Genomic DNA, 144,179 nt, shown 5'->3' with positions numbered 1-144,179 from the left:
AACCTTCAAAGCATTCTGCAACCTGAAGACCATCAATACTGAATTAATGCTGAAGACCAACTAAAAATCTTTAAAGACAAAATGCACTTGGCTCTTAGTGAATTCAAGCCCTTAGTCACACCTTTCATCAGTTTTGCTGCTGGGATAGTAACTTTTGTGTCACCCTGAGACCCATTAAAGTTTTAGTGATGAGTGTAAGGGAATAAGACCAAGTAAAAGTGTTGCTGACACTCAGCATTGCCTTCAGGAAAACTGGTTTTTCTTTCTTAATTCTGCCAACAGCCCTTCTCTTGCCAATTCCTAACTGACTGGCTGAGTATCCCAGGCCTGATGCTGTGGTCAACCTAAGCTGTACCAGGGCAGAATGAAGTAAAAGCACTAAAGACATTTTCTTAAATTTACATTTTACATCAACTCCAACACCCAAAGCCCTAAAACTGCTACGAGCCTACAGTGGCCTTTTCTGTCCGAGATGGGTTTATTACATCTGTCATGTTCTCCTTTAGCTTTTCTACTCTCTCAGTAGCCATTTTCTAAATATTTTATAACCTATTTGCCTTTTTAGCCTGTCTCCACCCTGCCTTTGTCACAGGCAGCTAAAGTGATGTCCTGCTTGCACAAAAGCCTTTTCTTTGACTCAGGATACGAAGCAAGGCAGACAATAAGAGCCCACTGGACTTATTCAGCAAAGCTAATGTCATCACTTGCTTCACCATGGGATTGTAAGCAGTATCGCTTTCTCCCCTGTAACTGAAAAAGCACTGCTTTGTATCCTGCCTTTTTCTTCTTAAAGTCAGAGGACTTTGATTATTTACAGTTCTAGCTCCTGTAAGTCTTTCCTAATTCTCTAGTTTGAATAGAGACATCAAAATGGTAGGCCTAATCCCACCACCTTTTYCTGTAGATATTGCGTCCACTGATAAAACCTGAGATTCTGCCTAGCAATGCTCTCCTAAGCAGTGTCTTGTTACTATCACCGCTGTCCCTGGGCACTAGAGACTGAAACAGCTAACTCTGAAYTCATAGTCCAGGTGTCACCGAAATCAGCATTTACATATTTTACAAATTAAAGACACATTGAACAGTTTAATATTAATCTCTATCCTTTAGTCCCCGACCTCAGAGGGCACATCAAAGCCTCCCCAGTGCCAAGCGAGGTTCGATGAGAGATGCAAACAGGAGCAGGCTTGGGAAAGACKTGACCCAGGTGGGCTGTTTCCCTGGGAAGGGGGGGTCTCTAGACACTCCCTGGAAACTGCTGGATCCTTTGCCCATTAAGTCCACAAGTAAAACTGGTGAGCTGGGACTGGGGGGGAAATCAATTAGTCCCAACCTATGCTGCCACGCTTTTCTGAAGCGTAATTAATTTCTGCTCAAGTCCATTCTCTTTGCAGGCTAACTCCAGGAGCGTATGTATGTGGTTTAGATAAGGACGATCACTTGCATTTCAATTCCCCTTTTCAAAAAAATCTTCCTGGAAGTGACTAAAATAAATTCAACCAGGAATCTACATATCCAATAAACTGTATACTGTATTCAGCTACATTATCACTGCGATGGCAAGGAGATGTGTTCCAACAAGTGGCTAGTTGGACCCACATTTCTCTTAGAAAATTTATCATGAATTGTACTGGCTATAACTCGGGTAGCAAAAGCCACTATGAGGGGTAATTTCCAAGGTGCAGTCATTGCAGCAAGACTCTGCCAGGGTCATAATGACACTCAAATACTATTTTTCATTAAAGTTCAGTGAAAAGTATTTTAACAGAGGAAAACATCCTAAAGGAGTTCATTAGCTGTGCACAGTCATAACTGTAAGTGTTTAGCTTGTGTCAGAGCTTTCTTTGTGTTATTAGTAGCATATATATTTACTTGCTGCCTATGCTGAAAGTTTCACCATGCTGAAAGTAACTGAATTCAATCCAGATGAATTGAGTAGTAATGGTCAAAGTACACCAGACTGCCTCATAAGTGGATCTGACCCACAGTATTTGCTGTTGACAACATTGCTTTGCAGTGTTGCTTCCACCACTGAATTCAAAAAAGTGTCTTTTCTCCCCCRGTAATTATTTGTATCCTGGCTGTGGGGACTGCTTGTTGCACATGATCTATGAGACCTGTGAGCTAAAGGCAGCCTTCAAACACTCTGCCATGGAGGCTTTTCTTGACAATAACCTCTGAACCGTGCATCCAACAGCAACCCACAAAAAGTACTTGAGATGAGATCACAGCACCTCCCTCCACCACTGAATAGAGCTGCACAGGTAAACAAGAATCACAGGGTTTCTTGCGGTCAGGATCTGAGGGCAAGCAAAGGAAGAGCGGCCCAGAGCTCTACAAACAGCTAGGCACATAGTTCACACCGATTTCTAGCCTAAGTGGTCTTCCCTTAATACCCACGCATCCACCTGAGCACCTCCCGTAGCTGTGCTCTGTATTTTACCATTTGCAGCCTTGACACTTGCAAAGGAGCCTTGAAAACCAGTAATATTACACAAAGTGGGTACAGACCCGGTCAGCGCATTGCTGTCTCCAGCTTACGCCTTTCCACGGCCGTCCTTGCACACCCACGCTCAACAGAGTTCAGCCAAAATAGCCACGACAGATTTGTTCTCCGCACATTGCTGTGAGGCACGAAAGTCATTTTATGCCTGACTAATTGAGGCGCTCATCTCCACCAGCAGCCTGTTACTTGCTACAGTCCTCATTAACCCACTGCAGCCCTATTTAAACTGATTTAATTAGCCCCTGGCAATCAAAGGCAGTGGTTTGGGGGAGAAGTTAGGAATTCAAAAACCAGAGCTCACAACAGGCAAAGTTATTGATCAGGATTATTATCATTTTTGCAAGGCAGAAACCAAAGTTTGTATAATGAGTGTTTCTCAGAAGATAAAGTCTATTACCAAGGAAAATCAGTTGCTCATCACTAATTGACTGCCTCCTTCTCAGATGCTTTTTCACAGGGCAGCAGAATCAAGATTTCTGAGCACACACAAGCTTAACATTAAGTTAAATGAAAACTGAAGAACTGACCTGAAAGCAAAGATTACCAGCCTTAACTTCCAATTCATCAGAGCCTCRCCATGACTGAAACACCAACCACGCTGCTGAAACACAGAAGTCTCATACCTGCAGCCCTTGGCTTTCTTCACTGCTCTACACCACACAGGCTAACCTGGGCATGAGCCGTTACTCACCTAAAATACCTGCTCACATCAGTGACAACTTTGCTCACCTGCAGCGCTCGGAGCCCTGCCTGAGACACAGGTGAGCCCGTCGGACACCCTGACATCCACTGCTGCRAATGGTACTGGCCATCCAGCTTCAAGTTTATGCAGTATAAAGGCAAATATGAAGGCAGAACAGACTCATAGCAGGCATAAATGGATAATAAAACYAGCGCTGATTTGAACAGCTGAAGATCTACATCACGCAGATGACTTACATGTAAAAAGAGTATATACAATGCTCTAAATAGGCTATGCTGATCATTTCCTTAGGATTTAGAGAAATGAGCAACTTTATGGACTTCATGGTTGCTTGATCTCACTACAGTAAACAGCTCCATATTTTTCCTTTTCATGTTTTATCCCGAAGCAACAGAGCATTACATTAATTGACTTGTCTTATTAATTCAATAAGCTGCTTCCAAGATGAAATGCTTAGCTATGCTTGCTTGTTTTTGGCACTTTTTGGTTGCTGGAAGAAGGGCTTTAAGGCTAGAATTGCTCTGATGTTTTCCACAGTTCACTGAATTATTTTATGCACTACTGAAGATTTGCCACATTTGGAACTACTGCAAACTGCTACTTTTTCATCATATTATAATTTAGTTCACACTTATAGTATGATAAGAAAACATTTAACAGTTTGCATATTAGAGAATTGCATTTGTTCAGCCATAAAGCTGTGGCTAAGCATTCATTGTAGGTCACTCTTTTCCAGGATTTATAATTTGAACGTAAGATGCATTTAGAAGATTAAAGGTGACATAGAAGCCACTCCATTCAAATGAACTATATGCAAGAAACTTCAGGGAGAAAATTTGACCTCACTGTAACTATATAGCAAAACTGATTTAATGCAAACTTGAGTAAGTCTGAGAATTTTTTATTATTTCAGCAACTTATCAGAGGGGTGGGGAACATATTTAAAGCGTATTAAACTTGTATTCCAATAAAGATTTTCAACATTGCTTTAGGGGAATATATTCATATAACTACATGAAGTTCTTGGATTTCAGCTTCCTTAGGAAACAGAAGCTCTGGGTTTGCCTTTAAATAGTGAAAAAGCTGATTTTTTCACTTGTGAACTTGGTGAAAATGGATTTTTTTTTTTTTTTTCACTCTGCTTATTCTTTTTCAAGAAAGCCGTCCAGGGGTGGTCAACGCTCTTACCTTTGCCAACTGTCCCTCTGTCCATTTTCAGGTCTAGCCTGTGCCCACGCAGTCTGGCCTGGGGGAAGCGGCGTCTCGCCGTGCTCACACCCTGGCCAGCGCGTGCCGCAGAGCGACGCAAGCACCGGGCCGCACATCGATGGCATCCTGCAGCAGCGGAGAGCCGGTTACAGTCACTGCTGCGGCAAAACTGACCTGGTACTCACTGGCCTTTGGGTCAAAATAAAGCCTTTACCTGCAGCGAGGTCCTGTTTTTAAATGAAAGTTATTGGGTGGGTTGCTGGACTTAAGAAATCAAAACACAATTTGTAGCTCAGAGTGACCTGTGGGTTTTTGCACAGCAGTTATCACCCACAGTTATGGTAATGCAGCTGGACATGCTGCAATAGATCTTCTCCCGCAACATGTTATCCGTACAGCCGCTGCCTCTACCTCTTCATTATGTGTCCCCATACTCTTTACATTTTAAAATTATCCTACTGAACAAAGCTCAGTGCGCAGTTTAAACGAGTAAGGAACATCTGGTAAGCCAAGACTGCTGGGACTCCGTGGACTGATAAAGTCGTAACACTTTTCCTTTGTATATGGATATACATTGTAAATTAAATCTACGAATCATATGAAAAGGCACAGATCAGAAAGCAGGTGAAGAAATTCCAGCCTTAATGCCAAGGTTAAATTCCACGTGGCTTAGCTGTAAGGCAGTGCGCTTGCATGTGTTCAGTCACAGAGAACTGTAGTGTTTTGAGGATATTTTCACTCATTATTTTGTATTTTGATGGAAAAGGTAGGTTTTATAAAGGTGCTTGTGTCATTACATTTTGGTCTTCACAAAATATGAGCCAGATATCCTATAAAACCTGATAAAAATTGTGACTATGAAAATATTTCCTCCCCACACACACACACACTTTTTTTTTGGTTTCATTTGCTTTAAAGAAATGTGGGATAAAGTTGAAATTTCAGCCCAAAGCTGCCTGAGATTGAGTCACTGCCTGCCGATCTACCTTAATTAAAAAAAAAACTCAACAAATTGTGSAATAGGCCATCTGCCGTGAAACATAAATGTCTTGTAACAGCAATGAGCCGAGAGCCACGAACCACTTAGCCGGAGGGAGAAGATGTTTCAGCAGGGTAAGCAGCGAGGAGAGCCTCAGAGAGACGGGTGACGCTCTCCTTCAGCTCCAGCTGCCTGAACGTTGAAGGCCAGCTCTCCACAGCCTGCTGAATTCCTGCACGTCTGATAGCTCCTGCTGCGGCACCTCCTCACCTCTGTTTTCGTGCAGACAGATTGAACTCTCGGGAAGATACGAGTCACTTTTGTCAGCACTGCACTATGGACAGACATCTTCGGTATCCCACTGTGCCGAGAGAAGATGATACCATACGGGAGCTTATCACCACCTCCCTGCCAAAGACTATCAGCCTCCCTAACGTGCTGGCTTTCCCTCCAGCATATTTTGTCTGAAACAAATTAGGGGGTTCTCATGTCAGTAGGCCGAAGGTCCTTGCAAGAAGAGAAGGGAGGGCATAGCACACTGGTGGGATTATARTATTTTGCACCACCAGAGCTGTATCTGGAAGGAAACCATGCCACAGAAGTGCTGGTCGACATYGATACCTGTCCTACTGCTGTTACTTACTAAGCACCAAAGCTGAATGGGGTGAATTGGTGTGTATGTCAAAGGCCCAGCTCTTCATTAACTACAGAACTGAACTAGACAGGTCAAACTAGGAGGCCGAGGTGTACTCCATCTGGACACAAATTCACCCAGGAGCCTGTTTCAGTTCGATCCTTAATGCAGCGTTAGCCTCAGGCCTGGAAAAGTTCCCAGGTTCAATTATCCAGCTGCAATTTCTCCAAAGACCATTCCTCAAACAGAAGACAGGGCTCCAAGGCAACTAGGTAAGAATGTCACGTAGAGGAGCTGTGTTGGCCACATGGCAATAACATAGTACTAGCTCAAAGCCACAACCGCAGCCTCAAGTCCGCAGTAGTGCGCGGGAGGCACTACCCTACACATAGGGCTTCACATAACACATCACAGCCACCAGGGACAAACACTGCGGTATTTTTTCTTGTTAGAACAGAACCTATTTGCACTAGCTACACCGACGGGTTGATCATCAGTTCGTTCACTCATGGAACTCTTTTACCACGTTTTATATGAATACTGCCAGTGCCTAGCAAATACTAAGAGAGAGGAATGTACTTAGCTAAAATAAACAGCACGTCCTGATCCTTAGGGTCACCAGAAAACTCAATTTCTGTCCACATATGGTGTGTAGTAGTGGACTGAGTAGGTACAAGGCAAAATTCTTATTCTGCCTGTGCTTTCACTCTCTTTTCCAGTCTGCTGGTTATAACTATTTTCCTCATGCAGATAAATACAAACTCTGCACTGCAGCTTGCCAAGACAGGTCCAAAGCACAGACACTGCCTAAATGTGGAAGGCAGGTGAATAGCTCTAGTTGCTTGTGTAGTGAGGACGCACAGAGGTATCAGACTTCAACATTTAATTGAAGTGCATGTGTTTAATCATGGCTATGCATGCTCTAAGGTAATATTTGGGATCTTTCCAGTGGAAAATCCAGGTATGGGACATACAGATCGGTCTGGATGAAGAAAGTTGAGGCCATATGTTTGCAGAACATTCATACACATTTTGTCTTTCACCATTGCACGGCAAAGGGGCAAGAGAGACAGCTGGGTGAGTGCATCCTACACCTTGGCAACAAGTTTTTCCACCATTTCCTGATGAGCCCAAAACCACCCTTTATGTGCCTGTACATCAGGAAGTACTCCAGACTACCTTACAACCACAGCCCAAACGTCAAATAGGATTAAGATGAACCAGTGAGACGTTTAAAACTCTTTATATTGGAACAGAACTAACAACAAAAGACAAGCAGCTTTTAACATGATTTAGGGTTAGCTCAGGTCACAGCAGCTAAGTAGGATCATTTTAAAACCCCAAGGGAATAGTTTAAAAAAAAAATTGTCTAGAAAAAACCCTGCTCTTGCTGCCATTTGCAAGCGCAAGCAGCAGGAACCTGACATCTTTGTCTTGTCATGCAGTGATGGTATTAAGTACATGAGAAGGTTGAGTGCTAATTGTTTATCGGGTGATCAGTGATATTCCCAGGCAGATACAAAGGAAGAGATTGAAAGGAGATAAACGATCCTTTGGATTTGTCCTTTTAAGAAATTACTTAAACAAAAGCAGGAATAAAAGGAGTGGCAGGACTGAATCTGCAGATGGCTCCAGTGCCAGGGAACATTTATCTGAAAGCCAATAAAAATGTGACAGTCTACTGTTGTCCCAGGCAATTTGACTTCATCTTGATGACTGTTTTGAGATAAGACAATAATCTATGTGGAAGGGCAACCGTCCTTTGCAGCATGCGGAGAACAGCACTGCCGATACAGTAAACGCTCTCTGCAGACGCTCTGCCCCTGCTCATCTTTCCCTTGATTTGTGGCGGAGCTCCCTCGGCTAAAACGTATGGTGCCCACCACATCTATGGCAGTGCTGGCAATCTGAGTCATGCTGCAGCTCGCTCAGAGCCAGGACATTACTTCAGGGGCTGACGGTCTTCTGGAAAAGTTTAGGAACCTAAGATCATACAAAATGCCCTACAGGTCAGACCCAAGGCTGCTCTCGCCCAGCGCGTCGTCTCTCACAAAAAGATGCCGTTTCAGGAGAGCGCGTGAGCCTTGGCCACGTTGTGCCGTCCCGTCCCCTCATCCTCCCCAGCATCAGCAGTTGCTGGTTTGGGGATGTCAGAGCCCAGCCTGTCCCCTCCGCTACCCCTTTATCCACCTGTGGCCCGTGAACGTGGCTAACCCCTTTCTGGACCCACGGGTACTGCCCATCTCCACAGCCTCCCGCGGCAGCAAGCGCCAGCAGCTCTCTGCTCACTGAGAAAAGAAATGCTTTATCCGTTTTAAGTCAATCTCCTGCTAGTTCAATGGGTGCCCCTAGACCTAATTTTGAAAGATTTGGTGAATGGTTCCACACTGGCCATATCTCCCACCCTCGTGATTCTCTAAACCATGACCATGTCCCCTCTCAGCCTTCTTCCACCCAAACCAAGGGTCCCCAGCCCGGATCTCCCATTTGGTGCTGTGCCTGCAATATATTTATTTTAAGCTACCGGCACAAAGCCTGTCTGAGGATGTTCCTCAGCTCTGGGCTCACAGATTTCTCAGCTCCTAACCCATCTCGGAGACCCACAACTAGCCCTTACCTCCCTGAGGAAGATGAGGCCGTTGAGCTTCTTTTTGCACGTTCCCCACGTGTAGGTCTGTGACTGGAATCAACAAACTTTCTGCACCTTTGAGCAGGGCTCAGAGCAGCTGAGAAGAAAGGAGAGCAAAGTTGCCCCATATCTGGGCAAAACACACGTTGCGATTTGGGATGGTCTGACACTCATTTTGTACAAGCCGAGGGCTATAAAGCACAGTGGAGAATCACACTGACAGTTCCCTCATATGAGATTATCTGACAGAGCTGATATTAATCAATGCCCAAGGGCAAAGTGACTGGTATTAACCCAACTAACCTCTCGATGCCATTAAAAATAAGATCATTTCTTGTATATTCCTAGGAGAAGGAAATAAAGCCAGAAACAAAGTGCTTAAAAACCTGCATTTGTCTGACTGATCCTGTTTAATTAAACAGGAAATTGCAGGGCAACTAAATCAATCGTTACAAAGAAAAGCTGTTTGTCTGTTTACAGAGGAGAAATTTGCAGTGATTTATCTTAAAGAACATAATTGCCTAATGATTAATACTTACCAGAGTTAGTCAAAGGGAGGAAATGAGGAACAGGAGTGACTCCTCTCGGTGCATATTCGAAGCCTGGCAGAGCTCTATGCTCCTGCCACAGTAAGTAGGAAACAATCAACATTTCCTTTTTATACTAGGTAACTGCTGTTCTTCTACTTTCTTCCTTTGATACAAAAGTTATCACCACTGAAGAGATCTGAATGTTCTGGTGGATCTTTTTGGGGGTCCGGATGCAGTTTGCCTCATTCTTTCCATTCACAGCAATATAAACTCAGATTTTTGCCTTTCTAATTCCCATCTGGGTCCACTGGCTTCTTCATACAGGACTGCAAAAAAACCCCAGGGGCTGGGCTTGAGAACTGTTTTACTTTGGCTGTGTTAAAAGGAGGCTTGGAGCTGCTGCAACACGTGGTGAGTAGATAAGACTCTCAAAAGCAGAACAGACACAGCGGGCTGGTCTGCAGGCAACCTATGGCTGTCCATAGGCAACCTACAGCTGTCCATCGGCAACCTGTGGCTGTTTGTGGGCAACCTACAGCTGCGCGCAGGCTACCTACGGCTGTCTGTGCTGCAGCAGCGCACCAGGGATCAGTCCGTGCCCCTGCGCATGTGTGTGCATCCGTGCGTGCATATGTGCGTGCACACAGGTGCTGGTCACCTTGCAGCCATACCAGGAAGCCTTAGAGCAATACTAAAGCCCATTTGTAGCACCAAAAAGGGCCAGAACAAACAAGAAGCTGATCCTTGGTTATGTAGCCTGTCTCTCAGTTTGTGTGCCAGGACACGTCCGTTTGAGCCCTCCTGGAGTTCATTGCACGTAAAACAAGGGGATAGCCTGCTGAAATCTAGACATGCTTTCTGTGTTGTAGAGACACCATGAAGTAGCCAGAAACAGTTGTCATCGTTACATATCTGTTTTTAAGAATTAATACTCGAGGGATGCTAGGCCTTCAGATAAATCTATCAACTTGCTTAAAAGGACAGCCTGTGCTTTTCATAATAAGATCAGGGGCTTCTTGCAGCCATTCATCTCAGGATATCCTCAAAAATACAGATCACTGGTGACAGGATAGACAAATGAGCATGTCAGGGCTATTTTTTCATTATATTTATTTACTTGCATGCTGAAGTATTCCAGCCTGACAAAAGTAGTAGGAGTAGACAGTGGGATGATTTGGTTGTCCAGAGAACAGAACAACTAGTTCATGGATAGTTTCTAATAAAGCTTCCTCATTTTACCACTAATACGGTTCAGATTTCCATTTTAGGGATCCTCACTGGCTCACAAGGTCACTTCATAAAACGCCTTCCAGTTCTGTCATGTTTTTCAGGATTGTGGGGTTTCCAGGAGTGACTCTTTGATTATATGACTGTTCCCATTCAGAACAAGGGTTATTTTCAGGGTCCAGGTACTAGATCTGGGGTCCTTACCTCCCTGAGAGAAAGCCAGACCACTTCAGCACAAGCCGATGCTCAACCAAATTGTTCAGCTGGCACCGCACTGTTTGGGAGGTATGCAAGATTCGGCACATCTCAGGAGTGTCCTGGGTGGGGGCGAGCTCCTGGCACATACTTCTTCAGCCAGAGGGAAAGGAGATGGAGTTGCCTTGCATTGTAGCTCCATGGTTTTYAGTTCTCCCACGGGAACTGTGTCAAGGCTGCCCCACCATAAGGAGGTCTGAACGTCCAGCTTGCCATCCTCCAGAGGGGTTGCTGCTGGTGTCCGTCTTTCCTGCTGATGGTGAGCCACCGCAGTGCAATGAGGAATACAAGAGAATAAGCACAACCATAAGAGATGCTGACTTTGTGAGCTGGAAATGTCCTTACAGAAAGCCTTGAATGTTCCCTGTCTGTGTGTATATGTATAGACTTCCCAGGAGCAGGGAAAGGAGCCTGGAAGTCCCTTTCTCCTCAGGCTGAAAAGTCAGGCTCTGTCTTGTTTATTCTGTTTTCCTGATCCATCAATTTGCTTTCTCGACTCCACAATCTCCCAGCAGGAGAGAGAGCGAGTGTTCTCCCATCTCCTTATTCTGCAGCCTGACTTGGAAAACAGAGGGACTCTAAGCTTGGCAATTAAATCCTGGTTTTGAATCTTGCCCTTACGGCAGGACATCTGTAACAGAGATAGCAACCGAACCCAGATTGTGCGCATCTCAGTGCAAGACCTAAACTGCCAAATACCGCCTTCCCTTCCAAAGCGTGCCTGTTTGTGGCTTTCTAAGAGATAAATTAGATTTGCTGTTCACTGCCGACAGTTAGAAGGGCTTAGAAATGTGGGTTTCTTACAGAGAGAGTAACAGATACCACGACTATGGTGTCTCGGTCAAATAGTAAGACATCTCCCCCCCTTCCAGGATTGCATTTATCAAAGTAATACCCTTGAATTTAAACAGGAACTAGACATTGCCTGTCTCTGAGTTTTGAGCAAAATCATTCAGAGAGGTTTCAAGGAAAGGGCAAAAACATGCAGCCCCGCAGGGCAGCGTGAGCCCGGAGATCCCGCCTCGACGCCCGCGGCAGGAGCACCGCAGTGAAGGTGAGAGGAGGCGCCGGCGATTCGTTACAGCAGTAGCACTTACTTGACAGCCGAGCACAAAGTAGGGCTTCCCKAATGGCACCGGGGATATGGCGCTGCTCGGTTGTATGCAAATAATTAAGACTACAAATGAGGCAAATCCACAGCCAATCTTTTGTGGGAGTGACTGAATGGCTTGAGGGTTTGACAATTTGGGATTCAATTCAAGAGTGCCCGGCAAGGTCAGAAACAGAGGTCTCACAAACCAGTCACGAAGCCCTGATTAATGAAACTTCATGTTTTAAGCACACGAGGAATGTTTATTACTACCCTAAARTGCCTTGCACTGACCTGAAAGTTTGAAAGACCAGTAACACCTTTGARGAAGGTATCCTAACCTCGGCCAGGGCAGAGTAAGAGGGCAGCACTAGTAGTATGTGTGTTCTTCTGTTTCGCTGCTGTAGCTGAACTTAAGCAACGTCCTGTTTGTTTTTTCAGCTCAGTCATGTTTCGTCCTCAACTCTAGCAGGACAGTTCTCATCCTTAGAGTTAATACTCTTTCCCTGGGAAAGCGCTTTGCTAGCATTTTAATACCTTTCATTAAAGCATGTGTTACTCTCTCAACTACACTTTTTTTTCCCTATTCCATTTAAATGACTCAAGGAAAATCTTCTCTCTGTTTCAGAAGGGAACCTGCCTGGTTTTACCACATAACTTTTTTTGCTCTACTGACCTGAAAGCCTGCTGTCGATATGGCAGACTCACATTTTTGAGCGTCCTTCTCCATAGTTTAGAGGTAGTCATAAAATATAGCTCAAGCATATCTTCTTTCTTTTCTTTCTCCCAAAGATCATCTACTGATTGCTTATAGGCAGCTTTCTACCTACCTGTTCAATGAGTGCTTTTATTACTATGCCCCAATAAGAAATTACTCAGCTAGCCTAATATCCACAGACTGCAAAATAAATTCCCTATTAAGCCCTGACCCTTGTAATTACTTGATCCTAAATATTCTCGTTTCTTCTGTAGGTTAAAAAAAAAGGCACATGAGGATCCCACAGCCACCCTCAGTGATCCCCTGCCACTCACTTAATTGAATTACAACGCCATAAATAATCTGGAGGGTATTTGCTCAGAGGCACCCATTCAATTTTCAGGGATGCTGCCCAGCAGGTGAACTCTTTGGAGAGGTACAGCCAGGTTTCTTGGGATTTTTCTTCAAGCTGATTATCTCTATATTCCTTGACGAGTCTTTGCTATAAAAGCTTTACCAAAAAAATGTGCTAAACTATTTAATTTATTAACAGCTAGTCCCAAACCAAATTCCCAAAGTGGAGAAATACTGAGCAGATAAACATAAACTTCTGGAATCAAGAGCTCCAGGACAGCAAACTGTTTTAAGAAGTGGATCTGAATTTTGCAGCCAAAGACCATCTGCAGGCAGCGAATGGGTTACGGAGACTGCGCACGAAGCCGAATGCAGGAGGCACTTATCGCCAAGTTGCCCTCTGGCATCCAACAGCCATAATCGCCCCCAAAAGAAGATTTCCACCACAGAGAGATGCTTGACATACACAGCCAGAAACACGGTTGCTCCTCTGAATTAAAGCCTCCAAGGGCATTAAGGCTAATCTATCGGCAGCGCTGGGTCCGCACTTCAGGTATACGGAGCGCTTGTGCCGCGTTGGGGCTGTGCATCCACTCGGCGGAAAGCAGGCGGAAAACGGCTTTTCTGTCTGCTTGCCCAGCTGCCGCACAGACTCCTGCCACGCTTGTGAGACAGCAGACGTGACGCTGCAGCAGCTTCCCGTCCCGGCTGCGTGCTGCCAAGCGCTACTGTATTAAACAGAGCTCCGCGGAGCGGGTCGGCAGCACACGCGTTTCCTGCTGCTATCAGCCCGGGCGATGAGGGTGCGCTGCCATCCCAGGAAGGCACCCAGCCCGTGCTCCTGAGGAAACCTTTTCCCGTCTGTTTGCTCCCTAAGAGGCTCGTGCTGCTCTTCCGTGAGCCGGACGGCTGCAGGGAACCCGCTGGCACCCAGCGCGACCACGAATCATTCGGCAACGAAAGGACGCGTGCTTTGAAGCACGACAACCATTTCACCATCTGCCTGCCTCGCCCCTGTGCTCCAGGTTCAAATAACCTGGTGCTTTCTGGGATCATTTTTGCTAAAACAAAACACGTACGTTTTTCCTCGGCTTCTTTCCTGAGGTCCATGCCCAGCAGTAGGAGTCCATCTGCTCCCGGCGTGCGCCGGTGGGTCCTTTCTGTGCCAATGTCTCTGGTCACCTGGCACCTCCCAGCCCCTGCAAGCACCAGCCCCAAATTCTGCTCCTTTCCTCAGCATTTTTCAGTACATTTGAAGTCAGCAAACTTGTAAGGGTAGGGGAAAAGAGTGTTGCAGCTGTTGTTCTCTTCATTACGCTGGAAATCCTGTCAGCCTTGTCAGCATCTGTAGAGCTGAAAGCCTGGAGAGCTGACACCAGGGTGGRTAATCAAGTACCACAACGGGGAAGCAGCAACTTAAAAAACTACCAGCGCTGCCAAGCAGCTCCAAACCTTACTTCTGTCGATCCTATGTTCTCAGCAGCCCCACCGCTACCCAGAGCTTTCAGAGCAGGACATGCTTTTTCATGCGAGAAATTCCTGCTTTTCCCCCCGTTATGCACCGGGCCAGTGCTGCAGACCGGGCACCTTCTGCACCGGACAGGAGGGCGTCCCCCGGTACTTTGCTCACCATAAAACGTGGGAGTCCTGGTGCCAGAGGCCTGAGGCTTGGTGTTTGGAAGGTCTTAACCATTTTGTGCCACAGCTGAGAACTGACACTGACCTGGAATAGCAAGCAAGGTAATGGTGGAGAGACAGACGGACAGACAGGGTCAGCTTTCCCGGGGGAGCATGTCTGGGCAGGCGTGTGAGCGTCGCGAGGTGCCTCTAAGGGAGACGAGACGGTCCGGTGAGCTGGGAATGGGGCTGAGCGCATCTCTGACCTTTGCTAGAGATTTCCTCGAGCAAGCCATTTAGCTTCTCTTTAATGTTAACAACCTTTTCGGTCTCTCTTTTCTCTCTGCTGCGAGCTGTGGCAGGCAGGAATATGTAACACAGGCAAAGGGAGGTCATTAACTTCCCAGCCACAGAGTTACTAAGGATAAATGGGCTAAGCGGAGGGCAGCAGGCTCCGGGTGAGAGCCAGCAGTATCGCCCAGGTTGGAGCAAGAGGACAGCAGAGAGCCTGCTCTCATCCAGAGGTCAAGGGACGCGGTGTCCCACCCTGACAGCTCCCTGCGACAGCCAAGGGGACACCTCAGTCCTTCCCATCCACCTTTTTGGGCTCTCTCTGAGATAGCCTGTGGCAGAGAGGCTGGAAGGGCGGGTGCATGGGCAGCATAACTTGTTGGGGCTGCAGCCGACAGGAGGCTGAGAGCTTGCGTGGCCCCTGTGCAACATGCACAGGTCCATGTCYGCTAGCCCTCACAAAATAAAAAAAGGCAGGAGAGTAAGCGGGTTGGTGAGACTGGATTAAAATCACTGTGTGGAAACACTTTGCCAGCATTAAAATTGTCCCAATAGCATAAGCATCTGTGTATATGCTCTTAGGCTGTAAATAAACCTAACCTGGCCTGTTCTCACGAAGGATAAATAAAGTCCAATGTAATAGTCTCTGTCTCTGCTGGAGAGCATTCACATAACCATCCCCATCATTCACTAGCCTACAAGAGCTCGCCCACGTCTCACTTCCAAACGACCGACTGGCCCAAAGACAACCTGTGCACTCAGTAAGTCCATACACACTCAGCTTTCACTCAGTTTAACACATCTGCTGAAAGTTTACCCGTTTGAAAGCAGATGAGAGCAGCACGTGAACATTTTGTAGCACGCATTAGAAAGCTACCACCCAGCCGAAGCTGGTGGCTTCCCCCTTTCCAGTGCCGATGCTGTTTTCCCTGCATTGAGCACATTAGGGTTGTTCATACAGTCAGTTAATCATCTCAGCTAACATGATCTGAGTTGAGCTGCTCTGGAAACACAAGCACMCAGCTGGCTGTGCTCTCCCCTCGCTTAGAGGGAGTTAAATTGCCCAGAGAGCTCAGGTATGAGCGTAACACGCTGTAGCAATAGCAGAGCATCTCTTTTAAAGTATTTGCTTTCTGGTTCAGTGCTATTTCTCAGTACAGAGGGAAGAAACGATGATTAAGTAAGTGTTTTGACTATATAAGCACCCAGTCTAGAGGGGACAGCTCTGCTGTGAACCTTCGTCTCCTGCACACGTTCCTCCCAGCAGCTTCCCATTGCGTTGCTCCTGCACGTCCTCTCCTGTGTGCATCGCCCTGCGGGTTTGCAATGGGAAGGGATGGCTTGGAGCAGCACATTTGCTCCCAACACAGTGGCACAAGGGGGTTTCTGTCTCCTTTGTTCCTTCTCCCTCGGCTGTTTCTCCGAGTGCTCCTGTGTGCGTGCCCGGGAACACGCGTGTGTGTCRGGGCAGGAGGCAAGGGGAGTGTAGGCGCCAAGGTGTTGAGACCTGATGTTTTTCCTAGCCCCTCTGTTGCTCTGTGTGTGTGTTTTTGTGTAACCAAAAGCTGTTGAAGCCTGACTTATTAATATATAATCCCTGCACTGGGAAGCAGCTAGCTCTCCCCTCACGCTGCTCCTAGAGCACCTTCATATCTTCCCTGGTTCCCAAGTGGGGGCTAGGGATTAAAAAGCCAAACCGCAGGCAGGCGTCCACTATTTTTGCCTTCTTATCATGCACAGCGCTCTGCATGTGAGGTCCCCCAAGAAGTGTGAACCGAGCCCTATCCTCACACCGGTCTGCAATTAATGAAACGGTAAGTAGGAAGCGCAGGCAGCCCCGGCAGCCTCGGGGAGCGTGGGCACCACACCGAGCCCCGGAGCTGTCAGCACAGCTGTCTGCACAAAGCTCCCAGGAGCCAGCTACCAATGCTAATAAAACAAGGACAAGGAAACCCAAAACAACCCCCCGAGCCCAAATTCCTGATTAAATAACACTAAAGGGCCTAATGTAAGCGGCTGCATGCACCTGGAAGGTGGGCAGAGCATCTGTGCAGGGATGCTCTGGGAGGAGGATGGCTATCGCCTCCTCCGCACCATCGTCCTGCCACCCCACAGCCTGGATCTGGGGCTGGGGAGCCTTTGGGCAGTGCCCTGCTCTCCCGGGCTGGAGGAAAGGCTTCTCAGGGCAGAACGGGGCCCCGGCACCCGTCGGGKTTGGGGGTACCTGTGGCGAGGCAGCACCATGCTATCCTGCAGCCAGTGCTCCAGCAGACAGCACAAGAGTCGCTGTGAGTCCTTGGATCTCCTTTGGTAGATGGGGAAGTTGAAAACCCCCCAGAGCAGCCGTCTGGGGCTGGAGAAGACAACCAAATGCAGGACAGCTTTGCAGGAGGGGATGGAGCCTGGAGCAACAACAACCAACACTCACCCTTCCCCAGAGCTAAAGGCTCCCTGCTGCTCCATGTCTGACCGACTCTCTGCAACCCCCGAGAGGCAGGGAGAGCCTGAGCCTCTGTCCACCACCATAAGATGGCCATGGGGAGCTGGACCCGGGACCTGAGCTATGRCTGTGGAGAGCCAAACCTGGGACCTGAGCTACAGCCTTCAGAGCCAACAGCCAGATGCATCCTGCGCATTTGCAGTTCCAAGCACTTTTTTTCCTCTGGTACTGTAAAATAGGACCAAGCGAGTAGTGATTTAGGCTTGCTAATTGAATCCAGTCTGCTTTACTTACTCCAGCGTTACAGTGTCAGGAATTGAGTTAACCTCAATATTGTAGCTGGGCTTACGATGGACCAAAAATCTTCTTTTTGAAGTTTTGGGGACTCCCGGGATGTGACAGAGGCTCAGTATAGGGCTGACCTGCAGAAAGATGACAAGACATTTTCAAGTGCAAATCCCAGCTATTAAATTATCATCCAGCCCAGTGATGATCTTTGTGGTGGACTGGAGGGATGCRGGGTTGTATGGTTCTCTGGCTACCTGACCAGCTTTGGTGATGTCTGAACAGGCTCAACATCTGCTCCGAGTAGCGAAATCCCACCACTGCTTTTGTGCTTCACATCACTGAATTCCCAGTAGCAACTGGATCAGCTGCACCTGTCCCATAAAGGAGAATTCAAAGTAGGTTACCAACAAAAAACCCCACTGTCACACTGTTAAAAAAATTATATAAAGAAAAAAAAAGTAAGTAAACACCCTCCACTGAGTGATTGATGTGCTGGAAAGTTACACAGCCTAATGAAGAGCGCTATGAGCTGCTGGCATTATTGCATTTGCTGTGACCTTAAAAAGAATAGCTTCAGTTGCCTCCAGAGTACGGAGTTGTATGTTCTTGGATTTCTAATACTAGTGGGAGTGTGAAATCCAGCACTGATTAAAATCATAGAAGCTATTGCTTCCACACCAAGGAAGGAGTGAGAATGGATTGTATTACAGATATTTTGACAGAAAAAATATTTGCTTTCTCGGGGGGGAGATATAATGTGTCAGTCATCTAGTCAAATATTGGATGTACTTGCTTCCACTCAAACGCAGTTTCAGCAAAGTCTGGGTTTATTCTGTTCCACATCACACAGTTTGTCAGCTCGGGCTCTGTACGAACGCCTCCAAAAAGCCCTTTGCAGATCCTCCTGGTGCAAGTGGCATTGGTTGACCAGGCAGGGTTGCAATTAAAACAGGGGCTACGGTGCTCTGTCCCACAGGGAAAAGAGGCAATTGCTAGAGAGCATCCCTTACTGCCACCTCTTGGACCATCCTAGCCCTCCTCTCTGACACGTACCTCATATCACAGCTACCCAAAGACGTCAGCTTGTCRCTCGAAGTTCCAGAAAGACTGGCCATGCCTGCATGAACGTGTGTAATGCTTGCAGCAGATAAGCTCCCTGGTCTAAGAACATCTAGCAGCAGGTCTGCTGTGAAAATAAAGCAGATTCAACCAAACCAGCCTAAGGGACAGCAGCAAATTTCAATTGCGTTTTCATTTTTGCGGAGAGGCTGATGGTGGGTGTGTGCCATCTAAAGTCAGCATCCAACAGTATGTGACTAATTATACCAGAAGTGAAGCAAAGCCAATACATTTTCAATTTGATTGGCTCCCAGCTGGGACTTTATTAAACAAACCAAACCAAAACAAAATAAAACAAAACAAAAGAGTGGACTGTCCGTTTGAGATTAAACTAGAACATTTAAATGCACATTTTCAGACTTTATACCATTCTTTGATATTTAATCTTTTTTTTTTTTCAGGCGTGGTTACAAGCCTTCAAGTGATCAGAATGTCTTACACTTAAGGTATTCATTTGTTTTGGATGTTTTATGGGAAGATTTCAGGAAAGAGAAAGCTAGGTTTCCACTGCTTTCTCTTTGAGTTCATCAGGAGAAGAGGAATACAATGTTTTAATTGAATGTATTTATAGAACAGAGTCTGGCAAAGCATATTTCTCCCATTGTTCAGAAAACAAAGGCATTTTCCTCTCTCTTGTTATATTACCTAGGAAATGAATAATTTCCCTTATCCATGGTTTTTAATAAAATGTTTATGTTTTTATCAATATGAAATGTCAGATTGAACCACATAGCTATTTGCTTTGGAGTAATCATAATATTACCCACAGCTCTATTCAAAGCACCAAAGAACATAATAGTGTTAACTATAATTAGATTATTTTCCAGAGAGTTGGAAAGATTCATTGTAGGAGCAGGGGTTTTCATAAAGAACCAGAAAGAGCTACTTTACTGAAACCCTCAAATACCTCTGCACAAAATAGCATTGGAGAATGAACTCCCTTTTGTGCCTGGATTTTAATTATTGTCTTTTTTTCCTTGGTAATGCATGGATTTTAATTATCACATTTGAAAGACATAATAGACAGCTTAAACAATAGACAAACGTGACAGAAGGCAAGGTGGTTTCAGAATGTGGTGTTAGCTTATCCCCCTGTTACTCTGAACCTCCTTGGTCCATAGCAACACAACTGCTCCTCAGGGCCACCCATTACCTTCTGCATGGCTGGTGGCACCAGGTGCAGATCTCCTCCAGAGACCTTCCAGTTCCCTCTCAGTGCCACACTTGGTGTTGTTCCCAGGGGTCTTCAGCGCTGTTCTGGACAGGGGCCCTTAATCCAGCCTAGGTTTTTCACTCCTAATCTTAAAATGGATGGTGCAACAGTACTGCTAAAATAGTTCTCTGTTAGCATGGTGTTCCAGGGTTGAAAAGCATTAATCAGAGAGAATCACAGAATAGTTGCAATAGATGTTACAAGGCTGCATCTTCCTGACACAAAACAGGCAGGCCATCAAAAGAAGTCGTATCACCAATTTCATCAGTTATTTCTGAGCAAGCAGGTGATCATGGCTTAAATTACTTTTACTCCAGAAAGTCTCTGCAATTTTTTGTTGTCTTTTTTCACACCTGAGGTCTGTGTCCTAATGGATGTTTCACGGACAACTCATCTGGCATCTGAATCAGAGACTGAAGCCTCTATTGACCTGTTTGGTAGGAAGTCAGCACTGATTGTCATTGTATCTGACAAGTTTTAAGAAATTCCAGATAAACAGAAGTTGATAAACTACTTGCTGTTATACACCCAGCACGTTTGGATTTACAGGATTTATAACAGTTGTTTCCTCTCCTGTTTCTTGGAAAATAAAAGAAACTTAGGAAATCTTGAAACACAAGGTAACGTCAGCAGTAACTTAAAGGACACAATATAGCCATTGCACTGTGGAAATGATGCTCTTTTCTGTGAATGATATTGATTTCCAGTCATAAAGACCTTTTCATTTCCAAGGATCCCTAATGTAGGCTAAGTGCTACCTACAGGAAATCAGTCTACCCATCACTATAGTTCTGTACAGCTGGAGATCAAGAAATAAAGACTGTTGTACTGTATTTCACATAGAGGTAGACATCATAGCTGAATCCAACAATTCTTGAATATTAGCATGGCTCTTTAAATGAATTTGTTTTCAGTTCTGTTGGGTCCCCACTTGTTTCACTCTCCATGCGCACTGAAAAGAGCAAGTTCACGGCTTAAATGTTTGCAGAAAAGGGATTTTAAGTGGGAAAGCATTAGCTATTGAGCCATAGGATTGTGCATCCAGCTGTGGGGCAGAAGAGTTCCTGAGGGACTCTTCAAATTAACCATAGTCAAAAGAAGGCAGAGGAAATTTCAAATGCTTTCAGTCAGGCCAGAAGATAAAATTATGTCTTAACCAGGAATTAATTTGAGAAACTCATCAACRTGTAATACCTTCTTGGCCTTCAGCATACACACAAGAGTAGTTTGACAAGGTCTCTGGGGAAAAGGCTGCATCTGCCAACGGGTTGGTACGCTAACCCAGCAGATTCTACACTATCAAATATCTACTTTTAATAGACCTTCCAATTCTCTCTGTTCAGTGAATTGAGCAGACAGATTGATGACAAACCTGGTTAGTAGTGCCCCTTGTTTTGGAAAAAGTGCACAATAGTCTCTGCAGATAAAAATTCTTTTCATATATCTTCCTAGAGATGGCACCTCTCGATGCAGAGGGGCCTGCCCCTAGGCATTGGACTAGCACTGAGCAGAAGAAAAACTCCACTTTATTGAATTATTATGGCTGATTTTACCCATATCCTGGGTTGTTCTTGGAGGTTTTCCATTTACAGTGGACAAGGTCCAGACCAGCTTACCTTGCAAGACTTCTATCCAAGTTCCTGTGACTGTGAACATACTTGCTTCAGTAAGAGCCRAGACCTGCAGGGACTGTAATGATGCTACTGCTGGCAGCAAGCTAGATTTCATATATCAGCGCTGGGACTTCAGAGACAGTAGCACTGGCTGTGGCAGTTTGGATTAGCAGCTCCAACTAAACAAAGCTTAAATCATTATGGAGTCAGTGGGAGGCTCTGATTGACCTTGATGGGCTGTGGATCAAATCCCAGGAAGACTATGACTGAACTGGACAGTGTTATTGCAACATGTTGCTCCTAGAAGACCGTTTTAGCCATCAGAACAGCATTGTTATTGAACAGCTTTTTAATAGAGAGCTCAGGTTGGTGGGGGTTGGTTGGTTGGTTTGTAAAGGCAGTTTCTTGAGTCATTGACTGTTGCAGACAAGCACTTGACAGGGAGCAGATAAGTCTACTCTAGTCCAATGTTTCTTTTTGTGTGACATAGCCACCCCACGGGTGTTATTAACCGCATTTGCTCACAGTCATTTCCTCACCCCTTAAAGTCTCTGGGTAGGGCCTCAGGAGGTCTGGAGAGCTGGATAGTTTTTCTGAGCGCTTCCTGGGCAAGTTCTTTCACTCATCTCTGCTCTGCCTGCCCTTCCTGTAAAAGCAGGGTGATGTCACTTGAGATCCATGAATGAAAATTGCTACTTAAACCTTGGTATTGATGCTTCTTTTTGGAAAAAGAAATAAATATAGTGAATACATGAACTTGAACCTTGATATTCTTTTTCCAGACATGTTATTAAACTTGTATTAGGGGAATCAGGAACCATACAGAAAAAGGAAAAAGGACATGGTCCAAAGCCAGCCATTAAATGTTTCTCATGATTATTTGTTGTTAGAAGGGAGCTGCAGCTATGCTAATACAGTATGCTCACTACAAAAAAACCCTGTAACTGGGACAAGGCAGTCACAAAGCTTCCCACAGCTGGCAGGAATTGTGACTATTCTTTTTTTTAATCATGGCTTTTAAAACAGATCAGTAACAGCATCAATTAGCCCTTTGGACTGATCTCAGAAATCACCATTTTAAAATGTCGTGACTTTGTAGGCACAAAACCAAAAGCTCTGAGCTCTGTATAAAATGAGCAGCCGTACACTCCGGTTTGTTTGTCACCAACTTGGCTTCCCCTTTGTTTCTGCTGATTGTGGTTCTGAAAAGAAAGACAGAAACTTGCACAAATATTCAAAAGGAAGTAGCCTTAGTCACCTCCCTCTCCTCAGAAAAATCTGTCCTTCAAACCAGTTTCTTCTCTGAAGTCCAGTGCTCTCACTATGCAAGGAGAAAAGGGAGGCATGACCAACGAGTTACGCAGACTAATGCGAGATGTAACTCCTGGTTCTTAGAAGAAAGACTGAAGATTGAACCTAGTAGGAAAGGACTGAAGGACAGACATCTGGAACAAAAAAAGGAAAGAGCAAACAGGAGAAAAAACAGAGGAAAACTTTAGATTCAGCAAAGGACTCAGAGGACTCACATCCCTGGTGAGAATATAAAAACTAGTGTCTTCTGAGAATGTCTGCAGGAATAAGAAACGCTCCCCACTGGTGCAATGGCTTTGTGTCGCGGACGCAGGGCAGAGGGTCCTTCAGCGCATCTCCGCGAAAGGCAGCCGGGTCCCAGCCCGCTGCAGAGGCCAGGCAGGAGCTCGCCCTGCTCAGACGTGCTTCTGTGAAGCCACTCAGAAATTTTTTTGCCTGCACAGCAAGGTTAATAGTGACTGCAACATCTTTTGCAAAACCTCTATATGACCCATGTAAGTCCTGGTGTACAAACCTGGGCATACCTTTATAAAAACTCTCTTCATACTCTTATTGTGTGGTATTACACGTGCTTCATTCCTTCTAGGAAGGTCTGCCAGCACAGCAACACAAAGGAGCCTTTTCAAATACGGATCTGGCCTTTGTGCCTCAGGGCTTAATTCTCTGATGTTAGGACTTCTTTGTACCATTCTGGCTTGCAGAGAGTCTTTAAAGTACGTGTGTAAGTGCACTTCGATGTATCCGCATGTCAGGTGGTAACAGGATGTTTCTTACCTACCTCAAAGAGCGACGGAGTGGTGTTATCAACCAGCACTTCCTCCAGGCTTTCATTTCCCTTGAGGAAGCACTTTAATGCTGATACTCAGAGGATGGTCTCGTTGAACTCTGCTGCAAACCCCGCGTGCATGCTCAGCGGCATTGTGTCCCACCAGACTGTCGTGCTGGCTATCATCCGGCTTCTTTAGTCCCTGAAAATACTTCCCTAATCCTAACCCACACATGCCTCAGGCAGCAAGGGAGAGTCAGGGATTCCTGCTTCAGGCTCCTGCTGGAGCGCTGAGCAGCTCATTACCTCCCCTGGCATTGCACATGCCCACCATTAACAGCATTAATGCAACTTGCATGGATGCACRTATAGCATACCTATATGCATGAATGAGATACCTACATACCACAGTATGGCAGCTGAGCACGGGGTTGGAAAGTATCAGTGGCATTTAAACAGTAGGCGTGGGTTCCCAAAGAGGCATTTCAGGTTATTTCCTCATGTACCTGTGCTGCTATTACATTTGTGTGCTTGGCTTTGAAATGTGTCTTGTGCTAGAAAACCAGCAGTCTCTGACAGTTTTATTTCAAATAACCTTCTGATTAGGTCAGCATTTAGAAATTAAACATAGCAGTGGATTCTCTCTGGCAGAGGAGAATAGAACATAGTCTATTACCTAATGTCCTGTTTGTATGAAAACAATAGGAAGAGGGCAATCTCTGTATCAAGTCTTCCAGCCATTATAATGGCCAAATGATAAAGTCTGGATATGCAAGAAATGCTGAGGGATCCTGCTCCATAGCTATCTGGTCTAGCCATAAATGATTCTGACATTTTGTTGGTTTACTTCTGTCACAAAATTGTTGGAAAAGTCAGTCAACCGTCATTTTTCAACATCATAATTTGTCTTTCTCTGTGTGCACTAAAGACCTAGCAAAAAAAGAGTAGAAGCCAACACCGGCGGCTTTCAAAGAAGCAAAGGAAAATCAGCTTTATGAAGCAATCCTGCATGATTAATAATATGTGGAGTTTTGGTCGAGCCTTTCATCCTAATGGGTTCCATGTGCTTGTGGACAGAAGTGCACAGTACCCTTATTTTACTTCAAGCCCGTCATTCACTACGCACATTCAATCAAACAGTATTGAAAGGTAGAAGTGCTGATTTTGTCCATGATGACTGATAATGGGTTTAACACCTCCCTGGGAAAGTGCAATAGGAATTGGCAGGAATATAAACCTTGTATTCCCTGAGGTCATATTTTGCTTTTAAAATGGGATTCTTTTGCTGCTATAAATACAGTGAATACTGAGCCAAAGCCATCATTAAGGCTTGCATGTTGCACATTTTACACTTGCCTACATCAAAATCTGCACATAGCAGGCACAGCAGGAGCCTGATAAACCAAATGTTTTTGAATGTAGTTACTAGTTTAACGCTAGGCTTTCATTTATTCCTAACTTATGAAATTGCTCATTGAGGCAGTGTACATTAATAGTAAACCAAAAGGTATTTTAGCCAATCAGGATGTGGCAAGGAGAAAAGCTATTATAATTACTATGAATGATTCCTGTGTGACTCCATATAGGAAAGCAAAGTATTATGTATTTATTTCAAATACCAAAGTGGGCAGTATTTCCATTCTATAAATTTAAGAGGCCCAGAAGCATTTTTTTATGTATCTGCAATAATTGACACTAAGATTGAGCACAAGCAAATGACTTAGTGCTTGCATTAGCCTTCCAAAGCTGACCCACTTACTCTATACTCACCATTTGCCAAACGTTATATTTGAAGCAAACATCCTCTTCATTGCTTAGTATTTTAATCTAAATCTTTCTTGAATTCCAGTGGTATCTGCTCGTATTGCAAGCATGAAGCACTAATGGAAGTGTTTTAATAGCAAATTCAGGAAAACTTGCCTGTAACAAGAACAGAGCCTTATTCAGAGCTGAATGATTCTGATGGATTTGTGGTAAATGTACAGCTTGATCACAATATATCAAGTGCCTGTTGTAGCCTTGGTTTTCTCTTTTTATGACATTCAGTAAAACTCAGTATTAATTCAGAATTTCTATCCTTGGGAAAATAACAAGACTTTGTCTTCTTTGCCATCCCTGAAAGGGATGGAAGAGGTCTTCAAAAACTGAATTTTTGAGCATAAAGTTTCAATGTCTTGTCAAGAACAAAATACTGTAGGTTGGTGCAACATCCATGTGGCTCTCACAGGATACAGTTCAGTTCAGACTGCAGTGTTTTATGGGAGTTTATCTCTATTTTGGGGTAGCCTCTGTAATTACCCACATTGTATTTCCAGGGAATCACCCAGCAAGTCCTTCAGGCTTGATGCTAATCTACCACAAAACCAGGTGTTTCACTTGGAGTACTTCATCCCCGTAACAAACCACATGAGTTCGGATGGACGCATTTTCTCTTTCAATAAATGGTTCTTCAGAAACCACACATACTCAGAGAAGGAGCAGGTATCAAAACTTTGAATTATCAGTTTATGCTAAATGATCAACTCTTCTCCCTTCCATTAAAAAAGAAAAAAGAAAGAGATACAAATAACCTTTTCATTCTGTGAAGAAGGCTAGTACAAAGACACGTATAACCTTGTGGGTGTCCTTTAGGTTACAAAAATCTCATAAACAGGTTTTCTTTATCACGCTACAGGTTTTATACATAGCTCTTGTCTAAACTTTTCTAAGTTATTTTTCCCCAAAATACTTTTTTTTCCAGAAATGACTGATTAAAAATTGAACATCTTGTGAAAAATTGAAGAAAAACTGTCCTTTATAATGAAAATTTTAATTGATATCTGCTTGAATATGTTATCAGATTCATTATTGGAATTCTATTTTTGCTAAGCAATTTTATTAAAAAATTTCAGGGTTTCATTAAAAGGAATGTGTCAGGTTTGAATGTCTTGAGATGAAAACTATTTTGCTTAATGAATTGTAGGGCACTCAACCCAATCTCATTGTCTATCACTGTATCTGATAATGCTATGTGATATAGATAGGTATTCAGAACTATGCTAATATAGCATTCAACATCATTTTTTTTGCAATTCTTATATCAGTAAGTAATGCAACAGAATTTTCTGAGGTCCCAGGATGAGGTTTATAGATTTGCCCAAATAGATAGTACAGATAATACAAACCAGCCCACCCACCCACCCGTGAATATAAGTTTTTCCAGGGAGCAATACTTGATAATGCTATCAACTCTGAAGAAAAATCTAGCTAAATTTGCCTAGCCTGACTGCAGAAGCTTCTTTATTAACAGAGAATATTTAAATTGCTGAGCAAAKAAAAGGAAATGTTTTAGGAAAATATCTTGAAAAACAGACGATTGTCTATTTCTGCCTAAGATGCTCTATAACTTTTAGACAGTGTCCTGCTAATTGCAAAAAACTTGATGCATTCAAGTCATAAATCAGCAAGCAGGCAGCCAAAACAGCCTTTAAAATTCATTGCAGTAAGACTGCTCTATTACACTGATGGAACTACAGTTACTAAACAGTAGCTTCCCATTCAATGCAAATATCTCTGCCAAGATTTGATGACATAGAGAGGGTGGCCTGAGAAGAAAAGAGGGAAACGATGGAAGAAAACTTTGTTGAAAATTAGTTAAAGAATGGTTTGAAGCTATCACATTTCAAGTGTCTTTTGCCTCAGCCGCATCTTGCGGTAACTCTTCCAGGAGGGCTGGATTACGCTAACTAATGATCAGCCTTGACTCATTCCTTATTCGGGCAACCTCTCAACAGCAGCTTTCCTCAGCTGGAGACCGGGAGGGGCCTTCTGGAGTTTGCACACGCTGCTTGAAATGGCAAGCAGGACCACTGAGCTATTTGTAGCTGATGGCTCTCTTTTCAGGGATCTATCTTCCTCCCTGCTATGTTTCGCCTCATTCCTTCTGCCCCATCCCAGATTTATGTCCCTTCTTCTTTCCCATCTCAGTCAGCCTCTCCCTCCTGCACATCATCTCCCTGCAACGTCTTCCTGATCGGGAGGAAAAAGTGATTATTCTGTAGCTCACACTGACGCTCACGCTCCATCACTTGAAGGGTTTTTTGGGATGATGATTTCCAGCCCTCCTGAAATTGAGTAAAAATTAACATGTAAAAAGCCCAAAATCTGTGGTCTGTTAATCTGACCACAGGCAAGACATGGCTCTGGTTGTGGCTGTTTTACATCTAATCACAGCAAAAGAACAGCTTCCAACTGGCTGTATTTGTAATTTTTTATCTCACTGTCCAGCTAAGTCAATCAATTGCTGCAAACTGTGCTGTGCTGCAGGGTAAAGAATAATAGAGAAATATTCAGCCAAACAGTACAAAACTTCTTCCTACTGCTGTATATATATGTTTAAACAGCAGCCTATTCAATGCGTGCCAGGTAAAGCCACGAGCCCTTGATAAGACTGTTACAGCTCTTTCACTCTGAGGAAAAAAAAAAAGAAAAAAAAGCTATCATTCACACTGGGAAACTTGCATGCAATAATTAATCCCTCCAAAACAATTATATCTGCAAAAGTGCCTTCTCCTCAGAGGGAAAATCCTTGTGGAGGCTGTTCCCAATTAAGGTTTAATATATGTCTCTACTTCTTCAGGAAAAGGGTTGTTCTAGTTCCCACTGGAACCAATCGCAAACTTTAATGGTCTTTGAATCAAGCCCAGTGACGATGTGTCTTCATTAGTGATAGAAGTGTTCTCCAGTTTCAGATATTTCTATGATTTGGATGCTTATCCATCATACTGTGACATACTGGGGATGAGAAATTGGACAAAAACTTGCACAAACAAGTGAGATTTCCTACCCACTCAGCTGCTCCTCATGTCCGTTTGAGGACTGTCTTGCAGGCGGTATCTTTGAGGCTCCAGTGACGTGGTTCATACCACTCCCTGCCTCTGACACCGGCACGGCTGTGCAATGCGGTCGGGCAGCTCAGCTCTCGAGCTAAATGTACTCTAGAGTTCCCCTGCAGCTGGCCGATATCCTCCGGGCCATCTGTGGAGGAGCAAGACATTTTCTGCTGAGCTATTACGCCTGCTCCAGAGCTGCAGCATTCCTCAGTTTTGGCGGTTGGAAGCTGGCAAGGCAGGGAAAGGAAACAAATAATAATGCAAACAACTTCCTTGCTCTGTACTTCTGCAAAAGTAGTTTTAATGTGGCTCTTATTTCAATATTTCAACTGCCCTACATCTAAGGTTCATGGGAGCTTTTTTGTGTGGGGGAGGAGGGAATTATCATTTAATTTATGTTCCATATTAAGCAAATTTCAGCTGCTTGAATGCCTGGGAATTCCCTGCCTGTTCCTTTATATGAAACCCCTGGGAAGGCAGAAAAGAAATTCCCTCCGATTCCCGTGGGCTTTCCATCAGCTCTTCCATGCTTCCATTGTCGTGTTGACATTATTCCTCTATCTATCTATTCCTATTACTTTCCTGACAAACTGGGTGCAGTTCTTGATATTGATTGCCATTCTCCTTTCTCTCTTGCATGCAGACACACTTTCTCTCTCCCTTTCATCATAGTCTTCAATCTTTTTTTTTTTTTTTTTACCTTTATTAGGTATTGTACAAGCTCTTCTTTGTATTATCCCGCTGTTGTTCTGTAAATCACTCTTCTCAATTGAATCTGCACTCAGAAATCTTTGCAACATGCTGTTTACCTGAAGCTCTCTCTAATTCTTCTGGCGTCATGCTTCCAAAGTTTTGCTCTTCTTGCTAGTGCTCTCTGTGCAGCATTTCACCCTGTYGCCTTACAGGATTTCTTTTCTTAGCTCCTTTGGCAGTGTAGAGTTTCCTTCTAAAACATCGAAGTTCTTGCTAATCAGGTGCCTGTAGAGCCTTGCAACAATGAGGGAAACAAGAGGGTTGTCAGCTGCAGGCAGGGACCCTTGTACAACATGGTTGTGTCATCATGTAAACAACCAAAGCATCCAAATGTCTGTTAAAAAATAAAAACTACTCTCTTTTTAAAGGTAGCACTAGAAAAGCTATTAGATATGAAATGGATGAGAACAAATACAGTATGCAATGGCTCCCATTCATCTCAAAGGTGTGTTAAGTTTTGTTCCTAATATTGGTTAAACCGAGATGAACAGGAACTGCAGACAACACTGGCAAAGTTACCTCATGACTACTGATCACTCTTAGAGAAACTCAGACGGTAACGCTTACCCCTCAAGTGCTTTTAACCTGGGCTTTGCTGTTATAGGGATGATAACTTGTTGGTATGAGTATGTGAAATTAAGACCATATTTTCCTCCAAGTTTAAAATCCAGTTTTAGGTTTGACCTGGGCTCCTAACCAAATTGAAGTAGAAAAGAAGATACATCCTTTTTTCAGCACAAACACTACAGCTGACTCCTGACCACCCAACCCAGATACACCACATGCACCTTCAAGGACACTGTTACCTCCAAATCCTCTCYGGCTGATTTTTTACCTGCTCTAAAAAAAGAATTCTGGAGTGAGTGTAAGATTTACAATTTGGGATACGGATGAAATAAACTGCAAGAGCMATCTGACAACCATAATGCTGGGGGCTGCTTGGACCATGTATGGAAACCGGGCATAATCTCACCCAGCTTTACCAGTCTGTATCAACCAGTGGAGCCYGTTAATATATAAGTGTATGGCAGTCTAAAGAACCATTTCCAAAGCCTCTGATTTCCTCTTTGCTCAGGGAAAACTATGCTGTTGACCGTAAGCCAATTCTTGGGTTTTATGATATCTATATTGCTTATTAAATTTCTGAACTCTGTGAGAAATACATGTGAGAGTTCCTTGTGAATATACAATGAAATCGTTCCATTCAGGGTAGTTGAGCTGCTTATCAAATAAATGAATAAAACAAAGTACTTCTTCTTAACGAGAAACTTACATCTTTAATAAATATCAGCTTTGTGTTCTCATGAGAATCCTATTATACTGCTTCCCTTATTGATTCATGTATTAATATCATTTTGTATTAAGCCAGTACATAATTGATGGTACCGAAGTGTTTTTGTATTACAGCTCCTTCACTGCATAATATAACCCACTTATCATATTTTCAGCTCAAAATTCAGAAAGTTCATGGATGCATTATACACTGAAATGAACAAATTAAGTATAGAAAAGTATAGTATATCATTTGCAAATTGCATGCAAACCAAAGTAAATACACAGTGCTAAACGCTGACTTTGATATAGTTCAGGATGCAAGGCATAAATCAGCTAATGGGGGGAAAAAAATTAAGTGCTCAACAGAACAGAAAAATACCCTGCAGAAAACAAGATCTGCTCTAGTCATTTGGGTTTAATGTATAGCTTATATGGCTATGACCAGTCAGCACCTAGGTTAGCTATTCTGAGACAAGCCTCCCCCTTCCATAAACCATCCTGTCTCCAGCGACATGAGTGCTGGTACTACCTCCCCGCAGCACAAGGTGTGCATTGTAAGTAAAGGAGGCAGGTGAAACCCCTGAGGTTTTTTGTTTTTTTCCTTTCAGTTTTAAGTTTATTTTTGTTTGGTTTTATTTTGCCTGCAATTGCATAACAGGATTCAGCAATACTTCAAAATCTAATTTGGTGAGATTGCAAAAGGCTCAGGATCCTGCTCTCTCTTATAAAATCTATTTAAAATGAAGCTCAGAAAGACAGACAAGGCAACCTTCCTGCCGAACAACAGGGCAATGGTGATTCATACCTTGCTGTGCATCCTTTGAGCCTAGTGATTCCTCGAGCTGACTTACAAAGGTTTCATTCTCTGGAGCTTATTTTACAGAYGCTAAGGCAGAACCATTAATACCAGAGAGCTCTTATTAATATTTTCACTGATGGAAAAAATGATGGTTTGCAGGGGAAACATGGATGCAGCTTCAGTCTTACACAAATACAAGCAGGGTTCATTTCTGTGCTGCCGTTGTAGCATCAGTTATCTGCCCCCAGCATAGCAGTGGGACTATATGAGATGCCACCACCTTTCATGGACTTGTGCCAGCACAGGACTGGCTCCAAGTTTTTAGATGCTGTTCAATTACCTGTTATCTCCACCATGCTGTTACACAGCTAAGTAGCTCAAAGTTTTAATTGAACTTGGGAAAATAAGTGAGAAAAAGCATTTTTTGTAAAGATGCGGACTAGCTGTGACCATTCCATTCAAATTCCTGGTTTCTGCATCATCACACTTCAATCTTCCCTGAATGTCAAGTGTCGTATTGATGTTATACTGTGAAGTTAGAACTATTGATACTACAAATGTACAAACTCTTTATCCTCAGGCTCATTTTTGGCCAAACCCAATATCCTGGCCCAGATCCTAAAGGTTATGTCAGTGCCCAATAACTAGTGCTCTGAAGATACTMTCTTAGAGACTCAGAGCTTTTCTTCTTCTCTAGGAAGGCCCTCTTTGCTGGTCTTACAACCACTATCGTACAGCCAAGGAGTTCAACCACTTCTTAAGGCACTCTATACAATTCATCCTCTTTTCTCCCATCACACCATCATACCCTTTCCTACTGGCTAATATCCATCCTGTACTCAGAAAAGTGTTTATTAAAAATTCATGACTCAGGAATAGACCCTTCAAGCATAGATCTGCCTAYACATACCATCAAGCACATTTGTGTCAAGAACACAAGTTCCACTAATCTCCTTCTTTCTTTCTTCCCAGTAGAGTGCAATTTACAGCAGACTCAAAATATGAGTTAATGCATCTTTTTCCATTACCTTCTTCCCAGCTTGAAAATTTATTATGTATTCCAGCTAGTTTGATGAGGGTCAGATGCATATGGGATGTTTCAGAATCATACTGTGCATTTCAAATAAGACACAATCATAAGGTACAGTTCTTAGATATCTTGAACAGAGTGCAGCTGCCCCTGCTCAGGGAAGTCAGTGACAAAACTCATGCTGGCCTCAATGATACAAGATGAGAGCCTAAATAGCTCTCTATTTCCTTTTTCCAATGGTTCATTAATCTTCCTACTCAYACAATCATTGAACTGCAAATACTGAAAATGTGCCTATTGTCCATTCGGTTGGTGTTTGCTTATAGTACTGTAATCTCAGGTGTATTTATAAAAACAAACCGTGACTAAGGGAGATGCAATTGTCATCTGACCTGATCAAAGTCACAAAGGCCCTCCTTTGTGACTTACAAAGAAAATAGCTAGAACTTCTGCTTGTCCTTCTTGGGAAGCAGATCAGTAACAGAAAACAATCTTTTTCCAAAGACCATCTTCTCCTTTTGCCTAACTAGCATTGTACATACTTATATTTATGTGTGTATATTTCAAAACCTATGTACTTGCAGGAAGCAATGCTAATACTTTGAATATGTGGAACCATTGGAAATATGACACTATTGCACATCTGAAGTAAAGGATGAACAAACAGCAGAGAATGTGTTGAGTATGACCTTAAGCTGGTCTGAAACAATATAGTTCTATGCCATCTCTACTAGCTTGCCTATCTGGACCTAGAGACTGGATTCCACAATACCGACATGTCATGGCTCTGGGAAAATTCTCATATCTGGCTTATTTGCTGGGTCCCACATTGAAAACATGGGTAGGGATGGAGGGGTGCAATTTACTGAAAACTAGCAGATTCCTGGTTCTTCCCCTGCTGATGGGGATCTAGGTAAGATCTTAGGCATCAGACTGTCTTTGTAGCACGCACTTGGAGAATTAAAACACGAGGAACTGACTGAATGTGGTGATGTCCAACAGCTCTCCCAAATTCCCCAGCAGCTTGAGCACAGACCGCCTCAGAGCCAGTCTTGTGTGTACTCTAGTTTGCAGCTTATTTTTTTGTAAACAAGTTGAAACAACCAGATATAGGTATCTCTAAGGCCATTTATATATATATATGTGTGTGTGTATATATATAATTGTAATACATAATACAGGTATTATATATATATTTTATATATACATATATATTCTTTTCCTTAGATCATTTTCCTTCCCAACCCTCGCCTTGAGATTATTAGAGGATTAACGGGCCAGCCACTTCTGCACCCTGACTTCTACAAAATCATCTCCTGGTTCTCCCCCTCCCACTGCAATACTCCGACTCGTCATTTTTCTGCTGTCAGAAATGATCCTCAAGACATTTAGTTACCTTCCAGCTCCCTTGGACAAGTGATGAGCCTCACTACATGACCTTTAAACTCCTTCCCCTCAAAATGACCTGTCAGTTCCCAAACCTTTGGCTCCTTTGGGCAGTAAACAAGTCTTCCTCCAGGAGCAGTGTGATCCATTATTAATCTTGCATCAATATGTCTGGGACTTTCAGTCCAAGACAGAAATAAAAAGACTGCAGCACAGGCAGACTAGGACTGCAATCAGACCAGAGTTTGTAATTTAATAGAGCTACCTGGAGTAATGCTATAATCTCAAGCAGTCTTCATAAGTTTTTCAGAGAGAGATTCCCTGAATCCTCAAATCAGCTACAAATGTATAGTTGTATTACTACTGTGGATTGAAAGGCCATTGAAGTCAATAGAAAGATTCTTATGGGCTTTTTTATAGGCTCATGTGTTTTATATATATATATATATATCCTTAGGGGTTTAATTGGGCTCAGGAGTCCCTGAAGAAGCCATAGCTGAGACCCTAAGGCAAGGCACAGTCTGAGAGCTGTCTGTAGGATTTTGGTATAATGTCTTTTGAACAGAGTTTTTATTCCATTAACCACCATTTTTCTTTTCTTCTCCTTTTTGGCAAGGTGAGAGTTGTCTCTATTCTGTAATGGAGACATCACCGTCTCAGGACATGTTCCCAAGGAGGCCAATTTAAAGACTGACAAGAAAATCACCCGTTCTATTTGGACAGAGAGAAAATGATATTTTTCCAGCTGGAAAGAAAGAAAGGGGAAAAAAAAAAAAAAACAACAGCTGTGTAATCCTGATCAGGATTGCTGGACAAATTTAGGGAAGTTTGAGGTTTTGCCAGCCTGAGGATCACCATTATAGGGAGAGCTTACTGAGCTTTGTTTGCTTGTACCATTTGCACTAATTTCTTTCTCCTTAGGCTGTGTTTTCTCCTTGGTGAAGAGCTCCCAGCCCCTGTCCAAGGCTGGCTAGGTGCTTACCGTAACCTGTACACGTCCAACCACATCCTCACTAGTGCTAATGCCAGTGGAGCTGGGCTGGGCCACCCATTTATTTTTATCTTGTCCATCTTCAGGACCCTCCCTGTCCATCTGCTTTCTCACAGTCTCACAATGTTAGCCACAACCGCTTTCGCTTTCACCCTATTTTTGAAGACCTTTTACTCCGCCTTGCTTTTGTCAGGAGGGAGGAAGCCAGACCAGCACATTGCTGGCTTTGCCTTCAGCTTTGAGACCTGCCAAGGAGGCGCGGGTTTGGAGGCAACAGCCCTGCCAGTCAAAAACACCATCAAGCAAGATCAGATGAAAGACCAAGAGGCAGAGTTTTCCACCTGTTTCCATGGGAGGGCTAGACAGAGCCGCTCCAACAAGACGAAGGGAAACGAGGCGAGAGACAGGTTAAAAATCAACACGGGCATCCTCCAGAGGGCACATATCACATCAAAAACCTCTGACATTTTAACTTAACTGATGGCTGCAAAAGCACTTTCAAATGAGAGAGCAACTCATAGCTATGGGAGGTGAAAGTGCTCCAGTGTGGGAAAAAAAACCCAATATGTTTTAGATTCAGGAAAAAGGAAAGTGTTTTTATATTTTTTTGTCTCATATTGATTTCAGGATGGAGAGGGGAGGTTAAAAAATTTTAAAAAAATGTTTTGCAGGCAAAAGGCTGTCATTCACCTCAGCTCCGTCATCGTCTGGAAACAAGCTGTTTCGTACGGTTCCAGTTCAAAGCCCAGCACATTAAGTCCTGTTGCCAATGCTCAGCGAGTGCTTCACGTGCCCTCCAAAATCCCAGGTATGGCCACAGGATCAGCACAGGCTCGGTCTACCTGCACTGCAGTCTCTAAATAAGCTCTGTCTTGGGATCACACAGAACATAACATCTAGAATTAGATGCCACAACAGCATAAATACAGATAAAAGTTAATACAAAAATCAGCTGAAAACCCAAATGCATTTCTTTAACCAAAGCTTTCACAATTTTGCTTTACATTTCTTTGTTTCAAACCAGGAGAAACCATAAGAAACTTCAAAAGTAGACCAAGAAAGAAAGGCTAAGTGAGGTGCATGTAGCGGATGAGTAAAGCATGGGTAAGGAGTAAGAAGCCTCAAGCTTCTTTAAATGTCTTTCTATTGCTAATTAAAGCACTGTGCAGCATTTCCCATGGGAGGAATCATGGAAATTGGTAGAAGAGATTGAGCCCCGTGGCTTTAGTCAGAGAGGAACAGGATGCAACCACTTCACCTTGAGAAGAAATTCCCCCTCACACTTCTTTCCCCTGTCCTTTCCTGCACCAGCTTTTCTGCACCTGCTCACCACATCTCTACCCATCCTGGAGCCGAAACCCAAACAAGCTGAGTGAAGGATTGTTGCCCTGTATCCCCAGGCTTCACCAAGCAAGGCTGTAAGCACAGGAAGTGATTTAATTCATGATAAGGCAATCTGGGATCGCACGATGGGAAAAATATGCATGATTTACTCCTCTCCACAGTAACTTTACCCTGAATGCACTGTGGCTAAACGTGGGCAGCAACTAAGAGGCTGTCAGCTGCCGCAGGGCAGTTTGATTCAGGGGTACATCTTGTGCTTGGCCTCTGCAGCCTTGCTTTCTCGGTTCAAGTCAGGAGCAGCAAGCACCTTTCCACCCAGTATCCTCCCCCAACCCTGAATTAATGCAGACCCCTTCCTGCTACAGAGCCCTCTCCACCGCCTGCCTCCATGGCGCTGCTTCACTGCACAGTTGCAATGCAAAAATCTCAACCTCTGCGCTTGCTGCAATAATCTTGTGTCATGTTCACAGAGATCAGACAGGATTTATTTCTAGATAAAACTCAGCTGATAATATAAAGCAAGTTATTAATCCACTCAGGCCAGCCATCTAACACCCAAAGCCTGTTACTCTTGCTGGCTGGGAAGAGGTATTTGATTGAATCAAGAGGGATTTGCTTAGCTCTCTGTTCTTGTTTAAGTTAGAAGCTGCTTAAAATTTCTAGCCCCTGTATCTTTATGCCCCTGTATCTATCACCAGCTTGTTGGCTCTTGATTACCAGGGACTGAATCTGTGAATTGAGAATTTGCAGTTAAAATAGGGAAAAAAGTCAGGATGCACATTGTCTCTGCTACAGCTTTTTGGTTTCAAGATGCCAAAGCTGGAAATAAGAGCAACTCTGATTATTCGTGTCATTTTTTTGTCTCGAATATTCATTAAATATCTATTCCTTTCAGACTAGGAACTCAGCTTCCTTGCTGCTTGCAAGCTGTCTTTCTTCACCTCTCCTATCTTAAGACTCAAGTTGATGCCCTTGTATCTCTATTGCCCCACATGCCAATGTACCCCCATCACAGCCCTGTCCCCTGACCATGGCATGGCACCACGCTCTCTCCAGAGCTGCCCAAGAGAAAGCCTTGTGCTCACTGTGGTGCTCCTCAGGGTCCTACCATGGTCCAGTCAAGATGCAAGCCAACCTCTTTCCACTTTAGCACGATTCCTTGCTACGAAAGACGCTGTGTTGGGGACATCGGGGTGTACAGGACACTTTGAAGAACAAGGGAGTTTTGAGTAGCACATGTTTACCATTCCTCTGTGCTGGAAAACTCTGATTTTTCCATATCCCTGGTTTAGATCTGTCAAAACTCCGTGTTTAGCTGCTATTTTAGCCAGCAGGGACCAGATTTTCTCTCTTTTTCTGTCAGAGGGTTTGATGAAAGAACTGGTATCAAGAGGATCAGTCAGAGAGTGATCATAATGCTTTTAGCATCTGAGACAAAGCCCATTGACTTTACTGAAAGCCTTTTCATTGACTTCAGCTGGGTTTTGATCAGCTGTACAGCATTGTCACAGGACAGGGCAGAGGTTCCTTTGAATATATCGCCAGAGTTAGCAGAACACTCAAGTTTTTAAAGGCCACTGTGTGATCCATTCACATAAGTTTGCAAATAAGTGGGGGGCAAGGAAGGAGTATGGAAGATATTTTCCCCCCATTTCCACTTTTTTAAATACCTTTGTCAGTGTTGCTTTCATTATGTTTCTTTTTCAGGCATTTCCTGACACCTCCTGATCTGAAAAGAGAAAGGTATCAACTCCTTCTTAATGGAGAGAAGTAAAATCCAAAGATTTTGTAAAAACAAACAAGTAAGAATGAGGGGATTGAGGAAAATAATCAAAAAAATATGATTAACTGTTTTGAGAGCTTGACAGAAAGGCATTAGTTTAACTCCTGCTTCACATATTCTGAAATCAGCTTCATGTAAGTAATGCAATTTTCCCCATCTCTATTTATTGCATTATGCATAAACTGTGCTATCCAGAGAGATGAGCAGATCTTGACATGCTGTGACAAGCTGCCAAAGTTTCTGCAAACAGGAGGTTCCTGAGCAGCCACAATAAATGAGGACAGCCCACACGTGCTTCTAATGAATCAAACATGGTGCAGAGCAGAGCGCCCACAATCTGGCTCTTATATCACCCATGCAAGGCACTCCAAAAATAAATGAACAAATGGCATATGAAAATTCCTGGCAATGCGAGCAGCACTTGGTCTCATGCAAAGGTAACTACTTTGAACTTCTAAATCTTGCTACAGTCATTGTTGCTACTTTAAACCCAAAGTTAAATCAGCAGTAGCAGATCTGAGCCTGTAAGCACCCAAGGGTGTGAATAAACATATTCACCTAAAATGCCAGTTGACTCCATGTATTTTTGTTGGGCGAAACCATCAAGTCTTTCATTCCTTCTTAGGCTATCTGCCTAGTTACGCACTAAAAGCTGAAAGTTAATTAGCTGCTTGCATGAAATGGAAGAGAGATGAGGGAAGCTGTGACAGAGACAGGTGACTGTCATGGGGGAATGTCTCTTTACATAAATACCAGTATCCATTCACAGGCTCCAGAAATCATCTTCCCTGAGAAAATATCAAATGGTTTGCACCTGGCATATATGTGTTCTGCTCCTCTGCAGTGACTTGCCCCTTTGCGGCCACTGGTTAATTATAACTTTGAAGAATAGCAGTCTATAATCATGTACATGGAAACTCATTTCTCTTTAAACGAAACCTGGCTAACAGTTGCTTTTTACCGGAACAATTTTCAAATAAACAAGCTCTGAAACTTAAAAGGAATCTTAAACTCCATTAAATAATACAGTTCCGTAGCAGGAATTTCTCCTGGGAAGGGATGTCTTCTATTCAAGTGCCATGTTATGACAAGCATGACAGACTTGATAGCRATCTGTTCCAACTCATGACATTGCTTAAATTAGGTTAGATAGAATCTGTACAGGCTTTCTAAGGAAAGCTCCTTTGGGTGAAAGCACTATTATTTTTGTTAATGGCTGTGAATTACGATTTTCTTCTCCTAGGAGTCATAAACTATGTTGCTACACAGTAGTACATCATGTAATGTATGTAATACATGATTCCTTAGTAGGGGAGGAAACTATTACATTTGCATACATTAGAGCCAGAGTTGTAATCAGAATGTGTTTTCCCACTTCTTTCATTGCATATTTATGGATTTCTTTCCCACATCCCCTTTCTCTAAACATGTCTCTTGCTTGACCTGGTGTCTTTCTCTATTTTATTCAAACTTTGGAAGGGTACTTGTTTATGCCACGTCCCTGTTGCTTTGCAAACACCAAGTGACTGGCTTTCTTTCAGATTGCTTTCTAAGCCTCACACACACTCACATGCATATGCAACCGCAGTCTCAACCATGTGAAAAGACAGGTGGAGGCAGCAAGCAACTTAACTCCATCGCTGTGGGCACATGAGCACATCAGGGTGCTAGACAGCAGCTGATGACACCAAGGACACTTGCAGGTAAACAAGGGGATTTTAAGGTTGTAGCAACACTCTGCAGCCTGAGCAAGCTCAGAACCACCACGACCAGCAAGTGGCACCTACGAGTGCTGCCAGACCAGGGCTACGAGAGAGGACATACCAGCTCATCCTTCAGTTTCAGTCCTCTCATAACATAACCCAAAGGAAAGGAAAGGAGGTGAGCTTTTTTGCAGTGGCCTGGCAATAAATTTTAACCTGCTTCTGAAGATCCTCCCTCAGGACACAGCCACTGAGCCTGCATGCTTTTGATGGAAGCCTCAAGCTACCTGCCAGCGCACGCCACTCCCCGGCACCCGGTCTCCATCGCTCAGTCTCTCCAGCACAGGCAGCAGCCAGCAGATTGGGCAGGATGAGGCAGAGGCTGGGCACCTGTCTCTCTGCCTGCCTGGTACATCGTTTGGCCTCACGGGCAGCCTTGGCATTGTCTTTTGCAGTGATGTAAAAGAGCACAGGGTGATGTATTCAAGGGATCGCAGTGCCACTGTTTTCAGCGTATTTCACATAGTCTTTCCAAGGGCTCAGATCTTCAAACATGCTATTGGGCTCCTAAGTCACTAAGGTTTATTCAGAAATCCTGCTCAGCAGCCTGCCAGACAAACCCGCATTTGGACGCTTCCCCATCTTTGATCAGTCATGTCTTGAATTTAATAAAAGCCATTAAAGTGCAAACCCAGATCACTAGGAGACAGACTTCAAGGGCTTGTTCTGAGCTTACATGAACATACCTATTTCCCCATCAAGAAAAAGCAAGCTGAGAGAAGACTGACACCCATTTGTAACCTGCAAAGAGGAGCTGTAGGCCATCTGAGCAACTTAGACAAAGGAAAACAATAAGCATGCTATTTTTGATGCTACGCATGAGCACAGAAATGAAGCAGCAAAGCTAGAGGACTCTTAGAAGGATCAGAAGGCATTATCCCACCAGGGGCAAATTAATACTTAGGACTTTAGAAGAAATTCCTTTTGAATGCTAGAAAGCAACAAAAAACAGGTAAAGTTCTAAAAAAAAATGCTCTTGGATCTCAAGTACACAAAGCCACTCTTGGCCCATTTTGCTAATTACAGTATCTGCAAACTGTTTAACATGAGTATAGACCTTCAGTTTCTCTTCCAGATGATGTTTGCTTAAATGTCTGAGATTTGAAAATAAGAGGTGAGGTGAGACATCACCCACCAATTCCTGAAGCCTTACTGAAACACTGAGACACTGACAAAAGCAAATGATTATAGATACGCTCCCAAGTGCACCAAAGCTGATCAAAACAGAGCAGGCCTTCTTGACGTCTACCACATTGGCAAAGGCCGGCCAGGCTAAGAGGTGGTTTCACATGCACTCATCAAAGACTTACACAGCTATAGCCATCTGCATGTTCAAAACTGAGTTATTATTAGTAGAGGGAGATTAGAGTGAAAGCAAGAGCATTTCTTACTGGCTCAAACCAACTTAAACTCAGGTATCCCAGAGTGACATGTTATTATTTGTCAGCTGAGAGATCATTCAAGGCATCTTTGCAGTTGTCTGGCCTCGCAGCCTACAGGTAGCCCAGCACACAGCAATGGACAGGTGCTCATTTTTACAGCCAGCAGGAGCTGAGAGCACTGTACAGTTGTAGGCTGCTGTCCCCGAAGGGATGCATAAGGATCTCTTTGCTTTGCTGTATAGAAATATTCCCTAGCTCTGAGAAGATTTATTGCTGTGCTGCCAGAGAAGAGCTGCCTTTATTCCTTTTCATTACAACATGAGATTTCCGAGTGTGTGCAGAGGAAGAGACGGCATTACCTAGTATTCTGAAGGTTTTAATGCATGACCAAAGGCGTATTTAGGGCTAAAAGGTGTTTTGGTGCCTAAAGATGCAAAGAAGCATGTGGGCCAAGGTCTTTATGGAGGAAAGCACCAAAATGGCTTTCTCTGGGTAGGGCTCAGTGGAATTTCCAAGTCCTCCCAGGCAAGGGAAATGCAATGACAGGAGCACAGCTCCTCTCTGCTTTGGTGCTTTTGGAAACCGTCTGTGCACCTACTTGCATATTAAAGAGGCAGAAATGCCTTTGCAGAACTGGCCTTTGTGCTAAAAAACAGTTAAGAAATGAATTAAAAAAAAAGGATGTTACAATTTCTGAGCCATCAGGGCAGGCACAAAACAAACAATAGCAGGTTATTTTACTTTCTACATTTKAATTCATCATAAATTCCTATTGAAAAAAAGAAAAAGGATGTGAAAAACATCTTGAAATATCTGTCACCTCTCTCTTCCCACATGGGACCCTAGCAACAATGATCTAAGAGTTACATTATAGTCATTTGCCATCCTGGGATGGACAGATACCATCACTCTGCTCCTGTGTGCAGCCTGGAAAGATCATTAAAGTACAGTTAGCAAGGAAGGAGCGTACCTTAAACCACTATACAAACTCACGATCCCTAACAGAGGAGGTGTCACTTATCCTTGTACAGACATGAGTCCTGAATACCCACTCGGTTCAGGGCAGATGCCATTACTACTGCAATGTGTGGGGAAATTCATAATTGTCTGTATCGTAACATGATTCCTCAGTTGATGAACAGCAGACTTCAGCCTGCAGTGCTGTTAATCTAGCATCTTTATGAGCACAACATTTATTTTCAGAGAGAACTGGATATTTATGGCCGATAAGTGTTATTTGATCATTTTCGTAAAATTAAATTTAAGCTTGCACTGTATACTCTGCAAACTACTCCATAAAATTACACTTAAAGCAAAAATGATATAAATCATAGACAAACTGATACAATCCCCACCCCTTAGAAGTACCGCATGGATATTATTTAACTATGATGTATGCAAATCAAATGCAAATTAAATAGTAGTGGGTGGGGTGTATATGCAAATTTCAAATCCTACCCAGTCCCAGTTTCCCCTTTATGAACCGCCTACAGCTATAACTTTCAGAATTTATGAGCTGCTCAACTTCTAATACAATCTTTGTCATTGAAATGAGGCATAAAGAACTGGAAATGGTACAAAGTCAACCTGTTTCCATAGTCCCCATTCCTTTTTGGGGGGTTGGCCGCCATAGAAGTGCTATCATAAAAGATAGACAGGCAAGGCATAATACGGGAAGGTGCAGATACTTGTGAAAAATCTTGTATATAGGGGGTGTCACTGACTTTCTGTGTTATCTAGCACAGCTTGGACACTGAGTGCTGGGATTCATACTCAGAAGATAACTAACAGCTGCCATACTGTTCCCTTCTGGCAGCTCAGGGGCACAACTAATGAACAACTGCAGCTGCTGCACACACCATACCCACTGTTCCAAACTACATCTCTTTCATTCCCACCAGATATAACCCAGCTTTCCTCAGCACGATCCCCTTTCATCACTGTCTCCCCCCTATTTCAATGAAACTTTCTCTGCTTTTCATCAGTAATGCAAAATGAAAAATTCCATGTGGCTTCTATTCCTCTATTAAACATCTACCTAAAGGGGATATTTTTAAGTTACTAAGGCCTAAATGCTTTAGTTTTATAAAAATAGATCTCAAGTTTTTGGAAAGTATCCTATATTTCAAATTGAATTAACATTTTTGGAAGTATCCACAAGTAAGGTGAGCACATTAGGGGCCCACACTTGAGGCACATTCACTATCACTGCTGTTTTCAAATGCAGGGTCCGTATGTTTCTGCAGGAAGCACGATGGTCACCATCCTGGCTGACCTACCTGGCACTGACACAGGACATCCAAAACTGAAACAGAAATGGCCACAGCTTGAGCTGAACTCCATAGGTATCTCAGACACAGGACCTCTCTGCTCTAGGTCCAGGAAGGAAGTTTTCCATTCACTAGACTGACATTACAGGGATTACATTACAAGGATTCTCCTCCATCTTCTCCTGATATCTGAAGGTCCCGTGTCTTTGATCTCCTTTGAAATTTGCTTTTGAATCATTTCTTTGAGAGTTCTCACAAAGGCTGTAAGGACTTTCACCTTGCAACAGCCCCACTGTGTTTTCCTTGAGATTTCGCAGAGAGCCTTCCAACTGCTTTGTTTTCCTCCAGTGCCCTCACCAGGGGACCAAGACATCAAATTTACTTGCAAGAGACTTAATAACAGAGGAACTTCTATCAAGCACAGTCTCCCAGGCCTGGCAGACTGTGACTCAACAGAGGTGGTTTTTTCCTCCATCCTGGCATTTAAAGGGGTTTCCTTCAGAACTTCAAAAGCAATAGGATAAGGCAGCCCCAGAGTCTATCATTCGCTTTCCTCCTCTCTATTTGTCATAATATAAAAGGAGTTTGTTTTTTTTCTTCTGTATTGGACTTAACGCTTTCATCATCAGGACCTTTCTCTTGGGGGAATCTCTGTGGACACACCTTTCTTCAGAAAACAATTGCTCACAACACCATCCACCTATGGCAATTCATAGAAGCAAACACCTGTAATCGGTAAAATATGGAAAAGAGGCACCATCCAGCCTCTCACAGCACAAACACAGACGACTCACTTTGGCAACAGCCTTTTGAGATCAGTGCCTCCAAGGAGAGCAGGGACCACTCCAGACACAGCGGGAGGAGGGCAGAGGTTGGAAACAGAGAATTCTCTGATCTCACAGAACAAGAACTTTAGGGGGACCAAAACATGCAAGATTCACCTGTAAGTCTGGTTCAGAGGTCCACCAGGACTCCCAGTGTAGCCCACAATTCACAGCTATGGTAACTGGGATGAATTTGGTAAGCGTGATTATGTTTTACATTTTTATTATATATTTGCTAGCCACATGATCTGTCATACCCGTGTAGAAGAGACATTTGATATATAAAAAAGAGATAGGCCTCAACATACAGAGGCTTAAATAACTAATTTTTGCTCTGAGTAAATAACTCCATTAGGCACAAAAAAGGACCTGCTTTTTAATTTCAAATTMAGTGAAGGCAAATATTGTGTTGCTGCAGAATGGGAGAGGTGCCTTTTTCTCCGTGAACTCCTTCTGGAGACAACACAGTGTCTTTGAGTCCGGAATAGTCTGCAAACCTCTGCAGCAGGAACAGTTTTAAAGAATATTTGAAGAGAAAAATCAAGGAAAAATGCAGTTCTGAGCACAATATGTGTTAAGCCCCATCCATCGCAAATAGAGCATCCTAATTTATGACTCCAGACCTTAGAGTAACACAATCAAAGGCAGTGCCTGAAAGAGCAGTATTGCTGACTTGTTCCTGTCTGTTCTATTCCAAGCTAATTACCCCTTCCTTAGGTGAAAGGAAAATAGTTTAATCTGTTTTTGCAAAGTTCATTCCATCAAATTAGGCAGCAAGGTAAGCAGTGCCTTCACTGCCAGTAAAACCTATACCTAGGAATTATTAAAGAAAATAAAGCCATCTCTCAGTGTAATACTTTCTATTTGACAAACTCAACATTTCCTTCAAGGGGGAGGAACAACTTGCTCAGGTAAACACTCAAAAGACAACACATTCACTGGGCACTTGAATAAGGAACAAAACTTTGCTTCCTCCGATCCACTTTCAGGTGCAAAAGCTGTTGGCGAGACTTCTCTATGCCCACTTCTTTTCCCCCACTAATAAAAGCAAACAGACAGAAAACCTACTGCACCTTCTCCTCTCCCCACTCCACTTTCTGCCCTCAGGAACACTGGATTTCCCACCACTCTCTTTTTCACTGGTGATTAAGAATCACCAAGACTGCCACAGTACGGACATTAACCTCAGCACTTTCCAATATTATATAATGTATGCTCACTCATACTAGGGATTATGTAGCTCCAGAAGAAATTGCACAGCTTCGCGAGGATAGAAAGAGCACATAGCTTTTGGATTAGCAGAGTTATCCATCCTTTAGGGGTGTCTTAGTCTATTCTTAGCATTGGAAGGTAGCAAGAAGGAGCAGCTCCTACCCAAGGAGTGGTCTCCTTGGAGTATTAGCAGTTTTACACTTTGGGAGAACCTCATTAGCAGTCAGCATTTATTTTATCGGATGCTGTTAGACTGCACCTGTGCTTTGGTCTCATGAGTCTGTCAAAGTAATAATCCACCTAACATCCACTCTGTCTGCTGTACATTTTATAGTCTTATAGCTTATTCCTCTACAATGCCACTATACACATACACTTTTTATAGGTTGACCTTGAGCGGCAAACCTACTGTCATATAACTGCGTCTATAAATCCAGCTCAGTCTTTGCATCCAATTGCTCTGTCTCCATATTTTGCTTAGCCCAGGTCTTGCTGAAACTCATAAGAAACCTCTGGTACTAGAGTTATTTCATTTTATCCTGCCTTCATGCTGCTCTAACCAAGTAAGCTTTAATGTACTAAGCTTTTTATATAAATACAATCCTTCCTTATTTGGAAATAAATTAAAGCAGTAGATTACAGAATTACAGAAGACAGAGCCACAAGGGGACTAAAAAAGATTACCCAGACTGTTCCCCCAATCCCAACAGAGGGCCATATCTACTTAAACTATTCCTGAAAGAACTTGTTTAACCTATTCTGAGAATTTTCAGGAGAGAATCCTGCTGCACTCATATTTAGACATGATTTTTTCTTATTTGCATGGTTTGGTCTTTGCACTCTACAGAGTGAATCCATATGGAGTCTTCCAGCCTGAAAAAGATTCTGAACCATACAATGAAAAATGCACATGAATTTGGAAAATATCCTATGGAGAAAATTATGAATAAAACAATTTGATACCTTTCCAATATGATGAAACAAAGAAACATTCTGTGCAGAGGTTCTCAGAGATAAAAATCATTCCGCTTTTCATTATATGTGTTAACTTATCCTTTACATATTTAAAAGAACAGTAAACTTGTAACTTGAAAACAGGCTGTTGCATCTTATCACGAGTGTCACTCTCACAACACACACAGAAGCACTGATGGATCTAAGCACCAAGGATGGTGCATTTGCAGTTATCACAAGCACCTGCTAGTCTAGTGTAGGATGGTGCTTCACTGAATAACTTTTTTCCTAACCACAGATGGTCATGTCCTTTCAAATCACAGCTCTGACCTCCATGACGTCAGCAGGAGGAAGGTCTTAGGGCATTTGGCTTTGCCACCTTACAAAAGCATCCAACACTTTGAAGTATACTTCAGTTCATTAAACCATTTGCGTCCAGCTAAGGAACATAATGCAAATCTCCTAATACAGAGCAAAGTAGGGAAGAGAAGCCAGACCCTCCAGGGCTCAGGAACTGGAAACCAGAAGGATAAAGCTTCTAGAACACCATTGCCTGAGACCTTCTAAATCTGCAGAGAAGATATCTTCCAAATACACCATATGTTGAACCAGTTCTGAAGCCAGTTGCTCATTCTGCAACACCATTAAACAAAAGAGAAGGGGGAAAAAAATCTAATGCTGTAGCAGCTGACTGCAAAACCATATGCCAATAAAACCAATCAGACTAGCCAGGATTTCAGTTTGGTTATTGTATTTAATCTTGACTGCATCATTTAGACATGGCTCAATGATACGTTCAACTCTAGAAGAAATAGCACTTTTCACCCTTCCTTCTTCTCCTCAACAAATCTTAATTCACAACCCTGCATACATTTTAGTAGGTACCAGAAAGATGAAGAGGAGAGATTAGCTGTTCTCCAGATTCAGGTGCAGAAAGCATTCCCACATTGAATCAATAGAATTAAAAAAACGAAACAAAAATAAAAAAATGGATAACAAGCTGGGAAACAAGATGACCAACAGCATATTCTCCTCCAGTCTTTTGACTCTCTCAAAGGAATTACAGATCAAACTGCTTCCACTAAGTGAAACTTCACACAGAGACCTGCAGTTGTTTGAAAGTATCTCAGCTCATTTCCATGTTGAAAATCATGTCAGTATCTGGACTTATTCATGAGGTAAATATATTTTGCTTCATATTTTCAATATAAGACCTGACATCTTGTATGCTGGAAACATCACAAATCAAACACTATTGGAATAATTACCAATTAATGCAAACAGAGATCAGAGGTTAAACTATATACCACCACAGGTGAGAACAGTTGGAACTGGTTTGCCCTGCAAAGATGCCTCAACTTGTCTTAGGCAAACAAACTGTATGTATCTGTAAGTCAGCAAAAACACACAATAACTGTGGAGAACTGTCAGCTTACCTCCACTTACATATGGCTATTCCTGGAAAAAAAAAATCCAGCTATGACCAAACTGAATTTTATGTTTTTCTGCTACAGCCAAGTTCAGCCCATCACACACGCCAGATCATTAGAAGTCCTAAAATAATAAAATAAAAATGAGAGTCATTATACATGAAAGAGATTGATCACTTTCCTATCTGGTAAAAGTCAGCGAAAAATAAAAATACCCTATTATAAACAAAAATAAATAATACCTTTTCAAAAAAAGCAAAGTTTAAAATAAACATTCAAAAAAGCAAGTCTTCAGAGTACCTCTTTCAACTATAAATAGTTTGTTCAGGCTCTTCAAAAGATAATCCTTAACCTTGAAGATTCTTATACCCATTCTCCTCTTACCACCTTTCTGCTACCACTAACAAAATCACATGGGCCAACATCCTGGATACATGACAGAAAGGATATAGCCCATAACACAACACAGACAGCTCTGCTGACACCCAAAGATGTCTTCATGGCCACCATCATACTTACCCTGCTGAAGCAGTTTGCAGCCTTTGATATAAGATCCAAGAAACTATTAATACCCATATGTAACAGAAGTAGACTGTTCAGCCTTAACATAGTTCCTATCACTGCTGTCCAGCAGATCTAAGAGTGGAGACAGGCTCTGCTCTCCCTCACTTGAACAGCCCATTGGCATTCACATAATCCTCCCTTCTCTTCGTTAATTATGCAAGATGATTGGGAAAGACGGAGAGGTGCTGCAGGCTTGGCTGCCAACAGTCTGCAGATGACAGTCAGCATTCTCGTTCTCCACGGATACAACCACTGACACTTAACAGCATGCCAGAACACCTCCAGGAAATTAGCTCTTGGAGAGGAGCAGATGGCTTGAACTGAATCCAAGCAAGGCTGAAGTGAATGAATCCCAGCACAGCCAAAATGCAGGTTGAGAAGAACGATTTCTTTAAACAGCTCATGGAGACATCGTCTTCCCCTCTGCAGAAAAACACACTGCCCGCATTTGTCAAGGCTGTGCCTTGGGTCTGACACCTTGCTAAGTCTGGCTGCTTAGGTGGCATCAGTAATCCATGAATTTGTCACCTCTGGGCTGGATTATAATAACTCAATGTGTTTTGAAGCTCAGTGAGGGAAAAATACACTAGCTCCAGCTGGTAGGGAATGGGGAACAACTACCCTTTCTATGGTTCAGGTTGCCAAGGGCATATCTGGCTTGTGCTCAAGCCTTTCCCATAGCTCCCAGTCAGCATCTGATGCCAACTTTAGGCCCTGGTCCTATTTTTCAAAGCAATTAATGTCTCAAGAACCAACTACATTAAAGACTGAATTTTCATCTGCAAATTCCCATGGCAGCTATGCTCCTTTGAGAGGTCTTACAGCTCAGAACAAAGCATCTAGGAGAGCTGTGAACAAAAAAAAGCCCTCTTTATCAATGGCTACGGAATAATTTTCTAGTGGAGATCAGGCAAATCCAGATTCTGGCACACTTTAGGCATAATTTCTTTGAGATGGATTTAGCATCACAGGTCAAACTCACAATTCAGATAACCCATTCATTCCAAAACTCCTCCCAACTTCCTCACTGTATAAACTGCCACAAGTAGAGCTTCTACTGTCTTTGTGGAAAACTGGAAGAGGCTCTGTGAAGTTCATTAGAGACTTAACGCTTGCTACTGATCATGTCCACAATGCACAGATACTTTGGTAGTTTAATACCTTTAGAGAAAGTAAGGAAAAGCAAGAGCAGGAAGACTGTACTCAACACAATTTAGCCTGTGTTTCAATCCATCCTTGATGGCTTCTTTTGACCACACAGCATATCGGAGAGGAAGATAAAAAGGCATTGCCATCTACAACTGCCTTCTCACATAGGTTATGTAGCTTCCTTATGTGAACATTTCTTTTATTCCCCTTATAAATTGCAAGTAAATTTGGGGATCTTGTTATTTATGCCCTCTTCAGTTCAACCACGTTGACGAGTGTCCAGGGTGACATTATCCTCCTTAGTATACTGGGTGTGTAGGAAGACTGATTTGTCTCCAGTGTTGACTATTGGAACTACTAGGTTTATTTGCATCGAAAGAAGGTTGATTTTCAGCTCCCCACATTTTTAAGAGTCACAAAGGGATAGTCTTTTGCAGTTGGACATGATCTTATACCGCTTTTGTGCCAAACTGTTCAGACACCCATCAGGTCCAAATCAGAAGCCGCATATTAATGCTAGCCTGGTATTGACCTCAAGGTAATACACCCTGTTCCTCAGCAGGGCTTATCTGCTAAATGTGCTTGCACGGCTTCTGGTTCATATCCAGCCAGTTTTCATTGTGTGTGGACCAAGCTGGTTCTACTCCTAGTGAAGGTACAGTGAACATAAATCTGCCAGGAAAATGCTACAGTGACATCTCCAAAATGATCCCAAGAATCCTAAGATCTGCCTTTACTCCTTTAACTTATATTGTACATCAAGAAGAGTAGAACCAGGTGCATGGATAGCACCATAGCCTGATTCAAAAAGTAATGAAATATCAGACTTGGTGTATTTTGGATAATCAACAAAGTACGGAAATCTCTGTGAGAATTTCGCAGCTCAAAGAGTGACAAGGAGGAACTTCAAAATTCAGCTTCTTCAGGAACTGTGTTTTTTCCACAAGACTGCTTTCACTGGAGGTGACTGACCTCAGACATTCTCCTCCTATTTTTCCCCCCTTCTAGAACATTCCTCTCCTGCTGTTCTTTCTCAGCATCAAGTCCTGCCAATAGTAGCAGGGATTATCTTGCTGTTCTCAATGTTCATGGCATCAGTTGTTCAAAACACGATCCGAGTAGCATAGACAACCCCTCACATTCATCATATTCTGCCCTTACGCAGACAAAATTAAAGACCTTTCAGTAATTAAAGATAGAAAGGTGTCATTGAAAGGTAGAGAGTAGCTGGGGAAGGTGAGTTATCCAAGTGACACATCTATGATTCTTTTTTCTTTTCTGACCCCTTGTTCTGAAGGCTACTGTTTGTAAATCAAGATTAATGAGAAGACCAGCAYTTAAGTGCACCTGATCATAAATCTTGGAACGTTAGTATACTCTCTGACAAGATTAATATATTATATTTCTGACACTGTCTCTATAATGCTCCGTGTTCAATTTATTACCATCCGAAATGTGAAAGTGGAGCATGGTTTTACTTGCAGTGCAAATTCCCTTTTTTTTTTTTTTTTGTTGAACGGTTCATTTACAACTCTATATGCATTTCCATCCCTCTAATACTTTGAGGTTATTTTCATCCCCCCCCCCAAAAAAGACTTTTCTGTTTAACATAACTCCATTATAATTGTACATACCTGTGAAATATTGTCAAAAAGTCACTGAAGAGTGCTGTTAGATCATCTGCCTTTCAAAATCATGATCTAATTCACRTCATAATTCCAGTGGCTTCTGGACTGACTTATACCACAAGAAATAAATATACATGCATATGGAAGCTAATTTCACCACCCAAATTTCTCTCCCAAGGCTTACCCCTTTTCACAGCTCGCATTTGCATGTGATTTGATTTCTCCTTTCCACACACAGCCACACTCTCACCAGTTCCTGCACTCTCCCCACAACACTTCCTAAGTCCGTACCCCACCAAAAGTTTGCTTCTCATTATATTTCTTGCTCTTCTGTTCCACTGTCACCTCCTCCCACCACGCCATATGTTCCTCATCTCTTCCCTGCTGAGCAGTCTTTGGTATCTAAAATTTGACAGCTGAAATGACCTCCCTCTCCTCCTTGGCCCCCTGTTCTGCCTCACCAGAAGTCAGTGAGCACAGTCAGTGTGCTCTGCTCTCCTCAGGAACCAGGGTCAGTTGCTTCACAGACTCCCGGTCTCTTGTGCAATTGAGAAATAAGCTCAGTTTTAAGGCTTTAGCAAAATTCTGACCCATCTATATCTCATTCCTTTAATGTCCCAGATCCACGCCTGCGAACAAGGGTAATAACATGTCCTCATTCCCAGCCTTGATCTACTGCCTCTCCTGATGCTGTAAGTTTATTGGAATACAGAGGTCTCCTGCTACCTGGCTACAGAGCACTTAGCAGGGCCTCACATCTGATTCAGGAAAATGGGTGCTTTCAAAATACAGAGAGCTAAGGCTGCTTTCCTGTATCTCTTGTGAATAGCCATTTCTAAAAACTTTTTGTCATCAGCACCCCTGAAAAGCTTCTGACATAGCACAAGCTTTCAAAGAGATTCCCAAGAAGCAAGGTCAGAATCTTGCCCATAAACAAACCATTTGCTCCCTGTTCATGCTCTAGCTCTGCAGCCAGGACTAATACAAAGCAAAGTCAAGTCTTCTAATCTTCCATGATATAAAACACCCAGCAATCAGAGGCTTATTAGCAGATAATGATTTACTTTCTACCCACCAGCTATTTGCGAAGATCATCCACTCTCCCTGTCTGAAGTACCGTCAGGGTTTCTCCATAAGTCTACTCCATTTATCATTAGGGGGATTTACACTGTAAACAGGACAGCTGCATTACCAAGTCTAATTATACCCTGAGAAGACAAAGCACCGTGTGCCCACACATTGCACTAGAATTAGAAGTCCAGGTAGAACAGAAGAGAGGCTTTTAATTAAACAATGTCAGTTACCTTTCACAGAAAGCCTACAATTTAATTTGAACACACACACAGCAAGAACAGTAGGTCAAGCACCTTCCCCATCTTGTAAACTTCAGGCCTGGTGGTTGCCAAATACAACACAATCATTTCTGCCCACCTGCTTCACATTACTGTTTAGAGGTACTTCATCCTTTTTTGGCGTCCTTTCCTTTAATTAGGAGTAAGGGAAAGGTTGTAGTGACTTCATAGTATGTCAGGTTTAATCTGCCTAAGACCCCATCACATGTTGGGGGTGCGTGTGGCAGGAGTTTTTAATAAAGGATTACAGAATGCACCTGCTGTGTCTGAAATATTGTGAGCTTTTTCCAAGCTCTGAGAGGCTTGCATTAGGTCATGTTTGACTTGAGCATTTATTACTTATCAGCCTTTGGAGTTAGGATGGAATTCAAAACACTATGATGATGCCAGTCATGATCAGGTTGTTTGCATGAAACCAACAGTGTTTGTCTTAATGGCTGCTTCAAAGACCAGCAGAGTTCCTTTGCCCCAGACAATGTATTTTTTTCATTTCCAGATGTCATCAGATAATGACTTTCATGCCAACAAGTTAATTGCAAAAACAAAGCAATGCAAAAATATATTAAAAGGTAGTCACATATTTTCTATAATTGTTTTGAATTTAATGTAATGAATAGAATGTTTTATGAAGAAAGATTGCTGGTGCTGTGTGAAAAAAAAACAAACAAAAAAAACACCACAGCACTTCTGAGTGTAACCATCACACAGCCAACTGATTTTCAAATTCTTCTCTTTGCTTACACCACTGTTACCTGTATTGTTCATTGCTTATACCTCTCACAGGATGTGGGACATAGTGATCAATTGATTTTCCAATTGAAGGAATTCAGCCCAAGGCTCTTCACTGTATGCCTTTGCCACTTGATATAGGAAGGACACCCTCACTCCAACCAGCTGAAGTAGTTCCACACTGCGTAGGTGGATCCAAGAATTACTGGGGCAGATGTCTCTGTCCTCATGAGCAGAGGTGAGACACCAACACAGAAGCATCTGTACACTCCCCTACAGGTCTGAGGAGTTGCATACTCCCACTTCTGCTTCATTTTCTGTTTCCGGAGATCATTTTAACTGAGAAAAGCCCACTGTAGACCATTATTGGCATGTGCAGCTCTTACAAGCATCAAGTATCAGCCCAGCAAAAGAGCAGTTAAAAAGACCTCTTCACCTGCATATTCTCAGCAGAAGGGATGCAGAGCCGGACCCTGTGCCAGTCCAAGTATGTCTCAGAACCAACTGTCTTTGGAGTGTTAGATGTCTCCTTTGGAATGAATCACTTGTCAGTTCATCGATCACAGCTGCCAGTACATACCAGACTATTTACTGCATCCAAGCCATTTCAATTCTAATGGTATACAACAGAAGAGAAAGACATACTGAAAATACACAGAGCAGTGACAAGTGTTAATAGGGCTGCTATCCTGCTTTAAAGCAATTCTATTATCACATCATACTGCAGCTGAGGGTAATTATTTCCAAGGGAAATGGTTTTTGCGACCATGACCCATGGTAGGCTCTCATAATGGTGATTATATTCACATGTGACTAATATACATAAGACATTAACTCAAGTTTGAGGATTTATTAAGATTTGAAGAGCCATCTGTAGGGCCATAGAAGAGAGTCTCCTTGGGCTGCAGCAACAAAAACAAAGAAAAGCTCATGTTGGCCTATGAAACTAAATAAATGAATTTCAGTTTTTCAGTAATATGTCTTAAAGTAATACCTCTGCACATCTAACACATTGTATTTTATAAAGAAATGAAAATAAAAGGGTTGTGACAGCTCAGAATATATAACAACATATTACATTTTGCCTTCAGTTAACACTACTTCAATCTACCACTGAAGATCAAGCTAATTTAGAAACACAGCAGCAGGGGTTGGGAGGAGGGAAGGAAACAAGAACAAGGTTGTGCATTCAGTACTTCCCTGCCATGCAAATGAGTAAAGTACAAGCATATATATGGGATACTCCTTATCCCTTTGCAGCATCCAGCTGGATAAGCCAGTGCTGGAGATTGATAAAAGTCAATGGCAAATCACTCTTTCACTGGTAAATCTCCTCCTGTCTCTCTTCTGACACCATGCTCACCATTATATGCCAATCTGTCTGCCCTCAGCACCCATTTACCACAGAGACAGATCAGTCCCAGGAGGGACTAGAACAGGGCTAACAGCAGAAGTGATAATGAAAGTTATGCTGTGCCACCCACATTGCAACATTAGAATATAAAAGCCTTTCCAGCTTCATAAAAGGAAATCCTTTTAGGGATGCAGTGATTTGATGCAATCTCTACAGTCACAAATAAATGACAGCAGCATCAACAAGCTAACAGTTTCTTCCCATACGCTCTCAGGATAGCTATGTTGTGTCAGTATGGCATCTGGTTGCAGCTGTGGAGCAGTTGGCAAAACTTAAKCCAATGCTTTAGGGGTAACAATGCTTTATGCTGCAGTACCTGTCTGTAAGAACTGAGTACTGTTATGAAGAGCTGCCCTCCACTCCACAATATTGTAAATGTTCTTGAAGAATGAGAGATGCTATTTTGGAAGGAAGCTTTGGAGGGCTCTTACCTAACTGCTTCCCTGCAACAGCAGTGCTGGAGGCTTTAAGGAATATTTCTCCATTGCCTTTTGAACATGAGTTAGAGCCCATACTCACATTAATACCATACAGTTGGGATATAAGAAGGGAAAGAGAAAGGAGGAAATACACTGTGGGTGGACTGAGCATTGACATAACTGTTATCACCCAGCTGAGTCCTCCATTGCATATCCCATAATACCTCATGATAGTTGCACATGGTCAATATTTAATAGATGAGTTAGTGAGGCTTCTTAAATCTTACATTACCTTACTGCAAGGCAGAATGGGATCTGTAGACAGCCAGGCTACAGGAATCCACACTACTCACACATTATAGTCTAGCTTCTCTCTCAGACTTGTTCTTTAGGGACAGAATGAAGACAGCCCAGGTTCCTTAGCCCTTGCTGACATAAGCAATAAAGCAGAGAGAGATGCAGTTGCTTTCAAATATTGATTGAAAACTTATCGGCTCCAACATTCATGCAGAAGTTCTATGTGATAAATGTGCACAAATTACATGTTACAGATTAGGATTTGGGAAGGAGCTGGTTTGTTCGTGTGGGGGAAGAGTGGTTTACTATAAATTAGCTCTTTTCAGAAAGGACTTTCCAAAATTGTAATGAGAAAGGAATTGAAAATATTCTGTTAGTTCATAAGTCTCTCTGTTTGAAAATAGAACACTGCTTATACACTGCAATTGAGTGTTTCTGGGGGGTAATTTTCTTTAGGTAGTTTATAATAAAGGTGAAATTTAATAAACAATTTCCCCATAATACAGACCAGGACATTCACGGACTTCAGAGGTAAACAAACAAACAAACAAAAAACCATAGAGGATTGATTGCATTTTTCATTAAACTGATTTTTTTTTCTAGATTTGAGGATATAATGGATCACACCCCAGAATGTACTGTGCTATGGTGGGAAAAAGTTAAAACAGGAAAGAATTTAGTTTACCATTTAAGAGGCTACTTATACATTTATTTGGTTACTTATCCAGCATGGAGAACATCTTCGGATGGCTCAGTGATGTTCTGTACATCASGGTTGACATTTCTTCATGAAAAACCTCTGGAATGTCCAAAGCAGTCCTTGAACTGAGACTCTCCTAAGTGGAAAAGCTTGTTGGAGAGTACAGATAATTTCCTGCCTCAGTTTCAGAGTTTGTCTGACAAAATGTAATTCTAAATACCTATGGATCACCAAATCAATGACCCATGAACATAACTGCCTTGAAATATTTTTGACACAGGGGACATTAATGGCTTGGAATAGGCCCATAGGGTCTATCCCATCAATGCACCTGCAGCAATTCAACAGACTGTAGCATCTCTAAAACAGCCATCAGTCCATTAAACCATAAGTCTACAAATGAACATCTCTCTAAAAGAGAAGCAAAGTCTGATTTGGCTTGACAGGCTGAAATAGCCTCGTCAGAGCTATTAACTAAAACCTCTTCAAAGGCACTTACAGGGGTCTCAGATTGTGTTGAAAAGCCCCACTCCTTTTACACACCATGACTGCAGAATTCCAGTGGGATTCTTGAATGGATAAACCAAGATTTCATTCATGAAATAATGTCAACACAACACAGTTCAAGCACCCCACACTGCCCAGCCAACCTTTCTAATTCATGACCATCAGGATCTTTTCCAAAGGGAGGTTGTCAAAGATGGCCCGAACTTCTCACATCATCATAGCTCATCACCCGAGCCTGCCTTTGATGTGGTGGATGGATAGCTTTGATGTGGCCAGGCCTCTTTCCCGAGCCAAGACCAGCAACTATAGCTTTCCATTCTCACCCAGTTCAAGTCCATCAATTTCTGCAGCTTCTCCTTTGCCCCCTGTTCTTCCAAACACTTCTGCCCTTCTCTCCTCTCCCCTTGTCAACATGTGATGTTCCTGGTGGATGGAGCAGAGGGGTAAAGCTTGGCAGTTGATAGCTTGGGAAAGGAGGAATGACCAGACTGATGAGCAGTCAATGTGCTGGGCTTGCCTTGGTGCCCTGGGGGCCACAGCAGCTGCACTAAACCCATAAAGAACTTCTTTCTCAGCAGCCACTGACCCCATTCCTTATTCACCTCTCTCCATACTTCACCATTACTTGTCAGGAAAGGGGACGAGGGTGAAAAACTGCTCTTTATGCTGTTTATGACCTTCATGGAAGACAATCTGTTGTGGTGGAAAGGGCCACTGGTGGGTGAGTAAATGGAGAAAGGGCCAGGGCAGGAGGGAAGAAAGACAACAGTGACAATCAGAGTTATACTCAACACACATTCTGAGAGTTTCTCTGCAAATATTTTTGGATAGTACCTTTCTAAAATGAAAGCGAAAATACTGAGACATTCATTATAGATCAAACATATCATATCACAAATGCAGGTTTGTAAACAGAGTCATGAAAGATATTATAAACAGCTCAAAATTTTTCCTCATGTATAAACTTCAACACCACGCCAGAATGCTTACATTGTTACACTTAATTTTAAATCATGAAAAAAGTTTTTGCTAAGAGAATGAAAATATTCATGTGCTTCACAAAAAACAGTTCCTTTTTTGACATGATTACCCCTAATCTAATTAAAAACTATGCTTGTCACATCTTGGAAAATTAACTCTCTTCACACAGTGTAACTGCTATCATTTGGAGAGGTCATACCACATTACTTTTATGCATGGAAAAAAAAATCCTGCTCTAAGCACAAAACTCTTTGTAACCCTATGTAAAGAGCAAAAATCAGCATCCTGAAGTGACTCCGAGATGTTTCCCACCTGTGGAATAAAAGTCTGTGCACTTCAGGGAACAACACAACACATTTGGGAAAGAGATGAAAAGCACAAAATGAATAACATAAAAGATGAGACATGATTTTATGGAAGTGTCTTATGAATACCAATACACCCCAACACTACAGGCATACCTCATTTTATTGTGCTTTGCTTTATTGCGCTTTGCAGATACTGCGTTTTTTACAAACTGAAGGTTTGTGGCAACCCTGCATTGAACAAGTCCATTGGTGCCATTTTTCCAACAGCATGAGCTCACTTCGTGTCTCTGTGTCACATTTTGGTAATTCTCACTATATTTCAGACTTTTTCATTATTGTTATATCTGTTATGGTGATCTGTGATCTTTGATGTTACTATTGTAATTGTTTTGGGGTACCACGAACCACGCCCATATCAGACAGCAAACTTAATCGATAAATGTTGTGGGTGTTCTGACTGCTCCACTGACCGGCCGTTCCCCCATCTCCCTCCTTCTCCTCTGGTCTCCCTATTCCCTGAGACACAACAATACTGAAATTAGGGCAATTAATAACCCTACAATGGCCTGTAAGTGTTCAAGTGAAAGGAAGAGTCGCATGTCTCTCACTTTAAATCAAAAGCTAGAAATGATGAAGCTTAGTGAGGAAGGCATGTTGAAAGCTGAGATAGGTCAAAAGCAAGGCCTCTTGCGCCAAACAGTTAGCCAAGTTGTGAATGCAAAGGGAAAGTTTTTGAAGGAAATTAGAAGTGCTACTCCAGTGAACACACGAATGATAAGAAAGCGAAACAGCCTTATTGCTGATATGGAGAAAGTTTTAGTGGTCTGGATAGAAGATCAAACCAGCCACGACAGTCCCTTAAGTCAAAACCTAATCCAGAGCAAGGCCTAATTCTCTTCAATTCTGTGAAGGCTGAGAGAGGTGAGGAAGCTGCAGAAGAAAAGTTTGAAGCTGGCAGAGGTTGGATCATGAGGTTTAAGGAAAGAAGCCATCTCCATAACATAAAAGTGCAAGGTGAAGCAGCAAGTGCTGATGTAGAAGCTGCAGCAAGTTATCCAGAAGATCTATCTAAGATAATTGATGAAGGTGGCTACACTAAACAACAGATTTTCAATGTAGACGAAACAGCCTTCTATTGGAAGATGATGCCATCTAGGACTTTCATAGCTAGGAAGAAGTCAATGCCTGACTTCAAAGCTTCAAAGGACAGGACGACAGCAAGAGAACTAGAACTGACAGCAAGAGAACTAGGATGAGGAGTTGCTTCTTATGGATGAGCAAAGAAAGTGGTTTCTTGAGATGGAATCTACTCCTGGTGAAGATGCTGTGAATGTTGTTGAAATGACAACAAAGGATTTAGAATATTACATAAACTTAGTTGATAAAGCAGTGGCAGGGTTTGAGAGGATTGACTCCAATTCTGAAAGCAGTTCTATTGCGGGTAAAATGCTATCAAACAGCATCGCATGCTACAGAGAAATCTTTCGTGAAAGGAAGAGTCAGTCGATGTGGCAAACTTCACTGCTTATTTTAAGAAATTGCCACAGCCACCCCAACCTTCAGCAACCACCACCCTGATCAGTCAGCAGCCATCAACACTGAGGCAAGACCCTCCGTCAGCAAAAAGATTACAACTTGCTGAAGGCTCAGATGATGGTTAGCATTTTTTAGAAATAAAGTATTTTTTAATTAAGGTATGTACATTGCTTTTTTCAGACATAATGCTATTGCACACTTAATAGACTACAGTATAGTGTAAACATAACTTTTATATGCACTGGGAAATCAAAAAATTCGTGTGACTCGCTTTATTGTGATATTGGCTTTATTGTGGTGGTCTGGAACCAAACCTGCAATATCTGAGGTATGCCTGTACATTAGCAAGTGTATCATTACTGTGGAAACTGGGAGACTGGCTTGGTTCACAGCCAAAAATCAATGCTAAGTATCCTTTCCTCGTGATACTGTTACAATTCATAAATTATTAACCTAAGTCTTTTGTAAAAGGTTCCTGTTTACAAGGTTACTCTGTAAGTTAAAAYGTTTGTTTCTCCTCAGATCTGTACTGTAAAGCATCTGTGGGTAGATTAACATGATGAAGTTGATAGATTTGTATTTTGACAGTACATCTGTCATCTTTGCTTCATATGTCAAGAGGTCAGGTGTATACTCGGTGTTATCAGGTGTCTCATTAGTGTCCTGTGGGATATGCTACCTTGTCTGTTTTACTTTATTTTAAGTGACAAAAAATGTTCTTTTAAGACCTTGATGCAAGAATTCACATCCCCTTTGCAACTGTTTGTATTTTACTACTGTTACAAAATTAGAATGAATTTGTAGCACATATATGGAGAAAATGTTTAGGGACACAGCACTACGCGAAAAGAAAGCTCCATTCCTCCATACACACACCTGTCAATCTGATATGCTAAGGGTGCAAAGTACTCTCAGGGCCTCCTTTTTGCAGGACCTAAAACACATATTTAGATGCTCAGCACAGTCATGTTACAACTCGCAAAATCTCTGTCAAATTAATGTTTGCTAACCATTGCAAGCAAGTCATCAGCTAACTGCTAACCACTGTCAGACCCATGCTCTCTACACAGGTAGGGTCTAACCCACAAACTGTGACAGCAATGGTCTAAAGTAGAATGAAATAGTTTTCCCATTACTTTCCAAAAACTGTGTATGAGGTGTTGGAAGGAGCAGCACCATTCCTCTACTCTTCCTGCAATATTCTTCATAGATTTGCCAAAGCATCACACTGTCTGAGGGTACATCTTCAAAAGACAGACTACAGAATATCATTGTGCATTCATTTGAACCTGTGCAAACTCATCGACTCCAGGAGGTTCATATGAATCTAAGTAAGGGCTGAGTTTAGTCCTGTGAATGCCAATGTTGTTTCAGAAAGCACCTGTTTTAGTTTGTAGGGACTTAGAGAAATGCATTTTACATTGATTTAACCACTGTAATAGATTACTTTGAGGGCCACTTAATTTAAAGGGTAAGCAACCAGCTGACTGTTTTGCTTGCAAATCACTTGTTCTGGTGAATCTTAAGCAATTGGCCATACATGCTGAAAAAAGTGGTTAAGAAAAAAAAATCTTGTTTCTGTAAATTGGAAAATCATTCAATGCTTGAACTTGGGTGGATCTTATACTACTATAGAGCAGACAAACAGATTCTGTACCTATTTTTATACTTTCTTTTTGGTTGCTTTGTCACTGTTGCAATGTTCCTCATCTTTCTCATGGTGGCTGATGGATGGCATTGTAGATGCTCCTATAAGGTGCATGATAATTATTTTTCCTATTATTGTGGTTCTCTTCAGTCTCAGGCATATGAAGGCTACATGTAATCAACTGTCCTTGAAAAGCCTATTAAAGTACCTCTACACAAATAATATGGAGTATCTTGAGGTAAAGTTATCTTACCAATGTTACCTTTTTACCTTCTGGCTCCACGTAGAGACCATTTGTACAGTAGGATAAAGCTGGTCCCTCTTAGCTTTCTTTTCATGCTGGAATCAAAATTTTCCTTTACTCAGATAAAAGACTGAGTAAGAAGTTTTCTGACTAGAAGGCATTTATATGAAAAACATTCCTGAAGGTTTAAAGAAAAAAAATGATGTAAAGAAAGGACATCCACCCACAACCTTAAATTACAGAGAACACATATAAAGGCTGTATAACCAAAAGTCGTATTAGTGAGATTACCAAACCTTCACCCAGGGCATACATCAAAGAGCAGAAGGGATACCAGATTCCTACAATATATAAGTTTATATGTAAATGCTCTTATGAATCTGTGCAACTTCATGTCAATATAGATTGACATGAAACGAAACAGAGCTCCAGTGAAGGGACACAACATTTGTGTTTCTATTCCTCTGCTGAAAAGTCTTCATTGACTAAGTACCAAGATCTAAGCAGAAAGAGCCAGTTCTGCAAAACTTCCCTTACAAAGATAAAACCCTTTTATACCCTGAATGCAGAAGCATTGCTAATGCTAGATCATCCAAAGTCCCTAAATAAGCAACTACTTGGCACACACAGTACAGGTTAGGGCTGAGGCAGACAACTATGGATGAGAGCACTAAGGTATTTTAAAAGGTTTCTGCCTACCAACTGCAAGGTTCATAGTAGTTTAAGCCAGCTTACTTTATTTCATATCACTATAGACCACAGGCATGCATATTAGTTGCATTTCAGCTGAAGACCAGCATCTTGTTAAGATGTACTGCTTAATCACTTGTGTTCTGATCATGCCTTTAGATATTTTCCAAAATGAAAAACTTATATTGGCTAAAGAGGTTTATAAGTTTCTGAACTTCAGTCCTAGGAAGGAGTGCAAAACTGTACACCCAGTTTTCCCTTCTTCACTGTATGGGATGGGCACAAAGAGGGAAGTAGGAATTGAAGACTTTCCACTCACTCTCCTTCATGTTTGTACCTTTTACAGGGTTCTAGTACATTACATTTCAAAGGCCCAGAAAACCACGTTCACTTCCAGGACTCGTCCTGGGCTGAGTAAAATGCAGCAGTGACATTTCACAGGGCTGAGCCTCAAGGCTCAGTGTAGCTTGTAGTGATTTCTCTGGCAAAATTTCACTGACTATCATTTTGTGCAAATGACTGTAATGAACAATCTTTTTATCTATGCTACCAAAGCTGCTCTTCTTTCAAGTGCACATAATTTCTACTAGTATTAATGGGAATGTCGCACACACACATAGCAGGGTAGAACAGGCCCTGAAGTGTTCTAACAGTAATATTAATTTCTCCTTGTGGGTGCCTTTGTCCTCATAACAATAATAAAGCTATGGTGATTTATAAAAAGCAAAAGGTTTCTTGAAGGTTGGTACAAGCTGTTATTCTAAACCATTACCTTTGTGAATTTCCATCCAAATGCCTAAAACCTGGTAGCTGGTACATACACATGCAAGGTTCTAGAGTTTAAATTACAAGCTGAAAATACTGTCTAGGCTTTAAAAAAAAAACTGTTTAACAAGCAAAAGACACAAAGAAAACCAATGGGAGATGTGCTGTTTAGTCATCAAGGCAAAGTCGTCATTTTGCAAAACTCCACCATTTATCATTGTCTAGAGAATTCTGCTTTTGCAAAGGGTTCTAGTTGATGAACTAAATGCTAACATAACTGAAGTGGAAATCAATACATACTGCATATTTTCAGGTACAAGAGTTTCACCTCCATGCAGTGAAAATCCCTGCAACCATAACCTTAAAAAAAACATCCTCACGAATTCAGAGAGGCTCACCATAACCAGCATACTCCAAGGTAAGCAGATCCATTCCAAGTCTGTCCAGAATTATTGCCCAATTCAGTGCTTGGGGACACCGTGCTGTGAAAGACAGTCTTTTAAATGAGATTACCACAGTTTACAGGCATTCATTTATCCTAAATACTTAAAAGTTTCTTACAGGATCATCTATATTTAAATAAATACAGAAGTGTCTGTTGTTATGACAGAAGTCTTAACTGTTCTCTTAACTCAGGGTCTGCTCAGTCTGCAAGGAAACTTCAAATTTTTTTCAAATAAATTTTCTACAGTTGCAGGTTTGTTATGCACTAACCATTTGAGAAAATTTATGGCAAATGTAAGAACTTTATTCACTATTTAGGTACAAATTCTAAAACAAATCCTGGAAGATAATAGACTTAGAGGTAAATTAACAATGGAATAAAATCTATCATGGATTTAACAGAGTTGTAGGATGCAAAGAAAACCTTGCAGGGACTTCTATTAAGATAATTTATTTTCCAGATAAAGAAAATGAAATGAATCTAGTTTGATCTACATTTATTTTGATACCACAGAGAATTCCTTATCTAATTGGAGAAGATAAGGACAATGGTAAGGAACTGGTTAAACAGTGAACAACAGCAATTTCTGTTTTAAAAGAAATAGGCTGGAGTTTGAAGTGGAGTTCCTCACTTGACAGTCCTGGGGTCTTTCATTCTTCATCTTGCAAAGAGGCACACAGAAAACCTCAGCGCAGAGGAGAAGCAGAATCTCATGACCTCAGACTGGGAGAGTAACAGTGGGTGACATTTAGCAGCGCAAACTTCAAGGCTATGCTCTGAGGTAGGATTAGTAAGAACATATGCTATAAGCAAGGAGTGCACGAGCTGAAAAGAAGCCAGCCTAGAATATTAGTCAAATGCTGGCCGACTATGAATTGCTAGCATGACGCAGTTATGAAAAAGGCAAAAGCAACATAGGCTGTAGAAAGTGAAGCATTTTCAGAAGAGATGGGAAAGTGCTAATGATATTGTAGAAACCTGGCAACAGCATATGCCAAGTAAAGTGCATAATTATGGCAATCCTTGTTCAAAAAAAGATTCACCTAAGCTGCAATGGATGCAAAGAGGGCTACACAGATAAGGAGAGAAAAAAGGAGATAAGAGGCCATGGTTATTTTTTGCCTACTGAAATGTCATCTGARTGAGGGAAGACTATTCTCTATAAATACGTCAGGGCCGTACTAATGAGGAGAGAAAAGAACAAAATTAAGAAGTAAGAGATAGGTATAATCAGGACATGAATCAGTTCAGCCTTGAAATCAGAATAATGTCTCATCAGAAGAGTAAGTGCCTGCAACAATCTCCTGTTAGAAATAGTATGGCAAAACCTTGTGATCTTAAGACAGATGGGTTCGCCTTATGAAACGGATTGTAGGAGGTAGTTCCTGTCCTAACAAAAGCCTGGACATGGTGACCCAGGATTTTTAGCCCCATAGAGGCTTAACAGTGGGAAGAAAGTTGAGGTTTCTAAGAGATTGCCAGTACGCTGCTTATGAATACTGCTCCTCTAGAGCAAGCAGATACGCATGAACCAAGCCATTTACATAGAGAACACACCAAGAATCTAGGACGCTGGTCTCTTCTACTAACAGAGCTGCTGGCAAAGCCCTCAATTTTGCTATGGCTCAGCAGAACAGCAATACTGGTGTCAGATGCCAGACAACAGTATTGGAAGAAGTGGCAAACCTCCAAAGAGAGACAGGCATGTATTACAGCATTTGTGCAATAAATCAGGAAGGCTGTAAATCAACTGGAGATCCTCTGAAACAAAGCTGCTTTAGAAATATAAAATCACTGTCATGGGCTTAGGATCTAAGTAGGCAAGTCATTCATTTGGGCTGTATTTCATAATCCTGTTCTATCAAACTTTTGTCGTGCTTTCCTCCCTCCTAATTGACGCTGCAAATGTACCTTCCAGATGGCTATTGCAAGACATGTAACATACTGTACCACTTTTATGCTACCTGTGGGAAAAACTTAATTAGATATACGAAATTTTGCCTCATTTCTGAACTCTGCCACAAATCCAGCATGTGACCACTGGCAAAATAGCTTATTTTCTTTGTACTTATCTTCAAAAAAAGAGAAAAAGATAACTTTTCTCTAAAATCCTTTGTCTTTTTTGTCAGCCTAGATTAGAACATCTCAGCAAAGGTGTTTTATTATGCCTTTGTACAGTTCGTACCAAAATAAATAAATAGATACCAGTTGTGGGTCAGCATTATACAAACAGCAAACAAAAATGATCTTCACTGATGATATTGTTGAATACATATGCACAGAAATGGTAGAAATATTTAAGGTAATTTTAAAATTTAATCAGAAAATTGAAACAATGGAAAAATATTAGGAATGTAGAGCTAATTAGGGCAAGCAGAGTCTATTAGGTTCAGCTGTCCAAACACAGAGCAGAAAATTTCTTGTTTACTTATCACCAAGTACAATGACCACTATGATCCCAGCTGTAATCAAATACATAATTGAAAATGAACTAAACCAGAGAAATCAAAAACAAAACATAGGGCCAGACCTTCCCACCACTGACTTCAATGAAATTAACTGGATGAATACTCCCACGCACTCCAGCAAACCAAAAACTAACAATTATTACTCTGAATAGCTTCACATTGCTGATGGTATCTTTCCCATAAACTAGAAAGCTTGTGCACAATGACCTAAATTAGTACAACACACACTCAATATTTTTGGCATTTTGGGGTATATAAAAATTGGTTGTACATTGTTACCCTCATATTTACATAAAGCATAACAGTGAATTCAGTAGCTGGGTTAGCAGCAGTTCATCTGTATGATATCCATCTGCATCACTGCATTTTAGCTTGTTTCAATGCATCTTAAGTCACAAAATGATGTAACTGGGAACAGACTGGCTACAGCTTCACCTCTACTTACTGTTCTATTTATGAAGACTGATGACARAAAAAACTGTAACAGGAAAATAAGAAAAACAGTATGAAATGCATGCACAATAATATGGAACAATTGTGTGTCACAAAGTGTAGCCACTTGGAAATTCAGTCTGTCAAGGAACTGGACATTTAATTATTATAATCATTCTAAACAAGAACTAATTGAAAGTGAAGATTCATTTTTATCTAGAATTTTGCTCATGAATTTTAAGTATGTTACCTATTAGGATATAACCAAAGCCATGAAAATCCAAACAAATTACCCCCTCTTCCAGCAAGCCTTCCTTATACAATATAAGCATGCTCTCCTTTTTGAGGCATCTGAATGAATATTTCTAGCTAATGGCTAAATTCTGTTCCATATCTAGATTCAAAGAGTCAAGGAATATGTATACTTTGCTATTCCCCTAGAGAATGGATTTATTTTAGGACAAGAAAAACTATGTCTACTTTCAAATTTTGTCTCTTCCTCATGCTTCCCTGCCATCACTTATGAATGTAAAAGTTAAAATACCTAAACTATCTAAGGAAATAAATATAATTGCACAGAAATAAACAAAATATGCCTTACAATTATTGTTACTAATTTATAAGTGCCATCCTTTCACCTTCATACAATCTTGATATTTACTATATCACAGTTGAAAATACACTAAGACATCATTTACTAACACTATCCCATCGATTCACTTAGCATGGGGATCAGCTTTATATTATTATGTTGTACTGTATGTGAGAAATACCTCAAACAAATCCATATTGGTTGTAACATAACCATTTTCTTTCTATGACCTCCTAGGTTACTTCAATGATCTAAAATCATTTAAAGCAATTTTACAGTTCTTAGCGTCATAAAGAAAGTCTTATCCTTGATGCACCACAGAAGTCCAGGCGTGTGTTTTCAAGAACTGTTGCCAGGTGTCAGAACCTTGGGAATCCAACGTGCATTTCAGGAAGAAACAAAATTCATTGCTTTTCCTTGTGAAATTAAACATGTACCATTCTGTATAGCAAAATCTAGGTTCAAGAACTACAACCACAGTTGAATGTAGAAGTATTGTCCTTTTTGCTCACTAATTTTGCAAGTTCAAAGAGTTAAGTCTATGTCATTGTCACAAAAAAGGGTCTCTGTGTAATAGCCAAGCAACATGGTTGCACATGCCATTGTTCCAGTAGTGACCCACAGGTTTATTTTTTGCTACCGTGTTACCTAAAAAAGAAAAGGAGAGAGTTATTTACACGGAAGTGATCAAAGAAGGATGATAAAACATGCTTTGATGCTGTGAAGAAACTGTACATGTGAATACATAGCGAATGAACATGCTCTGGCCATAACTATATGCTCCATATAACTTGCACAGAAACAGAATCTACATGGAAAACGTTGACTATACTGTTATTCAAAAGCATAGGAGAGACTGGCAGAGAAAGAAATGGCAGTTTATTATTGAATTGCCATCAACATCTCATGGTAATCTCCTTCTGCTTTATTTTGCTTAGCACCATTTTCAACACCAATGCCCACAACACAAACGTATGCCTTATATCCCAAAGGATCGTTCATGCAAACTGCTACCAATTCCCAGGGGTCCACTTCATGGGAGGAAGCTAGGGATCAGACAGAACTGTCTGCAGAGTGGATGAATTGTTCTTGCAACAGCAGCCACTCCTGGATATCACTTCTCCCAGGGGATCCTGTGGTCTCTTCCCATTATAACCATATACACGCCCAGTCAGGTGCTTCAGGGACATGCAGGCCTTAACGCACATACACACTGCTATGCAAACCCAATGGTGAGAAGGGCTCATGTCAGATACCCTGTCCTGGAAATGAATGAGAATAGACAGCTTGCAGGGAGGAAATCTTTGTCAGCTGTGCTCTGTGGTATCTGGACATGCTACAAAGCTAAACAGAGGCTTGGTACAGAAAAATATTTATTTCCCTTCATAAGATAACTTGTGTAAGAGAGGAGCTCTTCAGCTTTTCACATGTTTAACTGTCAGCCTCAGTTACTGTAACTATTCATTTAAATACTGAGAAACGCGAGGACTCTTCCAAGCTTCATATACTTCAAGTTACTCTAATATTTTCATCAAATGAAAAGATAGAAGCCTTGAAGTGATTAAATGGCATTTCCTATTTCAGCCTATTTCCTATTTTCAACCTGTGAAATTCATTGTCCCAACTAGTGCTGATTCCAGGGTCTTAGTAAGCTTTAAAAAATTGATTAGAAATTTAAATGGTAACGCAATCATCTTTGCTACATAACAGAGAAAAAAAATCTAATATGGAATGAATCTGAACTCTGGTGTTTTAGGCTTAAGCCAACTATTAAATTGAAAGAATTTCATGATGGGTACATTTGCTATAATTGTCCACAAGGGTTTTGCTGTCTTTTCCTTATTTGAGTATCCCAGGACTGAGACAGACAGGCTGCTGTACTGGTTAGACTACTGGTCATAATCAGATAGGACAGTGCATACAGTACTCTATTTGTGTACAATTTTAATAGATGTGCTTAATACATATTTTGTTGACTGAATTGGACAAATCTTCAGTTCATTTTTAATCAAAAAATACGTTATACCATGCTTTACTTTTCTCTCTAACAAGGTAATTGTAAAATTAACCCACTTTCTTTCCAGTTCAATATTGTATGTGCCACATGCTACTGTTCAGAATCTGGAGTTATCATTACTCTTTATATTTGTGCAACAGTCCTATATCTTGGTAGACAGAGAAAACCACACGCAACGTAAGACATGCAAAATATCTATAAAAGAAATACAGATGCAGAGACAGACTCTGTGACCCAGCATCTACCCTCTAGTAAGAAGACATCTACATGTAAGCTTGTCATCTGGGCCTTCCTTAAGCTACAAAAGAGAGAAATCAGCTTTCTGTGGGAACACTTTTTTTAGATGAGCACAGTCACACTGCATGATCACCCTTTTCTCTCCATGTGACTCTGGAGAATTCTAAACAATTCAGCTTGGATAGAAATGTACCTGCAACTGGGCATAACAAATGCCACCCACAAAACCTTGGACAATTTAAGTCCTTTTTACTTGGACTAATAAAGACAACAAACATCATGATTTCAGACAGATTCTCAAGAAGCACAATACTAAAAGCCAGCTACAGGAGTACAAAGACCAGGGGGTAGTATGAGACAAGTCCTCAGCTTTTGGAAATGTCACTACTACTGAGAAAATAGCTACATTAAATCCCAACCTCTAAAATAACTCTCCTGGCTTAGACAAAGGTAAATGCATAGACAAAGCCTTTATGGGTCAAAATCAAACCACTTAAAAGCAGAGCATGAAAGCAGTGACTTGCCTGAAGCATCCACATATAAAATACATACAACAATCAATGGAAGAATTTATAACAAAGACTAAGTAAGAAGTGAGGGGCTGAGACACCTTTTAAAGGGACATTTCCTTTAAGGAAGTCTACTACTGGCCTGTTCCTTTCTCTAATACAGTCAATCACTAGCTAAAGTCTAGGACTGTCTTGTGTCATTTCAGTGCAATGTTAAACCACTAACTTAGTCATTCATATTTGTATTTATATTGTTGCAATACCCCAGGACGCCAGTCAGAAACAGGATCTCCCTTGTACTGATGCTAAACACATGCACAAGAAAAGCCAGTCCTGCCTTAAGGTGCTTGAATGTAAAAGGACAAAAGGATACTGAAAGGAAAACAAAATCATGAAAGAAAAAACAAATAGTTCTCATATCTATAATTTAGTAAAATACTTCATATCCAAGCATGAGTGCTGGTTGTTTTCTTACCCTTCCAATTAAATGCCCCTCAAAGCAATCTCCTAATCAGTGCAAAATGCATTTCTCCAGGTCCCAGCAAAGTAGAGGAAGAGTTTAATGTAATAACATTTGCACTCATATTGCTAAACTCCGCCCTCTCTTAGACCCACACAAACTCACTGGACTTGATGAATTTGCACAGGTATAATTGAAGGTAGGATGATTTGTCCCACTCTAGCTTTGTAAAGACATCCCTAAACTCATCAGAATGCATTAGCATATTCTGTAGTTTGGTGGTTGCAATTTATGTCATGAATAATAAAATAAATGACCCATGTCAAATTTGCCTTTCTATTAGTAAACTCCCACTGACTCAGGCTGCCTCTTTTCACTGTTTATGAACAAGACTCGTGAACATTGGCAATATGACTCATATGGTCAGTTGACCTCAATGAACTAAAGGGAACTGTTCATAGGAAGGAAGAGACAGCTGCATGAATGAAGACTTGACACCTCAGACCTTCAGTCATCAACACCAACATTAAGTTCTTTGCTCCACTCTTCACCCCTCTAGTACCTATTAAAGGTATTAGGAATATTTAACCCTGGCTTACTCTTTACCAATAAAGTCCTTTTTCTATAAAGTGTCAGCTCTTTGCTGGTATGTCCATAAATTAAATTGTCTTATTCATTACATAGAACTCCTACTTCACCAGTCTCACCCATGTGTTTGACGTTACCACTCTACCCCTTATCTATATATGAGTAGTTGAAGTCAGTGCCGTGGAAAATATTCAAAGGCTGAGGGTAATTTATGCCTTGCAATAACTGACTGCCAGTCACCCATACTGATTCTAGAGTAGCATATTCTGTGCAGGTCAACTTTCAGCTGTAGTACCAGTCACAAGAAGTACAGCTGAGGCATAGACACACTACGGACTACATCTCTAGCATTTGATAAACAACATTGATTTATAACAATTCCTCTGATCTTAAAAACAGGAATAAGGCTTTTCAGACTCTGGCTTGTTTGCTCAGGTTCTTCCACTAAGCCTGTCACCATGTAATGTGTGTGTGGCTGGGCTGTGGATGACCAATATCAAACCATAGCTGCCCAAACCATCCAATTTTCTCTTTCATACAGAATTTAGTATAGTCTTCACTCCTTAGAATAGCCATTATTAAACAACATTTGGTGTCAGTATTTGCTTATTAACTCAGAAGGCAACCTAATTAACAACATTCATTCTCAGCTAGAAGAGGTTGTAAAGGGAAAAGCTAAGCATATGTCTTTGATTGCTACTGGATGCTGAAGACTCTTGTTTTATGATATATTTAGATATGCAGTTCACTATGACTTGCTGAACTTCAATGCACTGAGCTCATTTTAGATTGTGAAGCAGACAGAGGACATGATATTTTCTTTCTGCTGACCGTTAATCAAGAAATGGGATGGCATAGCAAAGTTCTTTCAAAAACAGGCTGTCTATAGGATGGTCATAATTAGAAATGATCTGAGCCAGCCTGATTTCCAGTGGTGCTCAGTGTTCCACAGTTCCCACTGACAACAGTTCAGATTCTCAACAACAAGCTGAGTCAGGCTACTTCTTTCAGTATCTAAAAGGCTTTCCAGTAGCACAGGAATCTAAATTCTGATGGCCCTGGTAAAGACCTTGGATCCTTGTATTCAGTTTGCAAATTGAGGACTTGATCCTGGAATGTGCTACCTCTAGCACTGGTCACAGCAGAGGGTTCTTTGCTCACTAAAGACTGAAGCGGTGGGTTTGAACTGAGTTACAGAGCCCAGACAACTGAATTTAGTCAGCTCATGACACCAAATCTCTATGGAGGAAGGCACAAGCAAGCAAGCTTAGCAAACTGTGTCTGGGACTCACAAAATTCTCCTTCCTTTCTTCCCAGATAAATGCGATTCAGAAACTGGGAGGTTAAAGTTTTCGGAAGCAGGGGCCTTCACTCCAGCAGTGCAAAGCCCAAACCCAAAATAAATGGTATTGAGGGCTGAACTAGCCAAGAGATGCACTACTGTGAAGATCTTACCCCACTGTAAACACAGGGATGGAGGACATACAGACTCGAATTGCTGCCTTTGGTTCCTCCTCTTTGACTCCATGACCTGCTAATTTAACCAGGCTGGGAGTGAAGAGGCAGTTCTAACCCAGCGTATTCCCTCCCTGAGAACCATTGCATTAATCACTGCTTTCCAAAACACTGAGGAGTCCAGTTCTGATGCTCACACCAGCAGATGCAATGCAGTAAGCAAGGGCTGTCAGCAGACCGCCACCTTTAAATATAGGTGATCTCTGTACTTGCCTTTGTGGTTTTGACTTTATTTCCACTGCTGCAAGACCAACCTGAATAGTCTGGTAGTACTTTACAGTCCTCTCCATCCAAACAGGGGTTCATATGACACCACCACTTCTGTAGGACAATGGAAGCTAGAAAGAGAAATAGAAAAGAGAAACAGAATACAATCTTTTTTTTTTATTGTTGTTGATTTTAGAAGGGAGGCTGTTGTGCTATGTTTAGCTGTTTGGTTACAAAAGGTAAAACCAACAGTTACTGTTATGATACTTACTACCTTATGAACATATTGATCCTGTTTGAGTTTAAGATGTGGCTAAAAAACTTCACCAGCACACAGAAGGGTAAATGACATGTGAAAATGGTAAAGACAGGCAGGCACCTCCAGAGAGTGATTCAACTCTAACATCTGAATTGACCTCTGGAAGTGTCTTTCTGTCTCCACTGACTACAGAGGTGACTTGCCTCCTTCATTTACATGCTTCAGTTAAGTACCTGCTGTAAAGTGGTATGAATCTAAGACTTGTTGTTTAACTTGGATACGCACATGCAAGGCTGGGTGAAGGAATGTCAGTTTATCTCTTCACTGGGTAAGAAAATAGAATTGCACAGAGATGTGAGCACGTGAGGTCTGTCAGAGAATAGTGCAAAAGAAGAAGTGGGACCATTGGAAAGCAGATGGATTATTAACTAAAAGTCAACTTGCAGCTACATTGCCAGTTTTGCAATACATTTTGGAAGACTACAGCAGTACATTTTCACTGTGCCAATTTATTAATCTTCTACTCTTAAGCCAACTTCCCTTAATAAGACCACACTTGTTATTTTTACAAACGTAGTCATGACTTTTTAATACTGTTGATAACAATAGATACATTTTCCCCAAAACCACTGCAAACCCCTGCATGCATTTCTCAGTTTTGCACTGTGCGTGGAATTTATCAAATCACAGAAAATGATTATGTAGTATATCAGTTCACAATCTTTCATAACCTGAATTGAATTTCAAAATAAAATATGGATGAAAATGTTGATTTAGTTACTCTGCATTATTCTGCTATGCACACAAAATATTGAATTGCATGCTTTAAAAGATACCATGTCCAAAAGAGATGAACAAAAATAATTTAGTCTACTTCTTGTAAAGCACTTTTTTTTTTTTAATTTCAAGGTAGATTCATACTTCTGCAACCTTTAAATTAGGGTGACAAGCAGGCAAGCTGACATCAGGATATTGCTGAAATGCTCATTCAATTACTTTCGTTTTATGTTTTCACTCTAGCTTAGAAGAGGAGGCATCTTTTGACTATGAAAGACATATTTCTGGAACACCACTTTGGCTTCAGACACCATTTTATAAACCAGTCTTTCAATCTCAAAACTATAAAATGAATGCATGATTCCAGTCACCAGTCATCTGAATCTATGATCATCTGTATTTATGCTGACTGACTGTTGATTGACAAAGTGGATGAAACTTGACTGTGCTTCCTGGGACACGAGGGATTATTTCCACTTGAAATACAGAGTCCAATTGTTTATTTTGTATCTTTGCTACTTTATACATGTTGTTCCATTTTCTATGCCACATTTATTTCAAGTAAGTATGGCCAAGTCTACAAGTCTAGATTCAAGACTGATGGCATGTACAGTGGCCCCTGACCAAATAGGAGAACCTGGTATCAAGCTAGCTATGTCTTTAGAGCTCAGCTCCAAAGCCAGCAAGTCCTCCTGGGAGGCCTGGCTGCTGCCTTACACAATTCTGCACAGTGCTGCTCTGAGCATATGGATGTGGTGACATGTTGAGACTTAACCTGCGCTGTGCCATGTGAAACTGTTTCCATGTATTTACTTCTACCCTGAAAACATAAGTTCATTTTCAGACCTTGAAAACCACTTCTCACTTGGCTGTCTCCTGCAGGTGCCTAGAATCACCTATGCCTCAGTTGCTGACATGATAACTCCTTATATCCAGAATTTTTCATTTTGATTACTTGTTTGAGTGTGGTATGTTTTGAGATCACAGAAAATGCACTGAATACGGCAGTTTTTATTTACCTATGCAACCTGCATCAGCCTGCTTCTAACACCTTATTAAAAAAGTGCTTGTTGACTAGCCAAAAGTACAGCACAGGATTGGGTTCACACAGCACTATGGACCAGTTAGGCCCATTCAGCTTCCTGGCCTGAGTGGACCACACGGAAATAAGGTACATAAGATAGTGAATCAGACCCATCATCTCCAGCAGTACCATCTTACCTAGAAGCAAGCACAGATGTGCATGGGAAACATTGTGGAGTCAATCTGTAACTCCAACAAGATCCACAAGGTCTTCAGCAGACTGCATTTTTCACCTTCTGTTCATCTCTTGTTGAGACACGTTCAGTGAAGCTGACTCCTACCCTTTCACTGACTGATTTCTATTCTGTGCGGATACCCCTCTTCAGATTAATGGCAACACTTTGAAATACTTAATAGAGATCTCATTCTGTTTGCTTTCAGCGAATCCCCAATTCTTTGCTGTAGCAAGGCACTAATTCTTATATCCATTTTATGTCCAATTTCTTTGTAGCCATAATGTCCATTCTGCTGATCTGTATGTCCTAACTGGCTATAGCTGTTTGTGTCAAACACACCCCTGAGATTGGTCCATTAAAATTCTCTGTCAGAGCCTTAGGCTCGTCTCCATAACAAGTGTTCTTTAACTATTGTCACTGTAATGGTTTGATTCTCTGAAGGATGTAGAAGTTTTCTTATCAGATTGAGGCACTCTTGGGGAGGTTTCAACAGATAACTTTTCTATGGAATGAGATCAGCTATGTCACTCTCACACACAACCAGTCTCATGAAGAAAAAGGAGACTGCTTTAGTCTGACGTCTGCCAGCTGACTGGCTGGGGGTTACCCTGCCAGAAACAAATCTTCTGCTGACATCACTCCCTAGATAATGTGACTTCATGAAAACAGTAGATTCATAGAGATTAAGGCCAAAAGATGTCAATACATCATCTTGTCTTTCTTCATGCGATACACTGTGCTGTGTTGCCAAGTTGTGTTTGGCTACGCAGTGTCTTCCAAGCCAGTCTGGAACAGGTGAAGAAAGAAACATCCCCCATTGTCACTTTTCTCCAACAGTTAAACAGTCTCAGCATGAACGCATAGCCTTAGTTTTGTTCTTCTTCCAACTTACACTGTTGTGCTTTCTTCACCTACATTACAGTGCCTGTTAGCAATCATCATTTTCTCCCTGTGAAGATATTGAACATGCTGCAATCAAGTAACTTCTCAACCTTCTGTCTGATAAGCAGTTGATTGAACATTTTCAGTTTTTCATCACAATACACCTGTCTTTATTAACATAGAGTTATTTCAAACAGGTCCAATTTCCTGTGTTCAGGACTATGCCATGTGACTGTCCTGGGCTCATCATTAACTACTCCTTTGTCCCACTGGAAGAAATCCACAGGTTTTTGTCAGGAGTGATCCTGTATTTGCTTTCAGGTCATTGCTTAAAGTGTTGCAGAGTGGCAGGCATAGAGCTGAGCACTGTGAAATCCCAGTAGGTATATGCCATTTGACTGTCATATCCCACTGATGACTCTATGGAGAGCTGTGCTTTTAAGTTACGCTTTAGGTATGCTAGGTGACTGACACTGAGCAGTGCACATATGTAAGTAGTATGTCATATGGTTCAAAGTTAAACAGCTTACAAAAAATAAGACCTAAATCCTCAACATGTATTTAGGAACCAACTCTTTGGATGAATAAATTATACATTATCTTCCAAGAGAACTTGGAAGATCTGGGCTTATGTGTATTCCAGTCAAACAATTACCTGTATCAGCCAGTCTAGAAAACTCCTCAAAGAATTAAATCAGTTGTGTCTGGCAAATCTATTTTCCAGAAAACCACATTGACTCATGTGATCTATACTCCAGGAATTCCTTGCTAGGTGGATACCATACCAGCTTCTCAGTTATTTTGCACAGGACGGATATCAATCTAATGGTCCCTTAAGTATCCAGACAACACTACTGACCCTCTGAAAACTGGTACAATATTAGTGCTGTTCTAGAATACCCCAGGTATTCCAAAATACATTTCAAATTACAGTAGGTAACCAGAGAACTATTAGCCAGCTTGCTAGGACTATAACAGGCTTAGAATTAAAAAGAAAAAAAAAATTAATCCCTGCAGAAGTTGGTTACCACTTTCCTTAGTTAACAGTAAAGCAGAAAGTACCTCACCACCCTACTTGTTACCAGAAGCAGAACAGTGACATTGATCCATGACACCTTTTTGCCTCAGCATTAATGCTTTCAATACCTCATGCATTATGGGCCCATAACTGTGTGTGTGTGTGTGTCTGTGTGTGTGTGGATTTCTTTGTGTTTCACATTTACTTTAACAAAGTAATTCACATTATCCTTAGTCCGGACAAACATAGATTTCTTTCTTACCCCACTGGATTAAACTTTCTGTATAAATTTTCAGTACACTATTCACTCTATTGTATATTTCCTTTTCTTCTTTGAATAGTGACACAACAATAGCATCTTTTTGAATTCTCAAGTATTCTGAAATACATTCAAAAACAGTGGGAGGGAAATCTTCTAGCTATTTCTTCTTTTATCTGTTTTTTATGTACTGATTTTTTGTTTTCTTGTTTCCATATCCTCTGTTCACTTCAAACTGGAACCCAGATGGGCTTTCAGCCAAAATTGTCCTTTTGCTTCATTGCAGTTCTTTGGCCCTATAAAAAGATCTTCTTAAATAACTCTTCATTCCCATTCACATTTATTTCCTATCTGAATGTTTCCTCCTTATATATTCTAAGACTGATAGAATTGCCTGGGTGGAAGATGATTTGGCTAGTGATAATTTACTTAGAAATGCATTTAATGCACTTAGCTAAGATAGCTTCACTACAGACAAAACTTATTAATGTTTTATCTTCTTGGCAGTAGCTGTTAGCCAGGCTGGAGGTACTTACTCAAGGATGTTTGTTTCCATAAAGAAAATGGCTAAAAACAAAATCTTATAATGATTACTTTAAATGTAAATGTTTGTTCATTGTTGACAAAAGAACGAGTTGACCTTTGCTAAGCAAAATTTTCTATAGCTGCAATTGAATAGCATAGCTGCAACTGAAGGCAGGCTTTGCAGGCTGCGTGGTATGTCTTCTCTGCACATTTAAATACTCCCTCTCATAGGCTCTGCTTTTTTCTGAGTTTAGTGGCTCAATTTATCTACAGCACCATTCTGCAAAGTATCAGGTAGGCCTGTGCCTGGAGGCTCAAAAAAAAAACAGGAAAATGAGGCATGCATATGTACAGAAGAAACAGCCTTGCTTTTTTTGTTTGCCAATACTTGTCAATAGCTTTCAGAACTCAGCTGAAATACACAAATGACAATTTCTTGTTTCTGCATACAAAATGCAATTATCTGAGTGAGAAGAAAATTAACAAGTGTGTTGTCATGGGCAAAGAATAAAAAAATACCTTGACCCAGAGACTTATTGCCCTGTACCCTCATCCAGGCTATGACGAGTGATTACCCCGTGCTTGAGTGAAAATGCTCTGGAAGATCCCAATCTGTAATAAACTGATTTTCACCTTCCCATCTTTCTTTTTAAATGAACTCTTTTGACTTCTGCTACTACCAATAATTAAAGTCCCCAGGATGAAAGACACTGTAGAAATACAAAGCACTCTATAAATGTTAGTTAAGCCCCACAACACAGTAAGTATTATTGTATAACATGGACAAGGACTGATTCCTAGCATACAAGGCACTTAAGACTTTCACTTGAGGCATTTACAAGATTTAACTAGTTTTTACATTCCTTTCTGTAGCACTTTTAACCTTTTCTTTGCAACTTGACTGGACATCTATCATCTACAACACCAAAGTACTTAGTTCCCTCCTCATCACAGTCACAAGAAAAAATGTCACTTGTGTGTGTAGGTGTACATGGGAATGTAATTATGAAAATATCCATTATGATTTAGCTCAAATAGGAAACCTTCCTGAAACTCTGGTACCTCTCAATATTGGTACACTTGTTCACTAGTTCTCTGAGCAGTGTTTAGCTTTAACATATAGCGCTGCTCAAATAAACTGCTATTTTAATCTGACCTTGTGTAAAATTCTTTAGCATCTGTCAAGCCCAAGTTTCCCCATTCAGGAAACCAAGCTCTACCCCCACTCAAATTAACAAACAAGCTATCACTGAAATCCAGTGGGAGCTGGGTCAGGAAACCTATATGCTGCAAGACCGAGAAAACTAAGAAAAAAAATCAGAAACTTGTAAATTACCAAACCCAGGAACAAATATAATTTTCAAATGAGGAAGGCTTTTTTCTTCAGTTACAATTTGCTGGGAAAAAAAAAAAAAACAAAAAGATTATAGTCAAAGGCTGCTCAAATAGCAAGTTCCAGTCTGTAACAGAATGGCAGGTACAGCTTGTCTAGACTTTGTCCAGATCTTTGGTGCCTCCAGCATTCTGGGAGAACCTATTTCTCTAAGTAGACTTAGTTTCTCATGGAGTATCTAGAATCTAGGACCAGCGATGTGCCTGTCTGGCCTAAAGGAAAGCTAAAACCAGCTCATTGCTTCCTGCGTTATTAAAGGTAAAACAGAAATCAGACTTTCATTTAAAAATAGCAAGCAGAGGCAGATTTCTGTAAAATCATCATGCAGATCTCAACAAAATTAATTGTAATTATGTAATTATATAGCCATTCACTTGTTGGTCAAGAAGGGAAAACGTAATTACATTCCAACAGCTTTTTGAAGCCTGCCACTCTGCATAAAACACAAAATACTATCCAATTTCTCTGCTCCGGTGGCCTCTTAGCTGCTGTTCAAGAACACCTGAAACATGCAAACCCTGAAAAGTTCACAGGCAACATAGAAGTAGGAGAGACTGATTTGCTGTTTGCGTCACTCCCACAGAGTTATTTTCCTTGTGAGTATGTGCAGAAGAGGATAAAATCCAAACAGAGCATGCATATAGAATCATATCTGCTATAAAACCATTAAGCACTAGGCTGTTTTTAGCCAAGAATTTCAATTACAAAACTTCACTGTGTTAATAACCTCTCCATTGCAGCCTCACAATTCCCCCTCCGCCAGCAAGCAGCACAGCAAGCCTGTCTGGGTAGCGATACACTCCCTTGTGTGAGGAAGCACCATACCAGCAAGAGGTAAAAGCACCTCTGTGGGTGCAACCAAGAACTGCGTAATCTGCCAGAACAGGTGGGTGGTAATTACTGCACAGGTATTTAGTGAGTGTGAACTACTTTGTCTTCTGTTTTTGTCTTAATGCAGTTTTATGGCATGGAAACAGTTGGAGGTAGGAATTGCAGGTCCTACCATGTGCATGTCATGCATGATCAATAGCACGGAGATAATGTGCTGCCCTAAGGAAATTATAAGTACTACTGGATAAGGCCTGAAGTGCAAAGAAAATACTTTAAAAGACCACTCTAAGCCAATTTCTCTATATAACCTTTTCTTTTGGTTAGAGTAATAATTCTGTGCTTTTGGCAAGTCCTTCTCTTTAAATTTCAGTTACAAATGGGCAAAATATAGGCAAATTAAATAGCCCCGAATTCAGTAAAAAGTTGTTGGAAAATAAAAATGAGATGTCTACATCAGACTGAAATAAGCAATTCAAGATATTTTTAATAAACTCTCTCTGGTTTCTGCAGTGGAGAAGTCTACTGAAAGATATGCATAGAGTGGAAGAAAACACATCTAATCCTGAGGCGGAGGAAAGACAGACACACCAACGATAGTGCCAGATGCTTGCAAAAATAAGCAAAGTATTTAAAAGCATCATCCTAAGGGAGGGAAGGGGATCAAAGGCTTCTGCTTTAGAGACCAAAATCTTGCATTCATAATATTTTGTTGTGTTTAATTTCAACCATACTTGAAGGAAAAACAGCTATTAAATTCTTTCAGCAACTATTTGCATTGACACAATGAATTAGGCTTGTATTGTATCACGCTTTTATATCATTCTATCAGGGAATGACAGTGTCACCTTTGCAATGCTTAAGCAAGTTTAAAATAACACCTGACTTTTATTATCTAACATATGTAAAAGTATTACTGTTGCTTGACATGTCCCCTAAAAATACAGAAGGTACTTCTGCTTTGACAAGAAAACTGCTTAACAAATTGCGCAGTTAAAGTTGATCGTGTTCCTGAACTACAAGGCATGAAAAGTTTAAACATCTAGAAAAAAAAATTTCTTAAATAAAATGTCCTCAAACAGAAAACATGTTAAAAAATCAGACACGTTGCATGTATTTAGAGGTTTATGTCTAAAACAAAATATCTCTGAAAGTTAGACTAAAAATTGGATTTTGAAACTTCTGTTTTATGTTTAACTTGTGAAGGTCACAACTTTGTGTGAAAAGCAATGACAACAGAAACATCTTACTTATGAATTAACAAAATGGAGGAACTAGTAACTTCTGTGCCAATATTAATTAGCAGTGAGCTACTCTATTCTTCTGCTTTGCTTCAGTTTAAATGTAAATTTTACAGAATTTTCTACTTTAATAACTTTAGAATGCTTACTTACAAATAAGTGAAAAAAGACTTTACTAGACATTTTCTAAGATGAAAAAATCCTATGCAACCGTAGGCTACCTCTGCCCTGTTCTCCGAACTCCAGCGCGTTTGGGGTTACAACACACAAAACTGAGTAGACATGGAGTGGCGTTAACATACTGAAGTCCAGTGTAAAAGCCCATTAGGCACATAAAATGGTGAAATCCATCCCGAGAACAAGTCTTAAAACCACATGTCTCAGCATGATTTGCATGCCCGATGTTAGGACTGCATTTACTATCTGGTGACTTTTTGCCCAAGCTGCTAAGTCAAGAGGCAACAGGAAGAGTTAATATCATTAGCTTGAATTTCTTGGCTTATGCTGTTTTCAGGCTAGTTCTAAAGGAGAATTCTTGTGTGGAAAAACTAAGAAGTTTTATTGGCACAGACATGAAATGGACGAGTACATATATTAAGAGGATTAATTACACCCAGATTTATGCACATAGTCATTATCATCAATGCACAGAGATGTTTCCAAAATTAACAAAAGGAAGGATTATGCTTTTGAGACAGTGGGAAGTCAAACAATCAAGGAGACTAAACTTCTCAAACAATCTTAATGAACCATGACTGAGCAGAAGACTGCTTACCTTCCACGCAAGAGGGCTGAGCCCTTGTTGTACCAGCCACCTGCCCCGGGAAGCAGGAGCACTTGACTGTTTGTGACCGTTCTTCAATCCGGTTCTTATTGCAGCAACGATGTACTGCCACAACTTCACATGTCCCTTGCTTGACTTGGTGCTGGCCTAATAATTGTAGAGATAAGTGTTGGAGAGCAAAACAAAAAACCATCAGTGCATAAAGAAAAGGCCAGTTTGCTCAGTCCTACAAGATACTGAGTCTCTTGAACATCCACTGAAGTCCCAGGAAGATGAAGGGGCAAAGCACCTGGTAGGACCTGACTTACTTCCTGAATTTATCCTGTTCTTACTAACAAAAGATTAATTCATCATAACAAGTCAATTTTTCTACCTATCTTTCCCAGGCCTTATAAAGCCATAGGGAGAAAAGGAGACTGGACTAGTCAACTAGAAAAACTGAACAAAAAGACATGCAGAGACAGAGCACACTCCTCCTTCCTTTGGCTTCCTGTCTTGTATTAGGTTTTATATTCAAGTTCTTTCTCTTCACAAATGAACACAATGGATAGGATAATATTTAATGCAAGGGAGAGTTAATTTAGATAGTAGGAAAACTTTCTAACATAACATGTAAGCACTTCTTGCTATGTCCATCATTTCAGGTTTCTAAGAACAAGGTGGGCTGAAAATCTGTTAAAGACAGCCAGGTGTTGCCAAAAAAGGAACAAACCATATGGATTTTTTGAGATCCCTCCCAGCTCGTCTTGAAGAAACCTGTGATAAATGCTCTATCATACTGCCTTCCTCTCAAGAGTCTTTCCTCACACTTCAGTGTACCCTATTTCTCCGAGTTTATTCTTCCATCTCTTTTCCCCACTCCTGTCTTCATATCTTGGCTACACCATTCCCTGTACCCAACCATCTTTCTCCACTGCCAGACTCACCCTCTGCCTTGCCTAAAATCCTTTCTCAGGACTCCCACTTCACAAAACCCCTCTCTTCTTCTCATATATCATTTCCACCTCCTCACTTTCCTGAACAGCCTTCATCTTATATTTGTCTCATCTTATGTAGAGTAGGCCTTGGATGGCTCTCATCTATGTTTGTAAAGCACCTTGTAAATTAACAGTGCTACAGAAATGGCTGTTTTTTCTCCCCCCCCTTTTTTTAATAAGCGAGCTAGATAGAGAGACAACGCAGAGAATAATAAAGTATTCACCATCACAGCCATACAGGCCCCTTATACGAGAAGACACTAAGGTGCAGATAGTGTAGGTGGGTATGTAATATCAAGGTAGATAGGAATAAAGAAAGGAAGGTGGAAAGGAAAGCACTGTTCAGAAACAGTGAGATAGAGCAAAACAAGTGACACAAGCTTGGAGGATTGTCCTGCTTTCCCTACTCACTCTGTGTTTGCCCTGTTACCTGTTACCGACTGATGCCAGGCAGGATTCTGAGCTCGAGAATACCTTGGTCTGATACAAAATGGCCAGACTTGCATGCTTATAGAGACTATCTTACTGAAGCCATTGAGATTACTGCACTTTTGGAGCAGGAACTTTTATGAGTTTATTAAGAGGGAATTCTCAACTTTCAATAGAGTTAGCAATGCAATTTAGGCTTCTAAGTAGGTTTTCCAAAATACATAGAGAGTATTAAAATATATATGATTTTTTTAAAGGTTGACTTGGCAACATTCCTTTGCTGAGTGTGTTTTGGTTTCAGGAGTATTTCAAACACAGCTGGAGAGCTGCCTGACTTTTGTTGCCAAATTTGTATTCACAACAACCTCAATGGACAGAAAACTATGTATATACAATCTTGGAAAGCAAATTTAGTCTTCTATGTGTGCACTCAAAATGTAAAGAGAAATTATATATACAGAGATATGTTTTTTTCCTGAGGAAAAAGCTACACTGTACTTTTAAGCAAAATATGCTACAGCAGGAAAACACATAATATATTTTACAGAAAGTTGGAAAAATGTTGAAGACAGCATAAAAGTATCTTACATAGCTACTGTATTAAGTTTATTGGCAGACTGTGAATTTTCATGCAAGTAACTATTACCCATATCATAACAACATAAAAAAGCAAAAACAGTAACCAGCTTGTAGGACAGCAGCTTCTCTGTAAGTCAATATGGAAAATAAATACACAAATAAAAAAAAATAAATTGGCCATGCCATTTTATTGCAAAGTATTGTTTTACAAAACACCTCTGCATGGCAATGTTTGGAGATAATAAATAGATGGCCTGATGTTCTGAAAGAAAAGATTTTTTTAATTATGTTTTTACTTCAAGAGAGCATTTGTTCGTTTATTTATTGGATCAAAAGTCTGAACCAAAACCCCTTGGAGTAAATGGAAAAATTTCCATCAGTTTCCTAAAGTGCTTATGGTGGTGGTCCTGCACCCACTGAGTCAACAACTCCTATTGACTTCAATAGAGCAAGGTGACATTCTAGACTGTCTCTTGAGAAAAATATTTTATAATGGAGTGAAGAAAAGGCAAACATTTGGAACAGTTCAAGCCACATATTTGAGTTTGCTGTGTACCACATATGAAAGACCAAGCAGTCAGGTCTTATTTTAATTAAAGTCATTTTTCACTAGACATTAGATGCCAACATAAGAGTGGAAGACACTTTGTTGGGAGGTATAAATCCTGTCAGATTTGTACATCATAAGGATGGACTAGATCCAGTTCCAGCGATCAATACGTAGCGGAATGAATGTCTATTTCCAAGCCCAAATCCTGCTGCCTTAAGGTGAAAAGTCCTGCTAAGTCAACACCAATATAAATCAAACAGGGCTTGGCCATGAGCCTGAAAAACACAGGGCCTGCTCTCAGTTGGCCTGTTTGAATTTTAAAGCAGTGATACTGCTCCCCTAAAGTGCCAGGAATCAACAAGCACATAGATGTTTGCAGAAGGCAAAGTTAAGCTACATCTCAGATGTGTCCTTTGGTGGCTATGTTACTGTACACTCATTCATGCTTCCCAGCCATCCAAGGAGGTAAGAGAAGGTGTCCCCTCTCTGTCTGCTGCAAGGGTAGGAGTGCTAATCCTATATTAAGACAGCGCTGCTGCCTTGCAAAGGAAGAGTGCTCTCCTCATTTGTCCCTAGCATGCTGATCTCATGAACACTGGAGTAACACAGTAAAAGGTACTAAGAAGCCAGTGACATCTGCATGCATCATTTGCATTAATTGGATTGCCCTTATAATAGTCCGTCCCCTCCCACACATTCACATCTATATTTCTATTGCTTATTCATGCACATCTTTACACTTATTCTGTTGAACATCATACGCATTTCCTCATAATATTCAGATATGTCTGTGAACAAGCACTGAACGAATGCTAAGTGTTAACATGCTAGTTTCCCATACCATTTTTCTCAGCATTCAGCCATCTAGAGAACAAGTCTTCAGTTTGCAGAGTGGCTTTCAGAGTTAACAAAACCCACAGACCATCTTAAAAACCTAACCATCAACTCAAACAGATTATTCCCTGCCTAGATCTACTGAAACCTATCATATCTACATTCAGGTGCCCAAAGGCAGCAAAAAGAAGGAACCTAAGAATACCCTCCTGCACGTTTTAATCTCCATCCTGCACTAGGTAACAAACCTTCATCTCAGGTTTAAAGTACACTTAAAGTACGGCTGAGAACATAAAGACAGAAAACCTCATGAACAGCATTAAAATGCTTTAGAAATCAATGGATTTTAAGGAAGTCTAGACATTAGAGGAGCAGGGACCAAAGAATTTTTAAAGTGTAAAGATCACAGTAAGTGAATTCTATGCCAGACACATCAGGAAAGCCATTTCAGGGAGAGCTGCAGTGAGAGACAGCTAGAAAGCCAGGCTCTGTGGAGCAAAGCCTTTGGGCTCACTTATAAGAAGCCCATAAATTCATACCTCTTCACCTGTAAACCTATTCAGATCTGCAACCTACGGGCTGTCAATATTTACAGTTAAAATTCAGTTACATCTTCCCATTTAAATAAGAAAACTCTCCAAGGAGAGATACATTTTTATCAGCAACAGTACCAGAGAGAGGTTCTTGTCATGGAACACCGTCTGCATACCTAATAGGGGACGTCGCCCAGCCACATGCTATACAAGACCTAAGACATATACAAGACATAGCGGGAGAGGGACTACTAATGGCAGCAACTCCCAGACCACTTCCTGCTGTGAATTTTGCTACCTTCCATAAGGAGATACATATGCGTAATAATAGCTCCCGGGTGTCCAAGTCTAGAGACTTGCTACAGGAAGGCTCTGTGACCATTTCTTTGTTATCCGTGGGCCTTCCAGCCCAAAATAAGGTGGACTACGTACAGCTTCTAGGCAGCCTTCACAGTTTGATTCTCAGAGAAGGCAGCCATCATTTCTGAAGAACATGTAAGTACAAAGTAGGAAGTGATTAGGCTTTCACCTTACAAGTCACCATAAGTGAGCAGAGTTGGCTGGATAATCACCACTGAACTGTTTATTCTCAGTTTAATACAAATTTTTGACTAATATATTTGACAAGACTTTATTTTTACTTGCAGATATGCAATTAATACTTGTAAAACTCTTTGAAATCCTCAAATGAAAAGAGGGAAATACAATTATTGTTAATAAAGTATCAAACAGATCACAGTGATGTACTTCAACAATACAAGGAAAATATTAAAGAAAGAGGGAGGCTTTCAGAAGGTTGCGAGCCAGTTCGATCCACATCCATTTCACCTCTGTGACTAATTCTAATCACTCCCAAGGAGTATTCTTTCAATGCAATATACATGCAGGCAGCATGCCTTTATCAAAAAACCTTAATCCTGGATATCCTCCTCTTTTTCTAATTTCTTAGCTAAGAAGCATATGGAAAAGACACAAGTATAGGGAGTTTTTAATCTCCATTTCATAAGCTGCTTTCTTTGATGAAGAAAGCAATTAGTACTGCAGAGAACAGTATATCTAAACAGTGGAACAATATGACCCTAGCTCAGCATATTCTTCAGTGAGCCTCAAAACCAGCAAGCTTGGTCTGCACAAAATCAACTGCATCATTTATTTAAAGTGTAAGAGGATGTCTGTCAATAAGGAGATGAATGGCTATGGAGTCTAGTATTGCAGACAACAGTACGAGAAGYGAATGAGTTTGGTAGTCAGCGGAGATGCTGTCTGGAAGAAGAAAGCACTCTAAAAAGCTTGGTGCCAGTTTATCATCTGTTCAGCCTTCATCTCATGCTGGCTTTTGCTTGCACATACATGAACACACAGAAGCACATGCCAAGAGGCAAGTATTCCTAGAAACACACATACATCAAAGAAAATAAGAAATACTATTTTTCACATTTTGTTATCAAATATTTTTACAAAATAAGAACTTTTCTGCTCATGGGCTGTGGATTTTTTGGGGAGAGGGATCCTTTCTAAGGATGACAGTTGCTTTCTGGAGAAAGAGCTGAAAGTCACTTGTAGATTAAAGTCAGCATACAATCTTCTAAGCTGAAAATTTCAGCAAAGCATTTCCCTACTAACATTCCATTATCCATTTTTTTTAATAACCATTTCACATTCATTTCAAGGTCCTGACTTAGATTCTCTCATTTCTCAAGAATACACAATATTTATATATACACKTTCTCATGAATTGTCTCTGAATGTACAATTCAATCCAGTTTCACTTGTAACAAGCTCCCATTTTACTTTTTGGCAGTAAGGGACTGTTCAGAGATAGTCCAGAACTGCCAAAAAGATCCACTCAGCTGCTCTCTGGATACATACATAAGAAGGATCATCCCATAATCATCTGCCCATAACAACTGGCAAAGTAAGACATAGTGGGGGGGAAGGAAAAAAAAAAAAAGAGATACTAAGGAATCCAGTAATCCAGTTTGCTACCATTTACCCAGCATTTCTCAAATACATAGCAGTATTGTGATTACTAAAACTAACATCTATAACCAAGCAAGCAAAGAYACAACGATCTCCCAAGTTAAGGAACTGATTTTGATGCTCACATAACGTGCACGTTCCCAATCAAAGAGTTTCCTCACAGACCACAACATTACACACCTTGTTCCAGTGAACGCATTTGTATTTCACAGATTATGGAAGTCAGTAGTACGGCATAGGCAGAATCCCAATCAGCACTGTAACTGCATAACCAGAGAGCCAGCACTGAACCATTTAACTTGTAAGCAAGAAGTGACAACTTGAGGAAAACAACAACTCCTAAACAAGTAACCAATTTGAAAGGAACCCTAGGTGTACAGAAGATCTAGATGTGTATTTGAAAGGAAGGTGAGTGACCTCAAGCCCTCATAATGAGAGACCTAAAGAGTTAACAAAATGAAAAGCATAACCTTTTATATGTGCAGGTRGTGGAACATGCTGACACAGCTGGAGTGAATCATGTAATACAGTGAATTCTTTGGCAAGTGTCAGAGGTCACATCCATATGGAGATTAAAGTCCCCTGGAATAAGTAGTGTAGGTGACCTTAGATCAGACATAAGCACCGAGACTTCTCCAAGGAACAAAGCATTAAATCTGAGTGGTCAATAAATCAAAATAGCTGAGACAGGTGCTGCAAATATGGGGAGAGGCAAAAGTTGCTGCAAATGAGAGAGAGGTGGGTGAAGAGTGGAAGCAAAAAAAGAATTTAAAAGATGAACTCCTCTACCTGCTGGGGTGCTACACTGAAGTTAATCAGTAAGGACTGCCTTTCAGCCAGGCACTAATATTCACCCAATTTGAGCACATATCACTTGTACAAATGAAATCTAAAAGCATAAGACTTCTTAAAGTACCTTGGAGTAAAGTGGTGCTAATCCTTTCCTGTGGGAAACGTTCTACCGTATGGCTATTCTAGGTGAGATAGGGAAAAATACAAGGAAAAGATTCTGCTTTCCATCACATCTTGTAGCAAATGAGCTACATTCTGCTCTGTAATATAGGAGTATTTCCCACATGTCCCATTAACATTCACTCTTGCTATTACATGCAGACAACTCTTCTCCTCTCATTTGTTCCTTCCTTCACAAATTTATCATGAGAGAAAGGGAAAAAGAATGAAACTAGTTCCCTAGAGAGGTTTCCACTTGCCTGGAGGAAGCAGCTACATACACATCTCTTTAGGCTGGGCTTAAGGTTAATCACCAGTTTGTAAGCAAAAATGAAATTTGCCTCCCCAGTTGTAAGGGGTGATGACATCTCAAGAGAGGGTCACACTTGTCACAGGAAGGTGAAAGTAGCATAGGTGGGACTACAAAATGGGAAGGGCTATCCCAGCCCTTCCAGCAGAAGTCATCCTGATCAAAACACCCCTCATGCAGGCCAAGCAGGCACCATGACCTGGGTCAGCTTGCTGCCCCCAGCAGCCTGCTGCCATTTGCAGCTGCCCACATTACCATATCTAAAGTCAGTACTGTCCTTGTACTATTTATTAATTCATATTCATGGCATGCCAGAAGTGTCTTTAACATTATCACAAACTTTAAGAAAAAAAAGAAAAAGAAAAAGAAAAAGATTTTTAAGTTTGTTTCATATATGCAACACAATGAATTTTGAGGATTAAGCCTTGTGTGCTATTGAGCATTTCTTCATCACCTGAAATATCCAAAGACCAGTTTGGTTTTAGCTGTGTAAAACAAATGCCTGTAATCTACTTAATTCCAGATGTATTTTCAACTCAGTTCAAGGTCATCCATCAGACATGAATGATATTTGTTTAGAGAATATGAAACGGCAGTTGTCAACTAAGACATTAGCCTCCGTAGATTAAGTAAATGACACTTACCAGGAAAAAAAGTAGATGTTTGGGAGAGAAGTATTTCTCTCATTTCAAATAAGAATTAAATCTTTATCCTCATGTATAAGGGGTAAAACTGAGGGAACTTGCAATCTCTTTCATTTCAGTACTCAGTGGGTCAAACTTACAAGGTACAAAGAGATTGTGCCTTTTTTCTTTTTTTTCCTCTTTTTTTCTTTTTTTTTTTTTAACACAAAGGTGTGTCTCACTCTTTTAATGAAAAGACTTTTATAGGACTGTGAAGTAATAGGACTGTGTCTGAATTTGGCAGTCAGAGGTAAGCAAACTAACAATTTTTCATTATTTAACCCTCATTTGAGAATCTGCTCAAGAAAGATCCAAGAATAACTGTTGTTATTAAATGGTGTGGTTTATGAAAGTTTTTCCTGTTATCATTTTCTGTTTGATAGTCTTAATTTAAAAGACTAGCCTTGGCAGTGAATCTCTCTTCCCCTTAATTGATCCGTTTATTACAATCATGTAGCAATATTTGTTGCTACTAGAAGAATTGGCTCTTGCAAAAAAACAGGACCAGTAGATAAGACTGTGAATTTGAATTATATATTTGATCTCTCAAGTAAAATGAAATTTTGATGTGATAGGCAAATCAGGCAATGGAATTTCGAGGACCGTTACAAGCAATCAGATTGGTTAAGGCACTGGGCACTAGGCCATCAGCTCCTCAGCTGGTCTTTAATCTCTGGAAAAGCCTCTATTCCTTCATCATCACTGATTAATTATTTTCAGAGTTTGCCTCATTTTATATCAGGTTTTATATAGCTGTAATGATTATCTTGCGTTTATTCTGATGAAACCGACACAGAAAGCAGTCCAAGGAAGATCCAGCTGCCAGTTAAGCAATAAGAGGTCATAAAATTAAATTGCACAAATGCATTTTTACTTCTGAGTGGCATGAGGACATTTAAATGGTTTCAGTATGCGCAGCCTCTTTCCAACCTGGCTGAATAGCTAAGTGAACTTAAGCTATTTTAACCATTATATCTGTAAGTGCAAAACATAAGTCAGTGCTGCAAGACTTTTTTTTTTAATCACTATTATTGAAAGATTTTTTTTTCTTTTAAGGAAAAAAATAACCTGCAGAGCATCCATCGTTTTATGCCACACTAACAGTGAAAAAGAGAGGACCATAGCAGAACCTGGTAATAGTTTCCCATAGGCCCACATTATAACTTTTGACACAGACTTATACTGCTAACAGTAAAATAACAATTAAAAAGAAGGTCAGGACTCAGAAGTTGTGAGGGTCTGCAGATTTACTATTTCATACTGATGACTCTTTTTCAAAGCTTCTCCATTAATACCTTCTCTTGTTCAAGGGTCTGCAGATCTCTTGAGCCTCTCAACTTTCACTGCTTAATCTTCTTTGCCTTTGAATAAAGGTGCAAATCTTTAAAATTTCAACATTTCAGTTGCAGGCTGGAGCACAAGGAATTCCCAGAGGGGAAAGCTCAATGGCACAGTTAGGAGAGCAGAATCTGGAGATCTGTATTCAACACCTAAGTGCATGCACAAATGGGTGTTGATGTAACGCAGATTCCATGCTGATCTCTCACCTATTTCTTATATGTTATTTCTATTATTAATCTTCTGTAGCAAAAAGCCTTTTTGCAGTCAGTGAAAATACTGCTCATTCTACCCAAATTTGGCTTTCTTCATTCGGCAAGTGGCATTAAAGAAGATATTTCACCCAGAATAACAATGTGAGTTGTTATGGAAAGGTATTATATGAATCAGTCAAAATACAGAATTAACAGATACTTCTCAGAAATGGAAAACTTACAGATTACAACAACATTCTTTCACTGTTCCACAGATCCTTCTGTGACCACCCAAGAACCCAATGTTTCTCCTTCATAATAAAATGGACAGCGTTTTAAAATGATTAGGTAGATTTTCCATTTTAATTAATCCACTCAGCTTAAACTGAAAAATGAAAACATAACTTTAAATTGGTACAGCAACTACACCGTCCTGTAACCTGTAGAACTTGGACACACTGGACAGTAACAGCAAAAGTTTCCCTCAATACGAGGTAGTCTCTTCATCTGAAAGCTAAGACTGGGAGAAAGTCCTGGAGTTTAATCCTTGAATCCTGTTCAAGCCTCACTGTCATCACTGAAAGGACCAAGAAAGCTGTTAACTCTTGCAGATTATTGTATTTAGGATATTGACATGGAAATTTGCTCTCTGTTAGCTAAGCGCATTTATTTTGTGAAGCAGCAGATACAATAAGAGTACTTCCCTAAATTTGTATGCTGCAAGCTGGTCACTGGCTCACTCTCAGGACACTTGCTAAAGATTGGAGGTTCAAAGGAGACAGAATGGAAGTGGAGAAGGTCTCAGATTCCCAAGAGCATTTCGATGTCCAATTCTTATGTTGTCAATGAAATCTATTTGAAATTAGTGGAACTGAGATGCTTAAATAGCAGGAAGACACTTGGATATCTTTCTTGAATTTGGCCCAAAAAACCTGGAGAGCCTGATAATGGGACATATTTCATTACAGAAGAGTGGGATTGCCCTTTTTAGCAGAAACACTTGTCACAACTGGGCAGGAATAACGCAGTGAAACTGTCTTTTCAAAGTATCCCAGCTAGCTTGTCAGATTTGACAAACTTTCATTCTTACCAGAAGACAACAGGCCTCCTCACCAGGTGAATTTTCTCTCAGCCCTAATGAGACTATCAGCAAACACAGAGATGAATTAGAATAGTCATTAAGGAGGCAGAGCATAAAAAATGAGCCACGGGAAAGGTCAGAGCAACAAGGGTGAATGAAGAAGAGCATGTGCTCTGTCACACCACTGCAGATGTGAGGGAAACAACCAGGGGAGAGAAGCAGATGTTCCTGTTARAGCTGTGCAAATTTGACGGCTGCTTTCAAGGATAACGGAGCAGCCATAGGTGGCAGGAGAGGGGCGCACCATTAACTTACACAATGCTGTTTAGACTCCCCCAAGTGCCATTGAGTTTAACAGCAATGCTCCGCCATCTCCCCTGTTTCAATAAGATTAAAGGTGACCTGAAGCAGTGGTCATTAGTTCCACTATCGTTCCACAGAGATGGTCCTCTAATTAAAATAGTTGGGTTTTCCCTCTTGCAGTGTGCACATTAAAAAGGGAAAACTTCAAATGTTTCTTTCGATTGTATTCTCAAGAAAAGAAAAAAAGGCTAAAATCAACAATGACACTACTTCTCTTTCTTATTTTTTAAATCCATATTGATTTTAACTTTTTAGAAAACAGTTTCTGTTTATGTGGTTGACTTTCTGATCTTAAAATATTCATAACCTAGTTTGCAAGGTAAGTTGTCAGAATTGTAACTAATTTTGCAAATCCATGGACATCATATTATATAAAATATCCTTCTGGTACTTCCTTTAACTCAATGTACAAGTGAACAGATGAGGAACGGTCATGGTTCACATAGTCCTTCATTTTCTCCACTGCAGGGACAGGGTGGGAAGGACCAACAAGCACTGCTCTGTAATACAGGAGTATTTCCCACATATTTGCACACTGGGCATGGAAAAAACTCACTCCTCTGCTCACACCTGTTCAACTCCTGTTCTTTTCAGTGCTTCCCAGGACACTGTGTGGGGAGGGCATGTCTCTCTCACACTGCTCTTCATCTAGCCTCCCCTTCAAAATAAACAATTCTGCTTCCTCCCTCTGCTGACATCCCTCTGTTGCCCAAGCCAGAGGACTCACGTTTTGCAGCATCATTGCTGCCCATCAGGTAGTTCTAAGCAGCAGTAAAACTGGCCAGAATTACATTAATCTTACCCAGTCAGCCAGTATAAGAAACAGCAAAAAACTTTGTCTCCTATCCAGATGAGAGGGAAAGAGACAGAAAGAAAGAAAACCATAGCCACAGCAATTTTTCTTAGAAGGATATCTACTCACTAACAACCCTGAGATCTCCAACTAATTTCACACTAACCACCTGTCTGAAAGCACTTCCAATCACTACCAAGCAGACCTGGATTAGAAACAAAGACCTTGAGGTGAAAGCCTCTATCTCATTACTAATCCGTTGAGGTTTCCCACTCACTCGTGATTGCATCTTGTAGTTATTTACAAGTGCCTCTTTTGAGCACAAGAATTTACAAGACTTTCTTTACAGCGACTATACCCCTTTGGAATATATCAAATCCTATAGTCAATCTTGACCATTTGAGATTAATCAATATAAGTAACATATTTGTTACTGCACTACCACTTCCATGGGGAGAACTCTCAATTGTCGATAAACTGACAGCCCCAGCTAGTCCAGCGTAATTCTGCCTTGGCAAACAGAAAGTTTAGGGAACATAACTCAGATACCTATAGTGTCAAGCTGTAGCTTTTTTTAATAAAAGAATCTGAATTTTGTAATATAAAAATACCTACATGTCTACATTAATAAAAATCTGAGTTTTGCTTTAAAAACATTATAAAATTTTGTTCTTAGGCAACAGGCATGACAATATTCAGCATAAAAATGCTGACAAAGAAATGGCTTTGCAAAACTTTTTTATTTGTCACTTTATATGTGATTTATTGCCTGCAAGCTTCCTGTTTAAATACTTCTAACCAAATCATTTACTTTCTATTCATGTATTACATATGAAGTAAGAGGAAATTTTAACTGAGGTCTTCAAGAACTTGCTTCTAAGAATGCAAATATGACAGGACAGAAATTAAGGCAAAATTTCCTTTTATTTTTGGGAAAAAGTTGAGGTAGAGACAAAAAAGGAGGAAGATTTAAGAGATTCTGGAATAGTATAAAATAGTCATTGGGTTTAAAACAATAAAATACTGTGAGAGATACATTCTCCTGTGAATCACCGGCTGTGATAAGGAAGGATACATTGAGAATGAATATTTTTCTTCATTCTGAGATCGGTGGCAGATCATCAGATTGCCTGAGGTTATCATAAATATGTAAGCTTTGCAAGTGGCCTTAGCTGGAAAGATATCCGTCTTCAACAACGTAACACAAAAATAGTTCACTTCTAAACAGAAAAGTGGGTTTTCCACTATCAACAGAGTTTCAAGCATCTTGTACTCTGAGAAGCTGAAAAATAATGATCTATCTTTAATCACAGGAGCCCAAAACTTAATAACAAGCTTGATTTCAATGAGCCAACAATCAAGATGTTCAGAATTTAAACTGATGAAGTACAAAGTATTCCTAACTCCCACTTGTATAAAGTGTACTTTACAAGACTCAGCACCACAGAGACTTAGGCCTTCAGACACAGCCTTTAAAAACACCTGACACTTCACTTGAAATACACTTTCACAGAAAGAAATTTGCCATATGTGTCCACTAAAAAAGCAGAGAAGCACCAGAACCTAGATCCAGTCCTAGAACTTACAGTTGCTAGTCACGGGATGGCCAAATGAGAATCATTTCAGTGTCACCTTTTTGTCGGGGCTGTTTTAACTCTAACACATTCTAGGAACAAGGGCTTAACAACAGAGCCGTCACAATAATGTAGGCAAAGCTGATTCCCCCAGGTACCATGACAACTCCATAGATAACATCCACTGAGTCCCAGAACCACGCATTCTTCATTGGTTGGCTATTGGACACGGGGGCAAAAATGTGAAAGTGTGCAGAGGCAGCAGCAAAGTCCTTCTGAGAAGAGCCCACATGGGCCATAGTGCAATGTGTTTTGATGGCCCAGGTCAGCAGACAGTTTCTGGCAGAAAAGCTTAGAAAAGTTTTCAAGAATGGCTTCCAAATTGACCGCAACAGTTAGGCAACTGAAGGTCTGAATCACTGTATTTAGTCTAAATTTCACTCCCTTGCTGTGCTTTGGGTGCAAGTACTTCAAATATCAATAGTAAAAATCTCAGGCCACCAACATCCCCTTTTTAACAACACAGCTTATCCTTTATTACTCCTCTTGAAATCTATTCAGATTGTGAGCTGGGGTGGATTGGTTTCCAAGGTTCACATTCATTTTCTAACATAGGAGAGGCATTCAGAACACTGAATGACCACCTATAGGTATCTTTTAAAATAAAACAAACAACAAGGTGTGTTAACGAGGAACTCAACTACCCTCCTACTGAGAACTATTCCATTTTTCAGTTTGTACTCATTAAATTTTGGTAACTATTATACAAGAAACCAGACATGTTATTTGGCAGCAAACTTGACAGCTACTTTCAATGGACTAGAAAAAAAAGCATCATTTATCTCCTGCAGAAATGTATTTTGCACTCTGAAATTAAAAGGTGTAGAGTCTCTGAAAATCGTAACTTGTTTTTCCTTTTTTTGATTTAAAACCATCGACATTTCTTATCAGGAACTTAGGTAATACAGAGTTATATATCTATTAAAAAAACACTACTGAAATTGGGTAAAAAAGAACAGATCTGTATTTCTTTAAAYGCTCCTGTCAGTTTCAACCAGAGGGATTTTTTTTAAATGAACTTTTTATGTGTCCATCAAACTAGATGTACCTAGTACAAATTCTACCTAGAAATTGTACCTAGTAGAAATTCTAGTAGAGAAGAGAAAAAGACTGTTAATCTAGACCAAATAAAGCATGAGAATACTACAGTGAAAAACCAGACATATATATGAAGTATCTTGTCAAAATTGGGGCTATCTTCTTTAAAGGAATTTCTCACACATCCTTGCTAATATTAGCAGCCATGGTGTTATGACTGATCGTGATTCACTGCTCAAAGAAAGGTAAGTTTCAGAAGAGAGGTGGATAGCAATTACTGGAATGAATGGAGCCTATATCAGAGAATTAACATTTTGCCAGTCCAACACATTATCCTTTGTCAGCTTTTAAATAATTTTAAGCATTTGGGTAGAGGTGGATTATTAGATAGTTCATGTTTCAAGGCACACAGACAATTTATGCAGGCTTACCGTTAAAAGTAGAAAACATCTTTCTTTGCAGGATTCTGTAAATGGCTTGGCCAAATACCTTCACACTACAAAGATGATGCTTTTACTGAAGCTAACAAAGGACTCTCTCAGCTTCAACTTGAGACCTGAGTTAGAAGTTCTGAGTTAAAATCTTTGAAAAAGATCCTGTAGCAGGCAGTGACCAGTTTACATTACAGACAGAGAGAAGATTTGTACCTTAGCTTCTTTTAGTAAGCAATAATTCCTTTGGTGTAAAAGTAAATACAACATGGATTATGCCTCATCTCACCCCTTCATCAGTACTGAGCCAAGGTAGGCAATTAGGCAAAATGACACTGGATTCGGTGAGACAACATGTTTTCTGTTTACTATTCAGCATGATCTAGTAGAGTCTCAACAGAAACAAAATCCTTTCCTAGAGGTTGTTGCTTTGCTCGTAACTCATTACCCCAGAGAAAAGAGATATCACTACCACTGTTTTAACCCAGTAAACTGCCTTTACTCAGCTATATGGCAAGTCTTATAAAACTCTGTTGAGTATAAAGCAAAATCTTTTCTCCCCTGGCAAGAAGATGCTCAGCTTGAAGGCTTGAATCTGCAGCAAGTCAGTGTATGGCAAAATGACTAGTCATAACAGTAGTGCAGGATAATGCCTTCTCTTTTCAAAATGTAGTAATTCGAAGTTTTGATGCACAGTATTAGTACATGCAGAGTCAGTCCCTTGTCATCAATAATTACTATTCCACAGTAGCTAGACAAAAATACTCATCAATTAACCAATTTCTTTTGACAGTTTTGGAAACAGAAGAAAGAGAGATATTGATGCCTCCAAACCACAGTCAGTGGCTGACATGCGTCTTCTTTCTATCTGAAGAAGCTGCTGTCAAATCAATTGCTTAAAAAAGTATTTGAGGAGGTTCTATAGAATACTGCAAGGATGAAGAGCAGATACCTGAAAGCCTTCTGCAAGTATTAATTCTTGGGATATTATTAAGATCTGTGTAAATAAAGTGAAAGATACTCCTCTGGTGGCAAGAACTGACAACTTGAGAAAACTACTATTTATAGATGGCCAGTATTTTAAGGCCTGAAAGAATTTTGAGAATAGCAATTGCCTCTAAAAAAAATAAAGCAAATCTTGACTTTTTCAGCAATATGCACTAAATATTTAATAAGGGATCCTGGAGCTCAGAAAGGTTTAAGACTGTGTTAGGATATTGAACTAATAAGCTCCTCCAGTAAGCCTCTAAATACGTATAGTTAAACACTACCCAGTTTATTTTAATTATTTAACACTGAGACTGAAAGAGGTTAATGTGACCCAGTGGACTTGTTTATTTTGAAAACTATTGCCTCTCCTTACTCAAAAATCTGCATGCTGAGCTGCATCATAGCACAGTGTTACAAGGGAGCAATAAGGAATAAAGTTTTACAGCTGCTTGCTAACATCCAAATGATAGCATTTATACCAGGGCAGTGACTGCATGAAGGCGCAGGTAATAGAAAAGTCAAGCCCATTGACTTTGTTGACATCGCTGGAACCACTTACCACATGCGAGATAGGCACTATGCTAGAGCATAAACTGGATCGGGGAGGATTTTGCTACTTTCCAAAACTTAGTTTTATAGGGATAAACATCCGCACTGTTTCCCACTGAGCTCGCAAATAATAACCACTGACTATACGTCCTTCTCTCTTCAAACGGATGGGGTGTCAGCTTGATCTTCAGCCTCCTCCTCCAGCTAAGAAAGCGCAGAAAGCAGCCCTCATTAAGCAACCCAAGATAATGCAAAAGAAAAGATCACTTCATAAAACCCAAAGGATAGTTATAAACAACAACAAAAAATACTTCTGCAATCTTGCACACCCAGTGCAAAAGGCAGAAAAGAGGGAAAGGTAACCATTTATGGCCCCATGAGAGAAAAAAAAATACATTTTTAAGCAATGCCATCTGAGGCTCAGTATATTCGCCTGGATATGTCTTCCTTAACAGGATGAACAATTAGTCTTACATAAAGAAAAAAAAGAGTCTATCTTTTTTTAACAGGGTAGCTGTTTTCTTAAAAGAAACTTTATTCAAAGATATTCTTTTTCATTTGTCCTCAGGAATGCCAGTACAAAATGAGGCTTATGCTCCTTCTCATACACAGACAACAAAAGTAAAAAGCCTCATAAATGGCATAATACGCCAAGGAAAAAGGCAGCTTAGCTCTGCACTATCTCTGACCATTCTGGAGAAATGTTCAGAGTCATCATTTCAGTTCCACAAATTAGCCTTTAACAACGTGGTTTTTGTGTAAATACAAAAAAAGCCACAGAAGTCCTGTAACTCTCAGAGGATCAGTTGACTAAAGGAATGCTTTGAAGTTCACAGCGTTAATGGCATTAGAAACATTCTGAAGGTAACAAATAATGGAAATTTTGCATACACATTTCATAGAAAAAAAAAGAATCTTGTGTGCTAGAGCAAACCAATCAGCAGATACTTGTAGGACTGAAGCTTTGCATTGCTCTGTCAGTGGAGATTTACTGAGTTAAAACAGCAGACCCTACTGTCTAGGGCCCAAAGACCCTACTGTTATTTCAGCTTCTCAAGGAAGCTCAAGAGATCATCATTTGAGCCTTTCCCATTCGGGCTCTCTCAGCACCACCAGCAACTTCCTCACGTTTGCGAAGATGGCTGTTACCCTGCTTTGTTTCTAACTCACCACCCTCTACGAGTGAAGGGCGCGTCCTTTTTAAACACTTTGAGAATAAGATACCTAAATTCCACAAATATTGGATTTCTAACATTTGAATAAGTTGTTTTTCTGTTTTGGAGCTTTGCCTTCTAGAAAATCAAAACTTCATGAAAATGACTGATCTCACAGTAAAAGCCATTATTTTCAGACAAAGCTGAGGTAAACTGAATCCAAAACCTCCAAATAAAATAAAAACATCTTCAATTGCCTAAAACCTCAGTGATGGAGAAGTCAGTGGGGCAGAAACAAAGAGATAAGCTCATCCATACAAAAAAGAGTGCTTAAAAATAATTAGCAATTCAGATGTTTTATCTGAGACTGAACCTGGAGGTACTGCAATCTTTTTTTCCTCCAGTTCTGAATAAAAATAGCACACTTAAATCTTAATTTTGTTGGCTATTTTTCCTTTTCTGCAGGATTTTCATTACTGCTTTCCTTTAAAGCTCTCCCAAGACTCAGTTATGTGCCTGGAGAGCTTTTAAAGGAAAAGAGCTTACTTGCCTGGCATCTTTTTCCAGCCTCTCTTAGCTCTAATTACAAGGCAAAGATTAAAAAGACAAATGAGCTTTATCATTGCAGCCTTGGCCTTTTGGAAGGAAAAAAACAAAAACAAAAATCAGTGAAGCTTCCAACCTTAGGTAAAATGTTGAAGTCAGCAGCTTGTACTGAGGGGGGGAAAGAAAAGATGAAATCCAATTTATGGAAAATTTCACTACAAAGCTCACATGCCTTGTGGCAGTCGTGCTTAAGTACAAAGTTGTGCAGCATGCAGGTGACATAATTAGGTCACTAGGGGCAAGACTGCTTAGAACTGTTACATAAAGAAATCTATAAGATTTCTCAAATTAGACTCCTTCCAGGTTTCAATGGCAGACATTTCCTTTTTGCTGTCATGGCTCAAAACAGTGACTTTGCAAGAAACTCGGAGCAAGTCCTTCCTGGCAATGCATTGCATTGCAGTTATCTGATCTGGCTAACTAAACAGTTGCTTTCCATCATTATTGCATTCTCAACTTGAAATTATTTATGGGACACTGTTAAATACATTTGATAACTTTGGCACTGAACATGAAACAAGATTAAAGAGATGCAACAGGCAAACTGCCGTTGGTGTTTCCCTATCACTTCAGAATGAGGAGTGACATTGTTCATAATAAAAGTGGCTAATAAGAGTCAGACTTAGCAGGTAGGATTTTCAGAACTGTTTAATGAGTAAGCCAGGAGCATTGAAATCGATGACCTTTCCTGCCCAGCATAAAAGAAAAGCTGTTGCTACTAGTCAAGCAGATGACATCTAACCTAACAGAACAGAAATCAAGTGATCTCATCAGTTGGACACTCACATGTGAGAATGGCAGTGATGCTGCCGGGAGGGATGGATCCCAGGGTTGGGATCACAGTCCACATTGACACAACAGCTACAGCTCACGGCCATGAGGCAGCTGGCTGTGTACACAACTGCTGGATTACACAAGCTAATGCAACGCCTATTCCCCCCTCTCTACCACTGCAGGCCAGATGAAATTGCCCCAGAGACAATCTTGCATCTGGCCCATCTTACAGTGGCAGTGACATGAAAACCAGCATCCAAATCATCACTATCTTCCCCCATCAGAAGAAACCAATTCTTCTGACATTAAACAAACCAAATCTCATTTCAGACACATGTGGACAATCTCTTCTTGAGGCGACTGTAAGAAATAATCCTTCACTGATTGCGCTGTTCCACAGTGATCAAAGCTGCATCCATGACAACCACACATGGCAACAGGTCTGCTCTCTGTCCCCATCCCACATCACTCATAGCTTCTGTTCTCTTCCACCTCATAACACTCAAGCATCTTCTCTGCTTCTTACCTACAATAATGCTGGCACTGGTTCCAGTATAGGTATATATTAACAGGCCAGCTGCCAGGACACACCAGACAGGTAACCCTCACAATTACACTGCAGCTTTTCTCTTAGTGGGGTCAATAATCTACCTGGTTTTTATTTGCTGGTTTTCCTCAAATTCCTAGAAACCCTAATACTTTTAAGATCTTCATTTGGTTGGACTTGGCCCAGTAGGCTCAAAAAATTATCAGGGAGTCAGTGACAGTCAGAGAGACTGTCCATGTCTTGCTCCTTAAGGAACTTGATTCCTTCAGGGTTAAAAGGTGTTTGAAATGCAAGAGATATACATGCTTCCCATTTTGGAAAACACAAAGAATTTAGCTGCCTCACTAAACACAGCAAGTCTCAGTCATCTCTTGTTCTCTGCAACAGTCCTAGTTCCATTTACTCTGAAGCATTTCATAATTAATGCAGAACATGCTGGACTATTAGATTGACAAGTATCACAGTACACAAGAGCAAACCGCAATGGAATAGACTAACTAAAGAGAAGGAAGAAAGAATTTGCACAGGACAAAAACAAAAGCACTGTTCTTCCCACTTGCACCTAATACCCCTACTTGGAACAAGACACCAACATAGGGATCCTATTTAACAGCAGCCCTTTCACTATTGCAGCTATTGCAAATACATATATCATCTCTTGATTATATTGTATCATCTCCTAATGAAAGCAAAGCAAAGAATATCTGTACACATCTGTGCTGTGCCCTCAAAACTCCCAAGTTCCCTTTAAACTCCCCTATTTCATACGGATTATTACATGTGTCTGCCAGCTAGAGATGCTCTATCCTTTCCATGGATCTTTCATCATCTATCACCTGGAGTCTACACAGCACCATTCCCAAAGGGTCACTCACAGAGCTAGATTAATAATATTAACCAGTTACCTTCTCTGAATGACACGATTAACCATAACTAAGAGACCTCTTTATTCCTAAAAAATCCTCCTTCAAAGAGATTTTTCCTTTGGGTTTTTAAACCAACTGGAAGAGTCCAACTGCTCTGACAATCCCATTAACGAAACAGTCCCAATTTCCAACAGCACAGCATCAGATAATATATTCTGCCAGTGCACATGGCTTGTGTTGATAAGTTTCAAACAGGTTTGTATCACTGTATCTGTGAGCAAGTTCAGAAAGAGGTGAACAAGTTGCCAAAATCTTGATTTGTTCTGGGATTGAGGGCCAAAACAAGGCCAAGCCTGTACAAGCTACAAGCTTGAATTTTTCCCCATATAATCATTTTCCTTACTTTATTATCTCCATATGCTTGCCTAGCATCATTACTAGGACCTGTGTCTGGGATTAAGTTTCCCCTACACATCCAGAAGGAACTACTGCGGAATAACAGTTAACTCTCCAGTCCCTGAGTGTCACTGCTACTACATTTATAGGCCCTGCTGCCCTGGGGAAAGACAGTCTGTGTTTTGAACTCTCATTTCCTGCTTGTAACGAACAGCACTATCTGTACTCTACCCACTTAATATCATATCCAGCTCCCCCGGTAAAGACAATTTTGTCCCCTTAAATCTGGAACCAACACCAAAGAAAGCAAGTGTGTATTCACAGAAATACCTATTGCTGTCATTTCAGCCACACCATTTACAAAGTAATCAAGAATAACAGAAAACAAAATTATTGTCAGATCTCAAGATTTAGTTACAAGAGACCAGAAGGTGAAGAATAAGAAAGCTCTTGTTCTGCTGAAGTTCAGTCTTCACCCAGACACCCAAAAATGTCACCGTCGTTAGAGTTTTAATTTCTGTGGGACTTTCATACTGCAGAGAGAGTCTTAACTATACAAATCTCTCTTCTCTTATTGTACTGCAGACAAATAGATGGAACATACTGCACCAACACTAAGGTGAACTGTTCACACTTTCATCCTAATGGATTGCTAGCCTCAGGGACTAGCTGGACCTCATTTAAATGCTGACACACTTTTATAAAGCACTGTAGGTCCAAACACACAGAATAAATCACAACATTTATTTAAGAAGCATGTTATATTATAAAGGCACAATGCAACACAAAATTTTGTTACAAATTTTAAGTAACATGGTTTACATTTTATATAGCCTCAAAAATTCAGATTTTGCTTCAAGTAACATGAAGAATGTGGGATTGCTCAAGGTCAAATCTAATTACAAAGCCTGCTAAGATGAAGATCATTTTTTAAACAGTGGGAAATTAAATTATTTGTCCAAGTTATCTGGCAGTAAATACCTGCCTGCTTTAATTGCTGTTGATATAGCCTAATTAAAAAAATGGAAGGAAAATGTTCATGCGCAGTGTCAGTTCCTTTTCCAGGTAAAGTTATTCCTGATATTCAGTGGGCTGGGCTGGTCATTGCATCAGTCTGACCCACGCCACACACACAGGGACATCACCAATGCACTGGCTGACTCAGCGTTTTGGCTCTTTTAAAAGCAAGTACAGAAATCTGCATTCTTAGACACGGTGAGAAGGGAAAACTGAAGACCTAGTTGTGCCTCCCCTGGATGCAGAGAGGCAAACAACAGAAGATTAAGTAGGGAGAAAGTCACATGGAAGCTGGAAGAACATGTTCTAGCTTGGCCAGTCCCACTAGTTACTCGGATAAGAAAGGAATATATGGCTTGTGTTCTGCTGCTGCCATCCAGTGGGGAGGTTGAGTAGAAAGCTTAAAGACTGATGGCTAACGAGGGCTGAGTTTGGGTCACTGTCAGACTGATAGTTATTCTGCATCTTGCTTGCAATATGCTCCAGAACAAAAGTTTTCAGAAAGTAAAGCAAAACAGGTACTGAATGAGAAACTCTTGTAACAACGTACACCTACCGCATAAGGACAGAAGAGGCACTCCGCTGCTCTGGCTCAGTCTTTGTGCTGCCTATGAAATCACTCTATGGACTTGCTCTGTTTTGATCCCAGAGCTGTTTAGCTATTACCAGATGCTGGAGCTGACAGAGGGATGGTTGGACAGAGCTTTATAACATGCAGGATGTTGGCTTATGCTATCATGACTTTCAAGTCTTCATATCTACAAATTTCAACTTCTACAAATGGAAGTTCAGCAACTATCCTGCTTGCATACATTTGAAAAATCCTACTGGCTGCTAATCTGCAGCAATAGGTATCTAAATATCTTGTTAAATCTGGCCTTAAAAGCTCATCTCTCATTTTTCAGTGCTTGGAAGCTCAGAATATAGATGTGTAGAGCAAAATGAAAGAGTTGGTTTGACACTGCTATCTACTTGCTGAGCATCCCCTCATAGATAACTGAGGGCCTCAGAATTGGTGAGTGATAGCTTTACATTTTCATTATCAACATCATTACTTGTGGATGATGAAACAGAAGGAATGATAACAATTTAAAGCCAACTCAAGTTGCCAGGGTACAGTCTACAGAGCAATTTATGAAGAAGATAAATTTCTGATGCTAATTGGACTTTAGAGCAAGACATCAACAGGCAAGAACTCCTCCAGCAAATCAAGCAAAATAGGAGGCAGAGGGAAGTGGACTGACTTGGGACTGGGGGTGGGGACAAAAACAAAACAGACTTTTCCTCATTCATGCAGCTGCACAATCACCACTCTGCTTTGTGAGATTATTAGGTGCTGCTGAGACTGACTGCTCTTCCTCTGTATCAACATTTTTTCTTCATAATATTTCCTGTAGAACTACTACCAGCAATCTAAAATTATCATTGTATACCAAGCATCTAACTGCACTACACAGAGTTCTCCCAAACAACAGTTATGGTGGAGTGGCCAAAAAAGAATGGGATAAAGCGTCCTTTTGGCATATGGGAGAAAGTGGATAAACTGTGGCCCAAAGAAAAAACGGGTAAACTCCATTTACCAGCACTGGCATTCAACTATACCATCAGCAAAATGGAAGAATCTCTTTTGAATACAGAGGACTTAACCACATCAGCGTAATTCTTCGGTTGTCTTAGAATTTCTACAGCAGGTGGAAAGATTGATGTGTTGTCCTCCTTGTACAGTTAGCCTTTCCTAAAAAGCAGGGATACAAATAGAAGCCCTCAACTCTCCAGCAAGTCCTGGGTGCTATAAATAACATTTTTCTGGAGACACAGGCAAAACTTAGAGCTGCACTGTATTTACTTACTATACATTGCACCAGGCACCAAAGCCAGCTTTCTGTAGGGAAACTCCAAGTAAAACTGCCCTTATTTTCTGACATATGTCTAGTTCAGCTCTCTGTGAGCAAGACACCAGGCCCAGGATCCCCTCAGTGCTTAATTCCAGAAACATTAATGTTGAGATAGTTATGTTTTGTCTGTAAACAGATGTCCTTGATTTGACTCTACACCAAAACACAAAAAGTCCACTTCCCTAATTAAAGGAATGGATCTGTAACATTAACGGCCTGGTAATTTACACATCCATACAAACATTACACAGACAAGACCGGCATAGCATGGAACATGACAAATAATCTCAGCCCTTGCATGTTTCCATCAGGTTACTGCTTAACCATGTTTTAAAGTAACACTTGTTCGGAAACAGGACAGCAGAATTAACTAAAGAAGAGAAATATATTATTTAATCTCTGATTCCAGTCAAGAGGGTATGTAGTCACTAGCAGAGACCTATTTATCTCCCGCCATTTCATTACCCAGTAATTTAAATGTGATTTCTGAATTTCAATTGGCTTATCAAGAGCTCAACAACATCATGAGATCCTGTCTCCCCTGAAAATTTCTGCCTTTCTTCTTCCTTGAAGACTGTCATGTCCTGTTCACTCTATCAATCAGCCTGACATTATCTTCCTTTCACAGAGTGGATAGCTGAAGTCATCAGATTTATGCAAAAAATAACAAGTAGCTCTCATTGCCCTAGAGAGCACTTTGCAATTAGATGCTGCTCTTTATACACTGATATTCTTATTGAAGCTCAGTGTTTATCCTTGTTTTATACTCCTTTTTATTTTCATCAATTCTTTGCTTAATGCTTTATTTACAGTATGCTATAGCATTAATGATCTTTTTTTAAAAAAAAAAAAAAGGTTTACTACTTACTGACTTTCAATCAGATACAGAAAAAAGAGGAAAGGGAAAGATGTGATACTTCAGAAATGCATAAACACAAAATGCAATAAAGATCTGAAACGTATACTCATATGGTAATACACAGGACTCTAAACACAGCAGAGCACCCAGACAATTCCAACAATCAGCTTCTTCCCTTCATGATTCTTGCACTGTGCAATATCTCCAGTACAGACCAAAAGTATCTTTGCTTTACATTTAAGCCTGTCATCTCATTCTTCAACTAAGCAGTGACTCCAACTTTACAAGGGACAATGGGTGTCTCACCAAAAGCTGTTTATTGTTTTGTGTGAACCAGAACATTACACACCTTGGTTCTCCCTGAGGACTTGATTATGTCTTTAAGGTTTCTACCACTGTGGTTAGCCAAATGGTGGTGGGGAATGGTACTGATCTGGTCCCTGGAGTAGCTCAGAGGTCTACACGTCCCTGAAGAGCGACGTTATCGACCAGTCATTTCAACAGGGCAGCGTCAAAGAGTGCTGTTGGCACCTCCTAAGACTGGTGCTACCTGACCATCACAACTGCTAGAGGATCCAAGTCCAAGAGGGGCCCTGCTGTTCTGGCTTCCTATGTGGGAAGTGGAAGTCATGTCACCTAAGTGTCTCACACACAGCACCTCTCACAGGGGATCTGAGCAGCATACCACAGTGCTTCCTCTCCCTACTCCCCCTCAGTCAGCTGGTCTTGTTTGGCTTTGGGATGAGCAGTCCTGACAATCCTGAAGGGAGGGGGAGGGGTCATACCCTTCTTTGCCAGAATTGGCACATATTGCCTCTCAAGCCTAGTTTTAAGACTCATAGTGGGACTTGGTGTCACCTAGGTCTCACACTGACTTCTGGATGAGGCAAATGTCACCCTGTTGGCACACAGTGACTGAATTACTGCTCCATCGGTAGTCTGAAAAACGAAAAGAGCTCCACTACCTTCTCTGCCCCATACCCAGCAGCAAATCAGCCCTCGGTGAATATGTGAATATGAGAGCAGTGGCAACTAACAGCAACCATTGTCTCACTGCAACCATCTGCTGAGGCTGCCACAAAATACGCATCTTTTCATYGCCTGTCCTCTAACTGAATTCATCATTTCACAACATGCAGTTTTTACCTTGGTCAGGAAATGACCTTGCTAATACTATTTATTATTTAACAGATCTCAGTCTGAGAGCCCCTGTGTCATACCCCATAATAAAATACAGTGAGCAAAATGTAATCGACTGCAAGAGTAAAGTAGTTAGCATTCACTGCAAAATGCTAATAATATTTCAGAAAATGTCATTTCTTTTCATGGCCTTTTGACCAAATTAGCTAATGGACTGAGGCCTAGGAAATACTAGAAATAATTTGGGGAAGGAGCTTAGTGGTCACTTGTCAGCTTTGATATGTGCATACCTTCACAGTACTGGCCAGCACAGTGCAATGATGATATTTAAAGTACTGCTCTGTGCTGTTTGCATAAACAGTAGCCCAGCCACCAAGTCCCAGACAAGGCAATCTAAATATAACCTCTGGCACTGTTCTGCAACTGAGTCCAATTTGTTCCTAAGACCTGGAAATATTCACCATGCACATGTGTGTTTCAGCCCCCCATCTGTTAAATGAGAATAATCACACTTCATTTGTAAAGCACTTCATGTTCTACTGACAAACACCTTGTATTGCTTTGATTTCCGTGACTGGCTGCCAGAGCAGAGTTACTCCAGCACATTGCTGTTTATTTAGAATGAAGCATTTGGGGCAAACACCCTTCCCTTTTGTTGAGAGACAATACAGAAAGGAGACTAGATCACCTTTATCCCACTCATAAACTGATCACACTGCAACCATAAGTTTTTTTAATGCTCTTTTGATGCCATTCTTGCTGCAGCTGAAAGAAAAATGGAAATAATTTGGGGGCAGGGGGAGACTATTCAGGCCTTGGTTCTGATCCAGAATTCAGATAATCTGAATCCCTTGTTACTTGGGAAGGGTCAGGAAAATGCTTTCCACAGTCACTGTTGGGCTAGATTTGCTCTCCCAGAAGAGGACATGTTTTTACAGTAAACTCTCATTTCTCTCTAGCTTGGCACAAACTACCACATGATACAGTCTGATAAAAGGCCGTTCCTTGACGTTAGCATAGCAGACTTATTTGTCAATTGCAGACTAATTATCTTGGCTCCTTGTTTGGGGACTGTGGCAGCTCTTGTACTAAACTGCATTTTGCTGAGGCCAGCAGTCTTGCCCTTTTTCCAGAGGATGTTGGCACTAAGTTGTGCTTTTTGTATTTCCAGTAAAGGGCAGGGGGGGCCAGAAGCTGAAATCACACACCTGTCACAGTATTTTCAAATGAAATGCCAATCCAGTGCTCTTTCCTCTATGGTTCACACCCCCCAAAATTATCCACAGCATAGGGCTGGCAGTACAACCCATTATGTTGYTCCCTCCCCATTTCTGAAACCTTGGAAATACAAATACAAAATCTGAACAATCAACTCAATGCAAGGAAATGATTAAACTTTACATTAGAGTGGGCACTCTCCAAAACAGACAGCTTATTTGGACACGCACTTGAGAAACTGACTGTCCTAAAATGCAGCTTCCAGTGCAATCAATTTTCTTTTTTTTAATCACTGTTTTTTAAACAAGATGCATTTAGAAACACTGGAAATAAAAATCTCAAAAAAAAATTAATTCTTCAGTGATCCAACAGTGCTAACTCCAATAGGGTGCAGCCAAAAGAGAGCAGGGACCTCCTTCTACATTCCAGCTGTTTCAGGTGAAGTTTTAGCTGATTTTAAGTTTTTGCTTTGTCTTTTCTTAATGGCAGAATATCAGAACCTGCCTACAGGACTAGATCGACAGTGACCATTAGCATACCCAAAATTTAGGCCACACACTCATACCGCTGGGGTGATTTATACCAACTGACATTGTTTGCACTATGTTCAAATTATACTCCAATTTGATTTTCATACTTTCAGTAAATTCTACTTGTTTAAAAGGCAGTCCAGGGATACTTAGGAATAACAAAAAAAAACACCCGAGAAGAAATATAGTCCAAGATCTTCCTGTTTGAGCTTCTCTGAAGAGGACATCTCCTCAAAACGGTAAGCTGTGGGAGGATGCCCACCACTCCTCTGGGTGACCAAAGATGCATTTACTATGCCTCATTCAAAAAAACAAGGCCCAGAGTGCCTGCACAATTATTGCTTATTCATGCAGTGCAGTAATATGGGTCCAAAACTTCCAGTGCCTTGAGATACTTCTTACTGTACCAACAGACTTTCCAAATACCATGGTTCGGGGCGGGGGGGTGTCAGAAAGCCTTGATACATTCAAGTTCTGCCGCACATAGGATAGTATAAAAGAACTGTAAATATGTATTCCTAGGGTGAACAGATTTTTCCATGCTCTTTTTCAAGAGATTTTGTCTTTGATTGTGCTGTGGATTGGATCAGGAAAAGCACTGTACCCAGTCAGTATCTTTCAAAGGCCATAGCTATGAATAGGGGACTTGCTGCTGTTCTTCAGCAACAGACAGTGCAAAAGGTGACAGAAAGACACTTGTGTTCTAACCAAGCAGGCTGAAGCCACCTTAGATCCCACCTATCCCCTCATCTTCATGTCCTAGGCCAGTGTGAAGGAGAAAGTTGGTGTGCTCTCTATCAACTTCTATTTCCTCCTGTGTAGGACCATAATCTCCTGGGGAAAAAGAAAAATGTAAAGGATATGCAAAGCAGAGGAGATGCTCCAAGCTTTATCACCCAACCAGTACACACCTGACAATGAGATGCAAGGAAAAGACTACCTTGATAAATTTAAATTAAATTCACTTTTGCTAATCAGGCATCAACAAACAACATGAAACAAAATCAGCTACCAACAACAACCTACAAACAGCTGTTAACAGTCACTATGTGTTACATAGAAACCATGATGTTCCACCCCAGAAGTATAACAGTCAGCTAGTTCACAACAATTTGTCTCTGTGCAAAAGGGACAGTAAAAGAAAGCTGTTCATTCCAAAATACTCACTCTATCTTAGGATGCTACTTTCAGGAAATGCAGGTGTAAAACTAATGGGAAGAACTGTTATTGCAAGCACTAAAAAAAAAAAAAAGCTCAAAGAAAACCTGCCTCACACTGATTTCATTATCTCTTAAAAAGATAACAAAGCCAAAAAGAGTAATGACCATCACTGGACTGCAAGGTGTGTAGACGATGCCCATCAGAGAAACAAAAATGAAAATAGAAAAAGCAAAAAAAAAAAAAAGAGAGAGAAAGGCGAGTCAAACACTAAGCAATAGAAATGTTGATCCTAGAATTTCTGCTCATAACTTCTGTTATTTGAAGGGGTATTTTTAAAGATTGCCACCCTGGAAGATAATACGTGTCAGATGTAGCTTCCACTCTTGTGCTGACGGATAGCATTTCCAGTCTGATGAGAAGAGATTACCCTGCTGAACCCTACAAGACATCTTTAATCTCCCGATTTAGAATCCATTGTCCTCTACCAGTTGTCACTTTCCTGAAAGAATGCAAGAATGCTGCCAAACACTAAAAAACAGACAGCTGCATCATAGCTAGTGGCAGCAATTTGGAGGTGTTCCTCCAGCAAAAAACCTTAAGTATTAGTAAAAAATTCCATCTGCAAGTTCTTTCACTATTAATTAACCACTTTCTGTTTTCTGAGAAGAAACGCTTGCCCAGACATGTCCTTGAAACCAGACATATCCACACTGTAGACTTTCAGATTAGCACTAAGTGGCAGCTTCAAGTCCAGGCTCTCTGGCAGGGGAAAATGCCATGCTTGGCATGAAAACAGAGCTGAGCTCTTCTTCACGAGTGGATCAGGCACAGGTAGGGCCAAGCATACTACAGCCAAATCTAACAACTGATTTCTTACTCTTAAATACAGAATGAATATTTTGTACCCATCTACACCCAGAACCATGGGTGAATGGAGCCAGCATGAAGGGTCAGCATGCCGTAGCCTTCTTCCAAATTACTCTTCAGCTGACAGCGTAGACAGATATAAACACAAAGCATAAATCCCTAAATCAACAAAAACTGCTATCATTTTCCATGGACTTTTATTTAAGCCTGTGCAGTCACTCATTTGGGATGAAATTCTCCAGTAGCACAAGGCCTTAAAATTACATTAAAATTGGACTCTAAGTTTGGGGTAGGCTCTGTGGTGCTATTACAATTAATGTAATTGTAAAGCTGTGGCACTGCAGCCCATGCAGTAGGCACAGACATGTTGAGATCAATAACAGAACAAGTCCTAAAGCAATTTCCATCCCTCAAAATGGCAGTGATTTGCAAAACACTGAATGATGAATTCTATAAGAATGACTGGCTCAAGCACTAATAAAATCATAACTATGAAGTCTAACTTTTCTGCTGGGACCAAAAACCATATGACATATCAGGAGCAGGCTGGAAACTAAATCACAAAAGAATCACAAACTCCCTCTTCAGTGGGGACAGGATTTCATCTTAGGCAATTCTTTTAATCATTCTAGAAACCAGGAATCCAATGCAAGTCTTTTACATTCCAATCTATTGCTTTCATCACTCAAGCATCCATCTTCCCAGGGACTCGGCATGTTGACCTCTGGGTAAACCCAGAGCAGAGCTCCTGAGCAGAATATGTTCCACTTTTCATGGCATCACTTCACTCAAATGAACCCTGAGGGTGAGATACTTTCCATCCTATTTGTGGCTTTTCACTTATCCAACTACTTCTTTCTCCCCCACATTAGCACAAGTCTATGCCTTTGCAATATATATATTTTTTTATAAGTTCAAAGTTTGGGAGAAGCAGATAAAGAAGACAAAGAGCAAAGAAAGCCTTCTTAGTTAGAATTTTGGTCCATGGAATGTAAAGATTATCATTTATCGCAGATAGCAGCTGTATAAAAAATGATGCTGTCAATTTAAAATGAATAAAATAAAGACAGTATTTTCACAAGCTTTCCCCTATGGTTTTAGAATAAGGTCACCTTGATATTGCAGGAAAGAGCTTAAGTTCAGCCTCATGCTWTACAGATTGATACACTGGACTTGACCATTTGTGTGTTAAATGAGATTCCATCTTTCAAAAACCTTCCTTCTCTTTGTTACAGAACTTTATTTTTTCCTTTGGAACATCATGAAATATGATACACAAAACCTACACATTCATCAGTTGATCTGTAATTTTTCTCCCCTGACTCCCTGGAATACACAGATCTTTTTATATACAATCACATTCCATGCAGCTAAAGTGCACAATCATGGAAAACTATACCAGAGGCTATGTTTTACCTTATAAAAGACTAAATTAACACTAAATTGCTCCCTACTGGTAGCATACCTATGCATCCAAATTGAAGTCTTTGTCAAAATCTATCCTATATATAACAAGCTCCCATTGCAATTTAAAATGAATAAAACTAACAGAAAATAAGAACAGGTAGTTTTTCCTCTTTTTTCTTTTCAAAAATAAATATACCAGCAAATTTCATGCAGAGATCTCTGCTCCATTTGGTCTTAAAGGGATCCTATTGTTCAATTGATCTTGTTACTTGAAGAGATTACAGCCAGGGCTGTATATTGTAGCTACCCTATACTTAGAAGCTGGACAATAAAACACATAAATAACACACTGAATAAAACATTAAGACATAAAAGGAGTTAARTGGAACAAAGGGCTAAAGCATATTGTGCACTAACCACATCTGACCCTTGGAAATACAAAGGACTCATAATTCTAATTAGTAAAATGCACAGTTATGACTTAAATCATTAGACAGCAAGTGTGATGCCTGTCTGCGGCTGTGCACTGGGAGCCCCTTTCACGGCCTTGCAGGGCCCTCTGGTGGAACTGGGAACTGTGCCCGTGGCACCCTGACAGCACTGCTAGGAAGAATAAGACTCCAACACGAAAATAAGAGGAGAACCATAAGCCTGTTTTTTTGCCCTTTTCCCTAAAAGCAGCATTATTTCTAATACAGAGCTGCATCTTTCAGACACACAGACTTCACTTAAATAGATGAAGCCCTGGCTCAGCGTAAGGGGAATTTCTCCTCTGACTTGAGCGGGAACAGGATTCCACCYGCAAAGTCCTTAAAGCTCGGAAAACCTCCAACTGATGGGAACAACGCCATCTGCTGCCAGACCACCCGACACCAAAAGCATGGTCAAGAGGTATCACCTGCCTTTGCTGATCTGCCCAGGAAGACAGGTCTGAATTCCAGTTGCCAGTGACATTTCACATTCAGAGTAGCAGAACAGAACCGGAGGGCCCTGCAGACCAAAACAATGTCTGATGCATGCCTCAGTACACAAATTGCTATTTTGTGCACAAAGGAGCAACCTTCTGCTGGGATGCTCCCAATCTCATTTATGCTCACACACTCAGCTGCCTAGTCCAGTCCAACAGCATCACTGAATCCCTTATTTGTCCTTCAGATGAACTGTGCTGTCCACTTCTTTATTGATAACACAGCCCACTCTGTCAACTCACCAAGATTTGAGCTATAATAGGCTGCTATCACTTCCCTCACTAACTACCAGAGGGCAATGCAGTATGTACTTTGCCAGTGTGTTACTGCTGTTGCTAGGTTTGGGGGCGGGGGGGAGGGGGTGTCTTCTACTCCTCCAGAGTGTCTCTGGACACAGAAAGGACTTGTTAAACATCTGGTTTGACACATAGCCCTTGTACCCTTGTACCGCTGCCTTCATCTAGTCTAGTTAGTAGTCCATCTATGGTAGATCTTTGCCCCAAGCCCATGCATGCACAGTACTTGCCACTTCTAAATGACGGATCTGTTTCCGTGACAAACAAGTGACTTTGACTATCCCACTGGTAGGCTAAACTAGTGCCTCTTCAGAGAACAATGACAGAAGGACAAAAAAGAGGAGACAGACACGTTCTTAAAAGACTCTTCTTTCCCTAAGCCACAGCAAGGGCAGAATGGGAGCAGCAGCAAGGCAAGCCTTTGTCTTCTGTGTCAAGCGCATTGCTGCATTATTCATTCAGATTGTTCCTACATGAGCTGAGCTTTTCCATAGACCTGTCTCACCCCATTCATGCATCAAACAGAAGAACACAAAGGAGAACACTGGTGGAATCCCAGAAAACGATCTCAAGTTCCACTGCAGGCCCTGCACAGCAGGGTCTGCAAAAGAAGCTTGTCCTTCACATGTGCTGGAAATCACTGGTCCTCTGAAAACCAATCAGGACAGCAACCTGGTTGCTGGAGATGGCATCTAAGATGTCAGGCAGCAAACTACAGATTTTCTGCTGCATTTCACTAAGCAAAGAGATGGAATCTTCAACAGCTCAGGCTAGTCATAATTTCCTCTTGAACCCAATTCCCCATCTCTACAGCCATGCATATTTGACTTGCCACTGACATTTTGAACATGAATTCTCCCATTTAACCTCTGCTAACCCTGTAAATTAAACCGTCTTCAGTGCAACAAGGAATAAACTCTGTGAAAAGAAGTTACTACTCATTCTTCCACTTGGCAATAAGACCAAGTAGTCCCAGTGCACTCAAACACAGTGATTTATCCCTGTGCTCTGCATCATTTTGCTGCTGCAGGAAGCAAGCAGGCCATTAGAGCTACCACTGAAGTCTTCATTTGAAATTGCAAAAAGCAGAGAAATTGTGAACCCAGCAACAAGATTCAGAGAAAAATTTGGCCCTACTTTAAGCTACAGACATTTATTAAATGTATGGACTCAGGGCACATTAAGGATAATATGCACTCCAAAATCTGGACCCTTTGGCAAGCAGAAAGAGGCCGGAAGCATTTCGGGTGAACATCATCACAAAAAATTAAAACACAGCAGCCTTGAAAATGCCAAGCTGCACTGGTAATTCACGACAGAAGCCACTCTGCTGACTATACCAATTAATGGTCTACAAGTCCAGCCCCTACATGAGGTGACCCGAGGAAATGTCTGTTTAATGCTTCATTATTTGTGGATCCTGACTTATAGCAGAAAGGAGGAAACTAATATTTTCCTACACAAAATGTTGCTTCATTCTGCACAGTATGGAATTGACAGTTATATCAGGTATCAGTTAGGATCTCTGGGAACCTAAAACACAGCCCAATTTTAAATATCTATTGTAAGCTAGGTGCTTGTGCTTCCCCCAGCTATTTTCAGTGCAAAAGACAAACTCTTCCAAAAAAGTAATTCAGAGCACCGAAGTTGGATGACTGTTCTGAACTGTCCTCTCCACATGGATGTATAGGGAGCTTGTTGAAATAATCTGCGTAAGCAGCATCTTTGGTGATCTAATGATAGTGAAAAGGAACATTCCCCCTCTGTCATTTACCTAGTTAACTCTGCTAGTCAAAGCAATTATGCTGTTGAATGAAGATCAGGTCAAGGTCTCCAAGCTGGACTCAGGATCCAAACTTCTTCAAAGCAATGGCAAGGTTGGCTCACTAGATTGAACATTGTCTTTCTCCACCAATAGTTATCTGATGCTGATGAATATTTTGCAGAACAAAGGAAAACAGAACCAGACCTGTCCTGTGCTTTACTAAAATGAAGAGACCTTCTTAGTGTCAATTCAAAGCATGCAATCAAGCATTTTTAAATGTTATGTTAGAAAAGATTGCCATAATTTGCATGACACATAATGAGCATTCATCATATGAGCCCACAAGAGAGGATCACCACTGCCTTGTTACAGGTATTTCACTTTAGGTCCACATGCAAAGTGCATCTTAAAGAGACCAAAATAACATTTCTTTTTGCAAGACCTGTCCTGAATTACAAAAACTACAGAAGGCTATTCTCCAGGCTTCCAGCTTTGTTGCAGTCTAAAGAGGAACTTCAATTGCATAGTCAGCTCTGAAATGCACCGCCAAGCAGCAGCTGTTTATGGGAAAGGTCAAGAGGGCTTAATTAACTAGTCACGGTGTGTAGATCCCCTTCCCCAGTGAAGTGATTCTGTAACAGCAACCTGCAAAATGGTAATATGGATCAACCTGTAACACTGTATTCACTGGAATCACTTGATGGGCTTTAGTTGAAACGTGTCAGTTACCCTCCAGAACCTGTGACTGTATTTTATTGAAAATGCATTTTACTGCATGGAAAATGCATCTACCAGGGAGTGAAAGAAGCAGCATCCAAGCTTTTGGCACTTTGCTACTATCACTGTAACATTTATTCCCAGCTTGTACTTTTGTGGCAAATTTTCAGCCACAGCAAGTGGTATACCCCCAGYGGAATGCAGTGGGGTAGAATCCATTTTCAGCAGTTTCAGAATCTATGGTGTTCAAAATAACCCACGTTTGAATTGCAGATAATCCTCATTTGTCCATACATCAAAGAAAACCTGAGACATTTCCTCTCCTGACAAAAAGGCTAAATTTCAACAGATCATAAATAAAGCAATGGACTCGAGTTGGATGGCCAGTGCCAATGATACGCCAGAGCATTGTAAGAATKTTCCAGGGCATCAGGGAACCCAGAGCTGGTGATGGGGTGGAGGCTGCATAGCAATTCTTTACACTACAAAAGCAAGGAGGTGTTTTGTGTAGCTCCTAGGTGCACACACTGCTGATGCGCTGTGAGCATGCAGACAGATAAAGCAGCTGTATGCAGGTCACATGCAGTCCTGCTTGCCAGGGCTGGAGAGATTCTGGTGAGCACATGAGGATTCTTCAGCTTCTACCCAGACAGGCACCAGAAGCAGCCAGGAAAGAGATCAATAGGTCATCTCATCCGGAGGATGGAGCCTCTAACAAGTGCACCTTGCTTTCTAGTGCTGAGCCAAAGCGGATGCTAACACTAGACCTGGAACCATGAGAATCTGTCACAGAGATAAAAAYACTGTATATGGATTAAAGGTAATACACCTCATTTAAGAATGAGACTACATCACAAACAACAGTACTTGAAGAAATCCCCAAGCCAGCATCAAGCTAACTACAGTACTGAGAGTGGTACAGTCATCTCATTGTGGTGGTGCAGCCAGGCTTTTGATCCCCCCTAAAAGCAGAGCCCATGTGTGATATTTCGTTAACTTGACTCTCTGCTTTTGGGATCAAAGGTGACACAGGGCTAATTCAGCTATRCTATTTTAGGACCTGAACTAGTATCTTTGCACTAGCACTAGAACAACTATATTTCTTTGTGGACTCATGCTGGATGGCTGCATGATCCTAGCACAGATCCAGTCTGGTATGTCTTCATGAAGCCAGCCCGGCTTGTTCTGAGCTATTTCTATTGCTTGTAATAAGATACTACTGTGGACAGTACAGATACCCTGCTAGAACAGGGCATCCTCTTAAATTCAATGTCTTTCTGTTTGCCTCACTATGTTGGCTAGGAAAAGAAGGGGCATACCACAAGGTGAAATAAACCGCGGTTCCCTGTTTGTGTTACTTAGTGAAAGAACTGTCACAGGTAGTCCTGGGACTTCGATCCATTGCCCATCAAAGTCAATGACACCATTGTAAAGTCTCTCAATAACCACTGAATTAAGAGGARGAAGATAAAAATACATTTCAGAGTAACACGAAAAAAGGAAAAAAGCAAACGGACACAAACAAATCCCAAAGCCCTAACAGTCATGAAGTCACTCCAAAAACTGTCTGGCAAGCTTCACTACATAAAATTACTAGAAAAACCCATGAAATTTTACAATAACTCTTTTTTGATGTTGTTGTATCTTTAACCCATTGTACTGATTATAACATGCTGTCAACAGCCTCATCAATTATCCATTGCTAAAAAGTGAGCTCTAACATTCTGCGAGTGGTATTAATTGGTCTCAGTAGCACATAATGAGTTTAAAAGCTCCTACCTGTGTGCCCCCGGGGATGGTGGCTAGAGGCGGACAACAATTTACAGCAGACCATTAACACATAGACCAGAAAGAGCCAGTCAGATAGAAGCATTGATTTGGCACAGAATCTCATCCTGGAGGCAGAAAAGGAAGAAGTTGAGTGAAAGAACAATGTGAGTAGGGAATAACATAAAAATGACACTGGGAAGGAAAAAGTTGAAGAATAATTGAGATGGCTTATTACAAGGCAAAACTGACAAAATTGGATTCACAGTTTGGTGGGATAAATTCTTTGTTAAGCATGTTTTATAATTGGAAGCAGTGCAATGATTATCACACATCATATTACCCCCACATACATATTCATAAAAGCATTATATGAGTGCAAGGCCTTTCTAGGAATCTACGGTGGATATTTTTTAGGATTAAGAGCCATCCACACTCAAATTTAAGCATACATATTTATAAGTTGTGCTACTATTTTTAAACTGCACCTATCTCAAATTTATACACACATCACAGAAAAGTGTCCTTGTCACTTAATACACCTCAGGATAGATTCGCTAAAGCTACCAACTGCCATGTAGACATGTACGTGAAATGACTGGATCTCCCTGGCACACAACATCTGCTAGCTTTCCTGGAGATCAATGGGTTTGCTCAGGGTTAAACACTCATGAAACCCTGGCCTCAGTCAACCATGCAAGGACTTGCTTCTCTGCCAGGGTGTGAAAAGAACTGCATTTCAGAAAACAGTTGTTCTGTGGAAGGCAGATGTTGTTAGTCTTATTCATGTTAGTGTTAGAATTAAGACCACAAATCCTCAGTAATTTTGCTGCACATATCTACAGTTAAATCCCTCAATAGCTTATGTTGTGCCATTCATCATATAGAAAGGTAATCTGATCATTTCCTTAAACTCAGTTATGATGATTTATTATTTGTGTGATACATAAATGGGCATTATGCACTTGAACCCTTAGCTGTAATGTTCTAGACTTTCAACAAATGCTGTAAGCAGGAATACATCGAATTTATTAGAGGCAATTTATAGATTTGCATAAATTGAACTAAATACTACTTTCATAGCAGTGACTTTAGTCTGCAGTTAATCAGCATGCTGGGATTTGGAAAAGCCAATCATGAGCATGCTCATTTGCACCAAAAAGTCCTTTGAGAACTTCTTTTCCCTGTAGATTTCAGTTCTGATTCCTCCACGCATTTGCTAAAGAATTTGTTTATTTGTGTATCTTCAAAATACTCGAGACTGTTCAGCCAGTCAGATCATTCAAGTGGCCGAACAGCCTGATAGTTAAAAACAGACAAGCAAACAAAAAAAACCCTACACCATAGACTACTCTACTGTCAAAGCCAGGGAAGCATTTCCATACTGTTTTAAATTTGATAACTATTTAAAATGAAATCAAAACATATCTCATGTTTTCTCATTTAAAAGCACTTGCTTAATTTTCCATTTCCCACATCACAAAACAATTTCATCCTCTCTTTGTGTCGTAATGGGAATATTGCTAAAGCCCAAATAACTCACAAATGCACTTGGTAATATCAAAAATTAAGAAGCCAAAAGCCTGTTGTAAATATATTTTAGTAACAAACACTATGTTATGTTTGAGGGGAAAAAAAATAGATCAATGAAAAATCCAGCATCTTTAGCTGTCCTTGTAGACTTTACTCAAGCCTACAAAGTTCTTTTTAAAAACTTCACAAATATTGCTAAAAAAATAACTCACCACATTTATATTTAATTTTTTTCTTAAATCAGCAAATAGCTACATTTTAAGGACTGATTTGGGGAAAAAAACAGACCTCTCCTTGTTTTAAGGAGGTCCTTCGTTTTGAGTCAAACACGTTGCAACAATGAACGCATACGAACGAGTACTGGAAGAAAYATGTTGAGGCTCTTTTACAGCAGTATATAGGAGTCTTCTACAAACAGGGATCAAGCCCAGATGATAGAGACTTCACTCACCCTTACCCTACAAGCATCCTCTTAAATGGCATTCCCAGGCTAACTCAGAGCAGCTACACTTCACTTAATAAGCATCAGCCTAATTCACCTCTCACACCTGGCTGAACCAAATAACGCTAGTGCAGCTAATGGGATTGTGTCACTGTGAAATGAGCATAAATGGTATTACTGCTGTTGATCTAATATTAGCCCAAGGAAACTCCCCAGTAGGCTTTGAAATCAACCTACCATTTCAGGAAAGACTTTCATCACCCAAACCTTCCCCATCTTACACCCAYTGAACCTCATTTTGTTAAGAGCTAAATTCAGCCTTAGTTTTCTTGCTCCATCCACGAGAACAGTAACACATGGCTAACACCTCATGCACCAGCTACCACTAAATAGGAAGTCACGATCTGCTGGTCTTGCAATGCCATTCCTCTGTTGCTCTGAATGCAAACACAGAGTCCAATCCAGTTATCAGCAGAGTCATTCAGCATCATGCTGAAGTAACACACTGAAGATAGTGACCTTTCTTTGGTTTTCCTGAGGTATGACTGAAAGCAGAATTTGACCCTTGGAACTAAATACCAGAGATCAGATTTTCAAATGTTCTGAGCACCCGTTTTCTGGTGCGAGCTGATGGAAGGAACAGGTACCTTCGAATCATGCACCACATGTGCTCAACAGTTCTTATTTCAGCATGTAAGCAAACCCAGGTGTTTCCACCATTTCCAGTGAGGGAGCAAGGCTGGTCTCATGGAAATGACTGTGTGTTAACCTCATTTCAAAAGCTTGTCCAGATTTTGCAAGTTTGACTCTTTGAAGTCATGGCCCTGATTTTAGGCAGGAAACATGAAAGCAGGTTTAGAAAGAGCCTCATGTTTTGCTTTCTTTTTCTATTTGTAAATATAACACTTTCTGCTTTTAAATGGAGAGATGAATTTGGGCTGCAGTTCTGAATATGCTCAAACATGTGTGAGACAGCCCCCTTCATCAAGGTCCAGTATGTCCACAATTGCTAGGAGTACAGCAAATTTGCTATTTGCTAACAAAGTTACACAGAGTCCTTAGCGTGCTCCCAGTTACATCAGTTGTAAAGACACTCTGCAGTCTGCGGTACATTCTAATCCAGAAATAACTGTATCACAACAAAGTATCACCATAGTTATATCCAAACTGAAAGGCTGCTAAAAGCACTGCCTACCAATGTCAGTATACACTTGCAGGTAGATAAAACTTTAATCTACCCTTCAGGTAGACAGGACACAGTCTTCAGCCCACAAATAAAAATAGAGAGGAATCTTTAAAAAGGGAGAGGAAAAAAAAAAAAAAACCTTGGCAGACAAATGCAGTGAGGGGCACCTAGGCATTTCAGTGCCAGTGTGCTGCCACTCTCAGAAATGTCAAGCCTTCATTCTCTGTTGGATTCAAGTGGATATTGTTGCTAACCAGAACAGCAAATCTTTAGTGTCATTCGAAAGATAAAAAGTGCTCTTACCTTGGGGACTTTGCAAGAATTTTGTTCCAGTCAAACACAATTATTTCAGTGTGTTTTTCATAGTTATTCCAGATTCCCATTTGCAACTGCAAATAAGCCTTTCTGCATTTCAGAATTTTTCCTTCACTTTGGGGACCTACAAAGAAAGCCATATTACACTGCAATTAAAGTCTAGAATGGTGTTGTGAAGTAGATGTTGATTACCAAAAATCATTGTTTCACAGTGCCATCTACAGTGCAATCCAAGGCAAAAGGCAGCAATCATATTGCTCTTTTCACCTGTTTCATAAGACAGCTCTGAAACATCACTAGATTAACTACATGCAGAGTTTGTTGTACTGAAAATTACAAATATAATGCATGCAGCTCATTGTGTCCTTACAGCCATGTGCCTTTTGCCATGTAACCACTGTGAAAGCTGTTAAGATCTGGGAAAGACATCACCACAGTGCAGACTTCATATTCTTACTTGAAACCTCCAACAGTTTGAACCACAGATCATTAAAGACAGGGGAAAGACCTTGCACTGCCTTCATAAGTGTTTGGCCAAGGCCCTTGGAGACTGGCTACCTCAGGAGAAGAGGGTCTGAAGAACTATATCTGTGCATTCAATGTGTCATAGCACTCTGCCACCTTTGGCTCTCCTTGCTTCCAGGCACAACATCTCACACAAGGCCGCCTGTACCCAGAAGCTACACTTTCAAGAAGTCACAATATGGAGATACTTTTGCAGCAATACTGACATGTTCCACAGAATAATGAGCCTAAACACTCTATTACATAGACATTTGAGTCTCTATGCTTTTTTGGTTTTTATTTATTCTCTCACTCCTACCCCTGGGCTCAACTTGACCTTCTGCTATTGAAAACATGACACATGGCAATTTGTCAGAGAAATAACAACATGGTCTTCACCTACAGAGTGATCACAATAACCTTTTCTCATTTTCTCCCACCACTCATCTTATTTCACTCTACCTTTGATCAATTAGAAATTTGCTTTTAAGAAGTACAAAATTACACTGTCACATTGGAGGCCAAAGTATCTCTGGGGTCATTAAAGCAAGCAAACAGATGCCTTTCAAATGGCTTAATATAGGAAAGCCCCTGGCTCAACATGCTCTGCTCCTTCCTGTTCACAACACCATGAGAAAATAGAGTAATTGGTAGAATTAAAGAAGTACCAGGCCACCAATCTACAGTTAATCACATTTTACTCTGCCTTCACTTTCCAATGCGGAAAGTTTCAGAGTAAGCCAGACACAACTCAGCAGTTCTAGTCAAAACAAAATGTTGGCAAAGAGATGTCTTAAGACAGAGCACTACCAATCCTTTCTTCCACAAATACACATAAAATAAAAATAAATGGGCCTCAGATGTTTTATTGAGAAAAAGCAAACAAACAGGCTTTTTAATACAGTATTGAATGACTGAAGTTGTTATATGGTACATTTTTACCCATTTCATAACAATACAGATAGATAAATATATTCTTACAGTGCTCTCGTAGAAATCAATATTGCAACACACTAACTTGGGTTTTAGGGCTTATCTGTTCCATAATTCTTATTAGAGAGGAAAAAATGTGTAAATTTATCCACACATAATTGCTAACTTTAGTGAACCAAAACCTGGATTATTCTAACTCATTGTAAGTAGATGGATGCAGAGAAAGAGGCAGCTAATACAGCCACCAGCACAGCTCAGGGCTTTCTCATGCCTACCAGCCATCAACATTTCTTAAGAGAATAGGGTTGTTTGAGGGGAGTGGAACTCAATTGTTATAGGCAATTAGGAGTCTGAGATTCAGCAGTTTCATTTGAAAAAAAGAGAACAGAAAAGAAAGGCTCACCTGGTTAATAACGGTAAAAGGAATTCCAGGCTTCTAATGACGAAACCATGTTTTGTGCTCGTTTTGTGATCGCTGATTTTAATGCTGGTTCCTGCATCATCTCAGGGCGTGGTGTGACTTTGGAAAGCAGAGCCGCTTATTAGCGGATTGCACAAACAAGCAAATCACTCCTGACCTTCTGTGCCAAGAGCTCTGCTGGGGCAGCATGGCCTGTGAGGCCAGCCGGTCCCACGAGCAGCTAACTACCCTCCCATTGGCCACTTGCAAGCAAACTGAGTGCTGCTTTAGAAAAAATAAAAATTCAGAGTCAACTCCCAAGAGGTACCAATACGTCTGAAAACGACTGGAACTTTGTGGGTGAGGTCCTTGACTTCAGTGGAACAGGGTGAATTTGCACGAAAGGAATTTGAACAGATGTTTATCCATGGAAAGAAATCCTGTAAAGAAAAAGGGATCTTTTTATACAACTGCTTCTAGCCACAAGCCAACTAAATCCTCATCTCCATCTGTAGCAGAGCTATACAAAAGAAAGAAGGAGGAGGGGAAAAGGGGGAGATGGGGGGCGGGGGAAGGACCCTGCTCTCAGCATCTATGCACTGGCTGGCTGCAAGCAGCTTTCTGCTCTGCATGTGAGTTGTTCTGGATTCCACTTCAGGCCACCCAATTCTCCCTTTTCAGGGTTCTGGCATCTAAAGGAAATTGCTGAAGTTTGCCATATTCTCATCCCAGCGCAGTCTGTCTCTGTGCCTTTGGACTCTAGTAAAACAAATAGCATTTCCCTAAGCCAGAGAAGTGCTTCAAGAACAGATACAGCAAAGGTCTTCAGTTATTTGGAAGTTGTATGGGCACTATATAATTACTTTAGACAGAATAAGATAATATTTTAAATAGGTATTTTTCCTACTGATATTTACATGTTGTAAAATACTTTTTACAGTTACTTTCTGTAAAGAATAAATTACCAAAGCTTTTTATACCATCTTTTGTAATAAGCTATTAAATAATTTTAAAAAAACCTCTATTAAATATTTAAAAGGCCTAATTTCTCAGTTCTCAGTAATTCCTCATTTAAAATAAAGATAGCACATCTCTTAAAAGACTCTTCTTCCATAAAATAATTGGTAACAATGAAATAAGTATACACGCCATACACTTCACAAGGCAATTTGTCAGCCTAAAAGTTTAACCTACTACCAGCCTTGTTAAACTATTATGTCCTCGTGAATGAAGCTGCATTGAGAGAAAAAGCAGAGAGCAACATCCGCAATTAGTGAGCAGAGAAAAAAAGAAATCTATTCACTATCTATATATATCTATATGAAAAGCACCATTATGTGAGTTTGACAGAAAGTCATTAAAGCTGGAATCCAGAGCAAAAGCAAACACCTGCTTGTCAGGTTTTACCTGTGATACAGCAGTTCACTAACAGAGACGGCCCATTTCAAGGTGAAACAAACGTAACAGATATTTAGCAATATGCCCACAAAGACCTAGTTATCCTACAGAAGCATTTTGTCCCAGGCCCACACGCCTGAGGGCGGGCGGGCGGGCAGCCGCCCCCTCAGGGCAAGGGCCATCACCCACACAGCCCTCTCAGGGCCCCGCGTGGGGGAATCGTTTTATCGGCGTGGAGGGAGTTTATTTTTGTCGGTGCTAAAGATCATTTGGGAGGGGGACACGGGGGAAGGGGGTCGCGCCTCCCCGAAGGCCCCGCGGCGGCGGGAGGCGGCCGGCGCCGCCGTCTCTGCGGCGCGGCGCTGCTGCCCCCTCGTGGGCGCGCGGCGGCGCAGCCGGCGCCTCCCTCCCCTCCCCCCGCCGCGCCCAACGGCCGCGGCTCGCGCCGCCCTAACGGCTCCCGCCGCCGCCCTAACGGCTCCCGCCGCCCTGCCACAGCACAACGGAGCCCCCTCCCCGGCCGAGGCGGCGAGGCAGCTCGCGATCCCTGCATACATAATTCAGCAGAGCGCTATGAAACACTTCCAACTTTTGTCATTACTCGGGAAATCTCATTAAATCTCGTCCATACTGCGCATGGCGATTGCTCCGTCAAAACCCTGCTCATTGTTCCCTTCCCGAGCCATCCTCACCTTCAGAGAAATCCCCTCCAAGGCCCCGGCCTGTTATGATGCCTCCAATTTGTGAGCGCTCTTTTGTGCAAGAATGAGCTGTCCATGCAAATGAAGTTTTGTCATTAATCATATTAACACGTTGCTGTCACAGCCTCCTCCGTTCACCCTCCCCTCCTGGCCTCTGCTCCCCAAGACACCGCACGCACACACACACCATGAGTCTCCTCACTGCTGTTTCTCTCCCACAGACGCAATCCCGTCTCCCTTGTGTCAGCACACACTCTCGCCTCAGACGAACCTGGCCCAGACCGGTCGCCTGATCAGGGATGCAATGGGAGCTATCACCACCTGAGGTGAGCCAGCCATTCAGTTTTTGGACAAGTTTAGGGTGAGGCTCCTGCTAGGGAGAAGGGAGATGGAAGAGAGCTGGATCACGTATGGAGAATGTAGGGCAACTTGCAGTTAGCAGAAACCCTCCCAAAAATTATGTTGCTCATGGGAACAAGGGAAGCAGGAAAGGAATTAAAGATGTGAGCCATGCTTGTTCCCCCACTCTCTGAGCTCACTCCAGTGCGGCAGGCATTACAGACATTCTTCCTTTGTGCCACAGCATGACCTGCTGTGCCTGCCGTGCTCTCAGGCTCGCTGACATTGAGGACAGGCAGGGCCCTTGTGATCTGCTCCAGCTTCCTGCACAGTATCGGGCTATGGTGGTCCTTCTGTGGCTTGTAGGATGCCTCAGCTCTGATCTCCAGAGCCCTCACTTGGAGACCCAGGCTGTGAGCAAGTGCAAGAAGAGATATTCAGCTGCTTGGCTCCCCATGCTGTTTGACAAGCTGTTCCTGTCTCCTCAAGGTCTGCTGCAAATCATAGCAGAAATGAACCAACTAGAAGGAACTGCTGCAGTTTGGACTCTCAATTTAGGCCCTTGAACCTCACCCAGAAATCTTTGCATCAAGTCACAGCTTCTATGCAAGTCACAGATAAATTTTGCATGATCCAAAGACTTGAAGTGACAGAAAATTCACCACAGCTAAGTTATTCCAACAGTTAATTAACCTCACTTTAAACACTGCACCTTATTTCTAATCTGAATTTGTCCAACTTCTGCTTCCAGGCATCTGATCTCATTAGGCCTTTTTCTGACAGATGAAAGTGCCCTCTGCTATCAGCTATCACTGCCCACATTTGGTACTTGCAGCCTGTGATCAAGTCATTGCTGAACACTGACTTTGCATAAGCTAGATGGAGCTTCTTTAGCCTCTCCCTGGAAGGTTTTGCACTATTAAATCAGTTATGCAGCTCTTTTCTACATCACTGCCAATTTCTCAACCTCAGGTTTTTCGAAGTGAATATCAGAACATGATGTAGTATCCACAGATAATTTTATTAATACCACGGAGGCAACAAACCTTCCAGCTTGTACCTAATCTTCCCTCCTGATACAGCTTGCTAGTCTTCCCAGCTAGTGGGACAGGACACAAGGACAAGTCAAGTGCTTAAAGGGCTCAGTTCTGCCCATCTTACTCATACCAAATAATACTTTCACCAGGTAGTAAGGCACTATGCAACCTGAGTAAGGACACAAAGTTGTGCTCATAGCAACATGAGACCATTCTTACAGTGCAAGAAAGTAAAATGTTTCTATGTTGGGCCCAGTTCTTCTGTCTTTTACTTCCAGAGTTAATATATACTTTCCTGCTACATTTACTTTCCTACAGGTATCACTAAGGGAGGCTTGATCACATCAGCCTCACTAGTGTAAGGCAAACTGAAGTAAGAAGGCTCTTTGGACACGAGAAAGTTAGTTAAGCAAGGTGGCACCAAACTACAAGTGCGCTCCCTCACTTTTAAGAAACCCAGACATGTAGCCTAAAATTCAGTTAACATTGGGTGACTGCAGCAGTTCCCAGTGCCTTTTGGACTCCAGCAGACTCACAACAGGTTTCACCAGCAATTTTTGAAGTGTCGAGGCAAAACAAACCCTCTCAAAGTGCCTTTTTATAGCATCACATTTCGGCTTCTGGTGGCAGCTGCTCAGTCTGTCACAACCAGTCAGCCCTTTCTACAAGAATATTTCAAAACTTCATTTAACAGCATCTGGGGGGAGATGGGGAGGGAAGAAAACAATATTGATGAGAGCTAAAGGAAATAAAACCCAGAGCCTCCTAAAATGGGAGAACTGACTACTATTATATCCACATAGCATGAGGTATCCACCACACCAGCACCTGGGCCATACACACAAAGACAGACATCCTATATTACATGTGTTTGTGGGGAAACAGTCGTGTCTGTCTTCACCAGCATTTGGAGTTCTCTCTAGAGTATGTCTGCCTGCACTGGCTCCTTTAGAGATGAAAACAGACCTTGTATTCACTCTGGACATGTTAGAATAGTGTGTGTTGGGAGGACAGTAAAAACATGCTTAAGGCACCCTAATTTCCATCCCAGTCACTGTACGCTCTTCAGTTTATTCTACCACAGAATGAGAATCATGAATTGGGTGCAAAATGGATCCGCTGCTGGCAAGCCTTCTTCAGTTGGGCTCATTTTTAAGTGATGCTTTGTGTCCTCCAAGTTTAATCCAGTGGGGGTTAGGCCTCTCTAACAGTAGTGGACAGAATCAGGAACCAAATTCAGCCAAGGGGCTGAAGGTGAGAACCAGGGGACTGCCAGAAGCTCTCAAGTTAACACAGTGTAAGGAGAAGCTGTCCTTCAAATGGAAGCTGTTGCCTCCTCCACTAAGACAGAATAGACAGTCAGGTGTCTGTCTGCTCAAGACCTGATGCAATGCAAACTACAGGGGCTAGTTCAAGTCCCCTTCAAGCAGAGAACAATAACTTCTTCAAATATGCTGACTCCAGCACCTGCAATCCCTGGACCTCACAGTTTTCAAGTGTATTTGCATGGCAAGTAAAACTAGTCTCATAAATGAAACAGACAAGTTACATTGGCACAAATATAACTGATCACTTGCACTCCAAAAGTATAATCTATGTGTATGATGGGGATAATCAAAATGATGTAGAATCTCATTTAGAAATTATTTTTTTTAGGAAAACATTTTAGAACTTGCTCTTTCAACTCAAACTGATTCAATGTCTTTCCTCCAGGAATAATCCCACCAAGATCAACAAGACTATTCAGAAAGTAAAGTGCTATTCTAGCTGTAAAGCAGAGGCAGGATAGAACCTTTTTTCCATACAGCATTATTTATTATTCATCACCATCCTACAAAGAACCTCCCTGCCAAAATACACTCCTGGAGAGGTAAGTATTGCTGTCAAGGTTTCATTTTTACAGTTGCACAACAAGACTTCTCAACTTGGGCAGCAAACACAGGATTTCTCCTCATTACAGCCCCAGGTTTCAACTCTTTCAACTACATTTATCAGAGAGAATTTTTCATTGTGAATATCCAACTTCTCTCAGTCCCTCACTACAGCCTGTGAAACTGCTTAAAATCTTCCCCACCCCCTGGTGTATGGCCTACTTAAGAGGCAGGCAGAATTGCCAGCACTGTTTTCAAGGAAGCACAGGAATTGCTTCAGATCTGTTCAAAGAGGAGGCAGAGCCCCACTCCACTCCCAACTGACCTGCCATAAGCAGAGCAGTACACATGTAAAGCAGGCAGCACATGAAAAATGTCGATAGAAATGCCTTCGAAGGAAATCCATCTCCCTTCAGCAGAATGCCTCAGACAAGGCAAATATGCTTTTCCCCTACTGTAAGCTTTGCCTACCAGGTAGCAAAGTAGTAAACTGGTTGTACGGATTATCTCAAGCGATAAGACGCTTTTCTATACCTTGGATTGATGGAGGACAGTAAAATTAAGTTCTCCTGTGAAAGGAAAAGATGGCTGACCCATAGCTATATAGAAAGTCACTTGGCTTTCTTCCAATCACCAGGGACCCAAGTGAGCTGGTACATGTTTTTGCACAGATTGCCTGGGGCAGGGAGTAAAGAGAGAGAAGAGAGACCCGCATGTCGGTTTGTACCTCTAGGTGATACACTGACAGGTCCCAGAACTGCCTTTGGCTCTGGTCTGCTGTGCAGCCAGGCCAGTATTTTCCCTTACCTTAGCCCATCTGAAAATGTCCATCATATTCAAGAAGCAGATGATCACTGACTATGGGTAAAAGCTCCTATTAAGGACAAGAGGCAATCCCAAGGAGGCAACGTGAAAATTAAAAGATGTAAAAAGCATGATCAGTAAAGAAAGGTTGAAGTAGATGTGTTTGTTTAGTTGAGAAAAGAGAAAACTTATTGGAGATGTGCTGACTGCCTCCTAGAAGACTGCTTTGAAGAAGGGTATGATCAATTGTTCTCTGGAGCTATTGTAAATAGCATACAAAGAAATAAAGTGTCATCTGCTGCAAAGATAATCTGGTGTGCACATGAAGAGAAATTTTCTTTATCTAAGTGTGGAAAATTAGCAGGACAGGCTGCTTAAAGAACTCATGCTTTGCTGGAGGTTTTTAAAAGGGATTGAAAAACATCTATGGGGGTGGTCAAGGCATATTTGTTTCCTTTTCTGTGCATAGGTTTTGATTACCTGATTGCTCATGGTCTCTTCCAGGACTACATCCCCTTTATTCCTTGGAACACAAAAAGCACTAAAGCATAAATGCAAGGTAAATGGCTAAAGTTCACAGTGTCATCCTCAGTACCTTAACCACAGACATTCATCAAGTGTACATCTGTCAGAGGTTAGTGGAAGAAAATAGTGGCAGAAAGACACTGAGACTACATCCCACATGTATTGGAGTTTTTTCAAACAGACAGGGTCAGCTTGTGGCATATTTAGATATTTTTGTGCTTTTCTGGAGGCACTGAGATCAAATTTGCTGCTTTCTGATTCTACTGCATTAGAACACTATATTCCCATTATCCCCCCAAACACCTCACTCATGGTAGAGAGTGAGTTAAAGCAAGTCTAGTCAAGTTTCACTAAGCTGCATCAGGCCATGACTCCAACAGGATCTGTCCATTTCTGTCTCACCAATGGTAAACAGCCTCTGCTTTTGTTTCAGGATCAAGAGGAAAGTGCAGAATAGCTAGATTTGCTTTTAGAACACAAGCAGGCTTTATGAGCAGTGGATGCAGATTGGCTGATGAAGAATCCCAACTGTCTGGGTATATGGGATAATTGTTCCACTTGGGACTCATTAGCTAATTGTTAAAAGATTTTAATGAAAAGCATTTCATAAATGCAGCAATAAAGTTCCAGAAGTGTAATTATGGGCTGAACACACATTTTTAGCACCTGTGTTATCAACTACGTAAACCAATAGCTGAACATCTTGTGGTGTGCTATTGCTGTTCCATCTCTCAGTCACTGGATACTACATAGGATAACTACTGGCAAATAAAAAAGGTAACATTTTTGTTATTCCCATTTTTGTACAAAGATAGCACAGTCAACTGGAGACTGATTGAAAATTCTACCCCCAGCATGCAGAATCTCCTGTGGCAAGTATTAAATAATAGTGAAGAACAAAACTTGTGCAGGAGGGGAAGGGCACAGACCAAAGAGCTATGACCCAACTTCCATATCTGTTAGTGTCGGTTGATTTTGGTGCTATTGGACAGTCCTTTTATTTGGTGTTAGAAGACATTGTATGCTAAATGGAGCCTGCTTTTCAAATTATTAAAAATAAATAAATCCTTGCTTTCTCTACTAAATAGGAAAAATCTAGGTCCAGATTCCTGACCTATCAGTTCAGGAACTGTTACAAAAATAAGTTTGTTTAATGTCATTCCTCGTTTTCTGAAATTCAGTGAGACAGAAGGCAAAACACTGCTAATAAACTAGCAAGGTATTTGTATGGCACGGTTACTCAGAGCTGAGTCCATAAACAATTGTACCTAAAAGAAGAATGCAGTCTTGTTCAATCTTTGCCCCAGTTAAATGAAAAAAGCACTTTCAGAACCAGTCTCAAAGATGTATTTACTTTTCTATGTTTTGGCAAGACCATGCAGGATGGAAATACCAAACATCACACAGAATGCATCACCACTGTATGCAGCACTGCCATCTTCAAGCCAGAACTATCTGAGCTAGGAATAAGTAGCTCCTATTCTAGCACTAACTGCACTGTTTCTGAGTACTGAACTCTTATCTCTGCTCAGCATTGTACCATGGAGAAGCAGCTGTTTGTTTGGAGCTAGTTGGAGCACCACCACCACAGTACAGGCGTACCACCAGTTGGATTTAAAGGCAAAAGCTCTCACTGACTTCAAGAGACCTGGGTGAGTCCATCACTGCTCACTGTATTGTGCTGTCCAGGTACCAGGAGTCCTATAACATTTTCTAATTTCCAACAACAGCCTATTAAAAAGTCAAAAAGAAAAACAAGCAGATAGATATATCTGTCACTAATCTGCTGAACCATTGGTCCTGTGGCCCTGAGAACAATGTTGCATTGCAAAAAGAATAAGAAAATTGAAAAAATAAAATAAAAATGGAAAGACTTCAGATTTATCATTTTGGATGTGTAAGCAGCATGTGCTAGCTGGTTTACTTGGGCTGGCAGCTCAGTAACATGTATGTGGAGTGGAGTGACTCTGTCTCTCTTCTGGCAGTACTTGTCTTTTTCCCTGCAACCAGAAAAATTCCAAATTCCGATATGAATACGTAAGGTAATCATCTTGGGTATTTTCATTGCCAGCAGTGCTAGCTACTGCATGCCCTGATGCAAGAGAATTTCAGAAGTCCCATAAATTCCATTCTGCTTCCTCCCCTCCAGAAATGATTTCCTTCCTCCCTTCTTCTTCCAGCCCAATCCATTACTCCTCCTTCCTTAACCCTCCTCAGCTCTCTCCATTTTTCATTTGCATGGCATTTCTTGCTGCCTGCTCTGGGAAGCTCACCTGCCTGGCAGTAGCACATGTGTGAGCATCAGGAGGACAGTTGGCAAGCAGGGAAGGAGACCCCTCTTGAGCTGATGTATTGATCAGTGGTGAAAAAGGTCCCTGTTTAGGGGAAGTTAATCATCCACTGTCTGCTGTTGTCACTTCACTGGCACAAAGAAGCCAGATAGAGCTCTTGCTGCTGCTGCAATGAAAAAGAAGCAAAACTCAAAAGGTGCCGAGGGAATGGTAAGAAGAATAGCCCCAGACTCCTTCCTAACGATCACTGCACTACTGAGACAGGACAGCAGCAGCCACAGCAAGCTGATACACCTCTTCAGCAGCACTAATAGAAGGCTTTGACCTGGTGTTTCCCCCTCAGGCACCTGAAGTGCCAGAGGAGAAACAGAAGCATGGTCCTCCTCCCAGTTCCTATCACAGCTTAAGCAACGAGAAATGTTCCCATACACAAGGCTCAACCAGTTAAACTGACCGCAGGGAGACCACAGTGAGATTTTAAATGAGTAACAGCATGTCCTCTTCAAGGAGAAAGCTAGAAACTTTCCTCTTTATTTGTTTTTAAAAAAAAAAGTTTTCTGCTTCCCAAATGAAGAGAAGCTCAGAGAAGGCTGAACATTAAGCAAAGCCTAGCTTTCAGTTCTGAGTCAGCCTAGGATGGATTTTTTGCTTCAGTATTGCTCCTTCACTTGTGCACCAGCCACTTCATGATCACATAACCATGCACATGATTGATAGGAGGAGCTGGGAGGTGGGTAAGTGATATAATTTTGATTATGCTTTGAAATGCTCAGGGTTGGAAATGAAGGATGAGATCCTTTCACTTCCCCAAATTATGATTGCCTTAAAATGCGAGGTCTGTTAAAAGTAATAAATTGTTGATTATTTGTCTATTTTCAGGGTAGACAATAATCAGCTTTTAATCAGCTTTTCATCACAGCTAGAGAGCTATTAAGTCTCTTAAAAATAATTAGAAAACAGAATAGAAAAATCTCCTCTAATTGTTTTCCTCCGGGAACTCTGACTTTCTGAATAAAAACTCAAGATTCACCAAAAAAAAAAAAAAAAAGTTGACTTGGTGGCACAGTTAGTTCACTCAGTTAACAATGAGGCACTGTTTGCAGGACAACTGGAAAAACAAAACAAAAAAACCTGAACTCTAGCTCTATTTTTCACAAAACCTATCTCAGCTAGTCATCCAAGTCCTTCTCTCTGCTGCACACTGATTTATGCACCTGGTTACAGCCAGCACTACCCTGCTCTCTCCCTTCCAAATCTCTCTTTGAAGGTTTGCTCCACCTTCAGTTTCCTGGACCACTGGCTTCTTCCCACAGCCTACAGTTTTAGTCCCATATTGGCAACTGTTTCCCCTCACTCCCCCTGAATATAATTTGTCTGCAGTCATACTCACAATGACGGAGATAAAGAAAATATCTGCCATTTCTCTTTCTGTGGATTGTGTTTTCTGAGCTTGGATGATGTTATGGATATTAACATCTGAATAATAACCAATATTTCCAGCCAATCTGGGTAGACACTCAGTTATTTCTGTTGAACCTTTTTTTTTTTTTTTTTTTTTTTTTTTTAAGGAAACAAATTGCTGGAGCCTTCCATTTCTCTGATCTCTGACTAGTCACGCAATCTTATCTTTCAGATCCCCACAATATATATTTGTTTCCATTTTTGGATAGATGAACTGTGAATACTGTCCTGGAGGAAACAGTACTCAAACTTAGCTGCATTAAACTGAGCAGCCTCCAAATTTCAATATTAGAATTAGCAACGGGTGCGAAATGTTCCTGCAGATGCAACCTTTCTGTGGTTTTAGATTGGCAGCCTAACTAAATAGAACCCCTCCATCTCACACATCGCTTTTCAATAGCTTTCCCCACCAATAATCACATGGAAACCTACCCTCAACATGCCTCATTTACTTCCACCCTATTGCAATATACACCTTTCCCAGTGCAGTGGCTGGCTCAAATGTGCTTACCCTTACAGGCAAACAAGATCAAGCAAGAGCACTTTGCTAGATCCTGGGACAAGTTTTCAACAGATATTTGCCTTTTGGGGTGGTGACCAAACAATGTCCTATGCCCTCCTGTGGTAACAAGCTGCATTTGGTAAGAAGACTGGGAGACAGACGGGCTTCGTTGTTATCATGTTGCCAGAACCTGTCCACAAACCCAAGAAAGGATGCCCTTCTTGAAGGTAGGCATTAGTCAAATGTAAGTTATCAGATCCAGTAAGAGCTAAATGAACAAAAATGTAATGTATTGTAAAAAACAGGTCAGACTAGATTATGGATTTTAGGGGACAACTAACTAAAGAGTGTGCGAGGGGCTGAGCTAATTAAGTACTGCCCCACTAGGGCCCTAGTGGCTGTATATTATTTTATTTTTTCAATTTCCCATTGGAGATGAATTACAATTCTCTTTAAAAAGAAGTTCTTCTTGTAAATCGATCAGTTTTAGACCTGTATGACCTACTAATGTCTCTTTAAAAATTGATGGACTGGAACCCAAAAGTGAAACTCTCTCACTTTAACTGCTCCCATCTGAATTTCCTGCACCATGAAATGCATTTTTAAAGAGGCCTGTGGAGTGGTTGCATCATTGATTCAAATCCTAGAGTTATCAGACACAGCATTTCCATAGTCTGGCAATAGGTGAGACAGCCACAGAAGCTGAAAAAGGGCCATTGACAAGAATAGTCACAGTACCGTTTTAGAGGAAAACCTGCTATTGTTAAAAATGCACTACATCTCAGGGCCCATAGCAGGAATCTGTTAGACCTTTAATACTGGTCACTAATTAATTGCAAAATGGCAGTACTAATGAAAAAAAGGATACGAAAAATTACTTATTAGATTTATGTTTTCCCCTCTCCTAGTGAAACCATTTTCTTGCAAGTGACAGGCTTCTTGGCCAAGATTAGCAAAAGAGGCTGCAGGTAACCAAATCTTCACTCACCAGAGGGTGCCACTGCATCCAAAAAGAAAAATACAGGGAAAAATACATTTACAGCTGGATGCAGCTTTCTCCAACAACTCCAAGCTGTGCCTTGCACTATTTGAGGCAATCCTCACTTGTTTTCCTGTAGCTATCTGCTGCTAATTTGGTCTGACACTTTGCTTTTAAACCAAGAATGAAGTTCTGCCCACCTCTGTCCTTCCCTGAAATTCACAAAATAGGGTAAAAATTCTGTTCTCTACTCACAGATATTGTTCAGTGAGCACCTAAATGATGTTTTCAAAAGAGACCCATGGATGCATCTGTTCACACAGAAGATGGAAGTGAACAGTTGCTTTCTGCTATTGAAAAGACTCTGTCTTTCTGCTACCGCAGTAAGGCCAAAGTCAGAACTTCATTACACAAACATACACACAGTTCCTACTTCAAAAAGTTTACTTCAAACAAGAAAAGGAGAAGGTGGATAGGAGAAGAGAGACAGGGAAGGAAACAACCAGATGCTACAGGTCAGTTTTGCAGGCAGGAGTCTCAATGTACCAATTTCTTTGCTGTCAAATTGGTTGTAGGCAACATGTCAAAGGAGATTAAAAACTAATTAGGAGGTTGCTTTGCAGATGTTTTTGTGGATCTCTTCAAATACTGACAGATCTCAAAAGTAAAACCAAAATGCTTTAAGCTTACATAATAGGGAAAAATGCCAGTGGGTAGACTCAAAGAAAGGGGTGATAGTTTTAAATCAACCCAACTGGAGAAAAAGTCTTTGCAAAATCATTTTTAATGGCATGGTCACAGCAAGAGTGAATTTGCCAAGGCCTGAGATCTGGCTTTTTTGATCAAGACAATATATGATAACAGCCCAGCGGAATTTGAGATCTCTGGATATACAGGAGAAGCCATATTTTAGGTACATCTTTTGAGAAAGAGCGGGCAATACTTAAAGCAGCTTGAATGTGAGAAATACCACCTACACCCTACTCTGATCCCAGGCAAACATTACAAGAGGTGAGGCCGTGATAAAAAGTGTAGAGCAGGCATCACCTAAGGTTAAGGTTCCTGTAGAGCTGAGAGCTAGAAGGAGCAAGGTAGAAAAGCAGTTTATGGCTATAGTCTTTATAGTATTGGAGGGGACATTCCAGAAACAGTGACTGAATGTGTAAGACCAAGAAAACATGAGGTTAAAAATCATGAAAGGGTCAGATACAGTGGTGTGGACGGGTGGCAAGATGGAGGGAGACCTGCAGGTAGGGCAAACTCTACTTTAGATAAGGAGTTTCATGAAAATGTGGAGCTGCATTTAACCCTCTTACTGCTTTTGCTTTGCTCTACGGAGTATTTAAAAGAAATACATCTCTATGTATAACTGTAAGCAACTGTACAAAGCTCACTTTTTTATTTTCAGTAGGTGCCTCATTCTCTTCTACTACCACAAAGAGCAAGTCATGCTACTTACTACAAATAGCTGAGAAGGGCACAAGAGATGACTCTGTAACATCTAAAATACTACAGACACTTCCTATGCAAAACCATCTTAACATAATTCTTCCCCTCTCGTGATCAAGTGAATACAGTATTTATAAAATTTCTGAAGAGGTACCAATTCAGGGGGCAGCAAACAGAACTGCATTACCTCAAGGTTTTCTCAGTTTGTTTGTTCTTCTTAAGCTTATGGCTTTGAGTAAGTAGGATAAATACTTGGGTATTTATCTGTTCAGCTTCATCCAAATTGTACAATTATCTGTTGTTTTGGCACTCAAGCCAAAGACAGTTAGTTTCTTAATCTGTGCTTTTGTCCTTTTTAATTTGGTTATTCAATTGTGTAAGAAATTTCCTAATTATTTCTCTACTTGCAATAGTACCATCCAATTTATCACCTGTGAATAGCAGTATCTCATGAATAATCCATACCCTTTTGAACCTGAAGGTCTCAACACCTAATCTTCGAGATTATGAAAAATTTCCAATTTAATAATGGAACATTCCTATGATATTCACTCTAACTGGAAAGTATTAGCTTCTGCTTCAGAAGCTTCCTCTTCTCCACTCAGGAGGATTTAGAATCAAACAGATCAGTCAATGACAGTGCATCTTCTTCCAGCAGAGATGCAGAAGTACAGAGAGGGATCAAGAGCAGTCTGTTGCATGGAGAGTTAGATGCATGTGCTCATTGCCAACATTCAGGCTCGAAATATGAGAAGATGGCAGACCGGGCTTTAGTACTGTCATTGTTGCTCTGTGCTTAATCCATGCTAAGTTACCAGAGCTCTCAGACACAGTGGTCAAGCCTTGCCTAAGCTGCAGTGCAACAGTGTAGACACAGCTGTAGGTAATCTGGGATCCCTTGAAGCTTTGCGCCCCCAGAGACCTCTGGCCTTTGGCCCACCTACCTTCTGAGATTCATGCCCTAAGTGTAGAACTACAGCCATACCCTGTCTGTATATCATGCAACGTTCAACAAAAACACTTCAGAGTAAAAGCAAAAACCCAGGCCTTGCTTCCTGGGCACAGAAAGATCAGTAACAATCTCTGCTGTGGCTAGGTAAATTTCAGTTGAATTCGCACAATCAGCAGGATTTTTTTTTAAACATTTCTAGATAAGATCTGCTGAGCACCATGTAATAAAAATAAAGACAGACCAGACTTGACAGGTTTGCAATTAATTCTCCTCAACTCTTATTTACATCTTTGATCCTGGCAGTCTTCCTCTTCAGGACGAGGAATACTGGCTCCCATTTGTTTCTCCTAACATAGCAAAATCCATAATGTGGCAGGTGTTTGCTACTCATTTCATTGACACAAGTATTATGTTTAATCAAAAGCTGAAGCAAGACAAAATGAATAAAACAAGATAAAGCAAAGCAAAGCCTGAAGCACCAGCCTATCCTCATCCCCTCACATGGTAGCAGCGAGTTGCTGGGTAACAATCTCGAAGAGTAAAATTTGCCTGCCTTGGACCAAACTATACACTGTATTGTCAAACTATCCCAGGGAAGCTCTATAAAGACGTCCTAACATTCTTCCGAGCTCATGTTCTGTGGACCAATATCTTTCCCCAAGATCTTATTAAAGGCACTCTCCAATCCCATCCCAATATAAGCACGACCTGCCTAGAACATCCCGCTCTTTCCAGTCACCCAGCTGAGTTACTTCAAACAGGACAACCATGAGTCTAGCATTAGGAGAATGCAAAGTCTGAAAAGCTTTGTGAACCAGCTGATGTCTTAACCTAGAAAGCTAACAGAGTTGTCTAGAAAAGGTAGGAATGACTAAACTTCAAAACAACTGCTAGACAATGCAATTGCAAGAGAAAGGCAGTGACCCAAGGACCTGAAGCAGAAGACCAGCCATGCTTGTCAAATGATGTATTTGTAGCTGCACTGAGATTTGAGAAAATATATTCTGAAAAACAGGATCTTCAAGCTTGAAAACRACCATGACTCGGGAGTCACTTAGACTATAACCATGAGAATTGTTCAAGTCTTATTCAAGACACAGCACTACGTGCATAATTATTCCCACTGGGGAATCCACCAAGGGAACTTGTGTGGGTGCTTTCTATATTACATGAAATGGAAAAACAGAAGAGTTTCCAACACAGAGCAGCCCCTCCAACAGAAAGCCATTAATCTCCTCCTTTAATAAGATCACTTACTGTTGCCTAAGAGAGCAGCTCCCTCTAACATCTCTTCCTCTAGGAGCAATGACTACACACAGTTTTGTCTGGTACACGAAAGCACCCAGCCTATCTGACACACACTCCAAATCTAACATATGTCCTTCAAAGCTGAGCCTCAGTCCTGCAAACTTATTCTATGCAGTAGGGCCAGGCCACCTCACTGCAGATAGTTGGACTGTCCCCTGAAGACAGCTATATGATATCAAAAGCAATATCAGGGCCTCCTTCTCTTTCATCCAGTGTTGCTTTTTGATGTCAGCTAAAGTTGGGCAAAAGATAGCAAGCATTTCAGCCTGGGATTTTGCTATCTTTGATATTCACAGTACTTGTTATCCAAGAGTGGAACTATTTTCATCAGGATGCATTGCACTGCACATTAAACATTTGCAGTCAAGGCCTATGTAAGCTAAAGTTGGGACAAATAGTTCCAAGAATTGAACATTCTCAGTACACGAGCAATTTTCAAAGAATAATTCACAGAAGACACTCTGAAATCACATTGAAAATTTTAAAAAAAAAGTTAGAAATGGATTTTATGTAATCTTTCAGGTTATGTTACAGTATATTGACATATACAACAAATTAAAACAGGTAATTCAGCATACTGCCTTCCACTGATAATTTTTTAATTAAGTCACTTTATCTACATATTTAAGAATTTAGATCTTTCATTATTCATCTCTTAAAGAAAATCAATGTTGTCCTTATTTGCTACAGCTCAAACACGCAAGCAGTATTAGCTAAGATAAGACAGCTTAATAGAAAAATAATTCATTAACTTTATTAACAAGTCCTAATAAAATGCTGTTGGGCAGATTTTCATACTCCTAGAAGTCTGAATTATGAACCAAAAGCTTAATGATGTTCAGTTTGACTAAAATACACATGCTGAATTTCTTTAAAACAAAAATGATAAGTAAAAATGGAAATGGGAGAAAAATACTAAAAGTGTTCAATTAAACACTGTAGAGAGTTCATCCCTAATACTGAATTTTATTATAAAAACCACTATCAAAAAGCTTGATAGTATGAATTAAGAGACTGAATTAAGATGATGAATTAAGAGACTGCGAGCTAATCTATAGCACTGGTTAGATGTGAGGGTCTTAGTGCCTATGCACTATACAGTTTTGAAATATTTGCACATCAAAACAGGCTCTGGTTTTACACTTGGGATCCTAAAGCTTTATAAAAGACACTGCGAAAAGAGTAAACTTTGAATCTCAATTTCTTCAGGAAGCAGACTTTTTCTAGTCATCTTAAGTGTCCTTTTCTTCTCAGGGTGACCTTAACTTTCAGATTTGTAAAATGGTTTCCCCTTGTGTTCAATCCTACTGTGTAATAAATTTTAAAAATGACTATTTATCTTCTTTAATATATTAGTCATATGTAGCAGGAGAAGCCTCTTCGGGAATTTTTGCTATTGAGTTTGCTCAAGCTTAAGTCAATGCTGATTTAGAAAAAATAACTTACGTTTAGTAACAAACAATCATGAATATATTTATTGGAATAACATCTTTCCATTCTCCTTCAGCAACGTGTTTAGTTTATCAGTTGCACCACTATCGGTGTATATTTACAGTGACCAAGGCAATCTGAAAATAATGCTTTTACATTGCCCATCTTATTACACTTTTACAAGCTTGATTCAGTGATATTTGGAAAACAAATAGGTCTGATGGTTCTGGAAAATGTAAATGAAATGCAAATTAACCAGGCAGGTATAAGTTATGTTTATTTGTGAAAAGTTAAAATCAGTACATTGCTCAAAAACTGTGCCTATTGCAAAAGTTATATTAAATCAAATTTAAATGTTTTTAGATTTTGCCTTGCTAATCATGACCTCAGCTGCTTACACCATGTAATGACAATAATGAATAAACATGCTGTGCTTATGAAGAACTAGAACCTAACAAGCTGATCAATTGTTAATTCTATAAAGTGACTAAAACGTGTCTCTACTATCAATAAGTAAATCAGCTTCTATTTGTGGGACTAATGCACCTTGTACATATCCTCTAGCTATCCTGCCATTCTCTATAATAATGTAATTATCAGCTTGGTCATATTTAAGTACAACCTGAAGACATTTTTTTTTTGTCTTGAGAGTGGGAAAATAGAAAGAAAAATGTTTTTGATATTTAAAGAGATACACTATACTTGTTTGGAGGATGCAGATTTTCCATTTGCCCTCCAATTAGTAATATGCAGCTATTCATTTGAAAACCAATTATTTTACAATATTATTCTTAAATCTTACAGGCTATTATCAGACAATCATTCCAGTGAGGAAGGCAGCCCTTTTATTATTAAAGCCCTCTTGCTCTAAGTCTCTGTAACAAAGAATTTAAACAAGAGACAACAATACTCATTAAATGTAACAAAATATGTTACTTCTGTAGAAAAATGCATTTAAACAAGACCAGTTTGACTCTATTCAGTCTTTACTTTTCTTCTTAGAAGAGGAAAACACAGAAGATATATCAAATTTTCAGCCACAATACAATGATATATATTCCAAATATGCTAATTACAAATAGCTGCCACTCTCATTTCCAAGAGTGATTTACCAGTAATAGTTTATTTATCGCTGAAGATTCTGTTCGCAAAGAAGAATGTGTAACACATGCAAAAACACAGGGAAAAAATAAGAGTTGTGCTGAAAGTACCCAATTTCCTTCTGGTTTCAGCAGCTTTCTGCAAAGAGCCTGGGTAAACGCAGCTACCTGTTCATCCACTTAACAATACAACTCATCTCAGTGTGGGGTGTAACTAGAGATCAAACATAACCTGAAATGCATGATAGGTGAATGATGCACACTGACAGGATGAATAATTGTATTTAATGTTGCGGCACCTTTTCCAGAGTTATAAAGAGTAATTATTCTTAGAGGTTTGGGGCTTCTATGTCTGTTCTATTGTTAAACCTAAATATATATCACAAAAATACATTAGAAACATCTACAGGAAGGAAATGTTCTGGAGAAAAATGCTATTAAGTATGTAGATAAGCTCAGTATTTATTAATTTCTAACACTTAATGAACCAAATGAACCTATTCTTTTCTCAGACGGAACACTACACTAATTCTGCCAGAAACTGCCCCCCTTCACCTCAGCTCCATCCCTCCATGTCAATTTGATGGAGAAATGGAGGGAGAATCTTTTTACCTGATCCTCTCTCAAAGTAAGAGGATCAGTGCAGGTTTTTAGAAATAACTTCTAATAAAATGTTGTTCTTTTAATGGCCCCTAAACAGAAACATCTATTACTAAATAAAGGCTGAATAAATCATTTAGCAGCATACCAAAAAATGAGGGAATAGCTTAGTATGGAAATAATTATTCTGCTTTTTCTCCCTCTAGCCCCAGGTAAGCCTATAAACCCTACAACTGGTAAATATTTTCACAGTAAAACTGCTACTCCAGGAGTACATTTCGGCTAAGCAAGCCCATGTCAAATACTCTCTTATGTTCTTCCAAATAATGGATATTAATTCAAAGGTTCAGAGGCACTGTTTAACTGACTGATATAACAGAAATACACACATGACACTCCTTCTATATTCCACAGAATTATTAATCCTTTTCAGATTCAATGAACTATTTTACGCACAAGTCCATTCACTGGTGTAGACATGTATTTGGGGAAAATTTTATAGCACTTGACTTCTAACCATGGTGCTTCACAGTCATTAAACTGACAGTTCTCAGTACAAATGGTAATGCAGGCAACGTAGCCCACCAGACGATCAGGATCAGTCTTTTACAGCTACCTGTGTTCATGCTGGGCCAATTCCAGTGAAATCATTAAAATACTCATGAAGTGAGGCACAGGTGCATGTATGCAAAGAGGAAAAGGAGGTTTAGCCTGATAATAACAATGCCAGCTGACCACCGCCATTTCCCAACATTAAGTTCACTGACTCACTAAATCCCAATATTCCTTGGGAAAAGAGCAGGGCTGACTGTGGCCACAGAGCTTGGTTTCAGAACAGACCAGCCACAACAGCCTTGGGTCTGCACAGCTACACAAGTGTGGCTGATGAAGTAATTATCCTGTTTTCTCTTTCATACAAAAGGTGGAACAAACTTGTGAATCCCCTTCCCCATATGCTTGATGAGAGACAATCCGGGGAGCAATTCATCTGAGTAATATGAAGGAAGGCTCAGCCAATTTCCCTCAAGAGCTGATATATGTGGTGTGCAGATGGCAGTGGAAGAGAGTTGCTGGGCATCATTAAAATTTCCTTTGCACTTAATCGTATTTTCTAGGAACAGGGCAACCAGATATCCCCAATATAGCCCTGACATCGCCACCATCCCTGGCAATGGCAACGAGAGGACATAACAGCAAAGGAGAAGAGATGACTCCTTCCCTCCTTGTAAACACATGTGTCAGGCATTTGTCAGGAAATTGGAAGGGGAAACATCCAAGGAATCAAAAGCTTGTGGGCTGCCTAACTACGCAGGAGAGGAGGATCACCAGCAATTACAGCTTCTCTATTTCCTTTTTAGAATCATAAGGAAGTACGAGTCCCAAAGACTAATTTAAGTAGGGCATATTTAACCCCACAGCTTTTGTCCAAAAGCATGCTTTTGTTAAAGGCCTCAACCATATCTGCTTTATAGATTAAATAAAGCAAAAAATTTCATTTAGGACTCTTAAGTTAAATGAATTTTGCTAGGAAATTATAACACAGATGCATTATATTCATTTCTGAAGTAAGACATTCCTCTTCCTGTCTCTGATGTTATTAGCATGTTATAGTGGCTTAAATTAGAAAGGAAACATTTATTTTATCACCCTGATATCAGCTCACTGCAATATAACATTTCTGAAACAGGAAAATATCACAGCTTAGCATCGTAAATTCAATACTGCAACAAGATAAATMCTTCCTATTAATGTAAACCGCTGTACTTCACAATATATCTGCATCTGCAATGTACTTCTATTTGCTGATCAAACTATCATAAACACACATAATTCTCATTGAATAATGGAAGCAGCAAAGATATCCAAGGGTAACTATATCCTCCAGACTGAAAACAGCCACAGCCTAGTCCTTCAAACAGATTCACTCATGCAGGGATGTTCCCACTTACAGATGACAATATAAAACACCATAGCCTACATAACTGGAGTCCAGGTAATGCAGCACATTACATCGAAGTATAGTCCCTCCTTAATTACATATGCACAGAACACACACTGGAGACCTCAAAACATAGAAATCCCAGAGGTCACATATGAAAGCCTAGGTCCCTTATCAATTAAGAATTTTCAAAATTTTCACTGAATATCTGAAATCACACTGAAATGACTCAGGAAAGAGAAATTCATTTAATTTTGTTTCCCCCCCCCAAAAAAAAAAACCCTAACTATTCAATGCTGTTATGCCTTCCTACAGCGACTAAATTTTCTCCTTTCTCCCTTTACACTCAGATTAACACTCTGAAACTTGTGCCAAATGGGAATTTGGCACACAGTTTAGAAAAATGCAAGCACATGAATTAATAACCTGAATTATGCAAATACGAACCTGAGATTTGTAATATGTTTTTAAAAGCTAAAACAGCTTGTATTATCTGGTTTATTCATGTCCAGGCCTTACTCAGACATGTCTAGTTTAGTTAGATTTTCTCTTCCATGTTGCAAACTACAAAAAGGCCTATGAATGCTTTAAGAACTAAAACATCAGAGTCCTGCTCTCTTCTTTTGAAGGGTTAGTCGCTTCGCTTCCAGGTCCAGGCTGACTCTGAATAATATCATATCCTTCAGCTCAGAAGGATATAATGCATGACCAAGACATGTCCTGCAGGTGGCAGCTTGGAAAAGAGAAAGGGGCAAGGGGCTCTGCACCTGAGGGTTTTGGCACTAAGTTCTTTAATCAGACTTTTACTATCATGTAGCACAGAGGCTT

The 144,179-nt window shown here is 40.9% G+C and overlaps 1 protein-coding gene across 1 annotated transcript; it reads right to left on the bottom strand.

Moving 5' to 3' along the window:
- Nucleotides 1-66,945: 66,945 nt before the first annotated feature.
- Nucleotides 66,946-120,895, bottom strand: FAM19A4 (family with sequence similarity 19 member A4, C-C motif chemokine like). The gene is given in 6 exon segments (XM_026075009.1): nt 66,946-66,993; nt 66,996-67,054; nt 71,987-72,070; nt 81,156-81,311; nt 117,364-117,479; nt 120,816-120,895. Coding segments are annotated over 6 exon segments (543 nt in total).
- Between the last annotated feature and the right edge of the window lie 23,284 nt (nt 120,896-144,179).

This window comes from Apteryx rowi, unplaced genomic scaffold (assembly GCF_003343035.1).
Source record: "Apteryx rowi isolate R43461 unplaced genomic scaffold, aptRow1 scaffold_4, whole genome shotgun sequence".
In the NCBI taxonomy this organism is placed as follows: Eukaryota; Metazoa; Chordata; class Aves; order Apterygiformes; family Apterygidae; genus Apteryx; species Apteryx rowi.
The sequence above is the reverse complement of the archived record's forward strand: the minus strand, read 5'-3'. Positions and strand labels throughout refer to the sequence as shown.